Here is a 138,716-nt window from a genome sequence, read left to right on the forward strand (position 1 = left end):
GGGAGCCGCAGCGCCAGGCCTCGTCTCTTACCTGGCCTTGACAGGCTTCCTTGTAGAGCTCCAACTTCTTGAGCAGGTCCTTGTTTTCCACCTCACACTCGGCCATCTTCTTTTGGTAATACTCCAGGAGCTCCTGAGAAGGGCACAGGACGGCCAGGCGCTCTTTGGTTGAAGGCAAGGGGGTTGACTCCACGGAGTCCGTCATCGCCCTCCATCTGGGGGGGGTCCTGCTGCCGGAGGCAACGTCGCGATGGGCGGAGACGGTTATTCTGCGGGCGATGGGGAAGCGGGGTTGTCACAGCTCTGACGTGTTATAATTGCACAGGTAAGGGGGGAGGGGAGTAGCTTCAAGTGCTCATATGTATTCAAACTAGTGGTTTAAGACTGGATGCAATGCATGTGAGAGACTGAAAAGATCACTTGAAAAACTAGAATGTAAATGAAGGAAGATGACCTAGTAACCAGAAAACATAGTCCGGTGATACGGCAGTGGGACCCACCCAGCTGTGGCGGTGTGCGGTGAGGAGCATGAGGCCAGCCGGTGTCATGTTCAAACGCTGGCTGCTCCCTGTGGCTGGTCCCAACGCGCAATGAGCCCTGGCATTCCCCTCAGCTCTTCAGCTCAAGGCTGCGCTCTACCACTAGAGCCACAGCGCCACTGCCCGCTTTTTCGGCTTATGTGGTGCTGAGGAATCGAACCCAGGGCCTCATGTATGTGAGGCAAGCGCTCTACCACTGAGCCACTCTCCCAGTCCCTTGTTTTTGTGTTTGATCTAAATTCTGAATAAGACTAGAGAAATGAGATCTACTATAGTCAAGTCAAGACTGAATAGGGGCCTTTCTAGCTCCCATTTTCTAGCCTTGGACTAAGGTTGAAGAAGTCTTAAACAACTTAAAAACAAGCACATGTCTTACTTTTTGCAGATCGGGGTAGGTGTTGGGGTAAAGTTCATGTTGTCTTATTCACACCTAACAAATACATGAAAATACACAATGAGGAATAAGGAAGAGAAAACACTATAGTACACATATATTTCGTGTGTGTGTGTGTGTGTGTGTGTGTGTGTGTGTGTGTATTGGTCCTGGGGCTTGAACTCAGGGCCTGGGCTTTTTTGCTTAACGCTAGCACTCTACCACTTGAGCCACAGCTGCACTTCTGGCTTTTTTTCTTGTCGGTCATGGGGCTTGAACTCAGTCTGGGCGCTGTTCAGCTCAAGGCTAACACTCTACCGCTTGAGCCACAGTGCCAGTTCCAGTTTTCTAGTGGCTTATTGGAGATAAGAGCCTCACAGACTTTCCTGCCCAGCGTGGCTTGAACCGTGATCCTCAGATCTCAGCCTCTTGAGTAGCTAGGATTACAGGCGTGAGCTACTGGCACCCGGTTCATTTCTGGCTTTTTTGGTGATTAATTGGAGATCAGAGTCTCACAGACTTTCCAGACTAGCTTTAAACCTCATTCCACAGATCTCAGCCTCAGCCTCCTGAGTAGCTAGGATTACAAGTAGCAACTATTGGTGCTCAGCTCCAATAATCATATCTGTCCCCTGAATGGAGCAAAAATACTCTGGAAGAAAATGTGATATACCTAAATGTATTATTCTTTAAAGCAGCTTCAGCTTCTATTTTATGAACTTGGAGTGTTTTTTTTTTTCTTCTTCTTTTTCTGAGATGGTCACACTATGTAATGAACACTCCTTCATCCTTACCTCCTTCCAACTCGGGTCGATTTGCTCCTGGACAAAAAGCAACCTACAAAAACAAACAAACAAAAAAGGCTATTGAGTCGATACGGTAGGATTATAAATGATGTCTCTGCTTTCTAAATAGCTTCCTGGGAGCCAGGAAGAGTGATGCACGTCTGTAATCCTGACATGAGGTACAGGCAGGAGGATCCCAAGCTGGAGATAAGCCTGGGTTCAAACACCCACAGAACCCTTTTTGGTGACACACTTCATATATACCATAAAATCTACTCTTTCAAAGTGTATAATTCAATGACTCTTTTTTTTTTCTCAGTCATGGGGCTTGAACTCTGGGCCTGGGCGCTGTCTCTCAGCTCTTCAGCTCAAGGCTAGCGCTCTACCACTTGAGCCACAGCGCCACTTCCAGCTTTTTGTTTACATGGTGTTGAGGAATCGAACCCAGGGCCTCATGCATGCGAGGCAAGTACTCTACCACTGAGCCACACTCCCAGTCAATTCAATGGCTCTTAGGTTTTAATTCTGGTGGTCCTGGAGTTTGAACTCGGTGAGTCCCTGGTGCAGGGCAGGCTGGTACTCTAGCACTGAAAGGGTTTGTATCTAGTCATAGGTGTGTGCCATGTCATCACAGTGAATTTTAGAACATTCTGTCACGTGGAGACTCCTACACCCTCTAGCTATGTCTCCTTCCTGTGCCTCAACCCTCACCCCCAGCTCTAAGCCATCACTCATCTCCTGCCCATCTCCCAAAGGATCAATGCCCTTGCTTCTGACAAAAACTGACAGGTTTGTTTGGTCTGGAGCTGGTGGCTCACGCCTGTCATCCTAAACTACTCAAGAGGCTGAGATCATAGCCGTTTGAAGCCAGCCCAGGCAGGGGAAAGTCCATGACTCAATATCGCTAATGAGCCAGCGCAAAGTTGGAAGTGGAGCTGTGGTTCGGGAGGTGAAGTGCCAACCTTGAGCAAAAAGGCTCAGGGATAGGGCCAAGGCCCTGAGTTCAAACCCCAGGACTGATACACACACACACACACACACACACACCCAGAAGGGCCTAAACCTTTTTTCTCTCTTTGCTTGTGCTGGGGACACACCCTGGGTCACACCTCCTCCCGGCCTTTTGCTCTCCACCCCACACAACTCTGCTTAGTATTTTCATTATTCCTTAGGCTGCAATGAGGAAACTGAGGCCCATAGTGTGGGGCGAGGGGATGCCGGGGCCCAGCTCCAGGTGTCGGATCCTGCGCTCCCTTTTCATTTCACCCCCCCCCCCCCCCGCCCCGTACCCCCCAATCCCGACACCTCTCCCCTGGCAGATTCCGGCCTCCCACCTGCCTGAGGACCCCGGATTCGGGGTTACGTTTCCCGCCTCCGTGCCCTTCACTCGGTGACTTCCCACCCACCCGCCGGGTTCCTCCTCCCGAACCCCGTCCCCGACACCCCCAAACCCTCCACTCACTCCGCGACGCAGACCCCAACCGAAAAAAGCAAAACTCAAAATCAGGAAGCTTCGCGGCGCCACAAACCCGCCCAATCGCTCGCGAGCTTACGCGGCCGTTTGGACCCTGCGCCAATAGGAAAGCCGTTCGCGCGGAAGCACCGCCTACTCCGCCAGGCGTCTGGCCGCGCCGAGGCTGCCGGGAACTGTAGTTTTCTTCTGCACGCGGCCTAGGAAAGGGAAAAGATACCCAGCTCTTCTGTCAGCACCTCAGGTTTAAGCTCAGCCCCTCTGCTGTTAGGCGATCGCTGCGGAACTCGATGCACAACCATGGAGTGGGTCACAGGAGTACTTGGGTGTGTGTGTAACCTGTCTCAGATGCAGGTTCTAAGCCAACAACTTGGATAGGGTCAGGGTAGTGCCTTTTTTCTACTCGGGGGTTATATACTGGATATGTATTTATACATAGTATATTGGTGTACTTGCTTATCCTACAGGTCCCTGCCTCCTTTTTCCAAGCGTGCAAGACACTGGCATAAATCATATAAGCGAATTCAACCCCAATTATGGTCACCTCTCCAGAAAAGCCAGCTACAGGGCCAGCTAAAAGCAGGAACTATTTGTGGTGTAGGTCTTGAGGATATCTAAATGAAAGCTGCCATGGCTTCCCAACTCTTCTCTCTCCAGCCACTAAGAATCTTTATTTCAGGGCTGGGAAGGTGGCTTAGTGGTAGAGTGCTTGTCTTGGTATGCAGGAGGCCCTGGGTTCGCTTTCTCAGCATCACATAAACAGAAAAAGCTGGAAGTGGCGCTGTGGCTCAAGCGGTAGAGCGCTAGCCTTGAGCTGAAGAGCTGAGGGACAGTGCCCAGGCCCAGAGTACAGGCCCTATGACCAGACCTCCCCCCTCCCCCTGCCAAAAAAAAGAATCTTTATTTCCTTCCGCGTTTTATTTCTATTTTTTCTGAGACAGAGAATCCCTGTGTCGTCTAGCCTGGTGTCAAGCTAAGGATCTTGTTTTTTTTTTTTCCCCAGTTGTGGGGGCTGAACTCTGGGCCTGGGCGCTGTCCCTCAGCTCTTCAGCTCAAGGCTAGTGCCCTACCACTTGAGCCACAGCACTACTTCTGGCTTTTTTCTGATTATGTGGTGCTGAGGAATTGAACCCAGGGCCTCATACATGCAAGGCAAGCGCTCTTCCACTGAGCCAACTTCCCAGCCCTCCCTTTAACTTTCAATACTGGGGTTTGAACTCAGGACCTCACACTTGCTAGGCAGGCACTTTACCACTTGACCTATGTCCCAATCCCTTTGCTTGATTTTTTTTTTCCATAGTCTCTTATTTTTCCCCCCTCAGGATGGCCTAGACAATAACTGCTTATTGATGCTTCTCATGTAGCTGGCATTATAAATGCACATTACCACACCCAGCTGGCATTATAAATGCACATTACCACACCCACTCTACTCTTGAGATGGAGTCACAGCCTTTTCGCCCTGGCTAGCCTTGAATCATGACCCTCCAGCTGTTTACTGAATAGCTGAGATTCTAGGTGAGAACCACTGTTTATGTTTTCTCTCACTAGGTGAACTGATCCACCCTTTTAGGAGAGATTTAGTAAACAACTCCCTATTACAGCAGGTCCTACAACGACCGCTGTAGAAGCCCAGGAAGCGGTGGACGCGGGACGGGCCTGCTAAGGCTTTCAATCATGAACCGCTGACCAGCCGGATGCTGGTGGCTCAACGCCTGTAATTCCAACTACTCGGGGAGGCTGACGTGTGAAGATGGCGGTTCAGTGCCAGCAGGTGCAGGGAAAAGTCGATGAGCTTCTGATCTCTCCCAATCAAATCAGCAAAAACCCGGAAGGGGAGGTGTGGCTCAGGTGGTAGAGCGCCAGCCTGGAGTGGAAAAGGCTCAGGGACGGAGTCAGGCCCTGAGTGCAAGCTCCAGCACGCGCGCATGCGCGCACACACACACACACGCACACGCACGCGCACACACACGCACGCGCACACACACGCGTGCGCTAGTGGGTGCTGCGAAAATCATGGCCGATGGCTAGAAAACCACGGTCAGGAGCCGTGGAATCCCGAGGACAGACAGACAGACAGACAACGCGGTGGCGGATCCGAGGGCCGCGGTTCGAGCCCAGCAGGTCTCGGAGAAGCGACAGGTGCACACGCGGAAAAGACGAGAACACGGGGGAGAGGGAAGCGGGCCGGGCCGGGCCCCCGGGCAGCCCCGCCGCGGGCCAGGCCGGCGCCACGCACGCTTCCGCGCCCCGCAAACGCACAAAAGGGAGGCGCGAGCGGCCCCGCCGGAAGCGGCCCCCTCCACGCCGGAAGCAGAACCTGGGCTCCCGGGCGGAAGTGCGCGTGCCGCCTCGCCCCGGCCACTTCCGGCCGCTCCCCGCCCCCTTTGTTTCCCTCCGCGGGCCCCTCACGGCTCGCCCTTTTGTGTGGGGAAGCGGGGAAACGGTCGCCCCGCGCACGGCTGCGGAAGGCTCGGGACGCGCCGCGCCCGAGGGCTGCTGGGAAAGGGAGGAGGGAGGAGACAGGGCGTCGCGGCGGAGGGACTCTGTTTTCGGCGGAGGGATTTGGGGAGGGCGGGTGCGCTCACTTCCGGGACGCCGTGGCGGAGGGGTTTGGGGGGGGGACACTCTCACTTCCGGAAAGTCCGGGCTCTGAGAGGAAAAGCCCTGAAGGAAACCATAACAAACGGCCGGAGGCGGCGGCTCCGGCCTCGGCGGCGTGGGCCGGGCCTCGTCGCCGTCCTCGTCCTCGTCCTCTGAGGAGAGGCGCCCCGGCCCGGGCCGCTGAGAGGCCGCGGCGGTCCTCGGCCCGCCGGCGCCCGCCCCTGAGGCCCGCGGGCCGCCCCCCCCTCCGGCGCTCCCCCCTCCGGCGCTCCCCCCCTCCGCCGCCCCCCCTCCGGCGCTCCCCCCCTCCGCCGCCCCCCCTCCGGCGCTCCCCCCCCTCCGGCGCTCCCCCCCTCCGGCGCTCCCCCCTCCGGCGCTCCCCCCTCCTCCGGCGCTCCCCTCCTCCGCCGCTCCCCCCTCCTCCGGCGCTCCCCCCTCCTCCGGCGCTCCCCCCTCCTCCGGCGCCCCCCTCCTCCGGCGTCCCCCCCTCCTCCGGCGTCCCCCCTCCTCCGGCGCTCCCCCCCTCCTCCGGCGCTCCCCCCCTCCTCCGGCGCTCCCCCCCGCCGCTCCCCCCCTCCGGCGCTCCCCCCCTCCGGCGCCCCCCTCCGCCGCCCCCCCCGCCACCCTCCCCTCCTCCGCCGCCACCCTCCCCCCCTCCGCCACCTTCCCCCCCCTCCGCCGCCCTCCCCCCCCCCCGTGACTGCCATGGCGGGCGTCGGGCCCGGGGGCTACGCGGCCGAGTTCGTGCCGCCCCCGGAGTGCCCGGTCTTCGAGCCCAGCTGGGAGGAGTTCACCGACCCGCTCAGCTTCATCGGCCGCATCCGGCCTCTGGCCGAGAAGACCGGCATCTGCAAAATCCGGCCGCCCAAGGTAACCGGGGAGGAAGGAGCCCCGGGAGTGAGGGCTGGGGGGGGGAGGGGGGGGCGGGAGCCGAGGTGGGGGGGCAGGGAGCCGAGCGGGCCCCTCGTGAGACCGTCCCCTCAGGTCCTAACAGGGCCTGGCTAGCTTGGGCTTTTTCTTGAGGCCTTCTGGACGGTTCTGACGGTGTCGGGGTGGGGGGTTAACACTCGGACACGGATACCTGTCTCTGGGTTGGGGGTAAAGAGTATCAAAAGGCACCAGAAGGACAGTCCTCCTTGGGGTTTCCTAGTCCGTCGGCTGTCCGTGTGTCCAGGCCCTGAGCGTAGCCACACTGCATGCAAGCGTTTCTCTTCTTTTCCTTTTTTGATGCCGGGGATCGAACCCAGGACTTGCTAGGTGAGCACTTTGCCATTGAGCTATATTATACATCCCAACCCAAGAGTTTCTTAAAAGGTAGTCTGGAAGAAAACACACACACACACACAGCGGTAACCCAAGGTTTCGTGGAAGAAAACACACACACACACACAGGTAACCCACACACAGCGGTAACCCAAGGTTTCGTGGAAGAAAACACACACACACACACACACACACACACACACACACCGGTAACTCAAGGTTTCGTTGTGCTCCTCTCCTTTCCCCTATTTCCCCGGATAGTAGCCCCAAGCTAATTACTGCTGCAATGAGAAAGACCAGGGGAAGATTAAAAAAAAGTATTACCTTTTTTTTTTTTTTTTTTCAAGTTTAGAGGTTTAGGAAGAATGGGGTCAGTAATGAAGATGGGGGAGAGAACACGTTGAAATACCTTGGTATAAGGAACTAAGGAGCAAAGATGTCAGAACTATAATTACTACAAATAACTAGGTTTGTCTGCATGTTGGTTACTTAAAACTGATTATGTGGGTGTGCAGGGCTTGGGGCTTGAACCCAGGGCCTGGCCACTGTCCCTTAAGCTTTTTCTAAAGTAGGTTACCTAGGGCTCAACCAGCTTGAGCCACAGCTCTACCTCCTGCTGTTTGGTGGTTAATTGGATGAGTTTTGTGGTCTTTCCTGCTCAGGCTGTCTTTGGACCTCCATCCTCAGATGGCAGCCTCCTGAGTAGCTAGGATTACAAATGTAAGCCACTAGTACCAGCTTGATTAATTATAATAACTTAAGTAGGTTTTTCACTTTGATGAGGACAGTTAATAACTTGAGGTTGGATGATAGACTCAAGGTCAAAAAAGGTGGTTTCTTTCCACACTGGACTGCTGGACAGTATGCATTAGGATCAACTGGATACTTGTTAAAATGCAGATCTCTGGGCCTTATTAAGAGTGGAATCAACTTCTGCAGATGGAGGTTATGGACTTTTCACCAGTGTTGTCAAGACAGGGTCTTACTATGTAGTTGAGGCTGACCTCAAACTTGTGACCCTCCTGCCTCACCTTCTCAAGGGCTAAGATTACAGTTGCTTGTCACCATGCCAGGCTTCAGATGAGTAGATACAGATGAGAAATTGCAAGCCTACCTTTGCCTTACACAGTGCTTAAGACATTGTCCTTTATTGCTTTTATAGCAAAGATGGAAATAAGTCCTGTGATCAGTATTGCTTTCTAAAAACTGTCTTCCCTACCAGACAGCCACAGTAATACATACCATAGTGAATGAAAAACTTGAGAGGAGTTGATCTAGCAACTTTGGATTGTTTCATTTAATCTTCAAAAAGCCTAGTTTGTAAATAAAGTTCTTATTTTACAGAAGAGTCAAGTCTACATAAGTTAAAACACTAGCCAGGTGTGTTACCTTGGGCAAGTGGCAAAGTGGGTCTTGAACCTCATGTTCTTGAATCTATTCTGTGCTCTTCCCACTGTGCTGTTGCTACCTGGAATGGGTTTGCTGAATGCCTTTTCAAATCGTAGATTACCAGCAAAACGTTGCATAGTTGCTGCAATGGTATGCATTACCATCCTCCAAAAGCTACTTTTCTCTCACCACCTTCATGTGGACAGACGCTTAAGCCTTGAAGTTTGAAGTTTTTCTCAAACTGTATTTTCATCTACCTCCCAATGCATTTCTTTGTTAGAAATTCTATTCAAAGGTTCTTTTAGATGTTTTCATTTTAAAGGTTATAATTATCACTGTGTATCCTGGGCTGACTGTGAACTTGGAATATCCCTGCCTCAGGTTTCTCCAGACCTACTTATATACATACACCACACATGGCTTGTTTAATAATGTATTCTTTGTAGGCTACATCATTATTGAACTTGATTACAAGCAGAGTTTAATTTTAACATTGGCAGTAAGTCAAATAAAGAGTATATTCCTTTTGGACAGTGGCACCCTTTCCCTCACTTTCTCCTATATTTACATCTTTTTTTTTTTTTTTAATTTTACCAATCCATACTTACATCTTTGGGTTTTTTTGTTTTGTTTTTTTGTTTTTTTTGGGGGTCTGGTCGTGGGGCCTGAACTCTGGGCCTGGGCGCTGTCCCTTAGCTCTTCAGCTCAAGGCTAGTGCTCTACCACTTGAGCCACAGCGCCACTTCCGGCTTTTTTTCCTTTTGCTTATGTGGTGCTGGGGAATTGAACCCAGGGCCTCATGCATGCAAGGCAAGCGCTCTACCACTGAGCCACCTTCCCAGCCCCATACTTACATCTTTAAAATGGGTTACTACTAATAGTCCAAATCAAGTTTGTTGGTTTGTTTTTTTCTTAGTAGTAGTAGAGTTTGGAGTCAAGGTCTTGGTTTATCAGTGAGGTGCTTTACTATTTCAGTGACCCCTAGTCCTAACTTTTGTTATTTTTCAAATAGGGGCTCCATTTTTGCCTGAGTGATCCCACAGCTTAGTTAGATTTCCCTGGAATAGCTGGGATGACAGAGCAGCTTGGATGACAGCTTCCTGTTACAGCTCATTGCTTTGTATTTTTGGCTGAGATGGAGTTTTGGAAACTTGTGGTTCAAATCCCAGCTTCTTAAGTGGGTAGGATTACTGATGTGAGTCACTACACTTGGCTTTATAACCTTATTTCAAATACATGATGTTGCTGTTATAGCACAATATGGAAGGTTTCCTTGGTCTGGACTTGCTTTTTTTTTTTTTTTTTTTTGGAGGTAGGAGGTTTTAAAATTTGAGCTGAGGGTTTCTTGCTTGCTAAGCAAGTTCTCTACCACTGAGCCATGCTTCCAGCCCTGTTTTTCAACAGTTATTTTTAAGGTAAGGTTTTGCTTTGTGCCGAAGTGCTCTCCTGGACTACAGTTTGCCTATTACAGACTTCTGTAGTTGCTAGGTGATAGGTATACAACACCCACATCCATCTTCCCAACACTGAGATGGAATCTTGTGACCTTTTCGGTCCTGTCTGGCCTGGAACTGCAGCACCACAGTCTCTACCTCCCGAGTAGTTTAGGGTGACAGGAATACACCACTATGCCAGATTGTGGGTTGAGAAGGGGTCTCATTGACCTTGCTGCCCAGGCTGTTCTACAGCATCAATCATTGTTCTTAGCCTCCACACTTGCTAGGATTAGAGACAGGAGACACCGACAGGGTCTGTTCCCTTTCAGAGAATATATTTGGGTGCCCAGAAGCTGGCCTTTTAACATAACATTTGTTTAGCATAGAATGTAATATATTTATAAATACTAAAAAGCCTAAATACCTTCAAAACATTTCTTTCTAACTTTTGTCCTTTTAAAACATGTTTTTTTTCTTTTGGTTTGCTGGACACTTGTGGTACGTGAGCTCATTACATTCTTCTTGAGTAACTTTGGAATTGTGGAATGTAAATAGCAGGACTGGTAGGATTGCTTCCTCAAGTGTAGTAGTAAAAAATGAAGACATATATGCTAATCTGCTGTCACTGTGGTTTGTGGCAACTCATCCCTTATTAAAGGGAATAAATAGCGGACTCCTTGCTCATATAGAACAATTTTTCTGTCTAGGATTGGCAGCCTCCGTTTGCATGTGAAGTAAAATCCTTCCGTTTTACTCCTCGAGTCCAGCGACTGAATGAACTTGAGGTGAGTATAGCAACATCAGTTTTGCTTCTAAGTTTTGTCATGCATGCTAAGCAAACTCTTTACTACTGACCTGCAGCCTGGCATGTGTTCTTGTGATGCCTTGTGTTAGAGCTCTAGGGAGAGAACTTTCAGAAGTTCATGTGTCAGGGCCCAGAATATGGGTTAACTGGGATTTATTTATTTATTTATTTATTTTGGTGCCAGTTCTGGGGCTTGAATTTAGGGCCTGGGCAGTGTCCCTGAGGTGTTTTGGATTTTTTTTTCTTTTGTTTTCCTTTAAGGCTGTACCACCTAAGCCACATCTCTACTTTTGGCCTTTTGCTGGTTAATTGGAGGTAAGATCCTCAGATCCTAGCCTCCTGAGGAGATAGGATTTACGGGTATGAGCTACTGGCACCCTGGTCTCCTCTATGGTCTTAAAATATTTTTTTTCCTGGGGCTAGGAAGGTGGCTCAGTGGTAGAGTGCTTACCTTGTATGCATAAGGCCCTGAGTTTGATTCCTCAACCACATAAGCAGAAAAAGCCGGAAGTGGTGCTGTGGCTCAAGTGGTAGAGCACTATCCTTGAGCTGAAGAGCTGAGGGACAGCGCCCAGGCCCAGAGTTCAGGCCCCAGGACTGGCAAAAATAAATAAATAAAATTCCTGAGCTGTTAGTGATTTTTCTGTTTGTCTCTTGTAATTAAATATTAAGCATATTATCAGTTAGTTTCTATACCACGTGTATGTACTAGAGAATAAGTCACAGGATTAAAATGCTTAGAAAATAATTTGACTAAAATTGCCCGTTACCACAGAGTTAAGCTAACTAAATGTTGAGTTGCTAATGAAAGTTTCTTTTTGTTGTTGTTGGTACTAGTACTGGGGCTTGAACTCAGGGCCTAGGCACTGTCCCTGAGTTTTATCGCTCAAGGTTAGTGCTTAACCACTTGAGCCACAGCTCCATTTCCAGCTTTCAGTGGTTAGAGATAAGAATTTCATGGGCTTTCCTGCCCAGGTTGGCTTTGAACTGTGATCTTCAGATTTCAACCTCTTTTGAGTACCTAGGATTTCACAGGCCTGGCTGCCTATTTATTAAGGTAACTGCCTGAATGAGTAAAGTTTTATTAGAATTATTTTGCCTCTTTACTATTGGTGGTGGTGGTGATGGTGTGGGAGGTTTGTTTAGACTAAACAATAATGAAACCTTTGAGTTTCTTTACAGGAATGAGCATCTTTAGCATGGTTAAGACTCACTTATTTTCAGATATTACAGTTTCTATTTCTAATTTCTGTACTTGTCTACTCTCAGGCAATGACCAGAGTGAGACTGGATTTCTTGGATCAACTGGCAAAATTTTGGGAACTTCAAGGATCTAATTTGAAGATACCTGTGGTGGAAAGAAAAATCCTAGACCTCTATGCATTGAGCAAGGTAAGACTTGTGTTTACTTATGAAGTGAGCAAGGGGCTGGAATGTAGCTTATTGGTGGAGGGCATACTTAGGAAATGCCAGGTTCTATAACCTGCAAAAAACACACATGCACACTTGGTAGGCTCCAGTCTTGTAGCTTCTTGCCTTTGCAGTTTTCTAAGTTCTGATGTCATATCCCTCTAGCCTTCGTTGTTTTTACCTCTGTAATAACTGTACAGTTGCCAGATACTCAGTTGTCTTTTTGCTTCAAGCACATGGCACAAACCCACATTCAGCAGCAAAGGGACATAAAAATGAGAGGGCCGTAGTCCAGGCTGCATAAAGCAAGATCTTCTCTTGAAAATAACCAATACGCGGAGTAATATTCCTCTCTTGTGCATATGCTTAGCTTTCTCACGTGTGTATTGTACAGAGTACAAATGAATTTTTTTTGTGGTTTTAGTATTGTACCCTTGAATTTACGTCCTCGTGCTCCTGCTGTTTTTGTTGTTGTGCAAGCCTGGTGCTCTACCACTTGAGCCACAGCTCTGTTTGTGACATGGAGTTAAATGGAGATAAGAGTCTCAAGGAGCCAGGCACTGGTGGCTCATGCCTATATAATCTTAGCTACTCAGGAGGCTGAGATCTGAGGATCACGGTTCAAAGCCAGCCCAGGCAAGAAAGTTCATGAGACTCTTATCTCCTATAAACTACTCAGAAAAAGCTGGGAGTTGTGCTGTGGCTCAAATGGTAGAGTTCTAGCCTTGAGTAAAAAAGAAGCTCAGGGACAGTGCCCAGGCCTAGAGTTCAAGCCCCCAGAGTGAGGGAAAAAAAAAAAAATAGTTTCAAGGATTTGTCTGGCTGGGTTGGCTTCAAACCATGATTCTCAGATCTCCACATTCTGAGTAGGTAGGATTATAGGTGCCCATCTTTACTAAATGTCCTTTAGTATTTTTTTTTTGAAATTAGGACAATGGTATTGATGAAATTTTAGAGTTTAAAATCTCCAAAACCTTTGTGTCTACCTTAAGTAGTAGCACATACTAATTAAAAGGGGATTTGAAGCCTAAGCCTAGAATTGGTTTTATATTTAACAGACATGATGTATTATGCTGGAATCTACCTCTGTTCCTTCACTGAGGTTCTGTTTCCTTTTCAGATCGTTGCCAGTGAAGGAGGATTTGAAATGGTCACCAAGGAGAAGAAATGGTCTAACGTCGGGAGCCGCTTGGGATATCTACCAGGAAAAGGAACTGGATCTCTTCTGAAGTCCCACTATGAAAGAATTCTCTACCCCTATGAGCTATTCCAGTCTGGTGTCAGCCTTATGGTGAGATGCGTCATTGTTCCTAGAGGATAGATCCAGGTTGTCAAGTAGGAACTTTAGACTGTGTTCTCCACCAGTCAGGTGGGATGCATAACAAGGTGGAATAGATTTCCCACGTTCCAGCATTTGGAGAGCAAAGAGTAGTAGTTAAAAATAATAGCTGTTTCTGGTGGTTTACAAGACAAAGCAATGGGAATTGAAGGATGTTTTCTTATTATAAGCCTTCATGTGTTAAGGGTTTTGAAATTTTCTTCCTGTTTATTTCACAGGATCTCATCGCCCAGGCTGAGTTTGAGCTTGTCGCGCGCAGCGCGTGTGTGTGTGTGAGAGAGAGAGAGTGTTGACCTAAATTCAGGGCCTGGGGGCTGTCCCTGAGCTCTTTTGCTCAAGGCTAATGCTTCACCACTTGAATCATAGCTCCACTTTGGGCTTTTTGTTGGTTAATTAGAGATGAGTTTCACAGACTTTCCTGTCTGGGTTGACTCTGAATTGTGATCTTCAGATTTCAGTTTCCTGCATAGCTAAGATACAGGCATATGCCACTGGCACCTAGCTGATCTTGAAATTGTGATCCTCCTCCCTCAGCTTCCTAAATGTTGGGATTATAGGCCTATGCTACCATGCCCAAATCTGGTTTCCTACTTACAAGTCCTTCCCTAACACTAGATCACTAAGATTTTCTTCTTTGTTTTTGTGTAGTTTTGTAATTTTGGCTTTTGTACTTAGGTCCATGATGTATTGAGTCAGTTTTGGGGAGGCAGAATAGAGGGGTAAGGGTGTAAATTCTCTCTCTCTCTCTCTTTCTTTCTTTCTGTTGGTGGGGAAGAATAACTTGTACAGCACTATTTTACAAGAGTATCCTTTTCCCAATGAAATGACCTATTAATTTTGTGAAGTATCAGTTGATTATAAATGTGTGGACTGACTTCTGGACTTCACTGTCTCATTGATCTATATAGTAGGCCTCCACTCCCAGGTCTGGTTTCACTTTCACTGAGTAATTGCTCTGAAAATATGCAATGGAAAATTTCAAACATAAATACTTCATAAGTTTCAAATTGCATGCACGATGAAATCTGTGTTCTTCTGCCGTAGTTGTGAATCATTTCTTTGTCTCTAGTAACCGTCTCAGTTTTTAGATCTGTTGTTGATGTTATTACAGTGCTGTGTTCAAATCACCTTCACTTTACTACGTAATGGCCCCAAATTTGAGAATAGTGATGCTGGAATTCAGATCTGCTGCAGAGAAGCTGCACGGTGCTCTCAAAGTGTAGGTGGAGAGGAGAAAGGACCAGGAGATGCTTTGGAGTGAGAGAGAGACCACATTCACATGACTTACTGTAGTATGTTGTTGTAATTGTTTTGTTTCAGTATTGTTAATTGTTGTTAATTTTTTATGCCTAATATATGAATTAAACCTAATCATGGGTATGCATGTGTAGAAGAATCATGGGATGTATAGGGTGTGGTACTTCTATGTTTCTGGCATCCTCAGGGATCTTAGACTTCAGGTACACAGAGAAACTGTCACATATGTTTGCCCTAGAACCAATACCAGGCCATATTGTGCATTGTAGTTTTATAATAAATTTTGATACTCAATAATTAAGCCCCCTTAATTTTTTCAAGTCTTCAAAATTTCCAAACAGTTGTAACTTTTCACATAAATTTTAGAGTCAGCTTTCAGTTTCTATAGAATTATTGGGTTTTGATAGTTCAGTTCAAGGGAGAATGATGGTTTGATTTCGTATAGGCATAGGAAGTTACTGGAATTTTTTTTTTTTGGGTCAGTCATGGGGCTTGAACGCTGGGCCTGGGCACTGTCCCTCAGCTCAAGGCTTTACCACCTGAGTCACAGTGCCCTTTCTGGTTTTCTGGTGGTTTATTGGAGATAAGAGTTTCACAGCTTTTCCTGTCTAGCCTGGCTGAACTGCGATTCTCATATCTCATCTTCCTGAGCAGCTAGGATTACAGGCATGAGCCACTGGCGCCCAGCTGGAAATTTGTTTTCTTCTTCACTGTTTCTCAAGCCTGGTCTCTTATCAGTGAAAACTGCTGTTTTTCTGTAATCTGACCTTTTAGGGTGTGCAGATGCCTACTTTAGAAATGAAGGAGAAAGTGGAGCCTGAGGTCCTCTGCCCTGATACTCAGACTTCGCCAGAGTCGGGAGCAAGAATGAACATCCTGCCAAAAAGAACAAGACGTGTCAAGTCCCAGGTATCAACATGCATAGGACATTTTTTGTTGTGGTGATGGTTTGTTTGTGTTGGTACTGGGGCTTGCACTCAGGACCTGTTGACAGTCCTTTAGCTTTTTGACTCAAGGCTGGTCCTCTACAACTTCAGCCACAGCTCTATTTCCAACTTTTTTTGGTGATTAATTGGAGATAAGAGTCTTGCAGATTTTCCTGCCTGAGCTGGTTTGGAACCTTGATCCTCAGATTTCAGCCTCCTCATTAGTAGGATGACAAGTGCCAGCCAACAGTGTGTGGCTCTGGGCCGTGCTTAACAGGAGGTTTGTGGACATAGGGAAACCATTCATACGCTGTTAGCCTTGAGAAGACACATCCTCCATTCATTCATCTTTGCATTTCTTTTTTCTTACTCTAATTGAAGTCACATGCCCAGATATTAAAATCTCACGCAGATATGCATATATGTGTATATATAGTATGCACATGTGTTTATGTAAGGTTACGTGTATGTGTTTAGAGACACCCTCTTTATATAATCCAGACAGGCCTAGAACTTGCTGTGTAGCCCAGGCTAGCCTTGTGTACACACAGACTTTTGGCCTAGTATTGTGATTGCTGAGATTATAGGTGCGTGCCACCATGCCAGACTTTTTAAGGTTTGGGTTTAGGTTCAAAGCCAGCCTGGGCTTTGAACTTGATCCTCAGACCTCAGTCTCCCTAGTAGCTAGAATTACAGGCATGAGCCTGGCTAAGAATTTTTTCTTAAGTATTTATTTTTATTCAGTAGCTGTACAAAGAGTATCAGCTGCAGAAGTCAGGCTATCACCTTGATCGGTGTCATCCCCCATCCTTCCCCTCAGCTTTCCCCACCCATCACTCAGTCCCATTTTACAAAATAGCATTGTATAGAATGACTGCGTTTGCTTGCCTACTCCCCTTCCCCTGAACATGTTTCCGCTTCCTAGTATTCATTTTGCTAAGTGGTTTGTTAGTTATTCAGAGGAGTTATTTTACTGGACTCCTCCCTGAAGTGTACCATTCTTTAGCAGATTTGTTTGTGTGTATGTGCATATGATCCTGTATAAGTTTTGTGGATTTGTATTTAGATCCAGCGTTCAGATTTGAGAGAAAACATACACCCCTTGTCACTCTGAGCCTGACTTTTGTATATTGTAATTTTTTTCTAGTTCTTACCTATTTCTCTGCAAATGACATTATTCTTCCTGCTAGATGAGTAAAATACCATTTTATATATACCACATTTTCTTGATCCACTGGTCTGTTCTGTAAATTGGCTCATGACTAGTGCCGCTGTGACCATGGATGTGCAGGTGTCTTTACCATATCCTGACTTGTAATAGTCTGGGTAGCTGCCCAGAAGTGGTGGTGTTGGATCATAGGGTAGTTCTGTGTTTAGATTTTGAGGAGTCTCCAAACCTCCACCCAGAGTAGTTGCATTAGTTTACATTCCCACCAACGGTGTAATAGAGTTCCTCCCCTGCCTCTATCCACTCCCCCCATCCTTGTCAGCATTTCTTGTTGTTTGCATTCTTCATGATGGACAATCTTTTTTTAAAAGTTGTTATTGTAAAGGTGATATACAGAGGAGTTACGGTTATGTGTCATGTAAAGAGTTTATTTCTTTTTTTTGGACAGAGTCACCCTTTCCTTCATTTTCCCCTAGTTATCCCCTCCTGTCGCTGCCCACAAATTATATAGTTCATTTTGCATACTCAGTATTGTTTTGGTTTGCATTTCTTTTATAGCTAGAGATGTTGAGGAGTTTCTCAAATGTTTATTGGCCATTCTTGCTTTTTCTTCTGAGAAGTTTCTTGATTCCTTTGCTCATTTATTAGTTGAGCTACTGATTTGGTATGGAGATATTTTCTTGAGCTCCTTATTTATTCTAGTTAGATATTAGGCGCTTATTTGAATAGGTGGTAAAGGGGCTGGGAAGCTGACTCAGTGGTAGAGTGCTTGCCTTGCTTGCATGAGGCCCTGGGTTTGATTCCTTAACACCACATAGACAGAAAAAGCTGGAAGTGGTGCTGTGGCTCAAGTGATAGAGCACTAGCCTTGAGCTGAAGAGCTGAGGGACAGCGCCCAGGCCCAGAGTTCAAGCCCACAACGGACCAAAAAAAAAAGAATAGGTGGTAAAGATTTTCTGTTCTGCAGACTGTCTTTTTTTTAAAAGTATAATTGATATTTTATTAAGTGTTAACAACAAAAATTACAGTAGACTGTCTTTTTAAGTTAGTAACTGTGCTTATCTGTGCAGAAACTTTTTAGTTCGATGTAATCCGTTTATTCCAATTTGCTGAGCCTTAAGGCTATTTTAATAAACAAAAGTATTATTTAATTCAGGAAAAAGGTAAACAACATACTGACCTGTAGAACTTGTATATTATAGAAGGAAAGTATCAAAGGGAAGAGGGATAAAACATGGCTTTCCTAGGTATATCTTGATTTTCTCTCCCTCCTTCCCTCCCTCTCTTCTTCCCTTTCTTTTTTTTTTTTTTTTTTGTTGTTGTTGTTGTTGGTTGTGGGACTTGAATCTCTGGGCCTGGGCACTATCCCTCAGCTCTTCAGCTCAGTGCCACTTCCAGTTTTCTAAGTGGCTTATTGGAGATGAGTCTCACAACCTTTCCTGCCTGGGCTGGCTTGGAAACCGTGATCCTCAGATCTCAGCCTCCTGAGTAGCTAGGATGACAGGTGTGAGCCACCACTCCCGGCATTCTCTTTCTTAAGTACAAGAAAGAACTTTCTCAGTAGCTGACGGTGTACTTTTCAGCCTGTATAGAGGGCCATACCAATAATCAAATTTAAGTCATTGGTAATGGAATGGAATTACTCTTTTTAAGTATAAGCCCTTATACTTGGTAGGCAGAAGCTCTGCTGCCTGAACTATGCTCTTACAACCCCTTTTTTTGCATTAAGCTATTTTGTGATCTTTGCCTCCCAAGTAGCTGGGTAAGATAACAGATGTAAGGCATCTCACCAGGTGGACTGGAATTATTCTTGAAAGCCACCGAGTACAGCTCACTCAGAACAGATGACCTGTTTGCATGTATTGTGTCCTGGGATCAGTCTGTAGCATAGAAAACAAAAAGGAAAGAAAGAATATGTCCGGGAGAAGAGAATGGAATCAGCTTCCCCTGAGACCAAAGTTAACTGGAAGCCAGAAATTTTTGCCATTTGAATTACAGGACCCAAGACACAGGATTATTTTCTTTAACTTGGTGGCTCAACTTTGAAAAATTGTCCTAGCTGTTGGAGTTCAAGGCCCCGGCTGTCAAGAACTTTTATCTTGGAAAAGAAAAATGAATGAATTAGATAACTGTGCTGATATGAGTTTTGTTTTTATTTTTTAGTCAGACTCTGGAGATGTGAATAAAAACACAGAACTGAAGAAACTCCAGATTTTTGGAGCTGGACCCAAAGTTGTGGGTCTAGCAATGGGAGCAAAAGATAAAGAAGGTAAAGTCTAGTCTGTTATTGGTCTTGAAGTACAACAATATGTTTGTAAAAAGATTCAAATGATACTTGCATTTCAGATTGTGCTGGGAATTCAGAATTGTAAACTTGAGACATGGTTTCTAGGTAAACTGTCTTCTTTACAGCAAATACCTTGATGTTAAGATGTGAAGAGCAATTAGCATGTTGAATTTTTACAGTTTTAGAATTTCCTTCTCCATGTGTAATATTACAACGAATTCATTGCAGCTTTAAAATGCTAGTTTAGTTCCACCCATAATGGTGAAGGTACAGGTTTTCACCTAGTGATCTGAGGTTCAAATTAAAAGGGAAATAGAGGGGCTGGGAAGATGGCTCAGTGGTAGAGTGCTTGCTTCGCATGCATGAGGCCCTGGGTTCAATTCTTCAGCACCACATAAGCAGGAAAAAAAAGCCGGCAGTGGTGCTGTGGCTCAAGTGGTAGAGCGCTAGCCTTGAGCTGAAGAGCTGAGGGACACCGCCCAGGCCCAGAGTTCAAGCCCCATGACTGACAAAAAACAACACAAAAAATGGGAAATAGAGGGTCCTTAGACTTAATACAGGGAAGAACTTGTAGCTTTTAAATTCTAACCATCATTTAAGTTTAAAAAATAATTGATTGCCCTGGATAAATTATACCATTTACTCGTTTTCTTTGAAATGCCTAGTTCTTTTCAGCTTTGCATGTTGGAAACTTTTGTGGGTAGAACTGCTAATGCAGAAATCAAGTTCCTGTTCTCCCTCTGTGCTGTGTCAGTGTAAAAGCTCATTCAACACGGAGCAGCTGGGCATGTTTTGACTTACAATTATAAGGATTAATGAAATACTAATCGCATCTCTTAGGCATTTATGATAGGAAAAGTCAAATCATATAATTCAGATTGTGAACAGAACTGCAGAAGATCAGATAATGCTGTTCCACACTCAGAACGTTTAATGTGGTAGAATTTGCTAAGTACATTATAATGGTTGTTGTGGCCCTTCTGAGAATTAAGTACACTTCCTTTGTCATTTGTGGTTACTGTGTTGGCTCGCAGTGATCCCACAAATGATTGTGAATCCCTTGAGTTGTGAGTGTGGACATGTGTGTAGGTGCCGCATACCTGCCCACTGCATACATGCTGCAGTGCATCACCAGTGGATAAACTCTAGCTGGGGCTTGGTTGTCTGGATTAGAATCCAAACCTACCACCAGCTGGCTGTGTGATTTTAGCACCTATGTGATTTTTGTATATCTTTAACCTGAGATAATTTAGCTCAAGTGTTCTGAGATTAACTGAAATAATTTTAAATAGTGTCTGGTCCATAGTAAGCTCTCAACATTAGTTTTTACTATTACTATATAACTTTTTATTTCAAGATGAGGTCACCCGAAGACGAAAAGTTACCAACAGGTCAGACGCATTTAACATGCACATGAGACAACGGAAAGGAACTCTGTCTGTTAACTTTGTAAGTGCTTTGGGATGTGTCAGGAGGGAAAGGATTTGTTTCATTTCAGTTTTGCTCTTTTTATCTTGATAAATCCTGGTGTGCTGTTTACTTAGCTCATGAGGTTATGAGACCTGATGGCAAAAACAGAGCTAGAGCTTCGGTGTTTGTGTGATGTAATGATGTAACCTTGCTTTGTCTCGTGTACGTATGGACTGTCTGCCCTGACTCATACACCTGTGGGTGATAATAAATGAGAAGGTGATAGAAATCCGTGGAGAGTCGGCCGCCATTCTTGTGGAGCCCAGCGTCCACCTCTGTGGCACCCGTCAAGTGTAGACTGAAAATCTACACTTGTCATCACTATTCCCTGAATAGTGTAGTAGCACAGCTGTGTTTGCTATTAAGAATGATCTAGTGGTGACTGAGTATAAATGTGAGGGTGTGCATCACTGTTTATGTACATCCTACCCCATCTTAGATGAGGGGCTTGAGTATCGGTGGGTTTTGGTATCTATGGGACTGGTGGGTGGGGGCCTGGAACAGATCCTGCAGATACCAAAGGTTCTCATACTACATCTAGGAAAGCAGTGTTCCAGGCAGTTCTCAGTTCGCCTCCTGTACCAAACGTATTCGTATACAGGAAAAGGAATGGTGTTTTTAAAACAAATGGATTTGCGTTCTTGATTCTAATGACCTGATTTACTTGTATTCGCTAGAAGTCCTAGAGGTAAATTTAGAAAGCGTTATTAAAAGAATGTTGAAGTAATGTTTGAAATAGATTTCAGGATTTAAGTTACATTTGCTTTTAGTGTACATTTTAACAAAACAGGTTGTGGAAAAACAGTGTTTTCTATCATGGAAAGTAGACTTGTGTCTTTACTTATTTTAACAGGTTGATCTCTACGTGTGTATGTTTTGTGGTCGGGGAAACAGTGAGGACAGGCTGCTTTTGTGTGACGGATGTGACGACAGCTATCACACGTTCTGTCTCATTCCACCGCTGCCCGATGTGCCCAAGGGAGACTGGAGGTGTCCTAAGTGCGTTGCTGAGGTATGGGCCTAGGAGCAGTAATGCATGTGACGTGTGCAAATACACTCCTAAAGCTAGGAATGTGGCCATGTGGCAGCTTGTCTCCAAAGCTTTTTCTGACTCCTGGCTGCATCATTCTATATATTCTTCAGTTGAGGGAGACTTGTGATTAGATAATTCATAATGCAACACTAAAGAGGAAGAAACATTATAGCTTTTGTTTGATTTTTCTACCAGTATTGGGGTTTGAATTCAGGCCCTTGCACTTGCTCAATTGATGCTTTACCACTTGAACCCTGCTTTTTGCTGGTTATTGTGTGTGTGTGTGTGTGTGTGTGTGTGTGTGTGTGTGTGTGTGTGTACACGTATATATGTATACCACATTTTATTGGTCCATTCTTCTGGTATAGGGCATCGGGGCTGTTCCCACGTTCTGGCCATGGTGAATAGTGCTGTATGGTATGCAGGTGCCTTCATTGTATCCTGTGCCCAGAAGTGGTATTGCTGCATCATCTACCTGAGAGTGGTACTCTGGTCAGTACAGTCTCCGGGAGTTAACCTTAGACATTTTTTTCTGTTTAGGAGTGTAACAAACCCCGAGAAGCTTTTGGATTTGAACAAGCTGTACGAGAATACACGCTTCAGAGTTTTGGGGAGATGGCAGATAACTTCAAGTCTGATTATTTCAATATGCCAGTCCATGTAAGTTACTGTTTTTTCTGTTCATTTGGAGAGGTTCAAAGTGTAAATAGAACCTTAGTTGATCATTTTTAATATTTTGTGGGAAACAGGGACCAAGTGCAAAAGATGAGAGAACATTGAATCTTAAAATGAAGGATTTGGGCAGGTGCCAGAGGCTTGTGCCCCTACTTACCAGCTAGCTACTTTGGAGGCTGAGATCTGAGGATTTCAGTTTAAAGCCAGCCTGGGAGGGAAGTTCTGTTGAGACTCTTATCTCCAATAAACTAAAAAGGCTAGAAGTGAAGCTGTGTGTGGCTCAAATGGTGAAATGCTAGTCTTGAGCAAAAGAAGCTTAGGGCCAGTGCCCAGGCCTTGAGTTCAAGCCCTAGGACCTGCACAAAAATAAAAATAAGGGGTTTGGCATCTCTTGTTGTCTTTATATGGTACTTCATATTCTCTTGTGAAACCCTTTCTGATGTTTGTTCTGTAAGCTTTCTGTGAGTAATCCTTTACTGAAAAACTGAAGTATTTGGCTGGTGCTGTTTATTATTACTTGTAACGTGGGGTTTGCTTCTTTCCCTAATGGATCCTGGGCCTGTTTGAAAGTTCTAGCAGAAGTAAGGCTCAGCCTTGCTTTGTCACTTCCGTGCTTCACATGGAAGTTCTGTTCATCTTTGTCCTGAAGAAAGAAGCAGCTTTTTCCAGAAAAAGGCAATTCAGATTCATTGTATTTCTGAATATAAAGGTTATTTTTAGCTTTTCCCTGCTGTCATTGTGAAAAAGTAGGACCCTCGTCATTTTGCCTGGGAAATGTGAAGATTTGTAAAAATGTCACCTTGTGTTCACTTGGGTTGGGCTGTGTATTGTTTCAGGGAGTCAGCAGTGTGTCATTTTTGTTTGCCTGTGTAGATGGTACCTACAGAGCTAGTGGAGAAGGAGTTCTGGAGGCTGGTGAGCAGCATCGAGGAAGATGTTATTGTAGAGTATGGTGCTGACATCTCCTCAAAGGACTTCGGAAGTGGATTTCCTGTCAAGGATGGTCGGAGGAAGATGTTCCCAGAGGAAGAGGTGTGTAGAAACCTACCTTTCTCAGGCTGAGAAGATGGCTCAGTGGTAGAGCGCTTGCCTTGCATGCCTAAGGCCCTGGGTTCAATTCCTCAGCACCACATAAGCGAAAAAAGCTGGAAGTGGCGCTGTGGCTCAAGTGGTAGAGTGCTAGCCTTGAGCTGAAGAGCTGAGGGATAGCGCCCAGGCCCAGAGTTCAGGCCCCACACCGGACCCAAAAAAAAAAAAAAAGAAACCTATCTTTCTCTAATCCCAGATGTATGATTCAAACAAAAGTCTTCAGTCTTATGGACAAGGCAAAATACTTTTTAAAAAATGACTGCCTTTTAAAAGCTAATTTCCTAATTTGCTTTAAAACTTCTTTCATGTGTGCATATGTATACATGTATTTTTGGCAGTGGTGGGGTTTGAGCTCAGGGCCTCATACTTGCTTGGCTTGCTTGCTTGGCTGATGCAGTGCCATTTGAGTTGCACTTCTAAGCCTGCTTTTTACTGAGTGTTTTGGAGATGGAGTCTTACGGACTTTTTTGCCCTCACTGGCCTTGACTTGTGATCTTCTCAGCCTTCTTAGTTGTTAAGATTATAGGCATGAGCCTAGCACCTGACTCTGTTTCCTATATTTTAAAGTATGACTCTCCTTTCTGCTCTTTGACCTGCCAGACTTTAGAATGTAAACTGAAAAAATTCTTTTGGGTTCTTGGGGAGTTAACCCATAACTTTGTACATGCTAAACGTGTGCTCTACTGCAAAACTATATTTAAAACTAATATGTATTATATAATTACTTTGGTATAGACCTTAACTCTTCAGCTAGCTGCCAAGTCAACCAAAATCTATGGAGTAGAGTGTGTTGAGCCCCTCCTTCCCTCGGACAGGAATATGCGCTTTCGGGCTGGAATTTGAACAACACGCCCGTCCTGGAGCAGTCCGTTCTCGCGCACATCAATGTGGACATTTCTGGCATGAAGGTGCCTTGGCTGTATGTGGGGATGTGTTTCTCTTCTTTCTGCTGGCACATTGAGGATCACTGGAGCTACTCCATTAACTACTTGCACTGGTAGGTGTAGTTCTCTGTGTAGCATGTGCATCTAGAGGCCTTTTTTGGTGCTAGGGATAGAATCTAGGGTCTCACACATCTTGAATACATCTACCACTGACCTCCGGTCTTTTTTGAACATGTAATAATGTTACATCTATATATAATATATTAGGGAGACTGACTTAAAAGTATTTACTACCCAAAAGGAAGATCGTATGGTGGGGAAAGGATGAGAAGTGTCTCAGCCACCTTAATTTATAAATCATGTGCAAAGTAGCAAAACCTAGTCTAGAGTTTTAGAGTATGTGATGCGTGTGTGTGTGTGTGTGTGTGTGTGAGTGCGTGCATGCCTGCACACGTGTGTAGCATGTGAGTGTGTTGTCAGAGGAATTGTACACTGACCCTGTGAGCTACATCCTCAGCCTAATTTTTTGTTAATGCTAGTACTAGTGCTTGAACTCATGGCCTGGCTGCTGTCCCTTATTTTTTTTCGTGGCACTCTACCACTTGAGCCCCCACTCCATTTCCAGCTTTTTAGTGAGTTTTTTGTAGGTAAGAGTCTTAAAAACTTTACTGTTTGGTCTGGCTTTGAACTGTAATCCTCGAGTCTCAGCCCTGAGTAGCTGGGATTATGGATCTGAGCCACTGGCCACCAATTCAGATGAATCTTGATAATTAAAAAATAAGATGTTTAAAGTTTATGTAAAGACCATACTAACCTTCACCACTTAAAATCTGAAAAAGTTGGTTTTTTCCTTCTCTCTTTCTTTCTGGTACTGAGGTTGAAGTCCCAGAGCTTGGAGCACCTCTAGCACTAAAATGTTTCTTTTTTTGCGGGGGGTGGGGGTGGGGTGGATTCCGGTCATGGGCCTGAACTCTGGGCCTGGGTGCTGTCCCTCAGCTCTTCAGCTCAAGGCTAGCGCTCTACCACTTGAGCCACAGCACCACTTCCAGCTTTTTTCTTTTTGCTCATGTGGTGCTGAGAAATCAACCCAGGGCCTCAAGCATGCAAGGCAAGCACTCAACCACTGAGCCACCTTCCCAGCCCCTAAAATGTTTTTTTCAGTAGTATTTTCCCTTAAAATATCCAAGTTATGTTTGGTCTTTAAGTTGATTTGCTGTTTTTTAATCTCACAGTTTGATGTAACCAGTTTCTTCCACTATATTATGATATTATATCTTAACTAGATATTTTTGTTTTCATTGAAGATCATAGTTAAGTGGCTGTGCTGTGTGGTAGCTGCTAGCTTCTGTGTTTACTCAAGCTAGTTAAGTATAAGTAGAATTACAGACTTGCAGCTGCCATTGCACTGTCCTTATGAGGTGCTAAGTTGCATGTGACCAGGAGCCACTGCATGTTCCAGCAAATAGAATCTCCTCAGAAACTGTTAGGAACAGCACTGGCTGGTATAGAGTCCTGTGAACCTTAGGCGAATTAGAAAGTATAGCTATTACTGTATAAATAGCTTGCTTCATCAAATATATTATCTAGGGATAAACTACTTTAGTATTCTAAATGAACCCTGAATAAATTATAATTAAATATTCTGCTAAAATCTCATCAACGTATGTCTTGTTCTTGGTCCTTAAGGTTTATAGAAAACTATATTCAAGATTTCAGTAATTTCTAGTCTTGGTTTATATCCTTGGATAGGAAAACTGAGCTCAGTGAAGTCAGTCATAGGTATTGTGTAACTTGTGGGGATAATTGGAATGTCTGGTGTGTTTGTGATGCAGTATGTCAGTGTCCTGTGGAACAGTGCTTATTTTTTATGTAGTGTTTTCTCTATTTGAAGCTACTTTTGCTGATCCCCCTGGTTTTGTGTGCTAATGACGACGGTGTGTACCCATCCCTATCCTCTTGCGGTACCTCCAGTAATGGCCGTGAGGAGTGGCCTGGGCTCTGCCCAGCTGGTCCCTGTTTAGCGGGTGAGCGTCAGGGCCTTGGTCTCATTGGTACCATTTTCTATGTAGCTGAACCATGACTTCTCTTGCTAGGGGTGAGCCAAAGACGTGGTATGGGGTACCGTCTCATGCTGCAGAACAGCTGGAGGAAGTGATGAGGGAGCTGGCCCCTGAGCTGTTCGAATCCCAGCCTGACCTCCTGCATCAGCTAGTCACCATCATGAACCCCAATGTGCTGATGGAGCATGGGGTGCCTGTGAGTCTCCGTGTGTCTCTTCAGTGCTTTTAAAGTTACTTCAGCTCTTGATTAAATATAGTCACAATTTATGCTTTGCTTTGTGACTGGAAGCAACGGGTCATGTCACCAACTAGCCAAATTAGAATTTATAAGGTGAATGAGAACAACTTTGCTTGACCAAGAGGAGTTTTCTTGAAGTATGAATCTGATCTGATGATCTTTCCACAACAGTTACATTCTTTTTTTTCTTTTTTTTCTTTTTTTTTTGCCAGTCATGGGCCTTGAACTCTGTGCCTGGGTGCTGTCCCTCAGCTCTTCAGCTCAAGGCTAGCACTCTACCACTTGAGCCACAGTACCACTTCTGGCTTTTTTCTGCTTATGTGGTACTGAGGAATCGAACCCAGGGCCTCATGCATGCAAGGCAAGCACTCTACCACTGAGCACCTTCCCAGCCCAACAGTTACATTCTTGTTTGAACAAAAATATTATAGTCCTTATTATTCCTATTTAACTAAAAAAGTGGGTTTTTAAATGGCAGCTATAGTAAGTAATCCTTATCCTTTTTTATTACCGTCTATTGTTATTTCAAGGAGGTTCCATCAGGAGGGACGTTTCTCTGCAGTGTATTCCAGTCAAACTCCCGTCACTTTCCCACCTCCTCTCTTGTCCTAGTACAGTTGCAAGAGGTTTCGTTGTTCTGTTTTTGTTCTTGTCCACACATTGATCCTCTTTCGCCCTCATTGGCCTGACTCCCTCTCACAAATACCCATCTCCCACGGAGCCTTGTTTTCTTTCCCCTCCCCAGCCCCTTATTGATGAGCAGTATTGATGAGCAGATTTCTTTGTGGTTCTTTAATCTGAATGTGTTTGAAAATTACCCACCCTCGATGTTTCTTTTTTCTTTTTATGTAAGTATCTCAGTTTTTAATACATGAGATAATGAAGCAAAAATATACTATGAATTTCTTTCTTCCTTTCAACTTAATTTTGAAAAGTCATCAAACTACTACAGTACTATAAAGTATAAGTTTAAAGAGATTTTCTGTGTGATGAAAAATTCAAAATAAGTTTTTTTTCTGGTTGTACTCCTGGCATAGAACCCAAGGTCCTGCATAAACTTAGACACGTACTTTACCCCAAGGCTCTGTGCCCAGATCTTCCCCTATAATTATAGGATTACAGGTGTGGGCCACCACTGCCACTTCCTCATAGCTGTAATGAAAGTAAGGTGAATGGTGTTCAAGTGAAGTGGTAGAGCTCCCACCCTTCCTATCGAGGTTGAGGCCCTGAGTTCAAAACTAGTACTGCCAACATTGATTTGGGAATATTTCATATCGCATATTAACTGATAAAAATTTTGGATAAAAATGTATCCAAAGGTTGTAGACAGTTTCATTCTTCACCACTATTTACAACCCAGGAATTAAGAAGTTCCCTTGAGTATGTATTTATTTATTTATTTGTTTTTTTTTGTCAGTTGTGGGGCTTGAACTCAGGGCCTTGGTGCTGTACCTGAGCTTTTTGCTCAAAACCAGTGCTCTACCACTTTGAGCCACAGCTCCACTTCTGATTTTCTGGTGGCTCATTGGAAATAAGAGTCACATGGGGACTTTTGTTCCTGGATGGACTTTGAATTGTGATCCTCAGATCTAAGCCTGAGTAGCTAGGGAAAAGTTTTAATATTAGGAAACAAGTAGCTGAATGAGCATTGTACTGTTCTCCATTTAGAAAATGTGTTTGAAACTGACTGATGAAATCTGTCTCCCTCTGTTGTTTTGTTCTTTTATATCCCTGTTCCCAATTTGCATTTAGGTGTACAGGACCAATCAGTGTGCTGGAGAGTTTGTAGTGACATTTCCTCGTGCCTACCACTCTGGATTCAACCAGGGCTACAACTTTGCGGAGGCTGTGAACTTCTGTACTGCTGACTGGGTCTGTTTTATAGCAAGTGGCTGTTGCATGTCTCCCCAAACCCTACAAAAGGAGCTTAGGAGCCACATTTACTGGGCTGGCTCTAAGAGTGCTCCGTGAACATTTCCACGGTAATAAATGATGGGCCGTTGTCATTTAAAAAGTTACGAGTTGCCATCACATTTCTCTGGAAGATTTTATGGTTCTTCTTCCCACCGATTCACTGGTTTCCCTATTCTTTCTGAACTTTCAATGGACAGTTGATTCTTTCTCTGTGGAATACAATTTCTCTGTTCTAAATTGTCTCTGAGAACTTTTGGGCCTTCCCGTGATAAATGAAGGTTTGGGGGTGTGGCTCTCATGGTAGAGCTCCTACCTAGCATTCACAAGGCCCTGAGTTCAAACCCCAGAACTAGTAAGAACAAATTTGTAAATGATAATGTCAGTGATCACTATTTTGCTTTTGTATGAGGTAGATATCAGAAGGTGCAGGTGGTTATGATTGGGAAAAGGCTGCATAATATATACTGATTTGTTTTGTTGTTGTTGTTTTTTAGATTTAGAGATATTGTATGTCATCCCACCCCATTCATTTTTGGAGAAATCCTTCAGTACCATTGACCCTTAGATGGTCTGGATACCTTTTTAAATTTCCATGGTTAACTATAGAAAGCTAAGTAAAATGGAAAGTTAAGATGGTGTAGTAAACAGCCTTGTATTTTTGAGAGAGGGTCTTGTAGTGTTGCCTAGACTCCTGCCTCAGCCATACGGGTGTGAAACACTGTATCTGGCTTGTGAACACTCACTCCTGTTTTAACCCAGTCATTTAACACTTCTGTATTCGTTCATGGAAGCAGCACAGTTGGAAGTTTAGAAGTTTAGAATGGAAGTTTAGAATTTGCCTTGGGCTTGAGTTTTATTTCTTAAAACAACTAACATTTATGGAGTTTATGACTTGCCCCGCACTTGGCTAGGGGTAAGCTAGGAAGCAGGGTGATGTGGATGTGGGTTAGGAATGCTGTCTGCCTTCCACTGCTCACTGTTACCACTCTTCTCTGGCAGCTCTTCATTTTACTGGGTCTATGTAAAGATGCTGACGGATTCACTTATGACCCAAAGTTAAACATTTGGGGTGAGCGCTCTTGGTATTCTTTAGAAAAAGGTACACTTGGAACAGCTTTATCTATGAAATTATAGCAGGGCTTTTCTGAGCTAAAATGCATAATCAGTTCTATTTTATGTGGCTTCATTACATGTTATGATTAAGAAGTACAAACCCCACCAGTTGGTTTCTTCTACTTGTTCTTTTTTTTTTTTTTTTTTTTTTTTTCTTTTTTGTCAATCCTGGGACTTGAACTCAGGGCCTACACACTGTCCCTGAGCTGCTTTTGCTCAAGACTAACACTCTATCACTTGAGCCATGGTGCCACTTCTGGCTTTTTCTGTTTATATGGTACTGAGGAATTGAACCCAGAGCTTCATACTTGCTAGGCAAGCACTCTACCAGTAAGCCACTTTCCTAGCTCTCTACTTGCTCTAATAGCTGCATGAGAAATGTTTGAGGAGTAAATATTTAAGAATTTGGACATTAAAGAGTTGTATATTGTTTATAAACAAGATGAGTGCTAATTATGCATTCAAAATATATTTGGAGGGGAATTGTCTCTTTGAAGAGCATGGAAGATGGCTCGATTCAGATAGAGCCTCATACTATGTGTTATTAATACATAGAAGTAAATTCTAAAAGGTTATTCAAGGTCTATCTTTGTATTTTTTCCTCTTGACTTTACAGTTTCCAAATTCAAATAAAACAACTTTTACCCTGTGTGTGTGTGTGTCTTTGTGTGTGTCTATGTGTGTGTCTTTGTGTGTGTGTGTGTAAGAGAGAGAATATAGCTACTTTTCAAATTTGGTTTGTAGCTTGGAAGTTACAGAAATGGTGAGAATTTATCTTGGGAGTGTATGGCTTCGTTTATTTTGATGATGGTTTTGTGTGCTAATGATGCACGCCCCACTGAGCCATATCCTCAGCTCCAGAGCTATCTGTTGGCTATGGAAGGTTGTTATTTAGTCATTTATTTCAGTTAGGGAAAACTATCAGCTATGATTTCACTCCTTTGAACTCTTTCTGTGAGGCTGGTGGATTTGAAAAGGGCTTCTGGAAGCTAAAATCTAAAGTAATTTTTGATTTAAGCTCTTGTAAACAAAAAAGAAAAAGTTAGACAATGTATATTGGTTAAATAGTACTTTCCCCTAATTTTTCCTTTTTTTTCCCCCTAATAATGTGTTCTCTTTGTTCTGAATGCTAAATACTTTCACTTAACATTTTATAGTTGGAACTTTTAACTTCTTTTTTCTCTTGGGCCAGTACTGGGGCTTGAACCTTTGCTTTTTTGCTCAAGGCTAGCACTGTTTTATCACAGTTTGTTAGCATATTTCTAGGTAATTGGAGATAAGTGTCTTATGGACTATTCTACCTGATGTTCTCTTTGAACCTAGATCCTCAGATACCAGGTTTCCTGTGTAGCTAGGGTTACAGGTGTAAGCCACCAGTACCCTGCTTAAGATTTTCTGTTGTTAACAGTATTTTATCTTTTACCTTTATGGCTAATCCTTTGTTAGGTTGGCCTCAGTTTTCCAACTCATATACCAAGGAACTCCATCTTCCCAAACTCAGTTTGGGACAGGAGTTTAGTATCTCAGATAATGGAAATCCCTGGGAACAGCCTGTGGAATTCTTGCTGGGCCACAGTTAATGCTTACAGTAGCCTCTTAGGTTCAGCTATGACTTGTATTCTGTCTTGATAATCAAAGGGAAGATCTGGAGGGTAATGGTGCTTCTGTTCTGGGATGTTATGAACAAGTAATTTAATTTGGAAATCTCCTGTTTTCAGCTGCCCATTGGTCGTCAGTGTGTAAATCATTACCGAAGGCTGAAGCGCCACTGTGTCTTCTCTCATGAGGAACTCATTTTCAAAATGGCAGCAGATCCAGAATGCCTGGATGTAGGGCTGGCCGCTATGGTCTGCAAAGAGTTGACTCTCATGACTGAAGAAGAAACGCGATTAAGGGAGTCCGTTGTTCAGATGGTGAGTTCGCCCAGCCCAGTTGCTGCTTTTGTTTCTGTTTTATGGAGTATAGAAAAAAAAACGAACATACAGAATTTTTACCTTTGATATCTTCTAGAGTTGAACATAATAATCAGTAATTTCAATAATATTTTGTATTTTAGTAGTTGCTATTTTTGTTTTTCTTCAGATTCCAAAAGTTCTAGGAAACGATGTCACCTAGATTTTTTTTTCTCTTCTTCAGCATATATTAATTGTACAGGGGGGTTCCATTGTGATGTTTCCTTACCTGCTTTTAACGTACACACAGATTCATTCCCTCTGGTACCTTTTCTTTTCTTTTTTTTTGGGGGGGGTCCGGTCGTTGGGCCTGAACTCTGGGCCTGGGCGCTGTCCCTCAGCTCTTCAGCTCAAGGCTAGCACCCTACCACTTGAGCCACAGCACCACTTCGGCTTTTTTCTTTTTGCTTCTGTGGTGCTGAGGAATCGAACCCAGGGCCTCAGGCATGCAAGGCAAGCGCTCTACCACTGAGCCACCTTCCCAGCCCCAAGATATTTTATTTGTTTTTTTTTTTGTTGTTGTTTTTTGTTTTTGTTTTTTTTTTGGTCCGGTCGTGGGGCCTGAACTCTGGGCCTGGGCTCTGTCCCTCAGCTCTTCAGCTCAAGGCTGGCGCTCTACCATTTGAGCCACAGTGCCACTTCCGGCTTTTTTCTTTTTGCTTATGTGGTGTTGAGGAATCGAACCCAGGGCCTCAGGCATGCAAGGCAAGTGCTTTACCACTGAGCCACCTTCCCAGCCCCCCCTCTGGTACCTTTTCATTTCCCGGCTTTCTCTATCTTCTAAACAGTATTCAGTATGCTTTCATGCTGAGTATGAATGAAGTACTAAGATCATTTTACCTTCACCTTGACCCTCCCCTCCCCTCCCACTGGTTCCCACACTCAGGATAGTTTCCCCTTTTTTGCACTCATAATTCATGTTGAGGATCATGGTTCAAAGAATCATGGAAATGTAGGTGTGGCTCAAGTGATAGAGTAAAAAAGCCAAAAAGACCATGCTGGCTTTGAACATCTCAGCCTCCTGAGTAGCTAGTATTATAGGCATGAGCCACCATCGCCCTCCTGCTAGAAAATATTTTCTTGTTATGCCATTGACTTATTCCCTACTGTAGGAGAGGAGTTTTGGGTTTTTTTTTTTTTTTTGGTCAGTCATGGGACTCGAACTCTGGGCTTGGGCACGGTCCCTGTGTTCTTCAGCTCAAAGTGAGCCACAGCACCACTTTTTTTTATGCTTTGAAGAAAAGGCAACGTTGATGTGTGCTGTCTCTTGTGTTTCAGGGTGTCCTGATGTCAGAAGAGGAAGTGTTTGAGCTTGTTCCTGACGATGAGCGACAGTGCTCAGCATGCAGAACCACGTGCTTCCTCTCGGCTCTCACCTGCTCCTGTAATCCCGAGCGGCTGGTGTGTCTCTACCACCCAGCTGATCTGTGCCCCTGCCCCATGCAGAAGAAATGTCTTAGGTATCCAAAAGTAAAGTCAGATCTTGAGTTATTCCCTTCCTGTCCCTGATCTAGTAACTTCCTGTCTTCTGCTTGCTTGTGGACTTAGGTCCTAAACACAAAGGCTACGATTACTCGCTTCATCAGTTAATTCCAGATGTTTCTTTTTTTGGGGGGGAGGGGGGTCCGGTTGTGGGGCCTGAACTCTGGGCCTGGGCGCTGTCCCTCAGCTCTTCAGCTCAAGGCTAATGCTCTACCACTTGAGCCACACTGCCAATTCCGGCTTTTTTCTTTATGTGGTGCTGAGGAATCGAACCCAGAGCCTCAGGCATGCAAGGCAAGCGCTCTACCACTGAGCCACCTTTCCAGCCCCAATTCCAGATGTTTCCTCTCTCTTTCTCTCTCTCTCTCTCTCTCTCTCTCTCTCTCTCTCTCTCTCTCTCAACCGTGACCACCCATCCCCATACTGGGGGTTGGGCTTAGGGCCTCCTTATTGCTAGGCAAGCACTTTACCACTTGAGCAGCACCCACAATCCTGTAGGCATCTTTCATTTTCTCATTTATTTTCAGATTGTTCTTGGGTTTTAAAGTTTTTGTTTCAGTGAGGTTTTTGGGGGACAGGGGAGTAGATACTGCTATCCATTTGAAAACCTCCCTTTTCTATGGTATAAACATCAGGAAACAGTCCAATGACTACACCCTGCACCCCTAATCCTGTACCATCTTTCATTTTTCTCACCATTTATTTGCAAGTTGTAAAGTGTTTAATTTCTGTTTTTTGTAGATACCGCTACCCCCTGGAAGAGCTCCCTTCCCTCCTGTGCGGCGTGGGGGCCAGGGCGCAGTCCTACGACACTTGGGTCAGTCGCGTCACAGAGGCACTGTCTGATAACCTCAGCCACAAGAAAGGTTACGTTTTTCCTCTTCCGTGGGCCTGCGCTGTAGTGTTCTCACCTTGTCCCCTGCTTCTAGGACAGTGGAGACTGAAGAGCTCCTTGGATATTGTCTATTTGAGAAACTTTGTCTTTGAAGACAGAGCGTCTCACGTAACCTGGAGTTCACTCTGTAGCCCAGGCTGGCTTCTACCTTGTAACCCTCCTGCCTTGGGCTGCTTATTGTGAGGATTGCAGCTGTGTGCTGCCGTGCTTGGCAGCAGTCCTCTTTGAATGAACAGGCTGACCTCAGATGGGACAGGCAGCTTGTAGCTGGTTGTATTTGCTACTAGCTGACTGACACTCAAGGCTTTATTGAAAGAGAAATGATCTCTGGGCCTTGGAATGGGTTCAGGTACCTGTTAGAAGCTTTCACTGCATTGGTGAGATTTTTCACAGCTGTGAGATTTCCGCTAGTTGGTTGATGACCCACCTGGGGAAGTGGATGAGGTTTTAGAGTGGCTCTTTGTGTCTCTGGTCATAGCATGTGGCTTTTTTCATATTATTTTACAGACTTGATTGAATTAAGAGTAATGCTTGAAGATGCTGAGGACAGGAAATACCCAGAGAACGATCTCTTTCGGAAACTCAGGGATGCTGTTAAAGAAGCCGAGACCTGTGCTTCTGTGGCTCAGCTGCTGCTTAGCAAGAAGCAGAAACATAGGTAAGAATAAAAGTGAAAGTTTAGCTGGTTTAATCTCTTGTAGCGCTGGTTCTTCCTTCTCCAGTAATGAATGCCTCCGTCTTCTTTCCTCTCTGCCTTCGTACTCCCTTCCTCTATTCATCTTCAGAAATTGTGGAAGCTCTTTAAATCATAATACTGGGAGTCACACTGACTGTGTGTGTGTGTGTGAGAGAGAGAGACAAACGTGCTTCTGTGCAGGAAAAACTACGTCTACCAAGTTTGTTTACCCAGTTTAGTCGTACCTGGCATCCCTTTCTCTCTCTTTTTTTTTTTTTTTTTGGGTCCGGTTGTGGGGCCTGAACTCTGGGCCTGGGCGCTGTCCCTCAGCTCTTCAGCTCAAGGCTAGCGCTCTCTCCTGGCTTTTTTCTTTTTGCTTATGTGGTGCTGAGGAATTGAACCCAGGGCCTCAGGCACTGAGCCACCTTCCCAGCCCCCTTTCTCTCTTGAGTGATGCCTTCAAGTCAGGTTTTTGAAACCCAGTTCCCAAGTTTTCTGGCTTATGCAAATACAAGTTTACTTTTTCAGGTCCTGAAAGCAAGCTGTAGTGGCAATGTCCTGTCTCAGTTGAATAGAGGGAAGAAGCCCCTCGGGAAATCTATTGCTTGTGTCTGAGAAAAGAGCTTAGTGAGTTTTCACCTTTGTTCAGACCATCTTTTTTAGTTGATAATAACTAACCAGGCTGTTCCTGAATTAAGCTTTCTTAACAGCCTATATCCAGAATTTTTAAATGGGGGTCCTGGAGAAAGTGTTTCGTTTTTTGTTTTTTTTGATTTTTTTTTTTTTAGTTCAGGTGACAGTTGCTTTATGATCTGCTAAGGGTTGGGGGTTACAGCTCTTAGTTCACAATTTCTTTCCTCACAGAGCAATATGTGTGCACGCATGTGCGCGCACGCACATGCACCTCACACACTCTCGCCTTTCTTAAGAGTGCTCTGCTTCCTACTGAGCTCCCTCCGTTTGTTCCTTGTTTTAAGTCTTCTTGTTTCCTGCTTTATCTTCTCACCCTATCACCTTCTGGTGAACTAATTCTGATTTTATGTCACCTCCCCCCCACCCTCCCATGAATGTAGAACGTACACTAAGCTGGAGTGTCAGGTAGTTTGAGCTGCTTTTCACTACTGTATTTCTTATTCTTACATGGTGGGTGCATGATCAATAAGTGCAGTGATTGGGTGAGATGATAGCACAGGCAGAAGGCAGGTGGCAGCAGGGAGTAATCTGGGTGCATGTAGAAGAGGCAGGGGTTAAGAGCCTACAAGTGTATACTTTTTTTTTTGTCAGTTGTGAGGCTTGAACTCAGGGTCTGGGTGCTGATCCTGAGCTCTTTTGCTTAAGGCCTAGTGCTCTACCGCTTTGAGCCACAGTTCCACTTCTGGTTTTCTGCTGGTTAGAGACTGTCCTGTCTGGCTTGGCTTTGCATTATAATCCACAGATCTCAGGCTTCTGAGTAGCTAGGATTATAGGCATGAGCCACCAGTGCCTGGCCTGTGTCCCTTTCATTGAATGCAGTTTATGCATATTATTGCTTCTTAGGCATTCCAGCACATTCCTCTGTCTGCTGCTGCACCTTCCTCTTGTCCCTGTTCCCTGTCCTCTTCCGACTTCCTGTCTTCTGAGACATCTCACTGTGTAGTAGGAAGTGGCCAGTCCTCTTTTGTTCAGCTCCTAAATGTCTGGAATCACAGGGTTTGCCACCATGCCTGGTATGAATGGCTTTTTCTGTAGTGGTGTGTATTCTGGGTTTGAAAATACTTTATTGTACACCCACATGCATGTGTGTGTTTGTATGTACTGAGGTTTGAATTCAGAGGTTTTTACTTTTTCAGTTTGCACTTTTATCCCTTGACTCACAAATTTAGCCGGTTGAGATAGAGTCTTGTGGACTTTTCGTCAGCGCTGGTTTCAAACTATAATCCTACATAGTAGTTAAGATTACAGGAATGAGCCTTTGCCACCTAAAGTGAATTTTTTTAATCTATTTTATTAGAAAACCTTTCTTAGAGACATTATCCAGTGGAGTTTTAGCTTGTCATGGGGTTGCCGACTCTGGGAGAATTTACTAAAAGCATAGGTACAGGTAACTTGTAGAAAAATTAGTATACATCTAGATGTTGAAACACTTCTAGGTGGTTCAGTAGCTGTGTCAGGTGATAGCTCCTGGTTGGTTCCTGATAGCGAGGTGCCCAAGACTCAGAGCTCATTTTCTCCTGCACTTACTGTTCCACATGGTGAACTTCCTTCATGTTTGCAGGGTTCCACACATGTAGCTTAGAGGGACTGGGACTTGGACACTTGAGTGTTGTGAGTTATTAACTGCTCAGCATGCAGCTTAATTCTGAAGTGATGACCATTGCAGTGGAATTCCTCTGACGCTAGGATTCCAGGATTGCAGAGGTTTGAATTGTGCAGAGACTGGGAGCCCCACGAGAGACCAGGATAACTTAAATTTTCCTTACAACATCTCAATATTATTTCTCATCAGACAGAGCCCAGATAGTGGGAGAACGCGGACCAAACTGACAGTAGAAGAACTGAAGGCCTTTGTCCAGCAGCTTTTCAGTCTTCCATGTGTCATCAGCCAAGCTCGACAAGTGAAGGTGAAGTCTACCTCCTTGCCTTGTGTCTGTGGTGGGGACTGCGTTCAGGGCTCACAGAACGCCATGTCTACCCTAGTTTTTGCTGTTTCTTTTTTTTTTGGGGGGGGGGGGGTTCGGTAGTGGGGCCTGAACTCTGGGCCTGGGCGCTGTCCCTCAGCTCTTCAGCTCAAGGCTAGCGCTCTACCACTTGAGCCACAGCACCACTTCCGGCTTTTTTCTTTTTGCTTATGTGGTGCTGAGGAATCGAACCCAGGGCCTCTTGCATGCAAGGCAAGCGCTCTACCACTGAGCCACCTTCCCAGCCCTGCTGTTTCTTTTCTCACATATGTGCTGTTGTTTAAGGTTTTTAGTAAGCAGTCTATGTCATGGATTTTTATTGTTTTGGGTTTTTCCTTTTTAAAGGAATAAAGCCTAAAACGAATTGAGAATTTGTTTTAGCTTAGCATTTTTATCAAAAGTATATATCAACTGTGCTAGTCTACATAATTATTAATGTTTTTCTTGTTTGTTTTAGGGATGGCCAGAATATCTAAAACAGTTTTTGACGAGGTTGTCAATTAACAAAATCTACTATCAGTTATATATAATTTTCTTGTCTTACTCCTTTGGTAGTTGATTACTCCCTCTCTTAATTGACTCTCCTTTAGGCATCCGTGGCACAGTACTCTCCTGCTCTTAATTCTCTTTGCTCTTTCTCCAGACTAATGTAGAATACGAAGGAGCCTCAGCCCTTTTAGCTGTGTGCTCTCTGATTTGTCCATTGTCGATAAATATCACCTGTATCTTTTTGATGCCAAGATCTCTCACTCTTCCTTCCTCCTTCTCTACAGATGTATATCCAGATGTATAATGTTTTTGCTTGCTTGCTTCATGTACTGGGGTTTGAACTTGGAGTCTTACATGGGCGAGGTAGAGTAAAAGCTATCTTCAAAAACCTTTTAATGACAGGCACTGGTGGCTTCTGACTGTAATACAAGCTACTCAGGAGGCTGATATCTGAAGATCACAGATTGAAGCCAGCCCAGGCAGATATTCTTATCTCCAATTAACCACTCAAAAACCAGAAATGGAGCTGTGACTCAAAGTGGTAGAATGTGCTAGCCTTGAGCAAAAGGCGCTTAGAGACTTTGTCTGCCCAGGCCCTGAGTACAAGCCCCATGACCACATTTCCCCTCCAAGAAAACTTTTAGGAGCTGGGAATGTGACTCAGTGATAGAGTGCTTGCCTAGCATGCAAAAGGCCCTGGGTTTGATTCCTCAGTACCACATACACAGCAAAAGCTGGGTCTGTGGCTCAAAATGTAGAGTGCTAACCTTGAGCAAAAAGAAGCTTGGAGACAGCGCCCAGGCCCCAAGTTCAAGCCCCAGGACTGGCATAAATAAATAAATAATAAAACTTTTAATGAGTCAAGAGAAAAAAATCCTAGGCTACTTGATTCCTCATTTCATTTCTCTGTGCCCAGCCTAAGCAAGTGCTGCTCTTGCCTCTAAAATGGATCCCTCCGCAAACCGGTTACCACTCCATTGCTTAAAATATGCTCGGAGTGTGCCACACAATTGCCCGTGGATAACAGCCTCTTAACTACTTCCTCTTCTATTCTGTCTCCCAGTTTATTTTTGTTAGGAAAGGCAGAATGATCATCTCAAATATAAGTAAAGTTATAGCACTTCCCTGTGCTTAAAATGCCATTAGAAAGAAATCTAGTCATTTTAATCTACAAGACATTATGCACTCTTTCCTTGGCTTATTTGTTTCTCATCTGTCCACGTAAGCTCATTCCTCTTTAAAAAGATTTTGTAGTTAGTTCCTACCTGATCTCAATTCTTGGTCCAGTGAACCCAGGTCAGAAAAAGACCTATCAATCCCTAGCTTCTTGGTCAGTGCTCCAAATATTTTAACAGAAAACGTGGGGCAGCTAAGTTGACCCTGTTCCTTACATCTGGCAAGAGAGGAACTCAGGCAAGACTTGAATATAGTAAAAGTGATAGTAAAAAGCATTTGGCATAGACATGCCGCAGGGAAGATAGCACCTTAGTCCATCTCAAACATATTGCTCTGTCTTGGTGGTACAGAAGTTGGCCTTGTGTTAAATACGGAGAATTAGAGTCCTTGAAGATGGCTTCTTGATTGGTGGGCTTCCTTTCTATTTCCTGTAAAGCTGTGGTGCCAAAGATTTAGTGTAGCATCCTTATCTCCTTATTTGTCATTAACAGGTGACTTCCTTTCTTGTTCCCCATTTCATTGTCCAGCATTTTTGGCTTGTCAGCCTGTCCTGCCATCTCTTCCAGTTGTATGGACTTGCGCTCCCTGAATGCCTGCTTTTCTACTAACTGCCATCACCCCAGCTCCTCAAGCTCCCACTACCAGTCTCTGTGTGGTTTGGGTTCATCATCTTCTGTGATTGTCATATCAGAGTACTGTGGCATTCCCTCTCTTGCCAGTCTCTGTTGTGCTGGCCCGTTGTCAGAGTGCTCATACTGACAGAGACATTTCACTTACGTGTTTACTGTCTGGCCATTGGAGTGTATGGTTTGTCTTAAGTTAGCAGTCATTATGTAGTTTTTTAATGAGTCCAGTATTATAAATGTGAAACTTACTTAAAAGTAAGAATGTCTGTTCTTTATCCCTTTAAATTTTCTTTTTATCTTTTTCAGAATCTGCTGGATGATGTGGAAGAGTTTCATGAACGTGCTCAGAAGGCCATGATGGATGAAACGCCAGATTCTTCCAAACTCCAGATGCTGATAGACATGGGTTCTAGTCTCTATGTGGAGCTTCCTGAATTACCCCGGCTGAAACAAGAGCTCCAGCAGGCTCGGTGGCTGGATGAAGTGAGGCTGACCCTATCCGATCCTCAGCAGGTCACTTTGGATGCCATGAAGAAACTGATTGACTCTGGTGTAGGACTGGCACCCCACCATGCTGTGGAGAAAGCAATGGCTGAACTACAGGAGCTCCTTACAGTCTCTGAACGATGGGAGGAAAAGGCTAAGCTTTGCCTGCAGGCAAGGTGAAGACATTTTGGTGACTGTTGCCTCTTTGAGAACCTTAGCAAGTAGAAAATGGGAAGGAGGAAATAAAGGGCCTCTTTCATGAGGTGGTTAACTTGACCACCAGCACCAAGATAGCAAATGAGGCTGCATGTAGACAGTTTCAGATAGGTTCCAACTACATACAGGATACTTTGGCCTCAGCAGGAGTTTGTTGAGCTTGGACCTTCAGTTGAGAAGTTTCAGAGAAATAAGAATTTATGAAGCTGGGCGCTGGTGGCTCACGCCTGTAATCCTAGCTACTCAGGAGGCTGAGATCTGAGAATCACCGTTCAAAGCCAGCCCGGGCAGGAAAGTCTAAGAGACTATTATCTCCAATAAACCACTTGAAAACCTGAAGTGGCACTGTGGCTCAAGCGGTAGAGTGCTCGCCTTGAGCTGAAGAGTGCAGGAACAGTGCCCAAGCCCAGAGTTCAAGCCCCATGACCCACCAAAAAAAAAAAGAATTTATGGAGAACCTTGAAAAAGAACAGTAGGATGGAAATAGAAGGGGGAAATGTGATAAACTGAGAAACATGTAAGGTGTGCCCAGGTGACAAGTTGAGTTTTTCTGGAATGGAGGCTGTAGTTAGGAAAGTAATAGGAGATAAGGTTTATATAGAGATATTGTTAGGAAAGTAATAGGAGATAAGGTTTGTGTAGAGATAAAGTTTGTATAGAGATATGGTTTATATCGATCTGTCGTTAGTACTATCCCACTGTACTTAATGAGGATAAGTAGTGATATATACCATATATATATATTACTAATCTGACTAGTAATTAGCTTTGGTGTTCTTTGAGAAAGCATTTTTGCAAAAACATTGTGAGAATTTTATCTGTCATCATGGGGCTTATGGACACTGTCCCTGAGCTCTTTTGCTCAAGGCTAGCACTATTCCACTTTGAACCACAGCACCACTTCCAGTTTTTGAGTGGTTAATTGGAGTCTCACAGAGACTTTTCTGCCTGGGCTGGTTTCAGACTGCGATTCTCAGATCTCCGCCTGCTGAGTAACTAGGATTTACAGGTGTGAGCCACTGGCGCCCAGCCAAGGGGGTATAATTTATTTATACGAAATGACCAATGAGTTAGTTTTTCTCTATCAGACGGAAGGTGGTGCTTGCTTTGCTGAGAACTAAGTGACAGAAGTGAAGGTTCTTTCCACATAATACACTGTTGTTAGATGTTGGTAGCACTTGCACTTTTCTTCATGTTGTCCTCCATTTTGTTGCTCATTTAGACCACGACACAGTGTAGCAAGTTTAGAAAGCATTGTGAATGAAGCCAAGAACATTCCAGCCTTTCTTCCGAACGTGTTGTCCCTGAAAGAGGCCCTACACAAGGCTCGAGAATGGACAGCAAAGGTGGAAGCTCTTCAGGTAAGCACACTGGCATTAGCCTGCCCAGCAGGTAGCGCCTGCCTCGCGCATGAACCTTGAAACCTCTCATTCCTTTGGATAGAAAATCATAATAAAGCATTGGTGCTTAGAATTCACCTCCTCTTCCATCTGATTCTGTAATTGAAAGACCACCTTTCATATATAACTAGCTATTATTACAAAAGGTGATGGGATTAGCTATTCATTGCTTACCGATAGGGGGGTTTTATTATCTGGTGTATTCTTTGAATCTTTTTTCCCCATGCATGTACTACTTTTAAAATAAGATGTGGAAAAATAAGATGAGCACTTACTGAGCATCTAGTACTTTGCTATTTTTTTTTAATGTTTGGGAACAGGAATGTGAGAGAAATTACATAAATGCATATTTTTCTTGAAGAGATAACACGTTTACAGTAGTGAAATCAGTGCTGAATTTTGCTTGAAGTACTAAAAGCCATTAGCATCAAGTGTGGTAGTATCCACCTATTATCTCAAAATGCTGAGCCAGAGGATACAGAGTTCAAGGGCTGCTGGGCCTACATTATGCAACCGTGTCTCCCTCCCCGCCCCCCCCAAAATAAATAAAAAAGCCGTAAGTAATATTGGTAGTGTTATACATATACTTTCATTTTAGAACTATACCCAAGAAAACTTGTCTCAAGAAAGAACATTTTCTAGTTGTATTGACTCCTCTTCCACTCTGTCAATTTTCAGTTCACTTTTCCTGGGACTCAGCTCCTGCTGCTTTTTCTTCCTCTTATTACCTCTGTTTTGATCGTGGCTACTCCTTTGTCTCTGATCCTACCCAGGCAGTGTAGTGTCTGATCATCCTAATCGGCTGTTTATGATTGAAAAGCTAACAGGCCGTCTGATGTCTGTCTCCTTGGTAATGTGGAAAGGCTGTGTTTCTCCCTGGCTCTCCAGCCCTTTTCTTCAGTGGGGTATTGACTTATGGGTGCTGAGTAAGTGGACAGGTTGTGATGGTAGTCAGGCTTTGTTTAGGATGCATGGTTTGGGAGAAGGGTCAGTCAAGACTTATCTGGAAGGAGTTTTGGAGGCAATTGACATGAATTTGACATAAGAGGGAAGAGTACTCGTGTTTATAAGACTTTCTGTATCTGAGCATTTTTCTGCATTCCTCTGACATGTTCCAGGCTCCATAAGAGAAGCGAGGTTGTAACACTCTGCTTCTGTCTTCCAGAGTGGCAGCAATTATGCTTACTTGGAGCAGCTTGAGAGCTTATCTGCCAAGGGACGCCCCATCCCTGTGCGGCTTGATGCCCTGCCCCAGGTGGAGTCGCAGGTCGCGGCAGCACGGGCTTGGAGAGAGCGGACTGGGCGCACCTTTCTGAAGAAGAATTCCAGCCATACACTGCTGCAGGTAACAAGGGTCCTTGGTGTCCAGCTACTCAGCACTCCATCAGCAGCTGATAAACTTAACCCTCTGGCTGGTTGTAGCACAGGTGAGGGGTGTTCCCAGTTTAATCTGGTCTTTAGCGCCAGTGATACCTCCCAGACCTATCAGATGTGGGTCTGAAATTTGGAGCCTTAGACTCATATCCTGATAATCTTGTGCTGTGTCCAGAAAAAGCAGTCAGCCTGATCTTATCTCTGGTTATTGGACTCTGTCACTGACAGATGTTATTTCTCAAAAGCACAGATTTAAATCCTTGTCCTTAGTCTGGTGAGCAGGTTGATTATGGTAGTCAGAGGACAGGCTCTGAAGTGGGACAGTTTCAGATTTGAGGACTGGCTCTTCTCTTGCTAGCCTCGTGTCCTTGCGCAAGTTGTTCCATGAATCTATTTCCTTTTGTTTGTAGAGTGTGGAAATAAATGTGTAAGGTTGCACAGGTTCAGTTAGATACGTACATAAAGTTCTTAAGGTCCCAGGACATGGTGTGCGGCTGTATGTGGTTCCTGTTATTTCACTTTAGAAAACTACAGTTTATATTTTGGTTTTATTTTTTAGGTGCTAAGTCCCCGAACTGACATTGGTATATACGGGAGTGGTAAAAACAGGAGGAAAAAAGTGAAAGAATTAATAGAAAAAGAAAAAGAGAAGGACCTAGACCTCGAGCCCTTGAGTGATTTGGAGGAAGGACTGGAGGAAACAAGAGATACAGCCATGGTGGTAAGAAACCGGGAAGATGTTAACAGGTGTAGGCTTTTACATTGGTGTACTCTGTCATAGGATATATATTTATTTATTTACTTATTTTGTGTCAGTCCTGAGACTTCAACTCAGGGCCTGTGCGCTGTCCCTGAGATTCTTTCTCTAAAGGCTAGCAGTCTACCACTTGAGCCACAGCACCACTCCTGGCTTTTTCTGAGTAGTTTATTAGAGATAAGAGTCTCACAGACTTTCCTGCCCAGGCTGGCTTCAAACTGCCATCCTCAGATCTCAGCCTCCAGAGTAGTTAAGATTTCAGGCATGAGCCTGGCTAGGACTTTTTTTAAATATAATTTTATTGTTACTATTAAGGTAGGGATTTATTTTTCTATACATTTGTAATTGCAGTGCAAAAAGTTTACTATTCTTTTCCACATATCAGTTCTTTATTGCTTTAATTGTTGTGTAATAGCTATCAAAGTTGGACATAATCTGCTTTTTGTTTTCTCTTTGTGGTGGGGATCAAACTTAGGCTTCCTGCTGGCTAGTCAAAGCACTCTACCACTGAGCTTCATTCCCAGCCTGCTCAGAACATTTGCGTTACTACTTTTCCCTCCTACTGAGATACTGGAGTTTAAACTTAAGACTTTGCTTGCTAGCAGGCAGTCTGCCAGTTGAGCCATACTCTCAGCCCTACTTTGTTAAAAATGTTCTGTTGTAAGTAAGCAGGGGAACTTGCTGTATAATGTTCTTTAAGTTAGTTAGAAATTGAATTAGTTTAGTAGCATTTTGTGGCTCTTAATACTGTTGTGCTTTCTGAAGCAGTTGAAGTAGAGTACTGGTGCCAGATACTCTCAAAATCTCTCCCTTTTATTAGCTTTTGGGAGGATATTGACTATTCAGTAAAAGTGTTTATAGCAGTAAGAATTATGATAATTTTTTGAACCACACTAGTTCTATTCAGGCATTTTGCTGGCTAATTGAAGATGGGACTCTCCTAGACTTTTTCTGCCTGGTCCAACTTTACCCAAGATCCTCCAAATCACAGCTTCCTGAGCAGCCAGGCTTATAGGTGTGAGCCACTAAGCTGTTCAGGAGACTGAGAGCTGAAGATCTTGATTCAAAGCCAGCCTGGTCAGGAATGTCCACCCAAAAAAGCCAGAAGTGGAGCTGTGGCTCTAGTGGTAGAACACAAGCCTTGAGCACAAAATCCTAGGAACAACGTGCAAGTCCTGAGTTTAAAGCCCTAGGACCAGCACAAAAACAAAAAAGAATGGGAAGAATTAAGATTACTAAAAGAATAAAAATGAAAATTAGACAGTAGTTGGGAACTGCATATAATATGTAGCTTGGTGTACTCTTCTTTCTCTCTACAAATAATCCAATTTGAGAGCCTGCCTAACAAATCAGTCTTGATAGAAAAGTGGAACTGGACATTATTTCAAAATCGTTTCAGAGCAACTCTGGTAATTTAAAAAGAAGATACATCAATATTTAGGATGTTTTTTCTCTTCTTGGTTGGAGTGAGTTTCATAAACCAGTGTTGAACTTGTCACCAGGCTTTGTTGTTCTAGCTCCAGATGAAATGGGGAGGCCGTCTGGACAAATGTATTGGTGTAGAACTTAATGTTTAAGATGGATCCAAGGATTATTGAATATTTAATTTGTGCCAGTACAAGCTAGGCACTTAATGTTTAAAACAGGATGAAGTTGACGATGTGGCTACATCACCAGAAAACTGTTCAGTTGAGTTGTACACATCAGCCCTCTGAAACCCAGGCTTGGTACCCAGGTGGCTTGGCTTCAGGGTGGCCTGTGCCCTCTTCCTACCCTAGAGGAGGGTGCTCAGAGGAAGTATTCTGCCTACGTAAATTGAATTGTCAAGTCTTTCAGTACCCTTCCATCTCAGATGACGATGCTGGTATGGAATCTGCCCGAGCACCCCAAATCTTCAGAAATGGTTTGCAACTATTTGGAGAAAGAGCCCTCAGCCTTGAACGTTCAGTGTTTAGGGGTTTATAGTGCACTGACATCTTCCTTTAAATGTTTCTCGTGTGCAGGTGGCAGTTTTCAAAGAACGAGAGCAAAAAGAGATTGAGGCCATGCACTCCCTCCGGGCAGCTAACCTAGCCAAGATGACGGTGGCGGGCCGCCCAGAGGAAGTCAGGTTTTGCATTTGCCGGAAGACAGCCAGTGGGTTTATGCTGCAGTGCGAGCTCTGCAAGGACTGGTTCCACAACAGCTGTGTTCCCCTTCCCAAGCCAAGTTCCCACAAGAAAGGGTCCAGTTGGCAGGCCAAAGAAGTCAAATTCCTGTGCCCTCTTTGCATGAGGTCTCGCAGGCCCAGGCTAGAGACTATTTTGTCACTCCTGGTGTCCCTTCAGAAGCTGCCTGTACGGTTGCCTGAGGGAGAAGCCCTGCAGTGTTTGACGGAACGTGCTATGAGCTGGCAAGATAGAGCACGGCAGGCCCTGGCCACAGATGAACTGTCCTCTGCTTTGGCCAAACTCTCTGTGCTAAGCCAGCGTATGGTGGAGCAGGCCGCTCGGGAAAAGACCGAGAAGATCATCAGCGCAGAACTCCAAAAAGCAGCCGCCAACCCGGACTTACAGGCAAGATTAGGGTTTACATTCTCTCTCTGTTTCCTGTGTGTGTGTCAGTATTCAGTGGAGTGGACTCCATCTGTTCTCTGACTGGGAGAACAATAGCTTGTCAGCTGTTTCATGAGCCCCACGCATCTTCCTGCTCCACAGACCTGTAAAATTTTCTGAGTACCCGCCAGAGTCATTTTAGTGAGATACTCCTTGCAAGGTCCCATTCACCTAGACCATGGCAGCTTTAATTGAGTCATCTAGTTTCTACTGACTGTTGAAGAAGTCCTTTAGCCGCTTCACCAGTTGGTTACAAATGGTTGATGCACATACTAAGTAGCCATGTTCACTCAGTAAGTCTCCGCTCATCCTGGAATTCTTTGTTTAGGGACACTTGTCTAGTTTTCAACAGTCAGCTTTTAACCGGGTGGTGAGCAGTGTATCGTCTTCTCCCCGGCAAACAGTGGACTACGACGACGAGGAGACAGATTCCGACGAGGACATTAGAGAGACGTATGGCTATGACATAAAGGTAATCAGGGACTGGCCGGGTGGGCATGGACCTTACTTGCTGAGTTCTTGCTTTGCTTCTTACCATAACATCTATTACGTGTTTCCTTTAATTTAGTTTCTGTGCTGGTCCTAGGGCTTGAACTCAGGACTGCTGCCCCTGGGCTTTTTTGCTCTACCACTTGAGCCACAACGCCACTTCTGGCTTTTTCTATTTATGTGGTGCTGAGGAATTGAACCCAGGGCCTCAGGCATGCAAGGCAAGTGCTCTACCACTGAGCAACCTTCGCAGCCCATTCTGGCTTTTTTAATTGGAAATAAGAGTCCTGGACTTTCCTGCCTGGGCTAGCTTCAAACCACAATCCTCAGATGAGGTCAGCCTCCTGAGTAGCTACAATTACAGGTGTGAGCAACTATTGCCGGGCTGTGTGGTTTTTTTGTTGTTTTTTTTTAAACCCTGGCGTAAGCAGCAACTCCATACTTGCAATCCCCCTCCCCTGAAGCCAGCCACACGTGTTGCTGGAAAGAGCACACCTGCCTGGTTGGTAGTTCTCTCAGAGGTCTGTTCAACCCCACAGGGCCTCCTTGTAGTTCTCACCTTCCCACCCCCCCCCCCCCCCCCCACACACACACACACATCCAGTCCTGGGTTGTGCTGCGCTGTGCTGCCTCCCGTGATATCATGGGTCTTGGTGCCTTTCAGTCTTTAGTACCCAATTGACTGGCTTCCAGTATGAAGTTCTCTGTTAAAATAACAGTGTGATTTCCATCTGATTGCACTCTGTTTCCAAGGCTATGCAGGTGAGCTTGTGGAAATAAATTCCCTGGAGAGTTATCTGAGACCTAATGAGAGCTGTCAGAATTGAGTGATTTCTGTATTGTCATTCAGACTTTTCATTGTATTAAATGAGAACAGTTAGTAAGATAGGATTGAACATCTTCAGAGATTAAATGGTTGTTTGTAAAGATAGCACATCTAAACTTTTCTTCCCCTCTAAAGTCCATTTTGTGTTTCTTTTAAAGTGTCCACAGTTCTTGTTGATGAATTGTTAATGTGTTGTAGAATCTGAATGATGGATTATTTAGTAATAATTATTGTAGGTTTATTGTCTCTATACACTTTTTAGCTTTATTCTTTTTGGGTTTGAAATTTAGGTCATTATTTTTTATCTCAAATACACTTTTTAAAATTAGATGTAATACTATATAATTACATGGTTATTTGTATTTATTTTAAGTTTTTTTTTTTGTCGGTCGTGGGGCTTGAACTCTGGGCCTGGGCGCTGTCCCTCAGCTCTTCAGCTCAAGGCGAGCGCTCTACCATTTGAGCTACAGCGCCACTTCTGGTTTTCTGGTGGATTATTGGAGATAGGAGTCTCACGGTCTCTCTTGCCCGGGCTGGCTTTGAACCACGATCCTCAGATCTCAGCCTCCTGAGTAGCTAGGATTACAGGCGTGAGCCACCAGCGCCCGGCTTATTTTAAGTTTTTTTTTTTGCTAGACCTGGGGCTTGAACTCAGGGTCTGGGCACTGTCCCTAAGCTTCTTTTGCTCAAGGCTAGCACTCTACCACTTAAGCCACAGCACCATTTCCAGCCTTTTCTGTGTATGTGGTACTGAGGAATCGAATCCAGGGCTTCATGCATGCTAGGCAAGCCACATTTCCATCCCTCTAGTGTTATTTGTAACGTATAGAAGCTTTAAAGCTGAAAGCCTTCATTTAATCCTCGTTACAGTGTAAGGTCCGCAATTCCAATTCTGAAGCCCTCTTTGTCCTTCAGGATACAGCCAGTGTGAAGTCCTCTAGTAGTCTGGAGCCCAATCTTTTTTGTGATGAAGAGATTCCCATCAAGTCTGAGGAAGTGGTGACACACATGTGGACTGCGCCTTCGTTCTGTGCAGAGCATGCGTATTCTTCTGCTTCCAAGAGCTGTTCACAAGGTATTACGCATTCAGATACAGAAAGCTATAAACGCTCCTTCCCCGAACCCAATTCTGAGATTGAAACTCGAGGATTTGTGCTCACTCAGCTTGCTTGCTTGGCTAGCACTATCACTTGAGCCATTCCTCCAGATGGGCCTTTCTGATTATTTTTGGAAATGGAGTCCCTTGAATTTTTCTGCCTAGGCTGCCTTCAAACTTAGTCTTCTGAATCTCAGCGCCTTCTACCTGGCTAAGATTACAGGTTTGAGTCACCAACTTTTGGCTATGAATCTCCATTGAATTGAACACAGTGCCTGACTATGAAATGCTAATAACATTTTTAAAGGCTGTGTTGGTTAGAAAAGACTCCCCCCCCCCCCCCTTTTTTTTTTTTCCTTTTTGCCTGTCCTGGGGCTTGAATTCAGTGCCTTAGCTTTTTTGCTGAAGGCTAGCACTCTGCCATTTGAGCCACATCTCCACTTCTGGCTTTTTGCTGGTTAGTTGGAGATGAGATGAGTCTGTTTACCTGCCGGGGCTGCTTTAAACTACAGTCCTCACATCTCAGCCTCCTGAGTAGCTAGGATTATGGGCGTGAGCCACCAATGGCCAGCTATGTTTTTTATTATTAGATGATAACCCGAGCACGTTGCGCTCAGAGATTCCGCATGAGACAATTTCCAGGCCCCTGGGCCTGCCTGCTGCTGCTGTCAGCTGTGCACCTGCCTCCTCACTGCCACTTGCGGGCTCAACAGCTGCTTGAGAACTTTCTTGCTCGAGTCTGAGTGGCTGAGATTACTAGAAAGTTCTTTCTCTTCTTGGTGAATAATTTCTCCACAGGACTTGCTTTTCTTTTCCCAACTGTGAAAAAAGTCACCCTGCTTACTCTGGAAGATAAAGGCTGGTTTTTCTCTGGAGTGAAATTTAGGATTTTGTAGAGCCATTCACTGTCACAGGGCAGTTTCCTACTTAATATTTGTGGATTAAGGAATTTAGTAATAAGATAGAGAATCATCTTTAAACTCGAAATAAATCAGTTTTAGAAATTCTAGATGTGTCTGTCCTGTTGGGGGGGTTTTGTTTGTTTTTTGTTTATTTTTTTCATTTCATGTTTGACGGTGCAGGGTGTGTGCCTGTCTTCCTATCTGCTCAGCAGGTAGTGGAGAGAGGAACATAGCATAACCCTATCTCAGACAAGAAGAAAAGCCCTTCACTTTATTTTTGATGCTAATATAATGAACCCACCTATCTAAAGTCACTATAGAGGACGGGACACCATACTCCTACAATCACAATGGAAGCATTGCATCTGCCCACAGTCTTCACTGTTTTGTTTTGTTTTATGGTATTGTTTTGGGAAAGGTTCGAGCACCCCAAGAAAGCAACCTCGGAAGAGCCCCTTAGTTCCCCGAAGTTTGGAACCTCCAGTGTTGGAGCTGTCACCGGGAGCGAAAGCCCAATTGGAAGAACTCATGATGGTCGGAGACCTTCTGGAAGTGTCTCTAGATGAGACACAACACATATGGCGGATTTTGCAGGCCACACACCCACCCTCAGAAGACAGATTCTTGCATATCATGGAGGTATGGGTGTCAAGCTCCTTTAAGTAAGGGTTTAAAGCTATGTAAAATGCCCAGGCTGGCCAGGGGATGGCTAAGTGGAAAGCAGTCTGGTTACCTTGGCTGTTTCTTCCACTTAGCTAGAATAATTCTGCTTTGTGATGTTTTTTCTTGGGATCTTACTCCCCCCCCCCCCCTTCTTGTATATTTAGCACTGTTTGTTTCTTAAATATCTTTAATACGTTTTCAGAACTCTTTTAATTAAATGTTTATGAATGAGTATATACATACACATATATACATGTGTGTGTGTATGAATGAGACCCTTATGGGGTAGACAGTTAAACTTTAAGTACATTTACAGCATTAAGCAGTCGTCTCCATAATCCATTTCTACTACTCTTTACTTAGCCCAAATAGGAATTCTAGTCATAAAACAAGCCTCTATTATTCCCTACAGACCTGTGCTTTCTGCTCTGTAATGTATATGTGATTTGCTCTGTGATTCTAGGCACCTCACATAAGAGAGTAACACTTTTTACATGTCTTATGTTAAAATTGCTTCTTTATTTCTGAAGGATGACAGCATGGAAGAGAAACCATTAAAAATGAAAGGAAAGGACTCCTCAGAGAAGAAACGGAAACGAAAGCTGGAAAAGGCAGAGCAGCTTTTTGGAGAAGGAAAACAGAAGTCTAAGGAGACAAAGAAAATGGACAAACCTAAAAAGAAGAAATTAAAATTAAACACAGAGAAATCAAAGGAGCTGAATAAACTAGCCAAGAAGCTAGCAAAAGAAGAAGAGAGAAAGAAAAAGAAAGAAAAGGCTGCCACAGCCAAAGTTGAACTTGTGAAGGAGAATACGGAGAAGAAGAGGGAGAAGAAAGTGCTGGACATCCCTTCCAAGTACGACTGGTCCGGAGCGGAGGAGTCTGACGACGAGAACGCCGTGTGTGCTTCCCAGAGCTGCCAGAGGCCCTGTAAGGACAAGGTGAGTTCCCGCAGGGGCGAGGGGAGGGGGAGGGGAGGGGCGGCAGAGTCGCTGTGCTTCACAGAAGCAGGTTGCACTGGCCACATCTGAAATACCTGATCAGATCACACTGGGCTGCATCCCCAGCCACACACACTTGCAGCGTGGGTCCACTTCTGAATGAGATTGCACCCCAGAGACCTTATCTCCCCCACACTTCGAGCGTGTCTACCCTCCTGAATAGAACATGACTTTTTTTTTTTCCAACAAAATATTTCAGATTCTTAAAGGTACAGTTTAATTTTTCAACTCTAAATTTTTAAGTAATTTGATGGCAGTCATTCCTCAGGGAATATGGATGGTGTGAACTTCTGAGAAAAACAGACATGACCAAAAAAACCAAAAAAATCGGTTCTTAATTGATTGAAGGTATCTGTTAACATTCCATAATCATCAAGAATATCACAAAGGAGCTAGGTGTGGTGGTGATGCCTGTAATCCCAGCACTTAGGAGGCTGACGCAGGAGAATCTTGCATTTGACACCAGCCTGGGTTACAGAATGAAAGCTTGTCTCAACAAAACAAAGTCTTGATAAACTTACCGTTCCAATCACTTATTATATTACTTCATATTTAGACTTTTAGTAGCTCCGTGGTTTGAAAATTAGAATCCATAAAATTCCATCACTGTCCAATTTAGCCTTCTGGGTCATACACTTAACATAGTTCATACTTGAAGGGGCCAAGCGATCACTCTGTCCAGACTCCACACTTACAGATGAAGTGACCAAGTGGCTGAGCTCACTCAGGCACAGCCAGAAGTAGATCCCAGTTCCCTGGTTCCTGGCAGGTTTCGGGTTAATACCCAGCCCCTCAGTAATGCATAAATGTAGTGCTGGAGGCATGGCTCAGGTGGTAGAGGAACAGCCAATAAGCAAAAGCATCAGATACCGTAGTTGATCCCAGTCTTGACAAGTAATTCAGATGTAAGACACTCCACTTCCAGCCAATCACCCTCCCTTCCTCTTTTATCAGGCTTATTTGAGGCCTGCTATTCATTTTTGGAAACTGAACTATAGTACAATTGTATTCTAGTCTTTCAAGGGCAGTAGCTGTAAATAATGATATGAATTATTTATATATCTTGGTAATACCGTCTGTGCACTTTGTATCTTGTTTTTTTTTGTCATGTCCCTCAGCTCTTCAGCTCTAGGCTAGCATTCTACCACTTGAGCCACAGCGCCACTTCCAGTTTTCTGGTGGTTCACTCGAGATAAGAATTTCATGGGCTTTCCTGCCCAGGCTGGCTTTGAATTGTGATCCTCAGATCTCAGCCTCCAGAGTAGCTAGGATGACAGGCTAGGATGACAGGCATGAGTTACAGGCACCCAGCTTGCACTTTTGCATCTTCATTCATGTAATAAGAATTTTTCTGGGGCTGGGAAGGTGGCTCAGTGGTAGAGCGCTTGCCTTGCATGCATGAGGCCCTGGGTTCGATTCCTCAGCACCATATAAGCAGAAAAAGCTGGAAGTGTCACAGTGGCTCACTAGCCTTGAGTTGAAGAGCTGAGGGACAGTGCCCAGGCCCAGAGTTCAGGCCCCACAACTGGCAAAAAAAAAAAAAAGAATTTTTCTATAATCACACCCAGAGATTTTAAAGCATTTTAATAGACAGATGATCTGTGTGAATTACATCTCCTCTTTCATTTTGGATTTTTCTCTGTTTGTAGAGAGGCTTCAGGCTGGCGGCCTGCTTCCGCTCTCCAATGCGTTTAAGCAGCACAGTGTTGCCAGCCATTTCTCCTGTTTCTCAGGTGCTTACTTTCCACACCAGCTGCAAGAGCTATGGTTTCCTTTTCAAGTGTTCTCCTCTTCCTGTTTGCACCCGTCGCCACCTTCTCTCTCCCTTCTCCTCATCACTCTTAGTAGGTTGCATGTTTTCCCTGGCCTTCGCTAGCTTGGGGGCCCAGCGGCCTCTGCCTGCCTTCCAGTGGGCTATGCAGTGAAACGTGGGCCCTCCTGTGCCCATCTGGCGCCCTGTGATGCCAGGGGAAGCCACAGTAATCCCAACATATGGCCCATAGGACACAGCGTAAGGGCAGAGGCAGCTACTGCCGAAAACGACCCTGGACTTCTCTGCATTTATTCCTGACACTGGTTTGCTGTATTTTCACTTTTGGTGTTTTATAGACCAGGCTGTCTTGGAACTCACTGTGAAACTCGGGTTACCATCAAATTCACAGTTCTTCCTCAGTTTCTCAGGTGCAGGGCTTAGAGGCATGCACAAACCTGCCTGGCTGGTATATTCCTTTTTCTCCAAGCTAATGTATGTAAATGTGTACTCATGCATACGTGTATACCTATATATACACCCATGCATACGTACATTCTCCTCCGCCACCGCGGCGCCCCCCCCCCCCAGTTATTTTTCAGGTAGAGTTTCTGAGTTTCTACCTGGGGCCAGATACATTGACAAGCATGAGCTATCACACCTGGATTTAAAGGCTTATAAAAAGCTATTTCTTCAGTTACTAAATTAGATACTGATAGTTAAAAAAAAAAGGAACTACTTTCAGAAACTAGTGTTAAGCTGGGCACTAGTGACTCATGCCTGTAATCCTCGCTGTTCAGGTGGCTGAGATCTGAAGATCACAGTTTGAAGCCAGCCAGAGCAGGAAAGTCTGAGACTCTTGTATTAATCACCAAAAAGCCAAACGTGGAGCTGTGGCTCAAGTGGTAGAGCACTAGCTTTGAGCAAAACAGCTAAAGGACAGTGCCCAGGCCCCCAGTTCAAGCCACAGGAGTGACACCAAAAAAAATTAGTTTTATCGATGATGTGAATCTTTGCTCTTCATGTGGTCTGACAAGAGGGGCTTCCTTTGGAGCAGTAGTAGAATGAGGAATTGATTTGTTGGTTGTTGGTCATTATAGAGGTGTCTGCAGTCCCATTGGTCGTACAGGATATAGAGAACTACATTGCCTGGAAAGACATCATATCTTAATATTCTAATAAATGAAACTTAAAGCTGGGCCCTGGTGGCTCATGCCTGTAATCCTAGCTACTCAGGAGGCTGAGGATCGAGGTTCAAAGCCAAGCCCGGGCAGGAAAGACCGTGAGACTCCTCTATCTCCAATAAACCACCAGAAACCGGAAGTGGCACTGTAGCTCAAGTGGTAGAGCAGTCACCTTGAGCTGAAGAGCCCAGGGACAGCGCTCAAGCCCAGAGTTCAAGCCCCATGACCGACAAAAAAAAAAAAAATCTAAAAAAAAAATAGTTTTAGAGTTTAGACACTTTTTCTTTCTCAAGTCTGCCCAATGGTTCTAATTGGTACTAAGTGAAACCAGTTTGAAAGGGCAAATTAATTAGGCTGATACATAAGTTGCATTTTTTTCAGTATTAAAATAACTACGCATTTTACTTGTGGACATACTCTTTCTTACTGTTTTTCCTTAGCCACTACTACTACTCCCATAGGGAGTTGGGCATGGTAAATTAAGAGATTTAAACTTAGGAACTTGCATGCTTACATTTACTGTTAGTTAGGCATTCTGATTTTAAATGATTTTTGTGGTAGTATGGCCTCAACCAAAATGTTGGCATTATTGGTGGATTTGCCGGTTCATGGCTTCTTTTAGCACAGATTGTCAACAACAACGCTGGAGTAAGTAAATGTGTAACACACACGTGGTGTTAAGATGGGGTAACCAGTGGCCCCAGTGTGCTTGGGGCTTTTCCAGTTGTAGTTCTGAAATTCCCATACATTGGGAAATCTCATTCCTGTGCAGACTAGGAAAGCTGGTTGCTTGATGTTGAGAGCACGTGGACACAATTACATACATGCATGTACATGCACGCAGGCTGTGCCTCAGGAAGTGAACTGTTTGCATTTTCAGATCTGGCTTTTGCAAGGAACATTGTTACAGAAGAGGAGACTAGAGGTAAAATGCTGGACACGATACTGAGTATTTTAGACTTTGTCAGGAGTGTGCTGCCCATTTACTTAACCCAGCCTTTGTCACCAAGCTAAGTGACCTTTTTACCCCTAGGGCAGGAATATGCTCTAGGAATGAGCAAAATGTAGTATATAACAAGTTACTGAAGTGAAGTTGTAGAAAACACACAAGTCCAATTGACTTCATTTCCTCTGTTCACACCTACCCTCTCTCCTCCCTTCTTACCCCATGTCTGCCTCTCTCGGCTGGCTGATGATAGAACCAAAATCCAAGGCCTTGAGTAACTAGGCAGACACCTTACTTGACCGCTGAACTAGCACAGCCCCAATCCCCAATGTCTTGTTCTTTTAGCTAGACATTTTCCCTACACAGTAACCTATTTGTACAAAACCTAAAACCTGTTATCTGTTAAAAATTGGATTGCTCGTTTGTTGAATAAAGGTGATATCTTAGGGTTTTGTTTTTTGGGGGCGTGAAAGGGGGTGGTTGGTACTAAGGGTTTGAACTCGGTACTCCAACTGAGGCTGACACCCTTCCACTTAGGCCACACCCCTCTAGCCCTACCTTTTTTTTTGGGGGGGGGGGGGAATCTGGTCATGGGGCCTGGGTGAACTCTGGGCCTGAGCGCTGTCCCTCAGCTCTTCAGCTCAAGGCTAGAGCTCTACCACTTGAGCCACAGCGCCACTTCTGGCTTTTTTCTTTTTGCTTATATGGTGCTGAGGAATCGAACCCAGGGCCTCATGCATGCAAGGCAAGCGCTCTACCACTGAGCCACCTTCCCAGCCCCTCCAGCCCTACCTTTTTTGCCTGTTATTTTGGCTTCAAATTGTAGTCCTTCAGGGGCTAGGAAGTTGGCTCAGTGGTAGAGCATTTGCCTTGCATGCCTGAGGTCCTGAGTTCGATTCCTCAGCACCACATAAGCAAAAAGAAAAAAGCCGGAAGTGGCGCTGTGACTCAAGTGGTAGAGCGCTAGCCTTGAGCTGAACAGCTGAGGGACAGTGCCCAGGCCCAGAATTCAGGCCCCACGACCTGACCAAAAAACAAACAAACAAATTGTAGTCCTTCAGATATTCTGAGTAGTTAGAGTTACAGGCTTGAGCCACAGCTGAGGTTTTGCTGTACTGTGCACGCTCCTAAGGTCAAGCAGTCCCTATTGTCTTTCACATTACTTGGACTCTAGGCTTTCTGTGAAGGTATGTTTTGGGGTTTTTGTTTTGTTTTGTTTGGGTTTGGTTTGTTTTGGTTTGGTTTTTTAGTGTTGGTTCTAAAGCTTGAACTAGAGCCAGGGCTTTGTCCCTGAATTTTTTCACTGAGGACTAGTACTCTACCACTGTAGCCACAGCTCCACTTCCATCCAGCCTTTTGGTAGCTAATTGTCTATAAGAGTCTTACAGACTTCTCTGCCTGGGCTGGCTTCGAATCAAGATCCTCAGATCTCAGCCTCCTGAGTAGCTAGGACTATAAGTGTGAGTCACCAGTACTCAGCTCTGTAAAGTTTCTGTGTGCTTTTTGTGATTGACAAAGTGCCAGTTCAGAAATAACGAAGAGGAAAATGACAGAACTTAATGTGCAATTGACTACATTGTGTCTTGAGTTGCCAGCTTGCTACTCCCTGGTCCTTGTCTCAAAGCTTTGGATCTAGTTCTGAGCTTTGTCCTGCTGTATGATCCTGGACCTCTTCAGACAAAAGTGAAACTCAAGTTTGATTGTTAATAGTTGGACGTGGCGGGGAAAGACTGGCTTTGTGTGAATTGTACACAACTAGTAGATGGATAGAGTCTTGTGGAGGGGAAGCAAGGCTCTGGACAAGGGTGTCTGCTGGAGCCACCAAGGCAAAACACTGCATGGAACTTCAGGAAACTGGGATTTAAAAACATAGGGATGGCTTCTCTCCGTAGCAGACACTGTTTGGTGTTGAAGCCTTTATGTCCTCCGGATTAGCATGGACGGGGCCATGTTGACTGGGGGCAGGAGGCAGGGATGAAGATGTCTGCACTGTGGAGCACTGTGTTACCTCATGTGGCTGGCTTCTGGGTCACGGTCCTCTTTGTCCTCGCTCACTCCACAGTGCCTTTGGTCTGGAGGGCACCTCTCACGTGCACACGGCTCGCTCGAGCAGTGGTCTGCACTTTCTAGGGTGTGGTGCGTGGGGAACCGTTTCTGGGAGTCTTGTGGCCTGCCTGAAAGAAGCTGCCCCGTGGCTCGGGCGGCAGCTTCAGGATTTCTTTTTTTTCTTTTTCTTTTCTTTTCTTTTTTTTTTTTTTTTTGTGGTGGTACTAACTCAGGGCCTGGTCTTGGCCAGGCGGCTGCTCTCCACGTGAGCCACACCTGCAGCACTTTGGCTTTAGGTTGTTTTTCAGAAAGGGTCTCGCATTTTTGCTGGGGCTATGCTCAGACCACACGCCTCCCACCTGTGCCTCCGCCTGTACCTGTGGTGCTGCACCACCACTGCCCAGGTCATTGGCTCAAAGGAGGCTTGCTAACTTTTTTCCCCCAGGCTAGCCTCAAACCAGGATACTCCCAATTTCTGCCTCCTTAGTAGCTAGGATTACAGATATGAGCCACTGCACCCTGCCTGAGTTCAGTCAGTTTTATACTATAACATGACCTCTTAAGCTCTAGAATTCTAGAATAGGAACTTTAAAAAAAAAAAACAAACCCAAAGTGATTATTATTATTTTATCAAGCCAGAAGTACTGATGTGATGCTGGGTAAGTATTATAGGACACAGAAGCTAATTTGGAAACAATTCCTTTCCCTGAATGAAGCTCGTTTACCTAGCCAAGACGTCCTTTGCTGTCTCCCCTGAGCTGCCTGAGGAGCTTCTTTTATCGCCTCAGACTCCTTCCTTGGCTGCGAAACTGAGCATAGCACATAGGTGCAATGGCTGCTGTATTGCCAGCAGAACCATCAGCCTCGGTGCGGGGAGAGGTAGAGTAGCTCCTTTCATCTTGAAGGTTCTTGTTTGCAAACAGGTATAAAAGCTGCCACAATCACTTTACAAATATAATAGGCAAACGTTAACTTTGCTGCTAGCTCTCGGTCCAAGGTTTAAAGTGGCCAGACCATAGTCCTCTGCAGGCCTTCGTCATCGTGGTGCCCTCCGAGGGGTCAGACGTGGCCTGGCATTGGCCACTGGCACTTGTCAGTTTTCCAGACTAATTGTAAACCTATAGTGTTGATTGATCTGTGTCTTTGACTATTTGTGATTGGTTAATTTGTAAGATTTGACCTCTGATCTTTGCTAACTTTTTATAGGGAGTTGTATTTGTAACAGAAGAAGAGAAGAATAAAAAATAGTAGTTTTAAAAGTGGCCTTTGTGACTGCTTTTCTAAAAAGGTATTTAATGCTCTTAGTACTTTGGCTTATCTCTTTGAACTAAAGCTAATACACAGGATTGCCTTCACACGTTGTCCTCCTCCTCCTTTCTTCATTGATAATTCCATTGTCTTTAGAGCCTAGAAGTTGTTCGTACTAGTAAGCTACTTGGCTGCTCTATTAGACGTTTCCTTCTTGTCAAGTTCTCCTGCACATATTTCTGCCTCACACGGAGCCCCAGGTATTCATGAGGTGATGGAGTGCCTAAGAGGCCTACTTCTGTGGACACACTGTGGTAGAAGATATTTTGGGGTGTTAACTTCTCAGCTTCTTTCTTTGAGAATAACCCCAAAGCAGCCATTCTCTGTCTGCGGACATCCCAGTTGTTTGCTGTCATTGAAGCCAAGAAAGCTTTGTGGCTTGCTTTGGATCTAGGCTCCCTGTGGTGTAACCGGAACATTCCCCACCCTTGTTCTTGTCTTCCTCAGGTGGACTGGGTGCAGTGTGATGGTGGCTGTGACCAGTGGTTTCATCAGGTGTGTGCTGGGGTGTCTCCAGAAATGGCAGAAAGCGAAGACTACATCTGTATAAACTGTGCGAAGAAGCCGGGGCCGGACAGCCCGGGCCACGCGGCACCTCCCGCCTTCATCATGAGCTACAAATTACCAATGGAGGACCTGAACGAGGCCAGTTAGCAGATGCTGGCTTAGTTTGGGATATGGGGGGCTTGAACCACACTGAGATGTTTAGTCATCAAGTAGAGTGGTTTCGATCCACTCGGAATGTCGCTTCCAAAGATGAGTGGCCTTCAGAGAAAGTGCTCCTAAGTGCTGCGTTCCTCCCCACGGGGCTGAGTGGGCTCTGCTGTCCACGGGGCGGAGGCGCCGCCCGGGGTGCAGCAGCCAGTGTCCAGCACGTGTCTCCTTCACAGTGACCTCCTGAGTTCAGGTCAACACTTGGGTGGGCCGGTGGCCCTGGCACATGGCCGTGCTAGCAGACATGCAGGGGTGGCTTGTAGCTGGCTGGTGTTAGGTAGAGACCTGCAGGCAAGCGGCAGTACCATCTCAAGGTGCTGATTGCTTCTGTCTACATAGTTGGGATTCTCAGAGAGGAGACAGGGCACCACTTGGCTTCTGCTGTTAGCTGGCATTTCATGTTCTTACCGGGTCAAGTAGGAGCACCGGGCCGAAGTGACTCTTGAGAGAAGTCATGGCACAGTCGCCAGTCGAGACCTGAGCGTGTGCCTTCCCTTCGTGCAGCGTGGGGGTGTTAATGAGATGAAATGGATTCTGGGAAGACGAGTTCTTCTTAATCTCAAGACAGGGAGCCTGCATCTGGCTTTGAATCTACACTTGAGAGGAGGGCGGGAACGTGGTCCAGGCTTCCAGAAAGAAGAGGACTGGTAATCAGATCGAGTCTCAGCGATGCATGCTCCCCGGAAACAACCACGTGCAAGTGTCACACACCACCAGGCTTCCCGCATGGCCACGGGCGAGACCGGCACACAGCAGCTCTGCCTTGCGCCCCTGCGTCTGCGTCTGCACCGCACGCAGCTTCCACCGTGGCCGCGGCGACGCTGCTGGGCACGCACGGCTGCGTCAGAGGACGGGGGGGCCTGTCGTACCTCTGGGTGATGAAGTTGTTTTAGTAAATCCATTTCTAAAAAGAAACAAGGACTTGTTTTTACTTTTTCTAAATGTCTCTATGACTACTGACTGTTGTATAAATAGATTATTTTTCCTTTTTTGATATGCACATACGGATATATAAATACATATATATATTTACTGTTACCAGCAGCATATGTAGTTTGGTTCGGGAGCTTGCTTTCCTCCGTCTTGCTGTTTTGATAAATCCCATTGCTTCCTTGAGGTGCAGTCCTCGCCCGTCCCACCTTCCGTCTCCCATTGTTTTGCTCAGATGATTGCGTTTGCTCGGGCGGGACGTGGCTCTGTTCACTGGCAGGAAACGGGCTTTCTCCTCTCTGCTGGCTGGTATGTGAGTGTTTGTGACTATGGTGCTGCGTCCTCTATGTCTCCCTCCTCCTCCAGGTGTTGGGAGCTGTATGTAACTATCAGAAGGGGGTTAACATTTTTTTAAGGACAAAAAAATTACTAAAAACAGTGTTTTGTCTTTACTGTCCTGTGTCCTTTTGTTTTGGTTTAAAAGTGTGTGGTTTGACTTAAAATTCATGTCCTGATAAAAGGTGATGGGAGGGAGGCCTAGAACCCATTGTAGGCTCTGCCTGTCTGCCTGTTTGTTTTAAAGAAGTATCTTACATCTAGAAGTGAAATAAACTGTCCAGTCGCAGTGTGAGTGGGTACCAGATTTAACTTGGAAAACATCTAATGAAAACTAAAGAGGCTCCTATAAAACCCAGTTTCTGTGGTTCACACTCCCTATTTTGATTTTTTTTGTCATTCACTCTTCCCTTAATGCTAGGTAACAGTTTAAATACTCTGGCCTATTATGAGAGGCCCAGAAGTTGTAACACGCGTGTCTTGAGATCCTAAACTCAGTATGTGACTTAGGATTTTAATAAACATTATGAGGTAACTAGCCGATTTCATAAAAGATCATCACTTAATGAAAAATTGCATGTAGTTGATGTTACAGAGGAAGCACTGTGTGTGTGTGTGTGTGTGTGTCTTTGAAAAGGATTCAAACAACTGCCTTGAACTCCAAGAGTTAAGTTTTAAAAGCTGTAGTGCAGCTTAAAATTCAAAAACGTAAAAACAAACGGTGGCTTCCCAGAATACCTTTTAAAATGTAGGTTTCCTTTTACCCATGTGGATGGCCAGGAGGCACCTCGGATGTCCACCCCTGGGCAGGGAGTGGAGGTGGTGGCTGTGGGAATGGTTCATGTGCTTGCAATGAGTGCCTTTGTCTCCCTGCTGGAGACCCAGGGAAAACTCTCCACCCATGAGCAGCCATGGCACCTGCGCCATGAGTCATGTACTATGATAGGGTGAGTTTATTCTCCAACTTACAGAGTGGTTAGGACAAGACTGAGAAGAATACAACAAAAGTTTGTGGCACACACACACACCCCTGCACACAAATGTAAAAATGTACAGCTGCAGAATGAAATGAGGCATATATGCAAATGTTGGTGAGCTCACACCAAAGCTTCATTTCACTCAGAGTAGGTTACGGTGAACTCCATTCTTCTCTGTAGTTGGCATTTAGGGTGAAAACTTGATTTCATGTTTCTCTCCCTTCTATCCCCTGGGCTGTTCTGTTTTAACCTGCACTTTTAACCTGCTTTCAAAGGTGCTTCTCACCGCTTTCATCAAACACATCCTGGCAAAGGTAATGGAAAGGTGAAAAAAGTGGCGTCAGTCTGGGCTTACCCCACACTCAGAAACCGTGGGTAGCATTAGTGGGTAGCTTTTCCTCGTTCAGCTGTGCAGACCAGCTTTGCCTGCCTGAGCCAGACCCGTGCCTCATAAAGACAGGAGTTGATTGCCTGGTAGATGTGCACAATCTAGACATCAAAGTCTGGCACACCATCGGATTGGCATGGTTTTACCTGAGCTTCACTCCTGTTTTTTTTGTTTGTTTGTTTTTTGGGGGGGTCTGGTTGTGGGGCCTGAACCCAGGGCCTGGGCACTGTCCTTCAGCTCTTCAGTTCAAGGCTAGCACTCTACCACTTGAGCCACAGCACCACTTCCAGCTTTTTTTTTCTGCTTATGTGGCGCTGAGGAATCGAACCCCGGGCCTCAAGCATACAAGGCGAGGGCTCTACCACAGAGCCACCTTCCCAGCCTCTCCTGTTCTTGACTTTTGTCTTTTAGTAGGTGCCTAAGAAGCTGATTTTTTTTTTTTTTGCCTGTGCTGGGCCTTGAACTCTGGGCCTGGGTGCTGTCCCTGAGCTCATTTTGCTCAAGGCTAGTGTTCTACCGTGTGAGCTAGAGCACTACTTCCAGTTTTTTTCTGTGATGACTTGGTAATAAAAGGTCTCATGGACTTTTCTGACCCTGCTGCCTTTGAACAGTGATCCTCAGGTCTCAGCTTCCTAAGCAGCTAGGATTACAGGTGTTGCCCACCAGCGCTGGGCTTGATTTTTTTTTTTCTTATATTCTGGATACAGTTCTTGTACAAATAGAAACGGTCAGGATTTTAATTCTGTGATACACTTGTAGGTCAGCCAGTACATAAACAGGTAGATAAAAAGGAAAAGGTAAGAAGGCCTCTCTTTCAAAAAATATGATTGCTTTTAAAAAGGAGAAAATAACAAATCAGAGTGCGATTTGTGAATTACAATTGTGGGAAATTTGAGCAGTTCATTCAAGTTTCATTAGCTTCAGCTATACATAGGAAGTTGCTTTGGTGGGAGGTCCTTCAATATACTTTGAAAAAAAAAATTGTATGTGTGCTGGTACTGGGGTTTGAACTCAAGTCTTAAGCATTGTCCCTTAGCTCAAGGCTGGTGTTCTGCCAGTTGAGCCACAGCTCCGCTTCCAACTTTTTGGTGATTAACAGGATAGTCTCATGGGCTTTTCTTGCCTATGCTGACTTCAAACCTTAACCCCTTAGATCTAGTCTCCTGAGTAGCTAGGATTACAGGTGGCACCCCCAGCACCCATCTGAAATCACATTAAAGCATACCATTACTGCGTCAGCTATGGACTGCCAAGGGGTGTTGGCAGCATGGGTGGGTGTTAGAGACATCCCTTGTCCTTGATTATATCCAGTCAACACTTAACACGTCTTGAGGTGTCCACTGGGAAAGGATATGGTGGGTTCTTTTTAATTTGTCTTTGTTGTGATTGGTGGTGTGCAGAGGCACCGTTGCCTTCGTCAGGTAATGAGTCAATGTTTTGGACAGTGTCACTCCTGTGATGGGTTCTTAAAGCTGTGTCCTGCTTGCATTTCTTCTTGCAGTGGTTGTCTAAACAGGAAGCTTTTAGAAACCTCAATCCTGCCTTGTGACTTTTTTTCCCCCTTACTGAAAATTTTCTAGGGTTATTGGTGATTTAATAATCCCAAGTGTAACGACCTCTTGATTTTTTGAGCATGTTTTGCTTCTTACATTTTCTGCAAGGTTACTAGGTAGAATTAATTACACCTACACCGTATAGTACATACATACATTTATGGTGCTGTCCCTAAGCTCCTTTGCTTAAAGGTACTGGTGGCTCACAGCTGTCATCCTAGCTACCGAGGAGGCTGAGACCTGAGGATTGTGGTTCAAAGCCAGCTCAGGCAAGAAAATCTGTAAGACATCTCGAATTAACCAACAAAAATGGGAAGTGCTCAACGTGCTGAAGTACTTACTATCTGAGCAAAAAAAAATTCAGAGGCTGAGGCCAGACGCCAAGTTCAAGCCCCACAACCAAAAGTAAAAATAGTGTGTGTGTGTGTGTGTGTGTGTAAGTGCTCAGGTTCCCCAGCTCCCTCCCTCATTTACATCGGTGGGCACCTTATCACCAAGCAAAAGTAAAAAGTTTGGTGGTAAGAACGGGTGTCCCGAGGCAGGCCCTTGTTTGTTCTCGCTGGCTCCCCACTGAAGCATACCTGAGCTGGGGTCATGTGATGAGCGCTGTGATCAGCTGATCACTGCTGAGAATACTGTTGCTGGAGAGTGAAGGTAGAAGCGAGTTTGCTTCCTGAGATGTCCTTTTGCAGCAGGCTGGCAACAGGGAAGACAAATGCTTGGCCTTTTCCGTGGCTTCCCGATGCTCACCAGCAGTTCAGACCTTAGGCTACTTCAGAGGGGCAAATGTCCCCCTTCCTCTCCCTCCCCGTTGCAAAGGCTACCAGGGTGTACAAGTATTAGGGACAGGTTACTGCTGAAAGTGTTACAGCTTTTCCTTTTTCTTTTTGGTCCTAGTTGGGGACTTGAACTCAGTACCTGATGCTTTTGCTCATTGGTTAGTGCTCTACCAGTTGAGCCATGTTTCCCACCCCGAAAGCGTCATGCTTCTGCTTAAAACTGGAAGCCTTTGAGTATAATTTATGAATTGGGAGGAAAGTTGGTGGAAAGAGGGAAGGGAAAACCATCTGGTTATCTCTTAACTGGGAAAATACTTTTCTTGCCAGCAGCAGAGATAATTTGAGGTTTCACAAGATGATAGTCCTTTTTTCTTAGTAAAAATTATTTACAGTCCTGGTTTCAATAATGTTTCTCAGACTGCGCATTGTGGCTGGTGGCCAAAAAATAAAGTTTAAAAAAGGAATATTCAGCGTTTCTTCTTGGTTGACAAAGATTGTACATGATAAAAAAACACAATTATTAATGTGCAGCATTAATAACCTCAGTGATTTTGTCATTTCTTGGCTTTTCTTACCTGTTTGCTTATAAAGGCATATTTCTACTCTAATTTGGAAGGAAGATAGAAGCTTAATAGGAGCTTTTTTTTTGGGTCCGGTCGTGGGGCCTGAACTCTGGGTCTGGGCACTGTCCCTCAGCTCTTCAGCTCAAGGCTAGCGCTCTACCACTTGAGCCACAGCGCCACTTCCGGCTTTTTTTCTTTTTGCTTATGTGGTGCTGAGGAATCGAACCCAGGGCCTTATGCATGCAAGGCAAGTGCTCTACCACTGAGCCATCTTCCCAGCCTGGAGCTTAATATTAAAAAAAATATTTTTTTTATCTTAAAGCTGATATACAGAGAGGTTACAATTCTAGAAAATTAATATTTTTTGGAAGTTCCACGAAGTTCATTGGTCAACTCGATTTCAGGATCAATTCATCTGGCTTTTAGTTTTATATGTGACCTTATCCTACCTAACTTTAGAGATCATGATTTTCTACATGGGTTAGTTGAATGAATCTTAGGGAAATTAAGGTATAGCCGCTGTCTTTGACCAAGGAAGGACACAGGCTGGTTTTAAGGATGTTTCTCCCTCAAGAGGTTTTAGAATTCATAGAGGTAAGTAGTCCAGCCCCTGCTTGGAAGAAACATTTACCCAGAACCCTTGACTAACCTTTCCTGACTGTGTCTGTTCTACTTGTAGACTAAGCATTGTTCACGGTTGTCTAGTCTTCTTCCATTTGGATCTGCATTTTGCAGAGTTCATCGGGCCTCTCCATACCCAGCACCAGTACATCTTCCCCTGTGGAGGTAAGTTGGGAACAGTGCACATTTGGACAGGCCCTCCCCAATTGAATTGGTACCTGATTCACACAATGGAAGTCAGTGTCATTGCTTTGAAGGTGGGCTCTTTTGCTTGAGCTTGCAGCTTCTGAGGACAGACACCCCTTTGGTCTTTGGCTTCACCCACCTAAACCAGACCTGGATGGTTAGGACGGAAAAGACAAGCGCAGCAGAATCTCCATGAAGCACCATGAAGGTACAACGCACTCCCTGCATCTACCCCATGAATTGTGGTAGATGAAAAGTCAAAAATAAATAGAAACTCCAGTTGGGCAGGTGGCTCACACCTGTAATCCTAGCTAATCAAGAGGCTGAATTCCACCAGCTCACACTTGTCATCCTAGCTACTCAGGAGGCTGAGATCTGAGGATCGCGGTTTGAAGCCGGTGAGGGCTAAAAAAGTTGGTGAGATTCTTTATCTCCAGTGAACTGCCAAAAACCAGAAGTGGAGCTGTGGCTTAAGTAGTACAATACTAGCTTTGAGCAAAAAAACAAAAAACAAAAAAAAAGCGCAGGAACAGCACCCAGGCCCTGAATTCGAGCCCCAGGTCTGGCACAAATAAGTATACTGAAGCTTAAAAAAAAAACAAAAAACAAAGTAGAAATGAAAAAAATATTGCCCCCTCCCAGTTCTAGTAGAACTACTATTAACTGTCCAATTAATTGTTGTTTGACTTTATATATGATGGGGGTACGGGGAGGGGAGGCAGCGTGGATTTGATTTCTGACATCTCAGTAAGTGTTTATATTGTGTTCTAAGTTATTGTTCTTTGCCTGGTGCTGGTGGCTCACACCTGTAATCCCAGCTGAGATCCCAGGGAGGCTGAGATCTGAGGATTTTGGTTCGAAGCTAACCCACACGGGAAAGTCTGTGAGACTCTTATCTCCAATTACTCATCAAAAAGCTAGAAGTGGAGCTGTGGCGTACATGGTGGGCCACCAGCCTTGAGCGAAAAAGCATACAAGCCCTGAGTTCACAGCCCTCTTGGACTAACACAAAAATCTAAGTAAAATTATTGTCCTTTCCAGCTTGGAAACAGTAAAAGGTAACATAGAAGTGCTTTTTAAATCATCTATCCAGCACTTGGTCCAAGAAACACCACTTCTTAATGGGTTCATAGGAGCACTTGAGCTGTGGGGATGGGCAGAAGGCAGAAAGGTAGATTCCTCCAAAGGAAGGAAAAGGTGGCACCCTAAGATAGCTTATAAGCCACTGGCCTGACCTGCCAGGATATGCACACAATCCCGCTGTGAATCACCAGTGTGAGGATTGTCTGGTGGCTGAGGAGAGGGGAGGGCCGGGGACAGGAGGCGGAATGTGGGCTGGGCCTAGTTTAGGATTACAAGTGCCACAGCCACAGAGGCGTTCTGGAACCACACTTTAAATAGCCAGCACCTTCCCCTTCCCTGGAGAATTCGCCACTGGACGGGCAGCAACTTCACGAAGGTCTGGAATGCTGGTGCCATTCTCTCCCTCCCTCCTTCCCTCTCTCCCTCTCGCCCCCTCTCCCCCTCTCACCTCTTCTCTGGGGTCTCATTCTGCTGGGTGGTGGGATCCATAGGATGTATAGCTGGAACATTTCTGGCATCTCCTTAAACAAATGTTTCTGACGATTAACTGAGCATATGCAAAAGACAATATGCTATTTTCTTGACTTTCTGGAATTTGGGGTGGCTGCTCGCCGGAGGGCATGATGTGAGTCGGAGTGCAAATGGCCATAGATTGAGCGGAATGGCATTGGATTTGATCTCACGAAAGCATAGTTTTTCCTCTCTCTGTATAGGAAGATAAGGATCAATGCTGGCAGGGCCGAGAGAAAAATGCAGATGCAAACATACCTGTTTGCGTCTACAAAGTGAGGAGCTATAGGTGTTCTTGTTCTATACTCACATATAGGTAAACCTGTTCTGTCATTCCCACTTTTACAGGTGAGCCGACTAAGGCTGGGTTGTTCATTAACTCCTGTAAAGTCAGGCAGAGGTCTGAGAAAATCCCAGGGCTTGGACCTAGGCTGACTCCGGGGCTGGAGTTGTTGTTGTTTTTTTTTTCTGTAGTGGGCTCTTCCTGACGCACAGCTACGTCAAGGCTCAGGAAAAATCCTGCTCCTCTTTGCACCCTAGGGACTTGCTTTTTTGGTGATGACAAATATAGGAGACTCTTATAGCAGAGAAGCCAACCGAAAAGGATTAAAGTACATCATTGTAAACTTTCATCACTAGAAATGCCTCATTCTGCGATTGGGACTGACTGAGAGAAGTCTGGATTCAGCTCTTGTTTAGTGAACAGCTACTATACACTGGGCACTTTACATAAGATCATTTCATTAACTCTCATGACCCTAAGATGTGTTGTCACCTCCCTGTTATAAGGGTCTGGGAGAGTGAAGAAGAAAAGGGAGGCAGCTTCCTATTAGATAAGTTAAGAGGAGGCCCAGTGTTGACCCAGGACCAGAGACAGCACTCTAAATGCTAGAGCAAGCCAGGTACTGGTGGCTCCTGCCTGTAATCCTAGCTGCTCAGGAGGCTGAGATCTGAGGATTGCAGTTTGAAGCCACCCCAGGCAGAAAGGTTCCCTTAAGACTCTTCAATTAACCACTCAAAAACCAGAAGTGGCACTATGGATCAAAGTAGTAGCAGGCTAGCCTTGAGCAAAAGAGCTCAGGGACAGTGCACAGGCTCTGAGTTCAAGTCCCATGACCGACAAAAAACGGCTAGAGCAGCTGTGTAGCTGTGTGTTGGGACTGGTCACTAGACTTGTTCCTAGCCCACAGACAACCTTTGTAGCTCATCCCCTAGTTTATCAGATAAGTGCTTTCTGTCCCCCACTTCTCTCTCTTCACTTTCCAAATCCTGAGGCTAACCCTGGCAGGGAAGCCAAACCTAAGGAGAATCTGGGGGTCAGAAGAGATCCTGCCGAAGCGGTTCTTTTAGCGCACATTTTTCTTGATGTTCAGAGAAAAACACCACTGCCTACTTCTCTGTAAGAGGGGCCACCGTATTAGTGAGGGAGTGGCTAAAAGACAGTCCAGTTAGACCTGCTCATCGGTGAGGTGGACAATAAGCTGAGCAGACATAATCAGAAAAACAGGAAGGGTAGAGTGGGTTCAGGTCTTGGCTGTGCAATTTACTTTATGGCACCAATCAGCCCTTTTAATCTCACTGAACTACAGTTTTCCTTATTTTTAGTGTAGTAGTGAGAACACACCTTTGGGTGGTACGAGTGAATGAGAGGGTGTTGGGTACCACCTCCTCAGGAGCTGCTGGGTAAATGCTAGCCGAGCCTGGCCTTCTCCTCCATCCCAACCCAGGATAGAGCAGTCCACGCAGGGGTTGCTTAGAATCATTCATTTATATTGTCTTCTGACAGATCCTGTGCTTATATTAGCTCGTGTGTGCGTGCACGCTCATGCGGGCAGGAAAATCCATAGCTCATTTCCCCCTCTCATTTTGATTTCAGAGAGCAACTGAGGACTGAGCCCCCAGGCAGCTCAGTCAGCTTACTTTGGCCAGTCACTGATTCCGCTCCTCCTCCCCTATTCCTTTGGAAGGATTTTACTTTCCTAGCACTTTTACTTTTCTAGGGCAAAATTAAAACATGTTCTTTGGTGAAAATGTAGAAGGCATAGAGGGGAAATATATTCTTGTCCTCCAGCCGCTAGGAGAAACATTTTGGGGGGTAGCCTGCCACCCACCAACCCGATCCTGTTTTCTACTTTCCCTTCTTTTACGTGTGACTGCCTTTCTGCTTCAATAATCTCTCTCTGCAGTGTAGCATTTAATGATTATGGAGTTGTTTCATTGTGTGTCTCTGCTAACGATTGATTTTGGAACATTGGTCTGCTTGGTTCTTTTTTTCATAGTGAGAAGTTACAAACATCCTTCATACGGAATCTGTTAACCCATAGACACAATTACATCCTTAGGATAGATTACTCAGAGGGAAATCAGTGGCTTTGAGAATAAATGGTGTGGCATCCCTCCAGTGCCCCCAGCAAGCAGAGTAAAGAAATAGAAGCACATGTTCACATAGTCTAAGGTTCACTGCAGATGACCCAGGGATAATTCTTTATTTATTTAGGTCATGAGGCTAGAACTCAGGGCCAGGGCACTGTCCCTGAGCTCTTTGTTTTGTTTTGTTTTGTTGCTCAAAGCTAGCATTCTACCACTTGGAGCCATGGGTCCACGTCTGGTTTTCTGGTGGCTTATTGGACCAGCTTTGAACCACGACCCTCAGATCTCAGCCTTCTGAGTAGTTAGGGTGACGGGGCGTGTGAGCCACCAGCACCCCAGCACAGGGATTATGCAACTTCAGACCCCAACCTGAGAGTGCTGGGTCACAGAAGCAACATCTGCCCTCTAGTGTGGCCTTCCTGAGATGAGAAGGGCTTATAGGTTCAAGGCTGGGGAAGGCACAAACACCTTGATTCCCGGGGTTCTGAAGGGCAGAGGCTTTCCCTTGAGGGGGGGCGGGGGATTTCCACAGTAACAGAGCACCCGCCTTGTCTTCCAGGAGGGATGGATAACAGGGTCCCGGGCACAGCCAGTAATGGAGAGACAAAGCCAGTGTGTGCGGGCGCAGAGAAGGCGGAACAAGATGGTACCCTGGCGCGAGGCCAGTGGAACAACAAGATGGAGTTCGTGCTGTCTGTGGCTGGGGAGATCATTGGCTTAGGCAACATCTGGAGGTTTCCTTATCTCTGCTACAAGAATGGGGGAGGTAAGAGCCGCGGCGTCCTCCCCCTTGTCCCCCCAAATGAGGGCGCACCCCTCCGTGGTGTCCCGGGGCCCGGATCCTGACTACCGCCCACCCTGCGTGGTCTCCGGCCGGTTGCTCCTGTGCTCAGAGCCTCCCTGGCCGCTCTGTCAATCCAGGTCATCACACCCGTCTTCCAAGGCGGTGGTAAGCACCCGAGAGAACTCCTGTAACTTTGTTAGGAGTCGTGGCTACCTGACAGTCAGGTCGAAGCTAGACGTCCTGTGCGCTCAAGATGCCTTGGCCTTGTGTCTTCCCCAACTCAGCCGGCACTGCGACAAATCCCAGAGCCATCTGTGGCCCAACCCCCACCGAAGCATAACCTTTGACCGTAGCAACTCTTTCTTTAAAATTTTCCTGTGTATGTGTGTATCTCTGTATTCGTGTGTGTCTGCCTGTGGAGGAACATTTAACACTAGTTCTTTTTTCTTTTTCTTTCTTTCTTTCTTTTTTTTTTTCTTTGCTGGTCCTGGGCACTGTCCCTGAGCCTCTCTGTGCTCAAGACCAGCACTCTACCACTTGAGCCACAGCACCACTTCCAGATTTTTCTGTGTATGTGGTACTGAGGAATGGAACCCAGGGCTTTATGCATGCTAAGCAAGCACTCGACCACTAAGCTACATTCCCAGCCCTTAACACTAGTTCTTTTTTGTTGGTCATGGGGCTTGAAATCTGAGCGTGGGCACTGTCCCTCAGCTCTTCAGCTCAAGGGTAGCGCTCTACCACTTGAACCACAGCACCACTTCTGGTTTTCTGGTGGCTTATTGGAGATTAGAGTCTCACAGACTTTCCTGCCTCGGCTGGCTTTGAACCACAATCCTCAGATCTCAGCTTCCTGAGTAGCTAGGATGACAGGCGTGAGCAACACTAATTCTTCGCTGTGTCATTAAGAGCTTCTTATTCTTCACTCCAGCCGCCCTGGAATAACTGTTATCACCACAGCAGTGCCTTTAAAGAAATTGTTTTTTGCCAGCCCTGGGGCTTGAACTCACTTCTTTTTGCTCAAGACTAGTACTTCACCACTTTGAGCCACAGCACCACTCCCAGTCCCCGCCCCCCAGTAATTTATTGGAAATAAGAGAGGATAAGAGTCTCATGAGATGGGCACCAGTGGCTCACACCTATAATCCTAGCTACTCTGGAGGCTGAAATCTGAGGACTGTGACTCAAAGCCACACCAGGCAGCAAAGTCTATGAGACTCTATTCTCCAGTTAATCACTAGAAAACTGGAAGTTGGAGCCATGGCTCAAAGAGGTAGAGTACTAGTCTTGAGCAGAAGAGTTCAGGGACAGTGTCCATGACTGATAACCCACCTACCTCCCAGAAAAAGAGTCTCATGGCCTTTCCTGCCTGGGCTGGCTTTGAACCACAATCCTTAGGTCTCAGTCTCCTGAATAGCTAAGATTACAGGCATGAACTGGCTTGTTTTTGTTTTCTTGAAACAAGGTCTTGCTATGTGTCTAGGCTACCACCAAACTCTCAATCCTCTGGCTCAGTCTCCCAAGTGCTGGGATTACAGACATCCATTCCCGTGCTTGGCTAGAAAAAGTAATTCTGGGGCTGGAAAGGTGGCTAAGTGGTAGAGTGCTTGCCTTGTATGCACCACATAATCACAAAAAGCCGCAAGTGGCGCTGTGGCTCAAGTGGTAGAGCACTCGCCTTGAGTTGAATTGCTGAGGGACAGCGTGCAGGCCCAGAGTTCAGGCAATGCGACCTACAAAAAAGAAAGAAAAAATTAATTCTGTTACCACTAAGCCACTTTTAGGGAATCCCATGTCTGTGGGAAGGCTTGGAAGAGATTCCCCCCAATATTAAAGGTTTTAGACTGACCAGTGGGATGCTTGAGTAGAATTTACTGGGGGAACTCAGATCGGTTTCGTAACGTGGGCACCTCCTGGACTGAGAGCATGCTTAATGCAGACATGGGTGGCCAGGATCGAGGCGGAGACGTAGGGTGCCCTGGGCTCTGAGGGTGGGGGCTAACACAACACCTACCCTTTTGCAGACTCCTCAGACTGGAGTCTCCCGGTGGCTTTGGAGAAAGCAGACTTCCCAAGTAGAGCAGGAAGGTCTGGGGGCTTGTGGCGGTTGGAGGGACCCTCGGCCTGGTCCCTGGGGTTGGAGGTTAGCTTGTGTTTTTCCAGCAGGAATGAGCTCATGTGTCCTGTCTTCCAAGAATTTCTGGCCCGTGGCCTGAAATCACAGGACTTTGCTCTGTCTGCATTGAGAGGGGAGATGGGCGCTCTTCCCACCTCCCACCTACCCGATACTTCGCACCCTGTGGAGGAATCGGCACCCCTTTGTAGTAACTGGGTGGACGGAAGAAGCTGCCCAGGAGGATGAGGGGCGCAGCCAGGAGGCCGGGACTGAGCTGAGCATGGCTAGTAACCAGCTTAGCGCCTCATGTGGCAGAGAGATTAGCAATGAGCCGCTTTTCCCAAGCCTCTGTGGAATGGGGTAAGGGTTGGCTTGGGAATTAGTAGCAGCTGCAGAAAGACAGCCCTTCCCAGGTTTAGGGTTGAAGAAGACATGGTGGAGAGGGGCAGCGGCCCCGAGGACGTGGAGCCCAAGCTCTGGTTCAGGGCTCCCCGGCGCGTTTGCTGTGGACCTGGGGTGGGGCGGGCTCTGCTTGCAGGCTCAGAAGCAGCGTGCCTGGGCCTTCTGCTCCCACCTGGCAGTTTAGATGGTTCTGGGATTCCTAAGATCCTGTCACGTGCTTTAACCCTTACGTCACCCCACACTTTGCTCCCTTGAGCTTGCGAGAGGCCTTAGCATCCCCCGCCTCTTGTTTGCTGATGGACAGACGGCAGCTGGGGGGGAGGGCTCGGAAGGACTTTGGAGCTAGAGGTGAATGCCCGGCGTTTGCTCTGAAGGGCATGCGTCATGCAGGGCCACTGGATACATTCATGAGAAGGCTCCTTTGCCAAAGTCTGCGCGAAGGTGTGTGTGCGTACGGTCAGTCGAGGAGCCCAGGGCCTTCTGCACTTGTGTTCCTTTCTTTGTTATTGCTGTTGTTTCCCCCAAAAGCTCGGCCTCTCTGTCCTCAGGTAACTCTCAAGGAAAGCTTTTGGGGGAGTTAATAGGAGATTAGAGTCTCACAGACCTTCCTGCCACAATCCTCAGGTCTCAGCCTCCTGAGTAGCTAGGATGACAGGTGTGAGCCACCGGCGCCCGGCTTCCATGTTCTTTCTCTCTCTCTTTTTTCCACTTTGGGGAAGGAAGGTGCTGAGAATGGAAAGCGATTCGATTGGTTTGACCTCTCTCCTAGTGGCTTAGAGATTTTGTTTAAAACATGGCGGTGAGAGCGGAGCCTGGGCTCGCAGGAAGTGCACGCAGAGCGGAGCAGACCCCACAGAAGGGTGATGGGATGGTCTGTGCTCGGGGCTGGGGCCGCGTGTCCCATCAGCCTGCTCCTCGGGTCTCCCTCTAAGTCCACAGCCTCCCACGGCATAGATCCAGACTAGAAATACATAAGTCACATCTCCTTCGGTTTCTTCAGCTTTAGCATTTGGCTCGATCTCACTGGATCTGCCGGTGAGGTCCAGGGCAGGGGAGGGACTGAGGCCAGAGGGGGGAAGAAGATGGGTGACAACCAGAGTTGAACACTTGGGGAAGCAGAGAAGGAGTTGGGATGAAGCCCTTCTTAAGTCAGAAGCCCCGGGGCCGCACAGGATTTTCAGAGAGCTCCCGGATCACCTCCTCGGGAGACACTCTCCCCTCTGCCCAGGCCATGTGGACCATCTGCCCCCAGCATGCCACCCCTGCAGGCGCCAGATCGGTTCCAGTCCCACTGTGCCAGCACCCAGCCAACCAAGCCCGGCCTCTGCCGGTGCCATTCATGGACAAATATTTACTGAGCACCTCGCAAAGGCCAGGAATTGTTCTAGGTGCATCTGTCAGCACCACAGACCGGTATCCCGGCCTTGCGAACGGTTTCCATTCCAGGGGAGGGGGACAAGGCGGTGGACAAGGCACCCCACCGTACAGCGCGCCAGAGCTTCTGAGAGCTGTGGAAATGGAGCAGGTTGAGTTGGGTGTGGGCGGCAGACCAGCCACCACGGCTCACCCGGGGTGAGAGGGTTGGCCAGGTGGCTACTGGGGGTGAAAGTGCCCCGGGCCGAGGAAATACAGGTTAGATAGTCCCAAGCAAGAGGCCAGTGGGCAGGAAGAGTCCATAGAAAGGGCGATCGGAGTTGGGGGGTTGGGGGTGCATGCCAGGGGGGGCCTGGTCAGCCATTGCAAGACTCAGCTTTCACTTTAGAATCAGCCACTCGAGGAGGATTTTGAATGGGAATGGCATGATCTTGCATTTAGAATAATCTACCCGGCCATTGTGTTCAGAACTAATTTTAAAAAGTTGGGTGCTGGGTGGGTGACTCATGCCTAGAATCCTAGCTATTCAGGAGGTTGAGAACTGAGGATGGTAGTTCAAAGCCAGCCTGGGCAGAAAAGTCCCCTTGAGACTCTTATCTCCTATGAACCACTCAAAAACCAGATGTGGTGCTGTGGCTCCAAAGTGGTAGCAGCGCTAGCTTTGAGCAAAAATAGCGCAGGGACAGTGCCCAGTCCCCAAGATCAAGCCCTATAACTGACAGAAAAAAATAACTGATTATAAGGAAGAATGTAAGTAAGCCAGTGACAAGGCTAAAAATTGGATTCATCCCTGATTCTCTTCTTTGAACCGTTGGTTCTATCTGAACACCCGGATCCGGTATGCTTCAGAGCCTGGGCCTTGAGCAGAGGCCTCTCCAGCCTCCTGGCCCTTGGGTACCAGCAGACGAAGTTCCTCAGGATCAGAACCCCTCCGACTACAATCAGGCTTCTTGCTGTCCCCACCATTGCTACTACCCTGTCTAAGAGAACCCCTAAGATAGATCACTTAGCTGGGCAATCAGGAAATGGATGGCCATGTCCAGAGATGTTTGGGGCCCAGAGAAGAGCAGACTTGGAGAAGAAAATAAGCAGCTGAGTTTGGGAGGGCCGAGTGGGGGTGGAACTGGTGTTGGGCTCAGTCATTCGTGGTCGGAGTGCTGTGCAGGGCTTCCGATAATGAGGGAGATGGAGAAAGACCGCAAGTCATACGTACGAGTCGTCATGGCAGACCTCCATCTCTGCCCTCTTCCTTCTGCCTGTGCCCATGCGAGTAGTCCAGCCTGTCCAGCAGTGCTGGTCGAGTTGCTGCAGAAGCTGCACCCTTGAACTCTTTCCCAGCTCTTCACCGTCAGCTCCCCGGAAGGGAGAGCAAAGACCTTTCCACCAAGGCCTGTCTAGCTAAAGCTCTAGCAAGGAGACAAGGAGACTCTGGATCACTCAAGAAGACACAGGAGGAGGTGGTAGGAAAATTTTAAAATTCCTTGCCTGCCCATCCCAGCTCAGACAAAACCAGTTGGTTTTGACTTAGTTTTTAACTGTAGAGTAATGGCTAACCGGGGGCCACCCACAGTGAGAGTTCCTGGAGACCATCCCGACTGAGCAGACAAGAGCTCCCTGCTCTCTGCCCGCTTCCAAGTCTTTTCATCCAATCCAGAATCACCCAGATCTTGGGTTTCAGCCCCTGGGTCTTCATCTGGGACCTCAGTGGCAGAATATGGAGACAGGTCCCCGTGTGTGGCCGCCGGCGGGGGGTGGGAGGTGGCGGGGGTGGACGCCCAAGAGATAGGACTCTTGGACGTGAAGGGCAGAAACTGTTCATCTGAGCTCTAGGCTCTACCAAGAGAGTTTAAGAATACAAAGTCTAGGGGGACTCGGTGAATCAAGGATGCCATTCACCCCTTTGTGTCATAGAAGAGAAGCCATTATTTTAGTGGCAGGGGACAATGGATTCACATTTGAGGGAGTTACTCAATGCCCACTAGTGCCCAGGCTAATGTGGATTCTAGCCATGTGGCTATTCCTGCATTCTTTCCCTCCCCCTTCCCCCCTCTCTGCTCTGTTTCTCATGTGAACTAATTGGTTTATCACTTTCAAAAGTACCTGGAACCTTGCAGGTGGCATCCCAAAGTGTCCTCATTTTGAGACGGGTAGCCAGCAAAGCAGTTTGTTTCCAGGATGGTAGTGCCCATACGTGGGTAAGGCTGGAACATTTGGGGACTTAGTGGACACTCACATTTTGGGAGTGCTGGGACACTGGGAGCTCTGTCCACCCCCACCAGGACTGACTCCCATCTTCTGATAGTGGTTGGTGATTGCTGGGAAGAAAGAGGCAGCTTGTTCCTCAAGACCCCCTGGGCTCTTCCTAGGTCCCTCTCAGCCTCCATCCAACCCCTGGAGCAATTCCCAGAGGCGTAGTGTTGGGGCTATCCTAGGGCTCAGATTGGCAGGGGAGGAGGAAAGCAAAGCTGAGCACAAATCCACTGCAGTTAATCATTGTGAGGGAGCCCCGAGCTGAGCTATTAACCCTTCCTGGAAAGATGGGGTGCTCAGCAAAGACTGAGTTAATTTTTTTTTCCCTCTGGCCCGACAAATCTTGGATTGATTTATGGACCTGTTAGTCTGAATTATTTACAACCTTCATTTCTTTGCCCTCAGGCTAATTAAGCCTCATGGTGTCAGAACTAAGTAGGGTGGACAGCACACTACAAGTTTGAAAGGTGAAGACCTGGGGACCTCATTATGTTCTCCACCAAATGAGGACAACATGCACATACTTACAAGTATTGTGTCCGTGGTTTGGTAGTTTTTGGTTTGTGTGTTTTGTGCAGTTACTCGGGGCCTAGGTACTGTCCCCTAGCTCTTCCCCCTCAAGGCCGGTTTTCTACCAGTTGAGCCACACCTCCACTCTGACTTTTTGCTGGTTAATTGGAGATAAGAAGCTGGGCAATTATGGCTCACACTTGTTATCCTAGCAGCTCAGGAGGCTGAGGTCGGAGGATTGCAGTTCAAAGCCAGCCTGGGCAGGAAAGGCTGTGAGACTCATCTCCAGAAGTGGAGCTGTGGCTTAAAGTGGTAGAGCACCAGCCTTCAGCAAAAAAAAAAAAAAAAAGCTCTGGAACAGTACCCAGGCCCTGAGTTCAAGCCCCATGACCACAAAAAAAAAAAAAAAATGAGCTAAGAGTCTCACAGACTTTTCTTTTCTTTTTTTTCTTTTTCTCTTCTTTTCTTTTGGGGGGGGGTCCGGTTGTAGGGCCTGAACTCTGGGCCTGGGCGCTGTCCCTCAGCTTTTCAGCTCAAGGCTAGCACTCTACCACTTGAGCCACAGCGCCACTTCCAGCTTTTTTCTTTTTGCTTATGTAGTGCTGAGGAATGGAACCCAGGGCCTCAGGCATGCAAGGCAAGCGCTTTACCACTGAGCCACCTTCCCAGCCTCTCACAGACTTTTCTTTCCTGAACTGGCTTTGAACCAGGATCTACAGATCTCAGCCTCCTGAGTAGCTACTGGCACCCAGCTTTTACAAGTATTACTTGGATGTTTTTTCTACACCTTTTAGAAACATGGAAGAACTTCTTTTTTTGGGGGGGGGGGGGTCCAGTCGCGAGGCTTGAACTCTGAGCCTGAGTGCTGTCCCTCAGCTCTTCAGCTCAAGGCTAGCGCTCTACCACTTGAGCCACAGCGCCACTTCCGGTTTTCTGGTGGTTTATTGGAGATAAGAGTCTCACGGACTTTCTTGCCCAGGCTGGCTTTGAACCGCGATCCTCAGATCTCAGCCTCCTGAGTAGCTAGGATTACAGGTGTGAGCCACCGGCTCCTGACTCAGTTATAGTAACTTTTAAGTGCCCATGTTAGCTAATTGGAACATCTGTGTAAGTGATGGATCAGAATCGATGGATGACTTAACCACTTTCGCAGCTTCTTTGCTGCTGCCAATGCATTATTGGATACAAGACCAGATGAATTTCTTGCTTTATTGGTGGTAATACAATTTTTTTTCCCTGTTTTTATGAATGTTCTCGAGCTCTGCTCTGGGATCAGTGAAGACTCTTGAACCTTTTCATCTTACCTTTAAGACTTTGTTATCCAGGACTGGTGTTATGATCTCTCTAGGGCTGGCTCTTCTCCACTGAGGAAACGCACTTTGGCATACTGTGTCTAATCGGTGCCTGGTGCATCTTGAGATGATTCTCTGGCTGGTGGGACAGACAAAAATGGACTTTTAACCTTTCTGACTAATTCTTCCTGCGTGCTGGACTTTTCTCTCTCGGGGGCAGTGCTCCTTTCTCTGCTACTGTTTGCTATGAACTTCCATTTGTCTGCTGTGGCAGAAGATGGAGGTCCCTGGAGAGAAGTACTGGCATTTCTAACATCTATAATAGTCTCATCTCGGCCAGTGATTACGAAAACAGGAGCAGAAGTCTGATTCCAGCTCTAAGCCCCTAAGTGGTGCCTTCCTCTTGATACAGTAGGGGGCAAATGCACTAGCTGGGGAGGTGATGCAGGCTGCAGGAAATCCCGCATGGGAGGCTGAGACAAAAAGGTAGTTCCAGGCCCTGTCTCTCCTTTCCCTCAAAAACTCCCCACTTGGTAATCTTAGCTACTTGGGAGACTGCAATCAGGGGCATTGTAGTTTGAGGCCAGCCGGGCAGAAAAGTTCATGAGATAACCCCCCCACACCCCCAGCCCTGCCATCTCAAACCAAGAAGCTGAGTGTGGTGTGGGAAGCCTAAAACTAGAGGATCTCAGTCCAGGAGTGTGCCTAGTCAGAAAGCAAGACCCTATCTCAAAAATAGCCAGTGCAAAGGACTATGGGCATAGCTCTTGTACCTGCCTAGCAGGTACAAGATACTGATTTCAAATCCCGGTATCTCCTGTGACCCCCCCCCCCCAAATCTCTACTTGACATTGGGAACAACCATTTTTTTTTGAAAAGATTTATAGACTTCGGGCTGTGCTGATGCTCCCAGGTAGTTATCAGTCAATGAATTTGTGACGTGTTTTTCGAGTGACATGCTACTCTCAGTCAGCAATTGATATTCAGTGGAGATTGAAACTGCAGGTGAAAAAGGGCTCCTAGGGACCTTGGTGACCATAGAGCACTGCCCATGGTCCAGTAAGATGTCTGCTGCAAGGGTGTGTGTGTGTGTGTGTGTGTGTGTGTGTGTGTGTGTGTGTGTGTGTGTGTGTGTGTTGATCCTTGAAACTCAGGACCTGGGCACTGTCCCTGAGCTTTTTTGCTCATGCTAACACCCTATCACTTGAGCTACAACTCCATTTCTGGCTTTTGGGGGTGTTTAATTGGAGAAAAAGAGGCTCATGGACTTTCCTGCCCAGGCTGGCTTCAAACCATGATCCTCAGATCTCGGCCTCCTGAGTAGCTGGGATTGCAGGTGTGAGCCGCAGGCGCCCAGCATCTGCTGCAGTTTTGCATGTTCCCCTATCTGCTGGGGTTCTGGCTAACACAGGAGCAAGGGGGTTGTGGGACCCTGAGCAGGGTTTTGAGAGGTGAGAGATCATGTGTTTTCTACCCGCAGGTGCCTTCTTCATCCCCTACCTCATCTTCCTCTTCACCTGTGGCATTCCCATTTTCTTCTTGGAGACAGCCCTGGGCCAGTACACTAGTCAGGGGGGCATCACAGCCTGGAGGAAGATCTGCCCTCTGTTTGAGGGTAAGTACCTGTGTGCCCCATTCCCAGGCATCCTCCTCCTCCCCCACGATATTGCTCATCCGCAATGGCTGAGCAAGAAGCACATTCTACACAAAGACAAGAAGATACTGGGGCTCCACAGCAAGCCTTTGGCTTGTGGGCTACACCCTACACTCGCCACCTGGCCCATGAGAGGATGAGGGAGAAATAGAGGCAAGGATGGTTCAACCAGTAGCGCAGGGAACTACCTTCGCTGTATCTGTTCTACATGCATATGAGACCGTGACTTCGTGTTCTTTTCCCACACAAACCGGCTGTCTCCATCCCTTACTTGTGCTGACAAAACACTGGGGATCATTAGCCCTTGGAATCATGGAGATAACCTCATGTAGGTTTAGAAGAACTCAGAACCGTGAACTCTCAGAATCTGACAAAGATGGGAAGGTGCAGGGAGCGGGCTGAGAGGCCACTCGCACCCAGGAGACCCATTCCTGGAGCTGGGGTGCGAGTCTCGGTCCTTGAGGACACTGATGGTGAAGCCAAAGCCCCTTCCCAACAGGGCTGGGTGCCCCCGGCCACATTCTATAGCCAGTCCTCTCTCCTGCCACCAGGCATCGGGTACGCCTCTCAGATAATCATCATTCTCCTCGATACCTACTATATTGTTGTCCTGGCCTGGGCCTTCTTCTACCTCTTCAGCAGCTTCACTACTGACCTCCCCTGGGGAAGCTGTCACCATGAGTGGAACACAGGTGAGGTTGTCTCCCAGGATCCTACGGCTTCCTCCTGATCTGCCATGTAGACCGGCAGTGAGGTTGGCCCTGTATCCCAGGCAGCCTGTAGCCCAGATTCACAGAGAATTTCCACCAAGAATAATAAGAGGAAGGGGTAGGGGCTGCGCACCCTGGCTCACACCTGTTCATCCTGGCTACCTCAGAGACAGGGATTGGAGGATCATGGTTTAAGGCCAGTCAGAGCGGAGGGGGGGGGGGGGGAGTTTATGAGGACTTCGTCTCAACCAATGGCTGGTCCTGGAGGCATGTACCTGTTATCCCCAGGGACATGGGGAAACACAAGTAGGAGGAGCACAGACCAGGCAAGTCTTCCCAGGCCTCAAGTGTGACCTTAATATAATCCATGTACAGCCAAGCGCTGGTGGCTCACACCTGTCATCCTAGCTTCTCAGGAGGCTGAGATATGAGGACAGCAGTTCAAAGCCAGCCCAGGCAGGAAAGTCCATGAGATTCTTTATCTCCAATGAACCACCAGAAAACTGGACACGGAGCTGTAGCTCAAATTGGTAGAGTACTAGCCTTGAGCAAAAGTGCTCAGGGTCGGTGCCCAGACTCTGAGTTCAAGCCCCACCACCAATGAAATAAATCAAGAAAAAAATAAAAATTAAAATCAGTGTAAAAGGGGCTGGAGGTATGGTTCAAGTTGCAGAGCGTCTGCCTACCAAACCCGAGATCTGGAGTTCAATCTTCAGTATTGCTATCAAAGAATGAAAATGAAAACAGGAGTTCACCAGCATCACAGACAAAAATGCATGTAGCTCACAATTTAGGCAACTAGAATTGACTTCTGTTTAAAAACATGTTGCTCAGCTACTTATTAATTTTGGACCATATTAAGTTTGGACCATAGCCAGCTTGATATATGTGTCTCTTACATGGCCATTTCTTTGTTCCTTGTTATTTCTGATACTATTCTAGGTCTTTCAGACTTATCGTTTATCTGAGCTTAATTAGGGAATTGGCTGTTTTGTATGTCATCGATCTAATTCATGGTAGTAATTGACTTCTGCTCTACCAGCCTGGGCAGACCACCTTCGGTATGAGAGCCACGGACTAATGCACAGATAGTAACGACAACGCAGTATCCAGGGTGGGCTGCCCAGGAGCCCATTCTCTGCAGAGGGTTGAGCGGGAAGGGGTCTGGACATTTTGGGAGTGGGATGTGATTTGAGGTAGGGGTGGTCAGACGAGGCGTTATAGAGATAAAGATTTGAAGGCAGAGGGGGAAAGTGGTGAGTGCTAGTCCCTAGGTACACCGTGCCTAGTGTATCCAGGGGCTAGCGGCGCCCAAGAGGGTAGAGTGGTACAGATCTAGCCTCCTGAGTCGCTGGGATTACAGACGGGAGCCACCGGCACCCTTCCCATGTTTGCCTGTGATCCTCCATCGATCCTAAAAGATGCACCCATACCGGAAGTAGGGCAGGGGTGGTTAGAGAACCTGGTTGTCACTTACCGATGGCCGCTCAGCTGGTACCCAGAGGGTAACGAACCCCGCCAGGGTCTTGACCTTGCTCCTGCACCAAGCCAGAAGGCATGCTCCCCTGCCTCAAAGGCGGTGCTTTCTCAGGCCTGCTTCTGGGATCATCCGCTCGCTTTGAGCAGCTAGCACTTGGAGAACCTTTCCTAATGTTGAACAGCGTCCACGGGGATGTGTACACACACACAGGCCCCCGGAGAAAGTGTGGGGAAGAGGCCAGGTCAGCCCTGGGGACTCCCCACCTGAGTCTTGACTGATGATCCTTCTCTTCCTTCCTTCCCCGGGACTCGGGCGGCAGAGAACTGCGTCGAGTTCCAGAAGACCAATGGCTCCCTGAACGTCACCTCGGAGAACGCCACCTCCCCAGTGATTGAGTTCTGGGAGTAAGTGAGACCCTCGTCCCATTTTTACTGTGGGCCTGTGCGGGGGGCGGGGAGGGGGGAGCAGATTCTCCACTCCTTTCCTGGCCCTTCGCCTGGCGCCTTGCTTCTGTAGGGTCCGCCATGGTCAGCACAAGACACATTTGGGGGAACTTTGTGGGGTGACTCAGTGACAGCGGCTTCCCTGGCGTGCTGGGAAGAAGCCAGAGAGAAGAAGCGTGGAGGGGAAAGGGAGAGGAGAGGGGAAGGGAGGAGAGGCGAAGGGAGAGGGAGGGAGCAAGGAAGGGAAGGAGGGAGGGGAAGATGTGAGGCCTGCAAAGTGGACCCCCCACTTCCAGGAGGAGGGTCCTGAAGATCACGGATGGCATCCAGCACATGGGGGCCCTGCACTGGGAGATGGTCTTGTGTCTCCTGCTGGCCTGGGTCACCTGCTACTTCTGCATCTGGAAGGGGATCAAGTCCACGGGCAAGGTCTGTGCTGGTAGCCTGGGCCCCCCACCCCCTCCCCCTTCGGTGCCACATGGCCCACCCTTCCTGGAGTTCCTGTGGCTGGGTCCCCCATAAAAAGGGGACAGAGGGACGGGAGGGGGGGTGACACAGCAAAGATTAGGCGTGGCTGCCTCTCTCGATTGAATTGAACCCCAAGTACTTCTGGGAAATGAACCAAGAGAAAAAGGCAGGAAGGCCACCTGGGGAAGGATTTGATCTCTGGATCGGTGTGCTTGTGAGCGTGGCACTAAACACATACGCTTCATGGCTCCCTCCTGGAGCTGTGAATGGGAGGATCAGGGTTCAAGACCAGCCTGGACAGGAAAGAGAGCCCCCCCACCTCCACCAGGGGAAGTTGGACAAAGTGATATGTGCCTTTGATCCCAGCAACGGGAAGCCTAAAATAGATTGCGACTCAGGTGGGCAGTGAGACCCTACCTCAAAACGAAAGTGGTTCAAAAGCAGGGCAGGAGCTAGGTCTAGCCAGCACGAGCCCTCGAACTCAAACCCCGCTACCACCAAAATTAATAACAATAATAGTGACAGTAATAACAATTCCGTTACCTCAGAATGATTCTCAACTAGCTTAAGACGTGGGGAGCGTCTTTGCCTTGAGCCTGACGTGTTGGACGGGGCGGTCCCAGAGGCTCTTTCTGGACTCCTGCCCCGGAGGCCTCGGAAGAGGCTTCCTTCCTAATCCGGCTGTCTGTGTGTGTGCACTAAGCATCTCAACTCTGGAGGAAGGAATCATGTGTTAAAGATTTTTTTTTCGTTCCTGACACCCTTTGCGTGTCAGCTCCAGTCAGTTCCTCTATGAGACTTATTCCTAGAGGCAGCCAGTATTTTAAGCTGGAGGGGGGTGGGGGTGGGAGGCGTGGTGTGGCTGGGAGATGGACGTGGACAGCTGTGGGGGGGGGACCAGAGGGCAGCTGGAGCAGAGCTGCCAATGTGCCCCCCCCCACGCGGGGCCAGGGTCCCCCTCCCTCCTTTCCTTCCTCACCGCGCCCTGCCTCCCTCCCTCCCTCCGCCCTCCCTACCAGGTGGTGTACTTCACAGCCACGTTCCCTTACCTCATGCTGGTGGTTCTGTTAATTCGAGGGGTGACACTGCCTGGGGCGGCCCAAGGAATTCAGTTTTACCTGTACCCCAACATCACACGGCTGTGGGATCCCCAGGTAAGAGGCCACAGAGCTGAGGGACCACCTCTTGAACCCCAGGCCCCCTCCCTTCTCTGGGCGCCTCCTGGATCCTTCCCCAAGGTTGGGGGGGCGGGGATAAGCAGATCTTTGTGGCCCCTCCTTGGTCCACAGCTGCCAGGCAAGCCTGAGCCCTCTGGCGATATTTCTTGGAGACTAGAAATAAGTCACTAAATGCCTTTACCTGGGTCTCTTTGCCCCCCCCCCATTCTCCTATCTTTCTGCATTTCTTCTTGAGCTCTCCTCCTCAGCCCACCCTTCCTTCTGCCCTCTGCTGCCCTCCCTCTGGCCACATTCCCCCCTCCCAGGCCCCCAGCTCCCCACCCTTCCCCATACCAACTGGGCTGGTGTTAAGTTTCCAATCTCCCTCTTCCCCCTCCCACCCTTCCTCCCTTGGGCCCCCAGGAGGGGCGCTGCCGCTGGTGGGTAGACTGGAGGGTGTGTGGAGCCAGGCCTGGGGCACAAGGCCTGGGCAGGGGCCCCTGATAGAATGGCTTCTGGGCTCCTCTTTGGCAGCCATTTTGAAAGCTGGCAAAGCCCACTGGGAGTGAGGCAAGCTCCACCTGAGAACCCCCACTCCCTTAGACCAGAGAGCCTTCTGCAGCCTCAAGGGGCACCCCGCAAGTAGGGAGTGCATCCTGCAAGGGGCATCTTCCTTTCGTGAATGAGAAGGGAGCCGTTTGGCTTGTCTGGGACCAGAGGGCTGTGACGGCTGCTTGGGTCACAAAACAGGAGGCCGTGGGAGGACCTTGAAGACCTAGATCTGCTTCAGAAGGGAGCCAAAGTTCACCCTGGCCTGCAGGGAGGGCCCAGAGCACAGGGGATGTGGTCTGGCAGGCTAGGCTGAAAGAGAAAAAGGAGGGGGGGGGATAGGGAGAGGGGGGAGAGGGGGATGGGGGGGAGGGAGGGAGTTCCAGAATGTGTGGCTTTGGAACAACCACTGGGGTCTGTCTTGCTATATCTGTGACGCTGTTACACAGTTTGCAAGCATGATTTCTGCTTATCCTCACAGCAAATGCATGGGCTATCCTCATTTTGCACAGAAAGAAATAGAGACCTAGAACTGGGCGTGGTAGCACATGCCTATAATCCCAGCTTCTTAGGATGTAGAGACAGGAAGTTCAAAAGCCAGCCTAGGCAAAGGTAGATGATACGTTGTCTTAAAAAAAAAAAGTGAACTTCTCTGGAGCCAGAGGTAGTAGGATTGCAATTCAAGGTCTATCTGGGGGCCCGGGCACTGGTGGCTCACGCCTGTAAACCTAGCTACTCAGGAGACTGAGATCTGAGAATAACTGTTCAAAGCCAGCCCGGGCAGGAAAGTCTGTGAGAAAACTGGAAGTGGTGCTGTGCTTCAAGTAGTAGAGCACCAGCCTTGACCTGAAGAGCTCAGGGACCCTAGACCCAGAGTTCAAGCCCCATGACTGATCAAAAAAAAGTCTACCTGAGGAATGGGGGAAAGTTGGGTGGAAGGGAGAAGGAGAAGGGGGAAGAGGAGGAGGAGGCGGCGGAAGAGGAGGAAGAAGAGGAGGTGGAAGAGGAGGAGGAGGAGGAGGAGGACATGACATAAATAGAGGCCTAGAGCTTTAAGAATTTCCTGTCTTGACACCTACAACTGGAACTGGGGCTGCTTGGTGACAGCCCCGCACACCCACACTGTATGATCTCTTGAAGACCAAGTCCCCATCTTCTCCCCTGTGTTTCTCCCTCAACCTGTTCACTCAGCACTTGTGTTGGAGGTCTGTTTGAGGTGCGGTGTTCGGTAAGCTTCTAGCGCACCATGTGGCTAGACCAGGCCGCCTATAATTCTGAGCGTTCAGAAGGACGGGGGATTCTGCAGGAGCAGCTGTAAGCACTGGGGTGCCAGCCTCGCCACCATCCTGCCAGCCCTCCCTGGCTGCAGGCCGCAGAGCCCGCCTGTCCTCCGCCTGCTTTGAGGCGGTGGGAGGGAGCTCTTTCAAGAGCAGCCAGGCCCTGGGCCCCTGCTGGAGCCAGGCCTTTGTCATCAGTGAGCTGAGCCGCACCTGCAGGGCGGGGCACCCCGCCAGAGCCCTAATTGAATCTAGTTGGCACTCCCTGGGAAGCGGGAAAGATCCAGCTGGCATTCGCCTGGTACTTGAGAAAGGTGCTAAGACCCAGGGCTTCTCTCTCCGCCAGGCATGGAGGCTGGGCGTGAGGAGCCAGGGGGGCCTCTGCCGGGCTTGCTGTGCGTTTGGGACAGGTTGCTACCTTCCCTGGGTTCCTGGGCTTGACCCTCCAGGGTGGCAGGGTCCCAGCCCCAGCCCTCATTCAGTCTGCTTGACTTCTCATTCCTGTGAGGTTTGGTAGATGGGTACGGGCAGGGGATTGATAGGGTGTCCAAAGAGCCGTGCCGAATTGTAAAGGGGAAGTCTGAACCCGGGGATCAGACATAGCTGATCATTTGTTGTTGCTGTGATTGTTACTTGAAATCGATGGCATCTCGTTATTGGCTGCAGGGTGGTCTGCTCGGGGTCTGCCCAGACTTGACTGAGACTTGGCCCAGTTTCACCTTTCCACAGACCCTGGCTCAGTGGCAAGCCTCCTTTGACAGATACTTAGGAAAGGGTGGGGACCGGTCAGAACCCCAAACTAGTGTATTGGAGGGAGTGGGTTCTGTGTGTTGTAGTCTGCTCTCTTGGCCTCCATGATCGATCTTTCACAAAGCCTATTATGCATCATTTGCAAGTTGGTTTTTTTTGTTTTTGTTTTTTTGACAGTCCTGGGGCTTGAACTCAGGGCTTGGGTGCTATCTCTGAACTTTTCACTCCAAGCTTGCGTTCTATCACTTGAACCACAGCACCACTTCTGGTTTTCTGGCGGTTCGTTGGAGATAACAAATCTCACACACTTTCCTGCCCCAGCTGGCTTTGAACTGTGATCCTCAGGTCTCAGCCTCCTGGGTAGCTGGGATGACAGGTGTGCGCCACCGGCGCGTGACTTATTTGCTTTTTCTTGTTCTAGAGGGTGGGATGGGGAAGCTTCTGTTTATGTTTCTATGTCGGGAAATTTGTGTGCCTGATTTTGTTACCGTACCCCTTTTTTCTGATGAGAAAAGAGAGGTGCAGTGCTTTGCCTGAGATCCGACAGCTAGTGGTGACGTCAGGAATTGGGCCCCCGTGAGCTCTTCCGTCATCGTGTGCCATGGCCTGACCCGAAGGTGGAAAGGACTCTTGCGGGTCATCTAAAGCTCTCTGTCCCTTCACAAGGGTTTTCCGTCCTTGCTTTTGCCTTGGCCGGCCTTGCCCAGCCGCCTCCCCCAGCTGAAGACCCATCCCAGTTTGGTTCTGGAATCTGGGGCTTCTGGAATGAGCGGGGTTGGGCGGCCTGTGGGGGGGACATCTTGCCCTCCGTGTTCCTCCACCTCCCTCTGACCCCATTCTGTCCCCCAGCGCAGCAGGCTTGTCGAGCCACAGCTGTTGAGAGTCCTGGGCCTGCCAAGCTCCCAGCAAGGGGGCTTTGGTCATAAGGCAGCACACGGGACCCCCTGAGCTCCCAACTCCGGTCCTCCTGCGGGGTCCTCTGTTCTCAGTAACCTCTCCTCCCCTGGCTTCCTGCTGCGTGAGGTGACCCAGCCAAGTCACGGCTCACTCCTAATGAGTTCTGCCCCAGCCCCGGGTCACACCCCCGGTCATCCCGGGGACGGAGCCCCCACCGGATGCAGAGGGCGTCCAATCTGGGCACGGGGCAGAGGGCTGTGCGCTCACCACCAGGATGCACCTACCTGGGCCAGAGCCCTGGCCTTGCTGGGGGGAGGCCTTGGGGATGGGCTCAGGGCCCATGCTGCCAGGCCTCCCAACTCCTGAGGACCTACAGGAGGTAGGAAGGCCCACAGGACAGTGCTGAAGGCCCCTGCATGTTCCTGAAGGTTCCTGAAGGTTCCTCCATGTTCCTGGGGTAGGGACTGAGCACAACATTCGGCAGGAGCGGCCAGACCGGTTCAGAGACCTTCCCCCATTGCTCTGTACCCCCCACCCTCCTCCTCTGACTCCTCTCCCTGGTGGCGGCTCCTCGGGGAGCAGGATGGGGGGGAGCTGGAGACACTCTCCAGTTCGTGCGCTGTCTCTCCCCACTCGGTCCTTGGGCCTGTAGACATAGGAATGTAGCGAGAGGGGGCTCCCTGGCTGGGTCCCCCAGCGCCAGATGTTAGGGGTCATGAGGCCTACTAGGAAGTTTTGGAGATGTATGCTTTCTGAGCTGTGCTCCTGGCTTTGAGATTCGGCATTTTCAATGGGGAATGCTGGCTGAAGAGTCGCTCAGACCCGGAGGTGCTCGGCCTGCTTAGGGCGCCCCCCTCCCCCAGCCCCCGGCCCAGGCCCTGCTGTGTGACGAATGGACACGTGGGTTGAGCTGACCCTGGGAGAGGAAGGGGTGAAGGCTTGAGAAAGGGGGGGCAGGAGAAGGCAGGAAGGGACTGTGTGTGTGGATCAGCCTGTGCTGTTGGTGGTAAGTGGAAAGCAGGAGTCTGTTTGGGGGCCTTGGCGGAGGTGGGGGTTGGGCGAAGGCATGGATGGGGTGATGGGGTGTCCTCTCAGCTAGGAGCGCAGGATGCCTGCCCTGGCCACGTCCGCACCTGCAGCCTGATGGTGGTGCTTGTCTTCGGAGGTGGGCAAGCCGGGGGCCTGGAGGGGAGGGGGGGACAGCCGCAGCACACCCCCTCCTGCCGCTCAGCTTGGCCCCTTTCTGCACATCCTTTCTCTTCAGGATGTTTTTCTAGCTGGGAGATCTAAACCCCCACAGGCACGGCCGATGAGCCAGCTGAGATAATAAGGAGGCCCCAGTGGAGAGCCAGGGTTCAGGAGGGACAAAGCTCCACCTTCCAGCTGACCCTGACATCGAAGCCTCCCACCCTTAGAGACTCCTCGCCCACGGGTCACACTGCCGTGACACTTGGTAGCGGAGGAAAAAGTGGAGACAGAACCCCGGCCTATTTCCATGAGCAGACACTGGACCCTCCACCTCCCTCAAACCTAGATCCTTGTCCTTCCCTCCCATCCCCTCCTCAGCGTCTTTTCCTTTGAGCTCTTAGTTCCTCTGCCACCCTGGTAGTGCCTGAGAAACTCCACGCAAGGACCCAGGCTCCCATTGGCTGAGAACAGAGTTCTCCCCACCCCCTTGCCAGGGCGTGGCCGGGCCTTCCTGGAGTTCAGCTTTCTCCTCCCTTTGCAGGTGTGGATGGATGCGGGCACCCAGATCTTCTTCTCTTTCGCCCTCTGTCTGGGGTGCCTGACGGCCCTGGGTAGCTACAACAAGTACCACAACAACTGCTACAGGTGACTGCCATGGGGTGGGCGGTGCAGAGCCTCAGCCTGCACCTCCCCTGCCCTTCCGGCTAGGCTAGGGGCGATACACCCGGTCCACTCCACCCCCACCTCACCTTCTAGCGCCCCGCTAGCCACTCGGAGGTGAAAAGAGCAGACTTTAGGAGGAACAGGGAGATTGCTCAATGGTTGTGACTGGCTGGAAGATCAAGGTTAACCCTGCCCAGAGTGCTAGCATTGCCAAGCCCTGGTAGCTCAGCCTGGGAACTGGGCCTGGGGGCGTCAAATACTTACCCTAGCTACGTCTGCCACAGGCCTTTCCTCCCCTGCTGTCTTCTCCCCAGTGTTGCCTGGCTCTGCTCAGAGAACAGAAGCCAACTTCACTAGTGTTGTTGTTACTGTTTATTGCTGATGTTGTTGTGTGGGAGCTGATTAAGCCCAGGCTAGCCTTGGACTCTGGATCCTCCTTGCCTCAGCCTCCCCTTGTGCTGGGATTATGGGTGTCATTGTTCCACTAACGCCTAGCCTATGCCGATTCCTTTGAGAACCAGGTCCATGACTGAGCTGGGGATGGGGCGGGAGGGAGGAAATGGGGCAGAGACAACACTCTGAGCTCCCCGAGTTCTACCAGGGAGTCCCACCAGTTTGAAGCCCCCCATCCCCATTTGGAGCAGTAGATTCAGAGTCCCCGAGGCCCTTTCTAAGATCCAGGGAAGGGCCGGACGCCGGTGGCTCACGCCTGTCACCCTAGCTACTCAGGAGAATGAGATCTGAGGGTCACAGTTCAAAGCCAGCCTGGGCAGGAAAGTCTGTAAGACTCATCTCCAATAAACCACTAGAAAACCAGAAGCGGCACTGTGGCTCAAGAGGTAGAGCGATGGCCTTGAGCTGAAGAGCACAGGGACAGCACCCAGGCCCAGAGTTCAAGCCCCACAACTAACCAAAAAAACGATCCAGGAAAGGTGCCAGGCTGCCCCCGGGGAGCCGGAGCCTCGAGCAGCCCCCTTCTGACCAGGCCTGTGCTCCCCACAGGGACTGCATCGCACTCTGCTTCCTCAACAGCGGCACCAGCTTCCTGGCTGGCTTCGCCATCTTCTCCATCCTGGGCTTCATGTCTCAGGAGCAAGGCGTGCCCATTTCTGAAGTGGCTGAGTCAGGTGAGAGCGGCTTCGGGTTAGACGCGGCGCTTTTGACCCACCACGATCTGTTGGGTAAACGCAGACTTGGCCTGTTCCCCTCAGGCCCGGCCACTTCCGCGGGGGCCCCCGGGGGGAGCCTCGCAGAGATTCATTTTGCCTGCTGGCTCCTGAGCTCAGTCTAAGTCTGAAACTTCTGGTTTGGGGGGCGGGGGCCATCTTGGATCTGCGATCCAGGTTGGGTGGTGGCACCTTAGGAATTCAGGCACCGGTAGAGGCTTGGGTGGCGCTCTTGGTGGGGGCGAAGGGCACTGTGGGGTAGAATTTCTTCCAGCTCTGTGATTCCGTGGCCCATCCGGGGAGGCTCAGGGATCACAGAGACCAGAAACTGGCTTAGGCCCTGGGTTGTGTTCCTTGCCCTCCCCCGACCCCTGACCCCTGACCCCCGTAGGCCCTGGCCTCGCTTTCATCGCCTATCCTCGGGCTGTGGTGATGCTGCCTTTCTCGCCTCTGTGGTCCTGCTGCTTCTTCTTCATGGTGGTCCTCCTGGGACTAGATAGCCAGGTATCAGAAGGGGGAGCAGACAATACCAGGTTGAGCCTTCTGCCCCAAGAGACCTTAGGAAGCTGGGGACTGAGCACAAGTTTGGACGTGATCCTTCTGGGGGACCCAGAGGCACTTTGCAGGAGCCTGGAGAAGGGAGGCCAGGACAGGGGGGGTCAGGGCGAGGGGTGGATGGACGGACAGCGGGAGCAGAGCGCACTGTGAGCCAGCCGGCAGGGCTCTGTGGGAGCTCTCCTTCCCCTCTGATCCTTTTGCCGTCTCATCAGTTTGTGGGTGTAGAAAGCCTGGCAACGGCGGTGGTGGACCTGCACCCCAGGATATTCCGCAAGAAAAACCGGAGGGAGCTCCTCATCCTCGCCGTGGCTGTGTTCTCCTTCCTGGTCGGCCTGATCATGGTCACAGAGGTGAGCAGCCGGCCAGGGAAGCGGGGACCTGAGGGAGAGGCTAGTGGGGAAAGGGAACGGGGGGGGGGGGGGGGGGGCCAAGCCCCTCACCAGGCGGGGCACGCGGCTGTGGTTCTAGGATTCTAGTCCCCCGCCCTCCCACCAGCCCCATTTTGGCTCCAGGGGAAGCGAAGATGTATGAAGAGTCTGCAGGAGGTTCATCGGCTGGGAAGAAAGAGAGCCCATGGTTTCTTAGGCAGGGAGGGAGGGACCCCGGGGCCCAGCGACATTCCAAGGAGAGGCAGGGCAGTGGACCAACCACAAGTCCTCACCCGATCCCGCCTCCCACAGTGATAACAGAGAAGTTAGTGTCCAGGTCTACCATCTATGTCCTCTTAGGACCTGTGTGTCCCCCCCCCCCCCCGTCCTGCCCCGTGGTCCTTGCCAACTGGGCTCTGCACCCCAAAGGTGTGAGGCTGAGGGGCACCAGGGCCCACCCCACCTGTTTGCTCCGCCCATGCAGGGGGGCATGTACGTGTTCCAGCTCTTTGACTACTACGCGGCCAGCGGCATGTGCCTCCTGTTCGTGGCCATCTTCGAGTCCCTCTGTGTGGCTTGGATTTACGGTGAGTGGCTTTCCCCCTGGATCCAGACCCCAGTTCTCTCCCCTCCACCCCCAGCCCCAGAACCTCTTAGACCAAGGGGAGACACCGGCATCTTTTCCAGGACTCCACCCACTGGAGACCTCTTCCGTGTGGTCTCTCACCATTGCAGGGCCTGGCCAGTGATGACCACACCTAGACCAGCTCTGGTGGGGCCGTCACCTGTCTATACACACCTCCTGCCTTTAAACACCCTCCGAAAGCAGAGTCAGGGCCCCCACACCAGATTCTTCCCCCTGTCATTTATACAAAGGCAGCCATGCTACCTTCTGATTATGGTCCTGGCCTGTCCCAGGCTGTGGGCCCCACCCCCACCCCCACCTTCCGATTCCTGAGACTCTGAAGAAGGACCTTCCTCCCCTCTCCTTGTGCTCTTCGTGGCAGGGGCCGGGCGCTTCTACGACAACATTGAAGATATGATTGGATACAGGCCATGGCCGCTGATCAAATACTGCTGGCTCTTTTTCACCCCAGCTGTGTGCATGGTAAGGAAAAGCCCCCAGGGATACAGCCAGGTGTTCAGGAGGGAGAGTCTTGGCTCCAAAATGGACTTCTTCCTAGGAGTTGAGGTATAGCTTTTCATTCACCCTCCACTGGAACTGACATCTACCACTCCAAGTCTACATCGGATTGTCAGGAAAGGGGAGGGGAGAGAAGTCCTGGACCCCCTCCTCACCCCCACTCTGAGTGTGTGTGTGTGTGTGTGTGTGTGTGTGTGTGTGTGTGTGTGTGTGTTCTGTCCTGGACAAAAAGTAGGATGGGGGCCAGGCACCAGTGGCTCACACCTGTCATCCCAGCTACTCAGGAGGCTGAGGTTGGAGGATTGAGATTGAAGTGCACGGAGCCCCAGCAGGCAGCTGTGGGGTGGGGGCTGCGCGGGGAGGGCAGGGGACCCACCCCCTCAAGCCCTTCCTCTCCCCAGGCCACCTTCATGTTTTCGCTGATCAAGTATACCCCACTGACCTACAACAACAAATACACCTACCCCTGGTGGGGTGACTTCTTAGGCTGGCTGTTAGCTCTGTCTTCCATGATCTGCATTCCCGTCTGGGGTGTCTACAGGCTCAGCACCCTCAAGGGGCCCTTCAGGGAGGTAAGAAAGGGAGGGAGGCAGGCCGGAAAGGAGCGGGGGGGGGGGGGGGCGGGGGGGGGGGGAAGGCGGGTTGGGCGGCCTGCAGGGGGCAGGAGCCCGTGTCCCCGGAGAGATGGACGGACGAGACGATGGCCACTCCACTGTCCTTGCAGAGACTCCGCCAGCTCCTGTGCCCAGCCGAGGACCTGCCCCGGCAGAACGTGGCAGGACCCCCCACCCCCCTGACGCCCAGGACGTCTCTTCTCAGACTCACAGAGCTGGAGTCTCACTGCTGAGGGACAGGCCCGCCCGTGGCCATGCCGCCAGTTTGCCTGGCGGGGAGGGGATGGCGGCCCAGGCCGCGGCAGCCCTCGGTGCTCTTTCTGCTCCCCGCCATCCACCCGGGGCAGAAAGGACAGAAGCGGGGGATATCTTCCAATCCACCCTGTGAGCTGGGGCAGGGGTCCCTCCCACCTCCACTGCCCCCACTCCAGAGGTGGCCCCCGACAGTGACACACAGCCCCCGGAGCGCAGCGCTGCAGGGGCGACAGTGTGGCTGGCCGCTGGGCCTCCTTCCCGCCGGTGCCATTAAACCCGTCTTCCTCCCACCACCGCTTGCAGTCCGGCCTGGTCTCTGCCTCGGCCTCGTGCCTTCCTCCGTGGATTCCCGTGGGCCACGCGGCGGCGGGAGGTGTTTGATGCGGCCTGGCGGGGGGGGGGGGGGGTGCAGGGAGAGGCAAGGGCCACGTGGAAACCCTCCTTCACCAGACCATGGAGGGGAGGAGGCGGCCATGCGGCTCCCTGTGCTTCCCTTATCATTCCCTCCTCCTCCTCCTCCTCCTCCTCCTCCTCCCCCTCCTCCTCCTCCTCCTCCTCTTCCTCCTCCTCTTCCTCCTTCCTCTTCCTCCTCATCCTGGAAGGGAGATGGAGGGAAAGGTGAAGCATCTGATTGTAAGAAGGAGGCGGGTAGCTTCCTCCATGCCCACATTCCCACACTGTGTGTGCCCACCCCCGGGGCTGGAAAGGGCTGCCAGCCACGCCCTTGCAGGCCCCAAGTAGGTCTGGGGAGGGGAGGCTTAGTGGAGGAAAACACTACCCCAGCAAGGCCGGGAGAGGGACCCTGCCCTCCAGGGACAGGCCTGCAACCGGACCCGGTGCTGTCGCCGCCAGCTGTGGCCACAAGAGGGTGGCACTGTGGCTCCACTGTGGGGCCTGAGCAGCCCAGACAGATCCTGGAGCTGCGGCTGCAGGGGACGGAGGAAGGAAAGCCCCATCCTGCCTGCTGCCGTGGCCCCGGGGGGGTCCCACAGGCGCCGCAGCCGCAGCTGTGTTTGTGGAGATGTTTGAACACACACAGCTGCACGGCTCACTGGGCTAAGCCTGGGTCTGCCTGTCCCCCGCACAGTACACGTCCCCTGCGACTCAGAGCTGCTGTCATCCGGGGTTTCCCTGGCTGGCTTTCTCACTCATCAGGTTTGGGGGGAATGCACAGAGGTCTTCTCCATGTCTCCGAGTTTGGATTTCTTGGAGTTGGGAAAAATTCAGGGAGAAAGAATAATGACAGCAGCGGCCCTCCCTGAGAGCTAACCTGGGCCGCTCTCCAGAGGAGTGACTGACTGGTTGGACGAGGCTCAGATGTGCCAGGCTCGGTCACGGTCTTCTAGGGGAGAAGTAGATCCTTAGGAGTCGCTTGCCAAAACTCGGGATACCACATTCCCCCACCATCTGCATCATCTGACAGTGTTCCCAGGAAGGCCGCTCCGTGGGGACCCACCAACACCGTGGGCCCAACCCCATAAACAACCCATGGCGAATGCCATCAAAGGCTGGGGCACAGGAAGGGAGCGTGATGGCTTCATTCGGGTGGTCTGGAAGATGGCTCTAGGGATGTAGTATCTGTCAATCACTGGGGGTGATCAAAGGCACAAGAGTCTGCTGAGCCCAGGAAGATATGTAGGGGGGATTTGGTGACGGAAATGGTGAAGTGGTGGAACACAATATGAAAAAAAAAAAAAACAGCCATTGGTACACAAGAAATAGTGATCAGGAAATAGTGCAAGGAATAGGTTGCTGGTCCGGGCTTGTGTGTCTAGCTCACACTGCGTGTCTTTACTCATCGGAATTTGTGTTCATTTTCCAGGTGGTGAGTGAGAGTGTGCGTGCCACCTGCACAGGTTTGTGACAGGGCTCAGAGGAGATGCAGGGTGTGCGAGCTGGCCCCGTCTTACCTGGGCCATGGCTACCGGGGAGGAGACCTTCTGCCTGGCCAAGGCGGGGAAGCGGGAAGTATGGCTGGCCAAGGGTAGGGTTGGCCCTGGACTTGGTGTTCGCTTTCCCTGACTGGAAAGGATCAGGCCTGGATCCCAGCAGTTCCAGAGGAAGGAAGCGGGTACCTGTCACACGCAGAGGCCGCACTCGTTAGAGCAGAAAGGCAGCAGGTAACTTGAGCACAGAGTCGGGGAGCTGCGGAGTTCTGAGAAGATGCCCATGGCTGTGGGAAGCGCTTAGTGAGTACGGAGCCCACTGGGCCCTGCCTTGAGCCGTCAGATCGTGGGGCCTGAACTCTGGGCCTGGGCACTGTCCCTCAGCTCTTCAGCTCAAGGCTAGCACTCTACCACTTGAGCCACAGCGCCACTTCCGGCTTTTTTCTTTTTGCTTATGTGGTGCTGAGGAATCGAACCCAGGGCCTCATGCATGCAAGGCAAGCGCTCTACCACTGAGCCACCTTCCCAGCCCTAGCTGTCAGATCTTGCACACAGGTACACCAGGGCTTCCCAGCCCCTTGTTATCTGTACACAAACGTGTACTGGCCAAGCACCCTCCTTTGGACCCTTCATGCCTGCTAGCTGTACGAGCTTGGGCAGGTTAACCCTCTCGGGGTCTCAGTTTTCTTTTCTTAAAAAATGAGAAAAATACTTCTTCCATCATAATATGATAGAGTCCAGCAGAGAGTTCAGGGAAAACCGTCCTGTGACCCATCCAAGCAAGTCCCTCCAGCTTACCGCAGCTCCAGCCCCCCAGCTGCAGGCCCGGGGAGCGCTCAGACACATCCTCACTGTCCCCACAGCCCTAGGGCTGGAGAGAGCCCTGATGCAGCTGGGGGGCCTCATGTCCTGCATGGCGTGAAGCCAGAGAGCAGACCACACCTTCATCTGTCCCCTGCTTCCAGAAGAACAGAAGGCTCTAGAAAAGGGACAACAAGGGCTAAGAATGCAGTTCAGTGGTAGGGTGCTTGCCTAGCATTCGTGAAGCCCTGGGTTCGAATCCTCAGGACCACATACGCAGAAAAAGCCGGAAGTGGCGCTATTGCTCAAGTGGTAGAGTGCTAGCCTGGAGCAAAAGAAGCTCAGGGACAGTGCCCAGGCCCCGAGTTCAAGCCCAGGACTGGCAAAATAAGAGGGGGGGGAAACAACTAGAATTATTGTTTTCCAGTTGCTTCTACCCATCCATGCATTTATATATATCCATTCACCTATCTATCCATAGATCCATCCATCATCCATCTATTTATTTTTATTTATATTTTTTGGGGGGGTCCTGTCGTGGGGCCTGAACTCAGGGCCTGGGCGCTGTCCCTCAGCTCTTCAGCTCAAGGCGAGCGCTCTACCACTTGAGCCACAGCGCCACTTCCGGCTGTTTTTTCTTTTTGCTTATGTGGTGCTGAGGAATGGAACCCAGGGCCTCAGGCTTGCAAGGCAAGCGCTCTACCACTGAGCCACCTTCCCAGCCCTCATCCATCTATTTATCCATCATCATCTGTCCATCCATCATCTATGATCCATCCATCTGTCCAATGTGAAGTACTTGCCCTAAGATCACACTGTATTAATTGATACAGAAAGATACAGAGGTTCCCATCCATTTAGTGTGCATGTTCTAGAAAAGAGTATGCGGTAGTGCCAGCCTAGATTTTTGGGGACTGAGAGGCCCAAGTTCAAATCCCAGCTCCGTCATTGACTCGTACATGGAACAAAACATTTAGCTTTCTACTCAGCCCAGCGTCTTCATCTATAAAAGTGGGAGGGATCACTCCTCCATTTCAAGGCTCCTCAGGGGATCAGAAGAGACAACACCTCCATGCCTAGCCTGAGGTCGGTGCTCAGGAAACGGGGTCCACTCCAGCCTCTCCGAAAGGCTGCAAAGGCCAGGTCAGTGAGAACATCCTGGGGGTGGGGGTCGTGGGCAGTGCTTCTTAGCTACAGAGAGGTCACCGATGCATGTCACCGGATTTCATCTGAGTATGGAGGGAACCCAGCCTTGGCTCCATTTTGTGCGAAGGCAGTATCCTGCATCCTGAGTTTCCAGTCAGGAGTCGGATTCACCGGGCTAGAGGTGAGTACTGGGAGATTGGAGGTTGGGGTGGACTTGAATGGGGGGGGGAGGGAGGGTGCTCAGAGTTAAAGGGGTGAGGGATGAGGCAGCTTATGGGGGGGAGAGGGGGTAGAGGGGATCAAACTGCACTCCCCGGAAGAGAACAGTGTGAGTCTTTCATTCTTGGAGAGTTACCACCCGCCCATCGCCTGGATTCCACTGGCTCCCGGGCCACAGGTGCTGTGGTGGATATGGGGTGGATGCTTAGCAGTGGCCATTTCACTGACTCGTACCTGCTTTCCTTGGTGGGGAGCCCCACGGGAGAGGCTGGGGGTGGGGGTTACTTGATGGAAAATTACAGACCCAAGATTCTGCCTTCACACCCCTCCACTGCTGCGAAGTTCTGAGAGAAGAGGAAGAAGATGTAAGGGGAAATTTCCCATCTCCCCACCACTTCCCCTCCCCCCTGAAGCAGAAGACACATCTTGTCTTGAAGTGGGGGAGGGGGGAGGAGGGGGAACACTGGGCTTGGGATGGCCCTGTACCCCAGTACCCAGGAGCAGTGAGGAGAAGAGATTCTGTGCTGAGAAGCCCACGGGACACATGGCGCATTGGCAGGGCGAATGCCCGAGGGCTGGGAGCCGAGCAGGGCATGGGGGGGCGCCCCTCACCAGGCAGCCCCTCTTACGAGGTCTTCACACACACGGCCGCCACGCGGAGCACCTGCGCTCTGCCTTTTCAGGGTGGGAAACTGAGGCTGCGGTCCTGGGTGACAGGAGAGGGACAGGAAGGGAGGGGTCCTCTCCCCCCCTCCCCCAAGCTTACCCCAGGACAAGGTGGCTCTGGGCATTTTCTCTAGGAAAATCCCAGGGAGAGGGCAGTGGCTGGTGAGGCCCAGGGCTTTGCTGGAAGCCACTGAGGGCAGGTATTGGGTGGAAAAGTCCAGTATGTGATTCACCCTCCTCCTGTGCCCGCGTCAGGGAGGCCAGCCCCCCTGCCAGGCTTCTCCGTGTCCAGCCTGGACGTTGGCCGCTCTGGCGCTCCTTGTCTAGTAAGAGACAGCCCTACCTGGCCCAAGGGTGGAGGTGGGGGGAAGGGGACCAGGACTGGGGGGAGCTGAGGTCAGGCTGCGTGCGCCCCTTCCTCTCTGCCTGAGGGAGCAGCTGTGCCCACAGGAAGGTGACCGGCTTGTGAAGGAGGGGGCTGAGGCTGGGGGCGGGGGGGGGGGGGAGGGCAGAGGTCTTGGCTTCCTGAGGTTGGATGTTGGGATGTTGTAACCCCGGTTCACAGCCTTTTGGTCTCAGCCCCTCCTGTGCTTGTGTGCTTCTGATCCTCTCCCCACGGACAGACAGAAGGCAGACACGAGAGACAGAGCAGCCTCCGAAGCACGTGGATGGGACTCTGCACGGGCAGTGTGAGACCCTGCCCCTTCGGGTCCGTACGCTCAAGGCCGTGTCCCCAGGACCTAGGAACGCAGGTATGTGTGGTGCAGCTGACCCCCGGGGACTGAGGTGAATTGGGACCCCCTCCCCAATCTCTTACTGCTGCCCCACAGGGCTGAGACCTGGAAGGCAGGACTTGATGGACTTGTGTGTCTGGGGGTCGGGGGTACATAGGCCCCTGGGGCCGCAGGCAACGGGTGCTCCCGAGTGACCTCAATTACCGCAGCATTGGGGATCCTCCAGGACAGGCTCACAGACAGAGAACTGACCCCCAGGGAGCTGGGTGAAAGATGGGAAGGACAGGAGTAGCCAGGGCCTGCCATGGCTGGGGTGGGGGGGACCCAGGCTCGGTACTCCCCTCTGCGTGGAGGGAGGGAGGCTGGGCGTGTTTGTGTCCTAGGAGATCTGAGGGGAGGAGCTGGCAGCCCGTGGCAGGCCCTGCCGCCCACGGGGTGTGAGGGAGACCGGCTTTGGTGCCATGCACACAGGTATGCGTGTGCAAAGGAACGTGACGGACACCGGCCTCTGTGTGTGTGTGTGTGTGCGTGTGCGCGCACACACACAGGGGTGTTGGTATGTGGGTGTGAGCTGGAGCAGGAGTCGGGCCATTCCTGGGCTGGCTGGGGACAGACAGCCGCGGAACGTGTCACCGCCCATGCCCAGCCCTCCCATGCCCGCCCGAGCCCCACCAGGGGGGTGGGGGGGCGGCTCCCTCCACCTTGCCGTTTCCCGAACACTGAATACTCAGTGCAGACCAGTTTGCTCCTGGAGGATGGTGAGGCCCATCGCCCTCCCCATCCCCTCCCACCCAGCTTGGCCAAGCCAGGGGACAGCAGGAGGGTGGGGGGGGGGGGACCACCATCAGCTCCTGGGGTGGGGCCTGAGAACAGAGAGCTGTCCAAGCCTCCTCTCGGCTGCGGGGCTCTGTCATTGCGTGGTTCTTAGCAAGCTGGCCAGAGGTGGGAGGGCACGCTGTGATGGGGCTACACCTCCCTCCACTCTTCCTTCCCTCCTTCCCTCCCTCCCTCCCTCCTTCCCTCCCTCCCTCCCTCCCTTTCTTCTTGATTTGTTGTTGTTGTTTTGAGACAGGATCTCATTATGTAGTTCTGCCTACATAGGGAACACCAAACCTCTGAGTGCTGAGATTACAGGAGTAAGCTACCATATGTGGTAGCCCTTTTAGCTGTGTGTGTGTGTGTGTGTGTGTGTGTGTGTGTTCCCGCACACCAGTCCTGAGGCTTGAACTCAGGGCCTGGGCTCTTTATCTGAGCTTTTTTTTTTTTTTTTCCTCCTCTCCAGGCTGGCCCTCTATCATTTGAGCTCTACTTCTAGGTCTCTGGTGGTTCACTGGAGATAAAAGTCTCACAGACTTTCCTGCCCAGGCTGGCTTAAACCAGGAACCCCCACATCTTAGCCTCCTGAGTAGCTAGGATGACAGGTGTGAGCCACCGGTGCCTGCTGGCCCTTTTAGCGTATGTGTGTGTGTGTGTGTGTGTGTGTGTGTGTGTGTGTGAAAGTTTGCTAAGTGCATTTATTTTTTTTTATTTATTTATTTATTGTCGGTCGTGGGGCCTGAACTCTGGTCCTGGGCGCTGTCCCTCAGCTCTTCAGCTCAAGGCTAGCGCTCTACCACTTAAACCACAGCCACTTCCGGCTTTTTCTGCTTATGTGGTGCTGAGGAATTGAACCGAGGGCCTCATGCATGCAAGGCAAGCACTCTACCACTGAGCCACCTTCCCAGCACCCCCTTTTTACTTTTGAAAAGAACCCAACATGGAGATCTTTATGTCGCTTTTCTGTGTGTCTATATCCCCTCCTGACATTTCTTTCCCAAGTCTGTCTTAAGTCCCTCTTGCTGCAATTTTTAGCCTCTTTCCCCTTGACTTACCTTGGCTCTGAGCCAGCTTCCCTCATTCCGGTTTTCCTTCTTACCCATAAGTTTTTGTTCTTCCCGATAATCTTCTTTTCTGGTAAACATGTTTAAATTGTTACGATAAAGGTGATGAACAGAGGGGTTACAGTTACGTAAGTCTGGTAAAGAAGAATGTTTTTTATAACATAAAAAAGTTACGTCCAGGTCTACGCGTCAACTCTTCTCTCTCTCCCCTCTCTCTGCCCGTATGAATGCATCCCCAGATCCCGCGCCCACACGGGGTTCTGTGACTTGCTCCCCTGTCTGGCTCTCCTCTGTCTCTCGCTTCATTCATTCCTTCATTACTGCTCTTCCTGCCAGATCCCTTGGCAGTCCTGATGTTCGGGGGCTTACTCTGACCCTGTTACCCCATGTCTTGGCAAACAAAGACAATCTCTTCTTGTCTTTTACCATTCTCATCATTATCCACCCCACCCCCCTTCCATTATCCTACTTGAGCAAGGGGCCCTTCTGTCTTCCAGGGAGACTTAAAGCTCAGAGAAGAGGTGTGTCTCCCCCAAGGTCACACAGCAAGACCCAGCTTTGCTACTGGTCATCTTGGTAAGTGTATTCAGCAGCTCCTCAAGAGTCTGTCTTACTGAGCAGCTGCTCTATGCCACCTCCTGAGCCTCCCCGCTTTAGCCTCTGCTAGTCACTACGATAAGGTGCTTGAGAGGCTGTGGTGGGGATTAGGGATGTGGTCGGAAGAGGCCCACGGAGGTTCATCCAGTGTCAGCACTCAGTGTTTCTCAGCCGTTAACCCTTTGTGGTTATTGTTGTGATGAGTAGGCCTGCCTTGGACTCAGGCTTTTTGGTGTTCTTGGATCTGTGTGTCCGAGTTCATTCATTTATGCTTGATGACAATTCGGGAGCCATTCCTCAGGGGGATGGCCCCCATTCAGAACTGGCCACAGGAGCATGAGCTCTGGGGGTCTGGCCCGCAAAGCCCCCCCCCCATGGGTTTGCTGTCTTACTCCCTCCCCTCCCTCTTCCCTTGAGCTCCAGGTCTTGGACTTGCAGCCTAGTGGCTCTTTCCTTGTTCTCCGTCCGGGCTGAGCTTTCCATCCATGCCTCTGTGTGGGTTCCAATACCAGAATTTTACCCCGCCACGCTTTCCCCTGCCCGCACCCTCCCAGTCACCTTCAAAAATTTCCATAACCTCCAATCGCTCCTGCCCACGCCTTTCTAACTGACTTGGGCTTGGGCTGTTGCCTGGGTTAAAAGGACCAACAAATAAACACAGATTCTTCCTTAATAAAAAAAAAAAAAAAAAAAAAAAGACTCCCCTGTGTTTCCTTAGAGCCTTAGAGAAACATGGAGCCTTGCTAGACGGCTCAGGCTCACTTCACTCTCCTGGTGTCTCCTGGAGGTGAGGGGCGGGGGGGGGGGGGGCGGCTCCCCCCCCACAGCCGGGCATCTCCACCTGGCATTTCCCTAGGGGGAGAGGTAGCAGGGCCTCAGGCCCTTGTGAGTCAGATCAAGATTCTGCACACCGCCTGGCATTTGACAGACCCATGAGAGGGACAGAAATAGCGCTGAGAGCGGAGGGGGGCTGGGGAGCTTTGTCTCCGGGGGGTGGGTGGGGAGCAGGGAGAAGAGGGGGTGTCCTGCCTGCCCAGGATGGGTAGCTCCTGCTAGGACTCCTCTGGGGGGGACCCATCCCCATCATCTGACCCTCTTAGGTCACCTCCTACCAGGTGAGGGTGCTCTGTGACCTCTCTGGCACAAGCCGCGTCCCCTTCCTGGGAGATACAGTGGGGAGGGGGAGACAAGGAAGGAATGGCTTCCTCAGGCGGCTGGCACTTGCTGCTGGTGCTGCCCAAGGTTCCCACCTAGCCTTGTTCAGAGGCCCCACCTTCTGCTTGCCTTCCGATCGCTTGAACGCCCAGCCCTGGTGGACTCCAAGCGAGAAGGATCCATCACAGTGTGCCTGGCCTGGAGCTCCAGGCACCCACTCGGCTACCCCTGCCCTTTGACCCCAACCCCCCCCCCCACACACAGCCTATGATCCCCTCTGACCTGGAGGCCAGCATCTGGGCAGGTGTCACTTGGAGAACACAGACCATCTGGGCGGAGGGGCTGGTGAGATGGTGGCTGCCCATATAGATCAAAAAGGCACTTGAACTACAGAACCCAGGCTTGGGTTTAGGTCCCAGCTCTTCCTTATTGGTCTTGAGCAAGCAAGTCACTTGAGCTGCAAACCTGGCCAGGTCAGAGGTGCTTCCTGGATGGGAAACGGGGTCTCGTGGCTCCTTGGAACAGAGTGGAACTTTAGGTGGAAATGCCAGGCAGAGTTTGAGAAGGAAAACAATATAGCCGGTTGTGGGGCAGGGCTGGGGGGGGAGGGGATGGTGCAGGTAGGTGGTAGAGCAACGGCCCAGCAAAGCATAAGGCCCTGAGTTCAAACACCAGTACCAGTACCACAAAAAAAAAGCAATATGCGAACAGCAAAGACCGGGCAGAGGGCAGAATGGGCTGACGCACATACGCACCAGAGTTCACGGCTCCTTCCTTCTCCCCCAGCCTTGGCCTCTCTCCTCCCGCCCTGCCCCATCCACTCCGTGGAGATGGAGAGGAAAGTGGCAATCCACGAGGCTGGGGCTCCTGTGATCTCCTGGGTCCCTGAGGAAGGAGAGACCAGGGACCAAGAAAGCGAGGACCGGGTGAAGGACCGGGGCCAATGGACCAACAAGATGGAGTTCGTGCTGTCCGTGGCTGGGGAGATCATCGGCCTAGGCAACGTCTGGAGGTTTCCTTACCTCTGCTACAAGAATGGAGGTGGTGAGTTCACCTGGGTTGGCATTGTGGGCAGTGCCTGCCCAGACCCCTCTTTCTGGCCTGAGGGGGAGCTGGTGGGCTCTAACCTAGCAGCCCTTGTGGCTGGCTCACACATTCATTTTACCTCTTGAAAGAATTCCCTGTATTCTTCCTGGAGAAGTATGTATTATAAATTCCAGAAATATTCCAGGAAGGAGGAAAAAAAAGAAACACTCAAATTTAGGGATTCTCCTAAACAATATAATACACACACACACACACACACACACACACACACACACACACACACACACACACACATATTGTTTAGGAGAATCCCTACCATATATATATACCATATATATATATATGGTATTTATTTATGCCAGTCCTGGGGCTTGAACTCCGGGCCTATTTGCCTTCGTGCTCAAAGCTAGCGCTCTACCACTTGAGCCACAGCACCACTTCTGGCTTTTTCTGAGTAGTTTATTGGAGATAAAAGAGTCTTACAGACTTTCCTGCCTGGGCTGGCTTTGAATTGTGATCCCCAGATCTCAGCCTCCTGAGTAGCTAAGGTTACAGGCATGAGCCACCAGTGCCTGGCAAAAAATACATGTTTTTAAAAGTGGAATCTGAACTGAAAATGTAAAAGCTTTTCTTTCTTTTTTATTTTTTTTGTGGTCATTCATGGGGATTGAACTCTGGGCCTGGACACTGTCTCTGAGCTCTTTTTTGCTCAAGGCTAGTCTCTACCACTTTGACCTACAGAGCCAATTCTGGTTTTCTGGTGGTTCATGACAGATAAGAGTCTCTCAGACTTTCCTGCCGGGCTGGATTTGAACTATGGTCCTCAAATCTCAGTCTCCTAAGTAGCTGGGATGACAGGTGTGAGCCACTAACCACCCATCTGCTTTTTTTTTTTTCTTGTGGTGATTCCCCATATAATGGGTCATAACACCTATTTCTACAGCCTTTCCATTGTGCTAGGCCTTACAAACAATCTAGAAATGATTTCTGGTTGCTAGGAGGGAGATCATCAGGTCCTGTGCTGTTTTTCTTGGAAGGTCTTGAACACTGTGGGTTTGGGCAGCGAGGTAGATTCTAGATCAGTCTTCCCCCAGTCATAGTAGGCCAACTACTAGGGAAAAACAGACCGCCACCCCTGTACCCTGATCCCTCATTTTTAGTGAGATCTGGATCCCAATCTTCGATCCAGGAAGGGGATAATCCTAGCTACTCAGGAGGCTGAGATCTGAGGATTGCAGTTCAAAGCCAGCCTAGACAGAAAAGTCAGTGAGACTTCTACCTCCAATTCACCACCAAAAAAAACAGAAGTGGAGGTGTAGCTCCAGCCTTGAGCAAAAAGGCCCTGAATTCAATCCCCTGGACTGGCACAAAAAGGGAGGAGAGGGGCAGAGATTAGTTTATTACAGACAACCTAAAAATAGGTTTATACAGGTACACAATGTCACAGACTAATACAAATGTAAATTTTTTGCTTTAGGCAAGAGTTATACATGGTAATAATAAGGTTTATCTCAGACCAATGATATGCTCTGATTATAGTTAAATACAATTTTTATTAATTTATGTAGGGAAATTTGTTGGTTATTAATGAGAGTTCAGTAGAGAAAAGTCTTTCAAAAAAAAAGTAGAAGGGGCTGGGAAGGTGGCTCAGTGGTAGAGCGCTTGCCTTGCATGCTCAAGGCCCTGGGTTCAATTCCTCAGCACCACATAAGCAAAAAGAAAAAAGCCGGAAGTGGCACTGTGGTTCAAGTGGTAGAGCGCTAGCCTTGAGCTGAAGAGCTGAGGGACAGTGCCCAGGCCCAGAGTTCAGGCCCCACGACTGGACCCAAAAAAAAAAAAAAAAAGTAGAAAAAGTCAGTGCAGTGGTTCACATCTGTAATCCCAACTGCTTGGGATTATGCTTGCATAAATAGAAGGACTGAAGTCCAGGCTAGCCCAGGAAAAATACCATGAGACCCTCTTTGGAAAATAGCTAAAGCAAAAAGGGTTAGAGGTGTGGCTCAAGCTAGAACACCTGTCCAGCAAGCAGGAGGCCCCAAGTTCACACCCTAGAAACACCCCCCCAAAAAAAGTATAAAGTAGAAAACCATAGTACAATTATTGGTCCAGCTACAAAAAAGGAAACTACAAAACGGATCATCCTGAAGAAATGGTTCCCCCTTAAAGAGAAGAGATGCTAACCGTTGAGCGTAGGGTGGAAAAGCCCTGCAGGGAGGAGGGAGGAGAGAGGAGAAGAAAAAGGCCTAATTTAGAGAGAGAAGAGGATGTGAGGGGGAGATTTCCAATCAACTCCTAGCTTGAAGCCACTATGTCTGTAGACATCTCCCCATGCCTGTTCTGGGGCTGACCACGAACTATGGGCCAGGCAGAGCCTCAGGATAGAGAGGCCCTGTCTGAACACAAAGCAAAACCCAGAAATCTAGAAGGAAGGCAGGAAGGCTGTGGGGCCTGGCTCAGCGGTGGAGGGGTAGCCTGGCGCACACAGGGGGCCCTGGATTACAGCCCCCGGGCCCTGAGAGGAAGGGAGAGAGAGGGAGGGGGGAGGGAAGGGAGAGGAAGAGACACTCTTAGGATCAGACAGCCAGCCTGGGTTGGAGGATGGCCTCAGTGTCTTCGTTTGTGCCTTGGATTTTTGCATTAGTTTTGGGTTTGGCCTCTGTTCTCTTGTCTCTAAAATGGCGGCGGTCACTCAGTTCCTATGCAGTGGCAGGTTGTTTTGTGAGGACTTTTCTGTTGACCAGACACACAATGAGCACCCGACAACTGCCAAGTATTCTTTGGCAGTGAGGCCCGGGTGCTTTGTGCATCCCAACATGAGCGCAGGGGCCCAGGGCTGCCTGCCTGCCATCCGGGGTTCTGATCCAGGCAGATCGGAACCCAGCAGAGGGGAATGCTGAGAACTATTAGCGGGAAACAGTGTCTGTCTGAGGTGTTCTTGTTTGTTTATTTTTCTCCCAAATGTGTCAAACCTGATAGCTTAATAAGCATATCAGATCATGCAGAACATATGTCTTGTTCCAAAAATAATACACAAACAAGATTTGTGAGGGAAAAAAAATCAGAGCCAGGCGCTGGCAGCTCACGCCTGTAATCCTAGCTACTTGGGAGGATCTGAGGATCCTGGTTTGAAGCCAACCCAGGCAGCAAAGTCCCCCGTGATACTCTTAATCTTAAAAACTGGAGGTGGAGCTGTGCCTCAAAGTGGTAGAGTGCTAGCCTTGAGCAAAAATGGCTCAGAGACAGCACCTAGGCCCTGAGTTCAGTGGGAAAGCCAAAGCCCTATCACCTGGTGGCCCACAGACAGGACGAGGCCCCTTTGGGCCTTGAGGCAGAGGCTCTGAAGGGCAGGGCCCAGGCGCAGCGAGGGGCTCAGCCCTCACGCCCCTTCCCTCTCCTCCACAGGCGCCTTCTTCGTCCCCTACTTCATCTTCTTCTTCAGCTGCGGCATCCCGGTGTTCTTCCTGGAGGTGTCCCTGGGCCAGCACACCAGCCAAGGGAGCGTCACAGCCTGGAGGAAGATCTGCCCCCTCTTCCAGGGTGAGTCTTCCTGCACAGCATTTGCCCATCGTCCTCCCTCCCCTTCCTGTGCAACATCTGCCCGTCCTCCCTCCCCTTCCTGTGCAACATCTGCCCGTCATCCCTCCCCTTCCTGTGCAACATCTGCCCGTCATCCCTCCCCTTCCTGTACAACATCTGCCCATCATCCCTCCCCTTCCTGTACAACATCTGCTCATCCCTCCCCTTCCTGTACAACATCTGCCCATCATCCCTCCCTTTCCTGTATAACATCTGCCCGTCATCCCTCCCCTTCCTGTGCAGCATCTGCCCGCTTCCTTAACCCTTGCCCACCTCACTCTCCATCCACCGCTCAGCCTGGGCTAACTGGACAGACAAGCTTCGTGGGGCCTGAAGCTTACACAGCTTGGGAATGAGGACCCACAGCATGGAAACCAAGTTACCAAAATCACAAAGAGCAGATCTGGTGCAGGTCTTGGAGGGGCCTCTGAGCCTCCTCTGTGGGTCTGTAGGTCTGAGTGTGCGCTGAGCCTCCCACAGTGCCAACCCTGATGCTGCAGACAGTCAACCAGAAAAGACAGTTGAGAGGGCTCCCTTGGGCCAGGGGACGGACCCCTGTCCAACTAGGGTGTGGACTCTGGTCTCTAGAACTCAGTACAAAGAGTCCAGAAGGGGCAGGGAGGGACAGGCCTGAGGCTGGCTGCCAGAGAGCCTAGCAGTGGAGCTGTGCACAGTGGTGCACTTCTATAATCCCAGCACTTAGGAGGCCAAAGCAGGAGGATTGTGAGCTTGAGGCTATTTGGGGCTCCATAGTGAGATTCTGTCTCAAAAACAAACCAAGTAGAGACGGCAGAGGAGAGAGGAGAAGGAAGGGAAGGGGAAGGAACGGGACTCCATGGATGGTTTCATGTCAGTGACAGAACCCCAGTGGTCCTTGTCCTGAGCCCACGGCTGGCGGCTTCCATGCCGTCCCTGCTTGCGTTAACGTCACCCTCGCGCGCTGTGTGTCTCTCCCCCACCCCTGTTCCCGAAGGCATCGGCCTGGCGTCTGTGGTCATCGAGTCTTACCTGAACATTTACTACATCATCATCCTCGCCTGGGCCCTCTTCTATCTGTTCAGCTCCTTCACCTCCCAGCTGCCCTGGACCAGCTGCTCCAATGCCTGGAACACAGGTAGACCCCCGTGCGCCAGCCCCCACCCCCACCCCGGTCACCATGGTGACGGCTGCCGTGGTGGCGGTGGCAGGCTCTCTCCGCCTCCTCCCGTGTAATAGTTCCCAGGCATGTGCCAAACATGGTGCCAAAGGGGTGGAGACAGCCTAGTGGGGCAAAAGGGAGAGGAGGGGGGAGTGTGGGATATCGCACTGGTGGGGGGGGGCGTGGGAGGGAGAGAGGAATCAGAGGGGCAGCACTGGAGGGAGCCGGCCATGGGGCTGCCTGGGACCCAGGGGCCCTCCTACACCCAGCCCTGGCGCTCTCGGAGATGGAGCCCCCAAAGAAAGCTCTGGGGCCTAGCCATGGTGGAAGGCAAGGCGCTGGATGTGAGGACAGAGGCCAGGGGAGGCTTCGGGTTTGAGGAGCTCCTCATCTTCTCCGTCCCTGACCCCTCCCCTGCCTGTGCCTGCAGAACTCTGCGTGAACTTCCTGAACCACTCCGCAGCCGTCATGCACTCCGAGAACTTCACCTCGCCCGTCATAGAATTCTGGGAGTAGGTGCTACCTTCCAGGCCCCCCCCGCCCCCCCCACACACACACAGGGGAAACCTGCGCGCCTGAGCTGTGCGTGGTCGGGATGTCCCGGGGGTGCATGTTTGAGACTCTGGGCACGCTGTCTAGCCTTCACCCACACCACTGAGAGACAAGGGAGTCTGTACCCCCGCACACACACCCATGCTTGCCCACAGACACTCCAAGCCCACACCCAGACCTGGATTTTCCACGCAGGCCTGCTTACATTCCCCCATTCACTGTCCTCTGGCACGGTCAGGTCCTGCCTTCCCCCGAGGTCCAGGACCCCCATCCCTGAACACACATATACCTCAGGGTGCTGACAGCCTGGGGATCTTCCAAACCCTGTTCCCACCAGCCAGGGGAGTGTTTACACCACGAATGTGTGCCAGCCAACCCTCCCACGATCGTGCACCCCTCTACCCCCCGCCTGCCCGCGTGTGTGTCCCTCTTGCTTCTCCCCAGCCTGCCTGGGCCCACTGGCTGCATCAGCCCCAGCTCGCTCACCTGCGTCCTCACCCGCATCTGCCTGGCTGGCCAGGTGGGCACTGCTCACACCCATTTGCTTTATGTCATCTTTATGTCCCCCTGCGCATATATAAACATACACGCACCTGTACATACACCCGAACACGTACCCACCACGTAACTGAATATCCACTCTCCCACTCCTGACAAACCTCACACGCCCTCACCCTCTCTCTTTATCTCTCTGTGCAACAGTTAGAGAGACACAGATGCCCGTGGGATTACGGTGATGGGGGTCCCCCCCACCCCCAGCCAGGGTCCCTGACACCACAGGTGGGAGCGCAGGGGGAGACCGGCCTCCCCTGGGAGGGAGGAGCGGGAGGCGGGGGCTGGGGAGAGGAGGAGGCACAGGATGGGGTCAGCTCTGAACACACTGTGGGGACAGTGGCCATTTGTCCCTTCGACCATTCACCCCGGTGTTTGTTCTTCCCAACCCACCAGGAGACGTGTCCTGGGCATCACCTCCGGCCTCCACGAGCTGGGGGCCCTGCGCTGGGAGCTGGCGCTGTGTCTCCTGCTCGCCTGGATCATCTGCTACTTCTGTATCTGGAAGGGGATCAAGTCCACGGGCAAGGTGAGCTGCGCCAGCGGCCCCGGCCACAGCCCGCCCTGCGCATGGGCACTCCAAGGGGTCCCTCCTCCCGAGAGATGAAAGGAAGTCCTCGGGGTCCCCCCTGGTGGGGTGCAGGGCAGTGGCAGGACAGCTCGGCAGTTTTGGCCCGGGATAAGGAGAGGTTTTCTTTTTTGGTAGACTTCAAAAGGCCCGTTTACATAAATAATACTCAGAGCCAAATCAAAAAGCATCAAAATCTCGCAGCCGGAGCTAATCTGTGTCTAGGTGGCCAGTGGGTGGCCGGTTAGATCTGCTCGTCCCTGGGGACCTTGGTGCCTCTGCCTACTCATTTCTCTCAGGAGTCTGTCACTGCGTGTGTGTGTGTGTGTGTGTGTGTGTGTGTGTGTGTGTGTGTGTGTGTGTGTTGTACTGTGTGTACGGTACTCAGGAGCCACACTCACAACTGCTTATTATACATGATTCCACCTGAACAAGAGTCTCAGTACACAGAGCTACAAGCAGAACTGCCTGGCTAGACGGGGCGAGACTGAGCTCCGCTGTGGAGTGAGCTCAGGGGGAGCGGGGGCATTGCTTCCCACCCAGAAACCAAGAACGCCGCTCCCCGCTTTCACCAGCCAGGCCTGGCAGGGGCTCAGGCCGCCAGTCAGGCCCGTCCCCAAGCCGTCCCTTTGCCTGGCTTGCTGCACAAGGGAGATGTGGGGGTAATGACACACAGGGCGGTCCTGGGTTGGGACACAGGACCCCTGTGACTCCGAGGTCCCCGTGGGCCGACTGACACCCTTCCTCAACCTTCACCTTGGGAAAGTATCGCCGAAATCTCCCTGCCCATCCCCCCCCACCCTCCCTACACCGCCCCCCCCATGGGAGGGGAGATAGCAACCAGGGTAAAGGATGCAGTGTGTGTGTGTGTGTGTGTGTGTGTGTGTGTGTGTGTGTGTGTGTGTGTGCTTGTCAACCCTGGGGCTTGAACTCCAGACCTGGAAGCTGTCCCCGAGCTTTTCTGCTCAAGGCCAGTGCTCTACTGCTTGACCCAAAGCTCTGCTTTGGGATTTGGGGTGGTTCATTCGAAACAGGAGTCTCATAGACTTTCCTTCCCTGTCCTGGCTTTGAACCGAGATCCTCAGATCTCAGCCTCCTGAGTCGCTAGCACGACAGGCGTGGGGACATCTGAAGTTGGGGCCCGGTAGGGAAGCCTGGGCAGTGGGGAGACTCGGGGAGGCCCGTCTCTCCCGAGAAGCCCCTCCTCCCCCGCATGCAGGAGTGACCTCGGCCCCCCTCCCTCCAGGTTGTCTATTTCACGGCCACCTTTCCTTACCTGATGCTGATCGTCCTGCTGGTGCGCGGCGTCACCCTGCCCGGCGCCTCCCATGGCATCCTCTACTACCTGAAGCCGGACCTGCTCCGCCTCAGGGACCCGCAGGTGGGCTCCGTGTGGCACCGGGACTCCGGGGCCGCTCACCCTGCGCCCATCTGTGCTTGGGCAAGTCTTTACTTTGCTTTAAAAGCCATCTATAAATACAGGGGGCGACACAGAAGAAAACCCAGAAAGGAACTAGTGCATCTCTTGGAATCTATAATTCTATAATTTCTGTTAGCACAGCAGTATATTTCCTCCCCAGCTGTTTTTGTTTTTGTTTTTTGGGTTTTTTTTTTGTCGGTTGTGGGGCTTGAACTCAGGGCCTGGGCGCTGTCCCTCAGCTCTTCAGCTCAAGGCGAGCGCTCTACCCCTTGAGCCACAGCGCCACTTCCGGTTTTCTGGTGGTTCATTGCAGATGAGAGTCTCATGGACTTTCCTGTCCGGGCTGGCTTTGAACCACGATCCTCAGATCTCAGCCTGCTGAGTAGCGAGGATTATAGGCGTGAGCCACTGGCACTTGGCCATATATCCTTTTTGTTGTTCTTTAACTAAATCCTGTGTTATTAAATTCATCTCCAAATGCCAACCGCTTAGGTTTGCCAACAGAATGTATGGGTGTTCCATGAAGGGCCAGGCGCTGCTGCCGTGATGGGGATGGGAGAGTGGACGGAGGGGCGGGCATGCTTGTGAGCAGGGAGACCGAGGGGTGGGCTGGTGCGCACGCCAGCGGCCTGGGCTCTGCTCTCCCGGGCTCCCTTCCGACCCTCCTACCACATCCGCGGGCATCTCACGCAGGTGTGGATGGATGCCGGCACCCAGATCTTCTTCTCCTTTGCCATCGGCCAGGGGTGTCTGACAGCGCTGGGCAGCTACAACAAGTACCACAACAACTGCTACAGGTGAGGACAGCCCTTCCCAAGGGGACAGGGATTCCACTGGGGGACGGGGGCGAGGGGAGGGGGGGGCTGAGCAAAGACCCACCAGCCTGGGCCCGCCCCGGACGCTGCTGCTGCTGCTCTCAGACCTTGCCCCTTGCCTTGTCCTTCCCCGTTTGTGCCCCCTTCCCTCTTCACCCGGCCCCTCTCCCTCTCCATCCCTGCTGCATCCCCCTGCGTGCACACAGGGACTCCATCGCCCTCTGCTTCCTGAACAGCGCCACCAGCTTTGTGGCCGGCTTTGTCGTCTTCTCCATCCTGGGCTTCATGTCCCAAGAACAAGGGGTGCCCATTTCCGAGGTGGCCGAGTCAGGTGAGTGGCCTCCCGGCCTCACAGCTGTGGTCCTCCTGCAGACCAGAGGAACCGGAGCCCGGGCCTCGGGACCCTTTCAGCGTCAGGGGCAGGAAGTGTGGGACACACTGGGTTTCTAGAATGAGATGGGGATGGGGAAAGGGGAAACTCTTGCATGCATGTGTTTATGAAGGAGTGGATGAACAAATGAATGTATAGATGGATGGGTAGATGGATGGATGAATGGATGCATGCATATGTGCATAGATGATGGATGGATGATGGTGGATGCATGGATGGGTGGATGGATGATGCATGGGTGGATGGATGATGGTGGATGCATGGATGGGTGGATGGATGATGCATGGGTGGATGTATGTATGTATGATGGATGGATGGTGGATGGATGAATGATGGATGGTAGATGGGTGGATGGATGGATGGATGGGTGGATGGATGGATGGATGGATGAATGAGTGGATGAGTGGATGGATAAATGGATAGATGGATGAAGGGATGGATGAGTGGATGGATGGATGGATGAGTGGATGGATGGATGGATGGATGGGTGGGTGGGTGGGTGGGTAGATGGATGTATGGGTGGATGGATGGATGATGGATGGTAGATGGATGGATGGATGGATGGGTGGATGGATGGATGGTGGATGGGTAGATAGATGGATAGGTGGATGGATGGATGGGTGGATGGATGATGGATGGATGATGGATGAATGGTGGATGGATGGATGGATGGATAGGTGGATGGATGGATGATGGATGGATGGTGGATGGATGGAGGGATGGGTGGGTGGATGGATGGATGGATGGATGGATGATGGATGGGAGGATGGATGGATGATGGATGGTGGATGGATGGAGGGATGGGTGGGTGGATGGATGGATGGGTGGGTGGATGGATGGATGGGTGGGTGGATGGATGGATGGGTGGGTGGATGGGGGGTGGATGGGTTGGGTGGGTGGATGCATGCATGGATGCATGGGTGGATGGATGGGTGAATGGATGGTGGATGGATGGATGCATGCATGCATGGATGGGTAGATGGATGGATGGTGGATGGATGGAAGAATGCATGCATGCATGCATGGATGAAAGGATAGAGAGATGATGAACAACTTGCTCTCCTCAGGAAGAGCAAAACAATGGGTAAGTCCACTGTGTCCTCTTGAACCACCCCCATGCTGTGTGTGCACGGGTGTGCCCAGACACACATGGGGCTGGGCGGGGGCGGGGGGGAAGGGGAGTGGGAGGGCTCCTCGGTGCTGCCCAGAACCCAGAGCCCAGAGCCCATGGCCCGTGCTGTGCTTGGCAGGTCCCGGGCTGGCCTTCATCGCCTTCCCCAAGGCCGTGACCATGATGCCGCTGTCACAGCTCTGGTCCTGCCTTTTCTTCCTCATGCTCATATTTCTCGGGCTGGACAGCCAGGTACAGCACCCATGCCCACCCTGCCCTGCCCTGCCCTGCCCTGCCCAGCCTGCCCTGGGTCCTTCTTCCAGCTCCTACTCCTCCTGGCCTTGCCTGGAAGCCTTCTGCTGCCCAGGGCTGTTATTTGAGGTTCCCACTGATGTCCCCCAACTCTTCTCCTGGACGCTCAGCTCTGGAGGCCTGGCTTCAGCCCCACAGCCTTGCGGACAGAACCTTCTTCCCCTCCCAGGCCCCCCCCCGCCCACTCCCAAGCCCCTGCGGCAGGGCAGGCTGTGGGGGGGGGGCGCCCACACAGCCCCTCACCCCCCCCCCCCCGTCCACAGTTCGTGTGCATGGAGTGTCTGGTGACCGCCTTCCTGGACATGTTCCCCGGGCAGCTGCGCAGGCGCGGCCGCCGTGAGCTCCTCATCCTGGCCATCGCCATCCTGTGCTACCTGGTTGGGCTCCTGCTGGTCACCGAGGTGAGGGGGCCCCCGGGGGAGGAGAGCCTGCCGGGGAGATGGCCCCTGCGTCCTGTCCCTGTCCCCTGTGTCCCTCTGCCCATCTCAGGCCGAGGGTCCACCTGGTAACCAAAGGCAGGTGGTGGCCATTAGCGGCTCCCCTTTTCCCAGCCAGCCGACCCAGGAGGAGGAAGAGGAGAGGGATCCCCGCCCCCCCCAGCCCTGACCACCCTCCACCTCCACAGGGCGGCATGTACATCTTCCAGCTGTTCGACTATTACGCGTGCAGCGGCATCTGCCTGCTCTTCCTCTCCGTGTTTGAAGTGATCTGTATCGGCTGGGTGTACGGTGAGTCCCCCCACCCCCCTTCCGCCCCGGGAGGCCGCAGCAGGGGAAGGAGAGCTGGGAAGGGGCAGAGACAGCCAGGGGCTTCCTGAGAGTGGGAAGCCCGGCGTCTCTCATTCGGATGGCGAGAGTCCGGTTCCTGGCAAGGCCCGAGGAAGCTGCTGAGCCCCCAACCCCGGCTGGAGTCCCCTCCCACACACAGGCCCTCAGCCCCCCACCCCCAGATTCCCTCCTTCCCGTTGCAGTGGCTGGCTCAGTGCCTGGGCGTTGCTTGAATACTTGTACAAGCAGGACCCTCACGCCCGTGTTTGCCAAGCTGCCTTTCCCACCCGCGTGCCCGCCCGTGGCGCCCACCAACCCCAGCTGAGCTACTCGGGAAGGCTGAGGACCCCCGGCCCCAGCCGGCCCCACATTCCGCAAAAGGCTGGAGATGGAGCTGTGGCTCAGGTGGTAGAGCAGGAGCTGAGGGACAGGCCCCGAGTTCAAGCCCCAGGGCCGGCGCAGAGTGGCCTTTTCCACGGCAGCTGCTCCCATGTCTTCCCAGAGCTTGTGGGGGGACAGGCACGGGGGAGGGGCACCCCGCCTTGTGGTGGTGGCCCTGCCCTCCCCCCCAGCTCTGCAGCTCCCAGGGGGCCACCATCGCAGGGAGGGGCTGGGAGGAGCCCAGGGGCCCGGGGACACCCCCTCCCTCTGCTCCTCACCCTCCCCCTTGCCTGTGCAGGGGCCGACCGTTTCTATGACAACATGGAGGACATGATCGGCTACCGGCCGTGGCCCCTGGTGAAGATCTCCTGGCTCTTCCTGACGCCGGGACTCTGCCTGGTACTGCCCGCCCGCCTGCCCGCCTGCCCTTCCTCCATGCCCTGTGAGACTCTCCCCCCTCCCTTTCCCCCTCCTCCCATTCCTGCCCCATGCCTTCCTGTCGGCCTCGCCCTGCCATTTTCTTCCAGGAGCTCCACCCACCCTTTGCACCTCTGCCTGCTCCATCCTGGGCTGGGGGGGGGGGGGGGGTCCTGGCCCTGGAGGCCTCCGGGCTTCCGCTGGGGTCTGACCTGCCTGGGCTGTGGGAGCAGCGGGAGGGCCTCCTTCATGGCCTGCTCCTCCCTGCTTCTCTCCTGCAGGCCATCTTCCTCTTCTCCCTGAGCAAGTTCACGCCTCTGACCTACAACAAGGTGTACGTGTACCCGCCCTGGGGCTACGCCATCGGCTGGCTGTTGGCTCTCTCCTCCATGGCTTGCGTTCCTCTCTTCGCCATCATCAACCTGCTGCGGGCCAGGGGCTCCTTCACGGAGGTAAGCAGCAAGCTGGGTGCTGTGGCTCAAGCCTGTCATCCTAGCTACACACACACACACACACACACACACACACGCACGCACGCACGCACGCACACACACGGAGCTGAAGATGCGGGAGGCAGGGAAGTTGCAGTTCGAGGCCAACCTGGGCTTAAGAAGTTCCCGAGACTCCATCCCAACCACTGACTGGGAGCAGTGGCGTATACCTGGCATTCCAGCTACAAGAGAAGTCCAGGGGTAGGGCACGGTGTCGTATACCTGTCACCCCCAGCACCCCAGGGAGGGACAGGCTGGCTGGGATATAAAGTGAGACCCTACCTTGAAAATAATTAACAAGTGCCAGGCAGGCACCGGTGGCTCCCACCTGTCATCCCAGTGACTCAGGAGGCTGAGATCTGAGGATCATGGTTCAAAGCCAGCCTGGGCAGAACAGTCCCTGAGACTCACATCTCCAGTGAACCACAAGAAAACCGGAAGTGGCGCTATGGCTCAAAGTGGTAGAGCGCCAGCCTTAAAACAAAACAGCTCAGGGACAGCGCCAGGCCCTGAGTTCAAGACCCACAACTGGGGGGGGGGGAGTAGTTGGCATAGGGTCCGGCTGCTCAGGTGTCACTGGGGACGGGCTGCCCCGTCTGTCCTGCCCTTCCCCCCCTGAACACATCGTCCACCCACCGGCCACATGTGCTGCCACCAGCTCCGCCCCCAAAAGGTGGGCGTGGCTCCGGCCATCACCTCTGCCCACATTCCACCTGGCGAGAGGGCGCGGCCAGCGGTAGCGGTAATGACGCACACGCGGTCCTGTGGTGACAAGGACGGCTGTGACAGCGCGGTGGCCCCGGCCCATGCCCTGGGACGAGAAAGCGGAGCTGGCCGGCCTCTCGCAGCCCGCGGGTCTGAGCTGAGCTGAGCACACCTGCTTTCCTCTCCGCAGCGCCTCCGGCAGCTAGTCACGCCCGACCCCAGCCTGCCCCAGCCCCGGCCGCGCCCCAGCGCGGAGGGGGGCCTGGCCCAGGAGGGCAGGCTCCCCACCGCCAAGGAGGGCCTCGTGGCTCAGGAGAAGGAGACGCACTTGTAGCGGGCGGCTCCGGACCAGGCCCCCTGGGAGACAGCGTCTGCTGAGACCTGGGGGTGGCGGGGTGGGGGGCACCGTGGGCACCCCGCTGGGCCCTGGCTGAGCCCAGACCCCGCCCAGGCTCGCTGACCTCGCCCTCAGCTGTGTTCCTGTAGTTTTTATTATTATTATTATTAGCATACATCCGTTATGCGGGGGGGGGGGGGGAGGAGGGTGCCATGGTGATCACGCATGCACTGTACTCCAACCCCCTCCCCCTCCCTACCGTCCCCCCAAGCCCCCCTCCGGAAACAGTTTCAACAGCTTCGACTGTTCCCGGCTTCATCCAGGAAAACCTTCTAGGCACCCCCTGTCAGCCTCCCTGGCGCCCAGCCGCCCGGCACAGCCTGTACCCCTCCACCCCGGGCCCCCCAGCCCATCCACTCAGCGTATTCCAAAACTACACACCCTCCTGCCCCTTCCCCTCCAAAACTACACACCCTCCCCTGCCCCAAAACTACGCACCCTCCCCTGCCCCAAAACCCACCCTCCCCTGCCCCAAAACTACGCACCCCTCCCCTGCCCCTTCCCCTCCAAAACTACGCACCCTCCCCTGCTCCAAAACTACGCACCCTCCCCTGCCCCAAAACCCACCCTCCCCTGCCCCAAAACTACGCACCCTCCCCTGCCCCTTCCCCTCCAAAACTACGCACCCCTCCCCTGCCCCTTCCCCTCCAAAACTACGCACCCTCCCCTGCCCCAAAACTACACACCCTCCCCTGCCCCTTCCCCTCCAAAACTACGCACCCTCCCCTGCCCCAAAACTACGCACCTCTCCCCTGCCCCTGCCCCAAAACTACACACCCTCCCCTGCCCCAAAACTACGCACCCTCCCCTGCCCCAAAACTATGCACCCTCCCCTGCCCCAAAACTACGCACCTCTCCCCTGCCCCTGCCCCAAAACTACGCACCCTCCCCTGCCCCAAAACTACGCACCCTCCCCTGCCCCAAAACTACGCACCCTCCCCTGCCCCAAAACTACGCACCCTCCCCTGCCCTTCTCCTTCTCAGTACTCCTTCCGTCAGAATGGTATGCCGTGTCTTTCTAAATACATAATTCTATGTACAGAAATACATGTGTGTGTGGTGCATGTATGTGCCTGTGTGTGTGCGTGCGTGCGCCTGTCCGTGAGTGGAAAAAACACAATAGGCTTATGAGCTCATCTCAGTCTGGCGTTCTCCACTTACATTCATTTTCCTGCCGATGACGCGATTTCATTTTCCTTTCCATGGCAGTGTACCATTCCATTCTACACACACACACACACACGCACGCACACACGCACGCACGCACGCACCTACATTCCATTCTACACACACTCACGCACGCACCTACATTCCATTCTACACACACACACATGCATACACACACGCACGCACGCACCTACATTCCATTCTACACACACGCACGCATGCACCTACATTCCATTCTACACACACGCACCCCTACATTCCATTCTACACACACACACATGCATACACACACGCACGCACGCACCTACATTCCATTCTACACACGCACGCACGCACGCACGCACCTACATTCCATTCTACACACACGCACCCCTACATTCCATTCTACACACACACACATGCATACACACATGCACGCACGCACCTACATTCCATTCTACACACACACGCACGCACCTATATTCCATTCTACACACACACACACACACGCACGCACCTACATTCCATTCTACACACACACACCCCTACATTCCATTCTACACACACACACCTACATTCCATTCTACACACATGCACCCTACATTCCATTCTACACACACACACACCCTACATTCCATTCTACACACGCACACCTACATTCCATTCTACACACATGCACCCTACATTCCATTCTACACACACACACACCCTACATTCCATTCTACACACACACCCTACATTCCATTCTACACACGCATGCACCCTACATTCCATTCTACACACACACACACCCTACATTCCACTCTACACACACACGCACCCTACATTCCATTCTACACACACACACACCCTACATTCCATTCTACACACACACGCCCTACATTCCATTCTACACACACACGCACCCTACATTCCATTCTACACACACACACACCCTACATTCCATTCTACACACACATGCACCCTACATTCCATTCTACACACACACACGCCCTACATTCCATTCTACACACACACGCCCTACATTCCACTCTACACACACACGCACCCTACATTCCATTCTACACACACACACACCCTACATTCCATTCTACACACACATGCACCCTACATTCCATTCTACACACACATGCACCCTACATTCCATTCTACACACACACACACCCTACATTCCACTCTACACACACACGCACCCTACATTCCATTCTACACACACACACACCCTACATTCCATTCTACACACACACGCCCTACATTCCATTCTACACACACACGCACCCTACATTCCATTCTACACACACACACACCCTACATTCCATTCTACACACACATGCACCCTACATTCCATTCTACACACACACACGCCCTACATTCCATTCTACACACACACGCCCTACATTCCATTCTACACACACACACACCCTACATTCCATTCTACACACACACACACCCTACATTCCATTCTACACACACATGCACCCTACATTCCATTCTACACACACACACGCCCTACATTCCATTCTACACACACACACACCCCACATTCCATTCTACACACACACTCCCTACATTCCATTCTACACACACACACACACCCTACATTCCATTCTACACACACATGCACCCTACATTCCATTCTACACATACACGCGCCCCACATAACATTCTACACATGCAGGTGCCCCACAGTCCATTCTACACGATCATGCACCACATTCCATTTTACACGCACCTTACATTCCATTCTACACACACACACCCCACACACACATAATATTCTACACACACATGCACCGCAATTCCATTCTACACAGTCACGTGGGCTACATCCCATTCTACACACACACACTCACCATACATTCCATTCTACACACACGCAAGCTTTACATTCCGTTCTACACACACACACACCCTACATTTCATTCTACACACACACACCCCACATTCCATTCTACACACACGCACCCCACATTCTATTCTATACACACACCCTACATTCCATTCTACACACACACACACACACACACGCCCTACATTCCATTCTCCACACACGCACCCCACATTCTATTCTACACACGCACCCTACATTCCATTCTACACACACACACGCACACCCCACATTCTATTCTACACACGCACCCTACATTCCATTCTACACACACACACACCCCACATTCTATTCTACACACGCACCCTACATTCCATTCTACACACACACACACACACACACGCCCTCCATTCCATTCTATACACAAGCGCGCCCTATATTCCGTTTTACACACACACACACACACACTCTACATTTTCTTGCACACCCTGGCTGCGTCCACCACTCATCTGTTGTGATCACGCCACATAAATATAAGTTTCGTGGCTAGCTCTCGCCATCCTGACCCGCACTCTTTGGGGTTGTGTCTTCCCAATAGTAGGGTGGCGGATTCAAGGAGAAGGTCATGTTTCAGCTTTGCGAGGGGCTCCATGCTGATTCCCGGAGTGTAGCCATGGTTTACGTCCTCACCAACCATGCAGGAGAGCTCTCTCTCTCCCTCTCAATCTCTCTCTCTCTCTCTCTCTCTCTCTCTCACACACACACACACACACACACACACACACACACACTGTCTCCAGCATTTGTTGTTAAAATTGCGATCGTAGTGTGGTTTTGATGTGTGTTTCTTTTATGGTTACCGTTGAGGAATGTTTCTTCATGTATCTATTAGCTACATGTGTGTGTGGTGTGTGTGTTTTATGCTCATCCTGGGCCTTGAACTCAGGGCCTGAGCACTGTCCCTGAGCCTCTTTTGTGCTCAAGGCTAATGCTCTACCATGTAAGCCACAGCGCCACTTCTGACTTTTTCTGAGTGGTTTATTGGAGATAAGAGTCTCACTGATTTTTCTGCCCAGGCTGGCTTCAAACTGGGATCCTCAGATCTCAGCCTCCTGAGTAGCTAGGATGACAGGCGGGAGCCACCGGTGCCTGGCTTCTTTTTCTACTTTATAGAAGAGTTTGTGCAACTATTGGTGTTGTTTGAAGTAGAGCTTAACTGTGAATCCATCTGGTCTTCCTTGAAAAACTATTACTGCTTCAGTCTCCTTGCTTATTATACTTCTATTTAAGCGATTTATAGCCTCTTGGTTAACTTGTATCTAAAAATGTATCCATTTCGCATCCTGCCTCCATTTTTGTTTTAAGTGTAGGTTTTCAAAGCATTCTCTCATGAGTCTTCGGATTTCTTTGATATCTGTGGTTACATTTCCTTTTTTACTTCTAATTTTGATTTGAATCTCTTCCCTCCTCCTTTTGGTCAAGTTAGAGATGGGCTTGTCAACCTTGTTTATTTATTGCAAAGAGCCAACTTTTTATTTTACTGATTCTTCGTATAGGAGGGGTTTTCTTTGGTCCCAATTTTATTAATTTCTTCCCTAATCTTTATTATTTCTTTATTATCTCTACTAGTTTTGGACTTGGTTTGTTCCTGTGTTTCTAGAAGTTCAAATTGCATCATAAGGCGATTTATTTGAGGGCTTTTTGGTTTCCTGTTTTCTTTTAAGTAGCCACTCATGGCTATAAATTTTCCTCTCAGCCCTGCCTTTGCTCTGTCCCAAAGGTTCTGGTAAGATGTGTTTTCATTTTCCTTAGTTTCCAGGAACATTTCTGTTTCTCCTGTGACCTGCATGTCATTCAGCAGTCTGTGTGCGTGAATATTTTCTCTAGTACGTTTTGCTGTCGGGTTCCGGTTTAATTCCATTGCGGCCTGACAGCACACACAGAGCTATTTTGAGTATCTCATGCTTGCTCAGACTTCCTTTAGGTGCTGAAATGTGGCACTGTGGAGAAAGTTCCAGGACTGACGAGCAGAAGGTGTTGTGCATTGTGCACTGTCTGTCGGCCCCACAGTGCTGTGGTGTTACTTAACACTGAGGTTCTTTGTTGGGGAAAGGGAGCAGAAGGCAGCCATCTCTGCATGGTCCCGGGGTCCTCCGGCCTTGGGAATGGGGGGCCCCTGACCCTGCCTCCTCTTCAGGGTCACCATCAAGAAGCTGGCCAAGCGCCAGGCGCTGGTGGTGCACGCCTGTCATCCCAGCTACTCAGGAGATCTGAGGATCGTGGTTTGAAGCCAGCCAGCCGGGGCTGGAAAGTCCACGAGACTCTGATCTCCAAGGAACAGAGAAAATGCCTCAAGTGGTGCTGTGTCTCAAGTGGTAGAGTGCTATAGCATTGGGCAAAAGGATTTCAGGGACAGCGCCCAGGCCCTGAGTTCAAGCCCCAGGACTGGCACAAAGAAAGAAAAAAAGAGAGAAAAAAGAATCTGGCCAAGATGGATGCAGCTACATCCTGAATCTTTTCTCCAATCTCCCACAACCCCTCTGTGGGAGACCTAATGGCTCTGACGAATCTAAGACCTCACTCCGGCCCTCAGGCCTGGCCAGTTTGAGCCTTTGGGTCTGCCATGCAGGGGGAGGGGCTGGGGGGAGGGGCTGGGGGGAGGGGGGGGAGGGAGGGATGGCAGGGGGTGGCTGTCAGGAGACTTCATTCAGCTATGGCATTCTCTTCTGCTCCAAAATCGTTGCGTTGTGTTTTGCCGGTTGTCCCTGAGCTCCTTCACGCAGGGCCAGGCCGGGTCGCTTGGAGCCACAGCGCTCCACTTGTGGATTTCTGGTAGATCCTTGGGAGATCCCAGCCTCGGGAGCAGCCCGGATGGCAGGCGCGAGCCACCCATGCCCAGCCGTTTTGTTGGTTGGTTGTGGTTTAAATCAAGAATAACATTTCCACTCGGGGTGTGGCTCTGTGCAGCACTCAGTGCCAGGCCCCGAGTTCAAACCTCAGTACCTCCAAATAATGAAGGGATGGATGAATGAGCAAGGAACTCCAGAATTCTCTTTCTTGTTCTCTTTCCTGAAAGAGCTGTGTGCTCCTTGACTGTAACAGAATGCTCTCTGCTGGGGTTGCAGGGGTGTGCCCACGCCCAGCTGGGGTTGCAGGGGTGTGCCCACGCCCAGCTGGGGTTGCAGGGGTGTGCCCACGCCCAGCTCTCTGCTGGGGTTGCAGGGGTGTGCCCACGCCCAGCTGGGGTTGCAGGGGTGTGCCCACGCCCAGCTGGGGTTGCAGGGGTGTGCCCACGCCCAGCTCTCTGCTGGGGTTGCAGGGGTGTGCCCACGCCCAGCTCTCTGCTGGGGTTACAGGGGTGTGCCCACGCCCAGCTCTCTGCTGGGGTTGCAGGGGTGTGCCCACGCCCAGCTCTCTGCTGGGGTTGCAGGGGTGTGCCCACGCCCAGCTCAGGCTGTTCTTGAGTACATTCTGGTTAAGCTATTTTCTGAATGTATTCAAAGGTTTATGGCTTATTTGTCGTGTCCTATTTAAAATAATAATATAATAATAATAAACCTCCACAGTATTTGCAGTTAAACCCTCCTAGCTGGTCCTCAAGTTACTTATTCAGACTGAGTCTCTCTTCTAGTCGGTCTTACCAGAGGAACTTTGATCCTCCAGATCTGAGCTGCCCAAGCAGCTAGTGTTGTAGACAGAGCCCCAGAATCTGTCTCCTGTAGTCCCTCATTCATAAAATAGGGCCGCTGGCATAACCCTGGGGTCTGCTGCCAGGTAGGCCCAGTGAGGGGGCTGGGGAAGGGGGGGGAGGAGGAGGAGGAGGAGAAGGGAGAGGAGGAGGGGGAGGAGAAGGGAGAGGAGGAGGGGAAGGAGGGAGGAGAAGGGAGAGGAGGAGGGGGAGGAGAAGGGAGAGGAGGAGGGGGAGGAGAAGGGAGAGGAGGAGGGGAGGAGAAGGGAGAGGAGGAGGGGGAGGAGAAGGGAGAGGAGGAGGGGGAGGAGGAGGAGGAGGGGGAGGATAAGGGGGAGGAGGAGGAGGGAGAGGAGGAGAAGGGAGGAGGAGGAGGGGGAGGAAAAGGGGGAGGAGGGGAGGAGAAGGGAGAGGAGGAGGGGGAGGAGAAGGGAGAGGAAGAGGAGGGGAAGGAGGAGGAGAAAGAGGAGCAGGAGGAGGAGGAGAAAGAGATGGAGGAGGAGGAGGAGTGGGAGGAGGAGGAGGAGGGGGAGGGGGAGGAGGAGGGGGAGGAGGAGGAGGAGGGAGAGGGGGAGGAGGAGGGGGAGGAGGAGGAGGAGGGAGAGGGGGAGGAGGAGGAGGGAGAGGGGGAGGAGGAGGGGGAGGAGGAGGAGGGGGAGGAGGAGAGGGAGGAGGAGGAGGAGGTAGGCAGCTCTGTCTAGAGCATCAGAAACACAATGTCCCCTGGGTCACCTCCCCTGCCGTGGCTAGTTCCCAGCTTTCCCAGAGCCAGACCTGGTCACTCACTTCTGGGGTCGTGGGAGCAGCGAGCCCCAGGGGCTCAGGACTGCCGGCTCCCTAGGGAAGCCCACAGGGGAGGGGGGGGGGGGGAGGAACAGTGTTCCCACCCCATCTCCTGAGCTGCAGTCCCATCCAGGGTGGAATTTTCCTGCTGGGACCAGTTTGGGCTCCTGCCACTGCCCCCTGCCCCCATCCCTGGTCCTACCCCCCTGCTTCCATCCGCAGGGCTGGAGGAGAGTTGGGGGGGGGAAAGGTGTGGGGACCCTGCGGAGGAGGTGGGCCTTGGTATGAGGCCATCAGAGAGCGGTGCTGGCGGGAGGCGGCTCTGACCCCCCCCCCCCACCTGTCACTCGGGCCTGCCGCCCTGGAGCCGCCCAGTGCCTCCTCCACGCGGCTCCACACGGCCAGCCTGGGCAGGTGACCACGCTGTCTCCCATGCTACCCTCGAGGAAGCGGCCGTGCTGCACACTTACAGGGCACACGGGGAGGGGTGGGAGGGCGGCCTCAGGGGGGTCTGCAAAAGGCCTCGGAGTGAGTCCTACGTGCACTTAAAAATCCCAGGTACCACCAGGCGCCCGTGGCTCCCGCCTGTCCTCCTAGCTACTCAGCAGGCTGAGATCTGAGGATCGCGGTTCAAAGCCAGCCTGGGCAGGAAAGTCCGTGAGACTTAACCTGCAATGAACCACTCAGAAAACCGGAAGTGGCGCTGTGGCTCAAGGGGTAGAGCGCTCGCTTTGAGCACCAAGGGGATCAAGGACAGCGCCCAGGCCCCGAGTTCAAGACCCAGGACTGCCAAAAAAAATTCCCAGGGTCCCAGTGGCCCCAGCATGCCCATCCTCACCCCCTGCCTTATGGGTCCCCCCCGCCCCTTCTTTCCCTGGTCCGGGCATCTAGTGACCATCACACCTGGACATTCTAGAAGGATGAAGGTCTACCCACCCCACAGGGATGGCCTCAGGACCACGCCCCTGCCCTTCCTGGACACCCCGACCCCCAGGGCTGAGGAGCCGTGTCGGCCTGGGCCCACAAGCTGGGCCTGGCCTGTGCCCTCAGTTCCCAGCTTCTTGGGTCAGGGAATTCCCAGGAAGGGACCAGTCCTTGCTGGCCTCTGGTGCTTCTGGAATTTCCTACTGTGACAGCATGGGGGGGAGGGGCGTGGGGGGGGGGAAGGGGAGGTTTCCTGCATGCGCATGGCTGCCGCTGTCCAGAGGCTCAGGCCCTGTGCCCAGCCATGTCCCCTCCCCCCTTTCGTGAGAGCCTGCCTGCCCCCCTCCCCCCCTCCCCCGGAGGTGCCTGCCTGGGCTGGGTTTCTGACATCCAGTGACAATCACATCAGGGGGTGCTGGACTGGGCCCGGCAAGGGCAGGGGGCTGGCCCGGCACCCTGGTGCGGGTTGGCTGTTGTATCCCCTCCCAATTCCCTGGTGAGCGGCTGGCTCTGGGTGTGGGTGTGAGTGGGTGTTGGGGAGGTGGAGGCAGGCCACACCTGCGGGCAGGTTCCAGCCCTGCACCCCCACTCCGCCTAATGGAGGGTACCCCAGGGGGTCCTTAATCCTGAGTCCTGCTCTCTCCTGGGGATAAAGAATTCTGACTGTGTGGCCTGGGAGGGGGCAGCACCTCCCCCTCCCCCTGCCGGGTAGAGGCTCTGATCCTGGGGTGGGGGGGGTGGGGGGGGGTGGGGGGGGGGGGGCCGGGGGGGCCCTCCCTCATCCAGGACGGCAGTACACCACCACACGCATGGCTTGCTCAAGTGACATATTTCAATATAATCTCTAAAACTCTATGAATTGAACAGATAAAATACCTCTGGGCTATTTTGTTACAAAATATTTGCCATTTGGGTTTCGTCGCTGGGTGCGGCCGCCCGGCCTTTCCCTGGAGAGGGGGGACGGGGACAGCAAGAAGGACATCCGGACAGACTTGGGGACAGACAGGGACGGAGGAGTGGCTTGTTGGGGTTACCTACCGGGAACAGAGCGGCCTGGAGGCCCGGGACGGGGCGGGGGGGGGCACACGTTGGGGGGAGACCCCTCCGCAGACACAGGGGGACAGGCTCTGCTTTGGCCTGGAAGGGAACCGGCCCCCCAAATCCTCTGGGAAAGCTAATTCCATCTCCCGCTCTTGGTTCTGGAGTTGGGGCCGAGTGCATGGAGCAGGAGAAAGGGGTTCAGGTCCCCCCTAGAGTAAGGCCTAGAGAGCAGAGGGGGTGGCACCACCTTGGGGTGCCTGGGTCTGGGGGGACGGGTCAGTACTCTGCTGTCCTCTCAACCTCGGGAGAGCTGGACGCTGTGGGAGGGGGCGGGGGGGCCTTGCCCAGGGTCCCAGCCTCAGGCTACCGCGATCTGAGAAGGAAAGTTCCAGAGGCTGGGAATTCTGGCATCTTCAGCGGAGAGGAGGGAGGGCCAGCTGCTTCCACGGGGGGGGGGGGACCCTCTCCTGGTTCTCAGGGGTTCTGAGACACCCTAACCCCCACCCCCACCCCAGCAGGGACCCCCTCCTGCCACCCAGGGCCAGCCCCTCCCTCCCCGGGGAAGTAGCTCAGGTGGTGCCCGTTGGCCGGGGAGGGAGGGCGCCAGTGGAAGGCCCCTGGCCCCGGGGACCCTGTCCCCAGACCCCGTAGATATACGTAGATATACACAGCTGACCCCATCCCTCCCTCCCTCCCTCCTCCATCCCTCACAACCTGACTCCTAGTCCTCGTTTCCAGTCTTCCTTCAGACCCTTCTTCAAACCCACCCACTCCTGTCCTCCCCACCCCCGGCCAAGGGCAGCAGGGGGGTCAGACCCTGCGCCCCACCTATCCGCCACTTCACCCCAACAGGCCCCCCCACTCTGACAGAAAGACACCTGCGGGGGGGGGCGGGGGGGAGCACGTGGCCCGGGAAGGAGACAGCAAATCAGCCGCGGGTCACGGAGGTCTGGCTGTCAGAGGCAGGGCCAGAAATAAACGCTGGGTGACAGGGTGATGACGCATGGGTCACACGCACACACGCGCACACACACGCACACACACGGGAGAAACGAGGTCATCCAGCCCAGCTGATTGCTCTCTGGGCCTCCTGTCTGGCTCAGGCCCCAAGGAGAAAAGCCAGTGCGCTTCACACGCGCTCCAGGCTGGCTGCGTCTTTTGGAGGCGTTGGCAATGATGCAAGTGGGAGGGGAGCGTGGGCAGCAGGGGGGGGCCCCCCACAAACACCTCCTGAACCGGCCCTGACCGGGCCAGGCCGTGGCCCGCCCCCCCCCCCCCCCGGTCTCTCCCCCTGGCAGGTCTCTGCCCCTCACGAGGCGGGGGGGGCGGGGGGCGGGGGGGGGGCAGTTCCTAGAGCTCCACGGGACCATGTGGGCTGGGTCTCCTCTTCTGCTGGGTCCTGGGATTTGGGGAGCCCGGCTTGGCTTATCTGTGCACTTCTGAGGGCCCAGAGACCATCCACTCACCCCTGCGGAAGGCAGAGCAGCGCCTTCCAGGAAGTGGGGGGGGGGCTCAATTTAGAGGTACGGGAGGCAGCAGAGGCACGGGTGACCCCCACTTCTCTAGCCCGTCTGTACCCCCTTTCTGGAAGCTTCAGAGCCATGCAGGATGGAGCCCTGGTTTTGGGGGGGGATGTCCGCACCTGCTTGTGTGCGTGTCCCCGAGGAATTAGCCTGGTCCCGCTCTGTGTGTGTGTGTGTGTGTGTGTGTACACACGTGCCCGTGTGCGCTGGCTCCGACGTGGGCTGGGGCAGGGGAACTTGCACACACAGTGCGTGTGCAAGGAGATCGCCGTGCGACCCCACGGCAGTGGGCTGGAGCTACAGAGAGCCGGTGTTCCATGGGGGGGCTCTCGGGAGGCGGGGGACACGGGGTGAGGAGGGGTCAGGGCAGCACGCCATCTTTGGGGCCCAAGGAGCAGGCTCCGGAGACTGCTGGCCAGAGAAAGCCCGCCGCCCTTGAGCTCCCACCGTCCGCCCTCCCGGCCAGCCTCACCCAGGCGGCCTGGGTCCCCGCCGCCGGCCACACCCAGCCTTTCTCGCCCCCTCCATCTTCTCCAAAGCCTGGGTACCAACAGACCCCCCAAAGCCCGCTGGCCAGCCCGGCCCTCAACCTCCTCAGTGTCCTCCAGCCCCGAGGCCGGGGTCCAGCGTGGTGTGCCGTGGGCCAGATGATGGTGAGGGGGGCGTGGTGTCAGGCCTGGAGGGGGAGCAGCAGGAGGTGGGGCCCCCCGGGCCCCCCCCCCCCCGTGTTGAGCCCAAGCTGCGGTGAGACGTGGAAGACACCAAGCCGTGTCTACACCAGGCTGCGGGAGCCGCCCGAGCCCCGGCGCCGGAGCAGCAGGGAGCTGGGGGGGCAGAACTGGTGCGGGTGGTTGTAGGGGGGCGGGGGCGGGGGCAGCGGGGGCTGGTGGGCGGCCGTGGGGGAGCCCGGGCCCCGCAGGGGGGTGGGGGACGAGGCAGCGGCGTAGCAGGACAGGGCCCGGCTCAGCAGGGGCTCCATGCGGGCCAGGCAGGGCTTGTCCAGGACGATGACCTTCACGATCTGCTGGCACTGGACCAGGGTGCCAGGGGGTGCGGGGGGCAGAGGTCGCAGGGCCGGCTCCCCCGGGGGGCTAGGCTGCGGGTCTGACGGCGGCGGCGGCGGCGGCGGTGGTGGCGGTGATGGCGGAGGTCCCCTCTCGGCCCCCAGCCCGGACGTGTGCTGGGGCGTTTGGAGCCTGTTGTGAATTGATACCTAGTTTAGAAACAGCCAGAGAAGCGTGACATGTTACAGACCAGTTCCCCGGCCTGAAGACCCTGAGCCTCCCCCCTCTGCCGGGGGAGGGGGACTCCTGAGCTCAGCCACCCCCTCTACCCACGGCCTCACCCGGCCTGGCCCCCGGGGGGACAGCCCTGGCCTCCAGCCTGCGGTCTGTTCACTCTGACCACGCCCCCGCCCGCTAGCTCCTCCCACCTCTTGAGCTAGCTCCACCCACAGAGCTGGAGGAGCAGGGCATGTGACCTGTGCCCCTTCATGCCCCCCAGGGGTGCGCTGCGGGCCGGAGGACCTGACGCTGGGACCCTCCTACCGCTCCCCAACCCGTCTCCTAGGGTTGTCCGAACCCCGAGATGGCACTCGCCAAGACAGCACCCCACTGGGCTCTGGTTAAGTGTGCCCACGGGGGGGGGGTGTGCTGGGAGGGGGGGCCTCTCTAAGCGTCACCCCTCGGGCAGGGGCGCGTGCGGGCCCCAGTGTGGCAGAACACGGAGCCGGCGTGAGTGCGCCGGCCTGGCGGCCTCTGCTAGCGAGAGACCTGGAGGACAGGGACAGGAGAGAGGCCGGAAGGTTCCAGAAGCAGGATTTAATTCCTTATCCTATACCCGGGGTGGGATGCTTCCTACTTGTGTCCCCGCTGCACAGGGCAGGGGGGAAACTGAGGCTGAGGATGCTTCCCACCACCCAGACTCACTGCAGAGGGGCCGCAGCCAGGGATTTATCCCAGGCCCAGCCCAAGACGGCTCCGCCCGGAGCTAAGGGAGCCTTCACGCCCCACGCGTCCGAGTCCTCCCACAGGGCCGGCCCGCACGGCCTTCCGCCTTCCCTCCCCGCCTCACCTCCCCGCGGGGGCACCCTGTGCGCGGCCAGCCTGCGCCCTTCATGTGGAAGAGCCGGTGAGTGAAAAGCAAGAAGTGACAGCAAATCACCCGCTCCCCTTCCTCCCCTCCCTACTCGACAGACAGACAGACAGACAGACAGACAGGTGGGCATGGATAGCAGAGTTAGGACAGCTCAGAGATGGAGAAGCACCTGCTGGAGGCGAGGGAGGAGGAGAGGGAGGAGGAGGGGAGGGGGGGGAGGAGAGGGGGAGGGGGAGGGGAGGGGGGGGGAGGAGGGGGAGGAGGGGAGGAGGGGGGGAGGAGGGAGCGCTGGAGCTGCTGGCAGGCTGCAGCCCGGGTCTCGCGGCCGCAGGGCCCTGGAGCCCGAGGTGGGGGGGGGGCCGAGGGAGGGGGAGCTGGTGCTGTACAGGGGGGCCGGGGGAGGGGCTCGGCTGCTGGAACTGTACTCTCCTCCAAAGTGGGGTGTCCCCGCAGACACACACCGCAGCGTGGGGCTGGGCGCCGGGACAGACGGAAAAGGCCCCCGGGCCCTGGGGCTCAGGATCCAACCCCCGGGTGGAAGTGGGGGGGTAGGACTGTGTGTGTGAAGCAGCGGGGGGCCTGGCGGCCACGGAGGGGGCCCCTGGGGGACCAGGCTTTGGGGCTGTCTTTGCTTGTGACCTGGGGATGGGTGGGAACGCCTCCCGCCGCTCGTTCTAATCGCACGCAGCCCAAGGCTGGCTTTCCGGGGTCCGGCCTCGGCCCTGAGTTGCTCCCCACCCCTGTCCGCTTTGCCCAGAGGGATCCGGAAGCGTGGCGCTGCCCAGAAGCGGGGGGGGGGGGGGGGGGGCACGGGACTTCCTCTGTGGAACCACAGGCGGGGGGTTTGCTGGGGAGGGAGGGAGGGAGGGCGGGGGTGTGGGAGGGGGCTGCGTCTCCCGGATCTCCGCCCTGGAGGGGGCGGCCGGCGCCGGGAGGTGGCATTACCCATGCTAGCAGTAACTTTTAATTGTATCTCTTGAAATTGGTAAAATGGAGATTCGGGCTGGGGAGGCACTGAGTAAAACCTGGGAAGAGAAACAACAGAGACGGTGAGAAGGAAGACGGTGCGGGCGCGGGCCACGGGGTCACTCACCTGGACGGCACCAGGCCTCACTTACCTCCCCCGGGCTCTCGGCCGCCGCCGCGGGCTTCTCCCCGGCCGCCGGCTGGCTTTTGGCTTTGAATACAAAGGGCACAAGGCTGGCTCAGGCCACCAGGGCTGGAAGCTTCTCCGCCCGGGGCCTAGCCTGGGCTGGGGCGCAGGCCCCAGTGGGGTCTGAGCTGTGTGACTTTCCGCCAGAGGCAGAACCTCTCTGGGCCTGGGCAGTCTAGCACAGCAGTCTAGCGCGCATCGTGCTGCAAAAGCCTCCCTGGGGGCTGGGGATGCTGGTGAAGATACAGCCCTGATTTGTGGGCGCCAGGTCCAAGGGAGAAGGGGCTGTCTTTAGTCTCTGTCATGTAGCCTAGCTGAGAGGTAAAGGCTGGGCGCCGGTGGCTCACGCCCGTCATCCCAGCTACTCAGGAGGCTGAGATCTGAGGATCAAGGTTCAAAGCCAGCCTGGGCAGGAAAGTCCGTGAGACTCTGATCTCCAATGAACCACCAGAAAACCAGAAGTGGCGCCATATATGTGGCTCAAGTGGTAGAGCATCAGCCTTGAAGTGAAGAGTTCAGGGACTGCGCCCAGGCCCAGAGTTCAAGCCCCAGGACCACCACCACCTCCACCACCAACAACAACAAAAAGGCTTGGGAACCGAAGACCTGCTGAGTGTCACCACCAGCTCGGCTTCCCACAGCCCCGCCCTCGGGGCGGGACTTCTGGGCAGCCAGGCTCCGCCCTGCTATCAGGAAACACGGCCCGGGCCGCCCGCCCAGGCCTGACCAGGGCTCTCAGAAGCCCTCGGGGGCGCAGAGCAGGGGTGAGAGGCTGGACCCCAGCTGAGGTGAGGCCGAGGGCAGCGCCGGGCACGCCAGGACCAGATCACAGTGGACGAGCGGACGGTGGGGCTTTCCTGGCAGGCGGGAGCCCCAGGTCCCCGGCCCTGCCTAGCCGTCCCTGTGCTGCTGTCCGTCTGTCCTGAGCGCGGCTTCCGGGCCAGCTGGGGGGCGGGGGCCCGAGGCGTCCACCAGTCTACCAGCTCAAGCGGACCTTGTGTGGGGACACCTCCTCCTGCCCCCCCCTTCAGGGCTAGGGGTACGGGGGAGAAGCACTGAGCTGGGGCCTAACTCTCCTGCCATCTGATTCCTCCCCATCTGGGGGCCGGAGGAGGGGAGGTGGTGACCGGGGCTGGACCGCAGGGAGAGCCGGAAGAGCAATTCCAGATAAAGAGACTTCAGCCGGGCATGGTAGCTCACACCCGTAATCCCAGCCAACGGGGGCTGAGCTCCAAGGACTGAGGCTCAAAGCCAGCTAGGGCAGACGAATCCCCTGTGATTCCGATGAACCAACAACAGCCACACCAAAAAAGGCTGGGCGGGGGCTGTGGCTCCAGTGGTAGAGCGCCAGCCGTGGGCGAGAAAGGCTGGGCAAGAAGCAAGGCCCTGAGTTCCAGCGCCAGGCCTGGCGGGAGCACGTGCGCACACACGTGTGCGCACACACACACACACGCACACACGCATGCACACACGCACGCACATGCACACACACACACGCACGCACTGAAGGGCTCCTGGCTGTGCTGCCCCTCCCTCCCCCCGCGGGGAGGACGGCCAGCCTGGGGATCCGCGCTCACCTGGGGGGGACCCCTGCTTGGGCTGAGCGTCCACCTGGGCACCCCCGGCCTTGAGGGACAGCGACTTCGTCCCCTGCTGCCTCTCCAGCTCCCCTGAGGACACAGAGGGGCCTGGTCAGAGGAGAGCGGCCTCCAGCACGCGGGGGCGCGGGGGGAGACGGGGGCAGGGGAGAGGAGGGAGAGCAACCCCCCCCCGCAGCTCCAGAGCCCTGTCCTTTATCCCCCCCCCCCGCCGTCCTCTCCCCCCTCCTTCCCTCTCCCCCTCCCTCTGCCTGGTTTAACCCACACTGAATCCTTGCTAGCCACAAGGGTCGCTCTAGCTCACTTAGGAGGCCGAGAACCAGAGGATTGTGATTGGAGGCCAGCCCAGGCAGCAGAAAGTCCATGAGGCTGGGGAAGGGGGGGTGGCGGGGGGGGCGGGGAGGTGGGGGTGTCATCCCCAGCACACACAGGAAGCCTAAAGTGGGCGTCTCACGGCCCAGCCACATGCCCTGAGTGCAAGCAAGTCCCGTGGGAAACAAGGCGAGAGGTGACAGGTGCTATCGCACCCGATTCTGAGGGGAGGGGGGGCGGCTGGCCGGGCCCAGATTTGAGATCTGAGCTTCCCTGCTGCTGTGTGACTTCAGGCAGGTCCTGAACCTCTCTGTGCTCCCCAGTTTGCTCGCTCAGAGGGGCTGGGGCGGAGGTGGGGGGCTGCCCCTGCCTGGCGCTGAGCCGTCACCCCTGGGCCCTGAGGCCCGGTGCCGCCGCGTCTTACACTCTATCCGGATCTGCTCCAGCTCCGTCACCTCCGCGATGGACTCCTTCAGATCCTCCACGAACTTCTGCATCTCGTCGGAGCCCAGCGCGCAGAAGTGCAGCGCCTGCTTCTTCTCCGAGCCCGACAGCGGCGTCACCAGCGAGATGCCGTGGGAGTAATCTGCCAACAGGGAAGGCCCTGACGCTCATCTCCCCGGAGCCACCGGGAAACCGGAAGTGGCGCGGTGGCTCAAGGGGTAGAGCGCCAGCCTCGAGCTGAGGGACAGCACCCAGGCCCCGAGTTCAAGCCCCACGTCTGACAAAAAAGCCCCCAAAACCAAAACACCGGGTCTGCCCCGTCCGCCGCCACCCCACCTCATCTCATTTGGACTTACACTCGTTGTCGAAGAGCTGGAACTGCATGCCGAGCAGGCCGACCGACTTGCAGAAGGTGTACGTGGACGAGCTCTTCTTCTTCGGACACAGTTTGAGAATCTGCGCGAGACAAGGACCCCCCCCACACACACACGTGGACTCGTGCGCACTTCGGACGTGCCCCAACCTCTGTGGGCTTTTATGTTCAGGTAGGGTTTCCTGCTCGTTTTACCCTGGCTGGCCTCGGATTGCAATCCTCCTACCTACATCTCGAGGGTGGCTGGGATTACAGGCCTGTACCGCCAAGCCTGGCCTGTCTGCTCAGCTGAGGGTCTCATCGACTTTTTGTCCGGGTGGACCTGTTCTCTGCCCCTCCTCCCGCGCCCTCCCCAGCCCTCTCCCGCCCCAGTAGCTGCTTCTTTTTTTATCTCTGTTCCTCTCCTCCCGACACAGGTCAGTTAAACTAGTTGCTCTACAGGTATATATTTTATCCAGCACCTCCTGTGAGCTGACTCCTGACCCCAGGGGAAGAATGAAGGACAAATCCATCCGTCCATCATCCATCCTTCCTTCCTGCCTGCCATCAGGACGCTACAGCAAAAGCCAAGAAAGGGATAAGGTAATTTCGGTAATTTCCTATGCTGCGTCGTGGAGGGCATGGAGTTAGGGGTGCGGGACAACGAGAGGAGATCAGGTGGGGCTGGCTCCAGCCCGCTCTTCTCCTGACAGAGGGCCGGTGGAGACAAGCCTCAGCCAAGCCCTGCTCATGCCCCTGGCGCTCAGGACAACGCCAGGCATGTCCTGAGTGTGGCGTTTGCACACCAAGTCCCGGTACACACTCCCCACGCAGGAGCACGGATGGAAATGCGCGGTGTGTCCCCTGCCCCTCGGAGAGCCAGGATCTTCTGGCTGTGTATTCCCACCTTCCCAGGTAACTGCACGCGGCTCCTGATCTAGCTCATACCCACGCGCTCCCAGGCAGAGGGCACTGGCTGAGAGCCCGCCCACCCCAGGGGCGGGGCCTGGGAGCATCCGTCCTGGCTGTGGGATGGTGAGCCCTCCAGGTGTGTGGTGCTTTGGCTCCTCCCAGCGGGCGGGGCCTGGGAGCATGGGTCCTGGCCTGTTGGATGGTGAGCCCTTTGGCTCCTCCCAGTGGGCGGGGCCTGGGAGCATCCAGGTGTGTGGTGCTTTGGCTCCTCCCAGCGGGCGGGGCCTGGGAGCATGGGTCCTGGCCTGTTGGATGGTGAGCCCTTTGGCTCCTCCCAATGGGCGGGGCCTGGGAAGCATCCTGAGCTGGCCACACCCACGCAGGGGGCGGGGCCTGGGAGCATCCGTCCTGGCCTTTTGGATGGTGAGTCCTCCAGGTGTGTGGTGCTTTGGCTCCTCCCAGGGGGCGGGGCCTGGGAGCATGGGTCCTGGCCTGTTGGATGGTGAGCCCTTTGGCTCCTCCCAGTGGGCGGGGCCTGGGAGCATCCAGGTGTGTGGTGCTTTGGCTCCTCCCAGCGGGCGGGGCCTGGGAAGCATCCTGAGCTGGCCCCGCCCACCCCCGGAGGCGGGGCCTGGGAGCACAGCCCCAGTCCCGGCCTGTGGGGTGGATGAGCCCCGCCCAGTGGGCGTGGCCCCAGAGCGCCCTGGCCCCGCCCCAGCCGGTCCCCAGCGCCCCTGCTCACCACCAGCAGGTCGTTGAAGAGGAACACCTCCCTCTGGTGCGCGGCCTGCTTCTGCAGCTTGTTCACGTCCGTCACCTCAAAGAGCCGGCTGCAGCAGACCAGGCGGCGGTGTGGCATTGACAGCACCTGAAACCCAGGGCCTGGGCTCAGCAGAGCGGCCGGGCCTCAAGGCCTCCTCCCCGGTGCGCGGCGCCCACCTTCTGGAAGAGGAGCTGGCGGCCCCGGGGGACAGGGGGGGACCTGCTCCTGCTCCCAGGCGGGGCCTGCATTGACCCTGAGCCTCCTCTGCGCAGCCAGGCCTCCTGCGCAGGCCCGAGACGGGTCTTTGCACGTTTCGTGCACCCAGGAGATGGTGGGGATGAGGCGGATCGCCCTGCCACCCCCCTGCATAGGAAACAGCCCCCGGGAGGCAGCGCAGACCAGGGCAGGGGGGGCCCGGGCCCTGACCCCCGCTCCCTGAGCCGGCCTTCGCACCCGATCACCCCTCTGCACGGTCGCGTGGCGCAGTGACTGCCAGGACGCGCCTGTGTCCTGTGCCCGCCGGGGCCGGGGCTGGGGCTGCGCCGGGGCTGGGCCGGGGCTGGGGCTGGGGCCGGGGGGCGGGGCTGGGGCTGGGCCGGGGCTGGGCCGGGGCTGGGATGGGGCTGGGCCGGGGCTGGGCCGGGGCTGGGATGGGGCTGGGCCGGGGCTGGGCCGGGGCTGGGATGGGGCTGGGGCTGGGGCTGGGGCTGGGGCTGGGCCGGGGCTGGGGCTGCACTGGGGCTGGGGCTGCGCTGGGGCTGGGGCTGGGGCTGCACTGGGGCTGGGGCTGGGGCTGGGGCTGCACCGGGGCTGGGGCTGGGGCTGGGGCTGGGGCCGGGGCTGGGCTGGGGCTGCGCTGGGGCTGGGGCTGCACTGGGGCTGGGGCTGCACTGGGGCTGGGGCTGCGCTGGGGCTGGGGCTGGGGCTGCACCGGGGCTGGGGCTGGGGCTGGGGCTGGGGCCGGGCTGGGGCTGCGCTGGGGCTGGGGCTGCACTGGGGCTGGGGGTGCGCTGGGGCTGGGGCTGGGGCTGCACCGGGGCTGGAGCTGGGGCTGGAGCTGGGGCTGGGGCTGGGGCTGGGGCTGGGGCTGGGGCTGGGCCGAGGCTGGGGCTGCACCGGGGCTGGGGCTGCACCGGGGCTGGGGCTGCACCGGGGCTGGAGCTGGGGCTGGAGCTGGGGCTGGGGCTGGGGCTGGGGCTGGGGCTGGGGCTGGGCCGAGGCTGGGGCTGCACCGGGGCTGGGGCTGCACCGGGGCTGGGGCTGGGGCTGGGGCTGGGGCTGGGGCTGCGCTGGGGCTGGGGCTGGGGCTGGGCTGGGCCGGGGCTGGGGCTGCACCGGGGCTGGGGCTGCACCGGGGCTGGGGCTGGGGCTGGGGCTGGGGCTGGGGCTGCGCCGGGGCTGGGGCTGGGGCTGCACCGGGGCTGGGGCTGGGGCTGGGGCTGCACCGGGGCTGGGGCTGGGGCTGGGGCTGCACCGGGGCTGGGGCTGGGGCTGCACCGGGGCTGGGGCTGGGGCTGGGGCTGCACCGGGGCTGGGGCTGGGGCCGGGGCTGGGCCGGGGCCGGGGCTGGGCTGGGGCTGCACCAGGGCTGGGGCTGGGGCTGGGGCTGGGCCGGGGCTGGGGCTGGGCTGGGCCGGGGCTGGGGCTGGGGCTGGGGCTGCACCGGGGCTGGGGCTGGGGCTGGGGCTGGGGCTGGGCTGGGGCTGGGCTGGGGCTGGGGCTGGGGCTGCGGCCGGGGCTGGGGCTGCGCTGGGGCTGCGGCCGGGGCTGGGGCTGGGGCTGGGCTGGGGCTGGGGCTGGGGCTGGGCTGGGGCTGGGGCTGGGGCTGCACCGGGGCTGGGGCTGGGGCTGGGGCTGGGGCTGGGCTGGGGCTGCACCGGGGCTGGGGCTGGGGCTGGGGCTGGGGCCGGGGCTGGGGCTGGGCTGGGGCTGGGCTGGGGCTGGGGCTGGGGCTGCGGCCGGGGCTGCGGCCGGGGCTGGGGCTGGGGCTGGGGCTGGGCTGGGGCTGGGGCTGGGGCTGCACCGGGGCTGGGGCTGGGGCTGGGGCTGGGGCTGGGGCTGGGGCTGCACCGGGGCTGGGGCTGGGGCTGGGGCTGCACCGGGGCTGGGGCTGGGGCTGGGGCTGGGGCTGGGCTGGGGCTGCACCGGGGCTGGGGCTGGGGCTGGGGCCGGGGCTGGGGCTGGGGCTGCACCGGGGCCGGGGCTGGGGCTGGGGCTGCACCGGGGCTGGGGCCGCGCCGGGCACTCACCGTCTTCATGCCCACGATGGACTTCTCCACCTTGGTCACGTACGTGACGTGGTCTTCATTGGACTTGAGCTCCTTCTGCTGCACGCGTTCGTAGATGCCCACCACCAGCTCCCGGGGGATGTCCGCGCCGTCGTCCACGCCTGCCAGCGGGGGGGGGGGGGTGAGAGCCCCGGGCCGGCCGCGCTCCCCAATCCCATGAAATCCAGGACAGTGCCGGGGCGCTCCCTGCCGCAGGTTCTGGAAAGCTCTCTGCCCGCCCCTCAGGGCTCTTTCCCACCGCCGAGGACGTAAAGAATCCTGCTCACCCTCCGTTCAGCCACCCCCTTGTCTTCCCTGTATTTGCCTCGACCTCTCCCTCCGCCCGCCTCTGCCGCCATCTTTCCAACGTTCAATCTCATTCCCTTTAGAGTCACCCTCCTCCCCCCCAGCCGTCCCCCCCCCCCCGTCCCCTCCTTCCAGTAGAGACTTTGGTGGCATTGAGCAGTGTTGTTGAGATGTCACCGGTGATTTTTCCTCCCTAAGAACCCAGGGTGGGTTTGGGGAAGGAGGGCTGGACAGGAAGCAGAGGGAATCGGGTGGGC

General features: G+C 51.6%; 5 protein-coding genes across 6 annotated transcripts in view; 3 read left to right on the forward strand and 2 right to left on the reverse strand.

The window, feature by feature from the left end:
* Ccdc77 (coiled-coil domain containing 77) overlaps positions 1–3,232 on the reverse strand; it is a 14,925-nt gene extending 11,693 nt beyond the window's left edge. Inside the window, exons 1-4 of the mRNA XM_042672171.1 lie at positions 3,160–3,232; positions 1,707–1,749; positions 916–969; positions 32–269 (exon numbers count right to left, since the gene is read on the reverse strand). Coding sequence (XP_042528105.1) covers positions 32–269; positions 916–953 — 276 coding nt within the window. The 5' untranslated portion in view covers positions 954–969; positions 1,707–1,749; positions 3,160–3,232. The remainder of the gene's footprint in view (positions 1–31; positions 270–915; positions 970–1,706; positions 1,750–3,159) is intronic.
* Positions 3,233–6,459: 3,227 nt separating this feature from the next.
* On the forward strand, positions 6,460–60,137 carry Kdm5a (lysine demethylase 5A). Its single transcript, XM_042672175.1, has 28 exons — positions 6,460–6,642; positions 10,568–10,645; positions 11,935–12,057; positions 13,196–13,366; positions 15,446–15,580; positions 18,929–19,034; positions 20,410–20,501; positions 21,376–21,534; positions 22,096–22,215; positions 23,104–23,262; positions 24,135–24,316; positions 26,297–26,459; positions 28,254–28,373; positions 31,247–31,441; positions 32,759–32,940; positions 33,704–33,828; positions 34,365–34,515; positions 37,019–37,133; positions 39,788–40,143; positions 41,406–41,544; positions 42,749–42,928; positions 43,517–43,678; positions 45,718–46,269; positions 46,637–46,780; positions 48,539–48,698; positions 50,040–50,260; positions 50,815–51,225; positions 58,967–60,137. The coding sequence occupies exons 1-28, from the start codon at positions 6,478–6,480 to the stop codon at positions 59,171–59,173; spliced, it is 5,073 nt and encodes a 1,690-aa protein (XP_042528109.1). The 5' UTR covers positions 6,460–6,477; the 3' UTR covers positions 59,174–60,137.
* Positions 60,138–66,976: 6,839 nt separating this feature from the next.
* Positions 66,977–93,857, forward strand: Slc6a13 (solute carrier family 6 member 13). Its single transcript, XM_042672180.1, has 15 exons — positions 66,977–67,025; positions 70,089–70,295; positions 79,738–79,872; positions 80,463–80,603; positions 82,421–82,505; positions 82,841–82,973; positions 84,032–84,166; positions 89,372–89,475; positions 90,496–90,620; positions 91,051–91,163; positions 91,430–91,567; positions 92,070–92,172; positions 92,593–92,693; positions 93,131–93,301; positions 93,454–93,857. The coding sequence occupies exons 2-15, from the start codon at positions 70,094–70,096 to the stop codon at positions 93,574–93,576; spliced, it is 1,809 nt and encodes a 602-aa protein (XP_042528114.1). The 5' UTR covers positions 66,977–67,025; positions 70,089–70,093; the 3' UTR covers positions 93,577–93,857.
* A 5,098-nt stretch (positions 93,858–98,955) lies between these two features.
* On the forward strand, positions 98,956–117,325 carry Slc6a12 (solute carrier family 6 member 12). Of its 2 annotated transcripts, none has more exons than XM_042672177.1 (16): positions 98,956–99,068; positions 101,428–101,506; positions 103,469–103,726; positions 107,132–107,266; positions 108,279–108,419; positions 108,874–108,955; positions 109,944–110,076; positions 111,362–111,496; positions 112,229–112,332; positions 112,587–112,681; positions 113,992–114,104; positions 114,428–114,565; positions 114,790–114,892; positions 115,611–115,711; positions 116,011–116,181; positions 117,116–117,325. In XM_042672177.1, exons 1-16 carry the CDS (start codon positions 98,985–98,987, stop codon positions 117,257–117,259), a joined length of 2,016 nt encoding a protein of 671 aa, XP_042528111.1. In that variant the 5' UTR covers positions 98,956–98,984; the 3' UTR covers positions 117,260–117,325. The 2 variants fall into 2 exon arrangements, with proteins under 2 accessions (XP_042528111.1, XP_042528110.1); XM_042672176.1 differs by having other exon boundaries at positions 98,958–99,068; positions 112,557–112,681.
* Positions 117,326–129,027: 11,702 nt separating this feature from the next.
* Positions 129,028–138,716, reverse strand: part of Iqsec3 (IQ motif and Sec7 domain ArfGEF 3) — a 14,750-nt gene continuing 5,061 nt past the window's right edge. Inside the window, exons 5-11 of the mRNA XM_042672173.1 lie at positions 138,136–138,275; positions 135,866–135,991; positions 134,216–134,315; positions 133,840–134,001; positions 133,083–133,175; positions 131,471–131,529; positions 129,028–129,468 (exon numbers count right to left, since the gene is read on the reverse strand). Of these exons, the coding sequence (XP_042528107.1) occupies positions 129,028–129,468; positions 131,471–131,529; positions 133,083–133,175; positions 133,840–134,001; positions 134,216–134,315; positions 135,866–135,991; positions 138,136–138,275 (1,121 nt within the window). The remainder of the gene's footprint in view (positions 129,469–131,470; positions 131,530–133,082; positions 133,176–133,839; positions 134,002–134,215; positions 134,316–135,865; positions 135,992–138,135; positions 138,276–138,716) is intronic.

This window comes from Dipodomys spectabilis, unplaced genomic scaffold (assembly GCF_019054845.1).
Source record: "Dipodomys spectabilis isolate Male_0828 unplaced genomic scaffold, ASM1905484v1 ptg000672l, whole genome shotgun sequence".
In the NCBI taxonomy this organism is placed as follows: domain Eukaryota; kingdom Metazoa; phylum Chordata; class Mammalia; order Rodentia; family Heteromyidae; genus Dipodomys; species Dipodomys spectabilis.

Excerpts from the sequence above, each read along its gene's own strand:
- Slc6a13 (XM_042672180.1), top strand. The coding sequence starts at position 70,094 with ATGGATAACAGGGTCCCGGGCACAGCCAGTAATGGAGAGACAAAGCCA. Across the intron at positions 90,621-91,050 it reads TTCTGAAGTGGCTGAGTCAG|GCCCTGGCCTCGCTTTCATC; the intron begins GTGAGAGCGGCT and ends TGACCCCCGTAG. Across the intron at positions 92,173-92,592 it reads CTGTGTGGCTTGGATTTACG|GGGCCGGGCGCTTCTACGAC; the intron begins GTGAGTGGCTTT and ends TCTTCGTGGCAG.
- Slc6a12 (XM_042672176.1), top strand. The coding sequence starts at position 98,985 with ATGGGACTCTGCACGGGCAGTGTGAGACCCTGCCCCTTCGGGTCCGTA. Across the intron at positions 111,497-112,228 it reads TCCGCCTCAGGGACCCGCAG|GTGTGGATGGATGCCGGCAC; the intron begins GTGGGCTCCGTG and ends CATCTCACGCAG. Across the intron at positions 114,893-115,610 it reads CTGTATCGGCTGGGTGTACG|GGGCCGACCGTTTCTATGAC; the intron begins GTGAGTCCCCCC and ends TTGCCTGTGCAG.
- Kdm5a (XM_042672175.1), top strand. The coding sequence starts at position 6,478 with ATGGCGGGCGTCGGGCCCGGGGGCTACGCGGCCGAGTTCGTGCCGCCC. Across the intron at positions 26,460-28,253 it reads TGATGGAGCATGGGGTGCCT|GTGTACAGGACCAATCAGTG; the intron begins GTGAGTCTCCGT and ends ATTTGCATTTAG. Across the intron at positions 46,270-46,636 it reads CCGCCAACCCGGACTTACAG|GGACACTTGTCTAGTTTTCA; the intron begins GCAAGATTAGGG and ends TTCTTTGTTTAG.